Source organism: Onychomys torridus, chromosome 10, assembly GCF_903995425.1.
Source record: "Onychomys torridus chromosome 10, mOncTor1.1, whole genome shotgun sequence".
In the NCBI taxonomy this organism is placed as follows: Eukaryota; Metazoa; Chordata; class Mammalia; order Rodentia; family Cricetidae; genus Onychomys; species Onychomys torridus.
The window spans coordinates 54,518,158-54,662,336 of NC_050452.1; positions in this window are offsets into that span (position 1 = coordinate 54,518,158).

Consider the following 144,179-nt stretch of genomic DNA (forward strand, 5'->3'; position numbering starts at 1 on the left):
ATTAAAATATCCTGTGGCCATTACCCTTGGGTATTATAATGGTTATGTTCTATCATCTCAATCTTATACATTTTTAAATTAAATTTATTTTCAATTAAAAAGCTTTTCACCATATTCTCTTTATCAAAAATTTTAATGAATTATGTTAATGTGGGTTTATATACATTTATTTCACTTCACAGACTGAAATTTAATGATAACCATTTACCTCTGTTCACATAGTTTCAACTTAGTGATTTGGGGCAGTTATATTAGTTCTGTGTCCTTACAACATGTATTTATCCCTTATACAGCCTTACAATTATATATTTAAGTTCTCATTTAATCTATGACATCATTACAAGCTTCAAATTCCTTTTTTTCTTTTTTCTTGTCTTAAGCTTTGGCTACAAATAACCAATAATGAACGAATACCTGGTTCATTTCATGAAGAGGTGTATTTGTGTACCATTTCTGTATTCTTGGTCTGCTTAATTTACAGTAACATCATTTGTTCCTAGATCTTTGCATAGTCAGACATTGGAAGTGCAAGTAAATGAAAACACTCATATGTACACATTCTATCTGTATGTTTGCAGAAACCTGAAATGATTTGATTGCTCAAATTTTAGTTCAGTGTCACAAGATACATGCTTCTTTCCCACTCTTGTTCAGTAATATTTTTCACTAGATATAACAAATCTGCTGTCAATATACTTTAGAAGGTCAAGGCTGGGGATTTTGCTCAGTGGTAGAGCGCTTGCCTAGCAAACACAAGGCCCTGGGTTCAGTCCTCAGCTCCAGAAAGATAAAAAGATAAAAAAGAAAAAAAGAAAGTCACATAAGCTGTTTGAAACTATGTACCTTGGGGATGGAGAGATGACATAGAGGTTAAGATCACTTGCTGTTCTTGCAAAGGACCTGGGTTCTGTTTCCAGAATTCACATATCAGCTCATAACCATCTGTAACTAGAAGTCTAGGTAAGGCAATGCTCTCTCCTAGCCTCTGAACACACAGGTTCACATTTGATTCACAAAGATACAAGCAGGCAAAATACTCACAAACATAAAATATAATTAAAAAAAAGAATATGCACTGCCTTTCTCCCTATTCGAAATTTGCCAAATTAAAAAAAAAATTGAATTTGTATCTAGATTTTATGATCTTTTGTTTGTTTGTTTTTGTTTTACGAGATAGGGTTTCTCTGTGTAGTTTGTGCCTTTTTCCTGGAACTCACTTGGTTGACCAGGCTGGCCTCGAACTCACAGAGATCCGCCTGGCTCTGTCTCCCAAGTTCTGGGATAAAAGGCATGTGCCACTACCGCCCGGATGGATTTTATGATCTTTAGACTTAAGTCCAAAACCTTCTAAAAACCTTGTCCTCTAAAATTGCCTGTCAACTGCTTTCATGCCTTCTAGAAGAGTTTTGCCACACTCAAGTCAAAATCTCTACACATACCCAATTAGTCGTCAAACCCATATTTTATTTCATTTTTGAGATTTTAACCAACGTCCTTGTGGTTCAGCCCTGATGAATCCATACCTCTATTTGAAGGAGGTCACACACATGAAGAAATGTCCCTACCAAGAACACATTATATGGTAGAATATGATTTCAGACCTAGTCAAGGCTTCTAAACAGTTGACTTTGATTTTTTTGAAAGAAAGATTAATGTATCTGGATTGAACCATCTTTCTGGATGATCATAACCTATTAAAGTGTCTAAGAGATCTTCCCGCTGGGCATTGATAAACAGACATCCTGGAAAGGACCTACAAAGGAAGCTCAGACATTGAAGTAACAGCTAAGGGTTCTTTGGCTTTAGTGAGGTGAATTCTGGCAATTATTGTTGAATATAGGGGTGAAATTTGAGCTACAGATAAACTTAGTGTGGACTGTGGGATGTGGGGCAGAAAACACCATGCTTCGAGTTCTAAGGGATATAAATTAGAGAGAATCCATGCCACCAAGGCTATGAAAATTTGCTATGTACATAGAAAATTGATGTAAAAAATTTGATTTATAGCTATTTCTCTTGTTTTATAATATATTACTTTCTGATTAAATATTTTACTTTTTCTCTTGTCTGATAGTGATGCTACAGTGCTTTTCTAATGTTTATTTTATATTGGTATCTGAATATGTTCCAGTTCTGATCCATCCTTAGTGTTTGATGACCTTTTTGAGCCAAACATCATGGACAAACTAATTCCTAGTGGCTTGATGCTTTACAGCCTGGTAAAGGTTTGGGTATGAGAACTTGTATAGTGGCGGGTTTCTTTGACTGATTGATTCTGTCTTCGGACTTAACACTATGTCACTTGGTAGCAAAGATGTTATGTCAACACTCCTATCCCCCCTACCTCATTTGTTTCTGGTACTACTCTAGTAATAGAGGGAGCTTGTTTTGTTCCTTTGTTCCACTAAGCTGGTAATGAGGTTTTCCTAGTGACCCTCCCCATGGGCATCTCAGTCTCTTTAGACCTTGACCAATTCCTTTCCCTGTCACTTCATCTATCTGGGAAGTCAAGAAAAATGATAAAGATTCTCTACATCAGGACTTTATATTGTATTCAGGACAATTTCTTTTCCTGTTAGTTAAGTAATTTATTTCCTGCTAAAGTAATTAAAATGGTCCATGCCATCCAAACACAAGGAGTTTTTAAAGAACAGTAGAGACTAAGGCAACAAACATTCTCATCCTATTTCTGAGTCATTTTCCATTTTCTAAAATTCTATAAGGAAATTCCTATTAACCAAATGTTCTGTAACATGATGCTGATTCTTCTGCAATATTATTAAAAGTTCTGCCTGAGTAAAAATCACTAAGTTCATTATCAAGTGCCTTTGTGAGGACTAAGGCTCCATGGAATAGGACTTGTACTACTCACATTTAATCTTGATGAGCACAGAGCTGTGTTTCAAAGGAGTGCAATTTCCTCCACCTGCCTATCTTGGGATACAGATTTTGTGTGATCCAGTTGCTTGTAGCATTGAATCCTTTATCTTCTGTTCAATATTCACCTCATGTGGCACCTTTCACAAAAACAGTCAAACAGCACAGCTGGAGTTAATAAACTGAAGGGGGATGCCCATTACCAGTTACAGGCATTTCTGTTGTTTGAGGTTTTCAGTATTTCATTATCTCTGCATCAGTACCAGTGGTTTCACAGCTGAGAAGCCATCAAAGTAACTCAGCTTGAAATGATAAATGAAAGGAGTGTAACAACCACAGCACTGAACATTGGAGTCTTTGGACTTTTTTTTTCTTTCTTTTTGTAAGGACATGTTTGTTTATTTGTGCAAGTTCATTATTGGCAGTCACATTCCACCACTCAAAAAGTCTACTTGAATACAATGGAGGGAATGTCTCATTATTCTTTCTCATTAAAAGCAAGATATATGATGTTTTTGGTGAGTAGAACAGTGGACAATTGGATTTTCCTAGCAAAAAGTATAGGAGAAAAAGGTGCTACAATGCTTCAAGCATGTATGGGTATATGTGGTGTGTGTGTGTGTGTGTGTGTGTGTGTGTGTGTGTGTGTGTGTGTGTGTGTTTCTATATGGCTGCAATTTTAGGGAAGTTGTTTTATTTGAGCCATGCTCAATTTGCATGAAATTTTATTTTCTATTCCTTTGACTTAGCATAGCATCATACCAGGTTCTAAATCATCAATAATATCTGCATCTCCATCATCCATCTGATAAATTCCATTACTTTTTTTTTTTTTATTTTGAGCTGAGGATCAAACCCAGGGCCTTGTGCTTGCTAGGCAAGCGCTCTACCACTGAGCTAAATCCCCAACCCTCCCTTACTATTTTTATTTCCACTCATCTGCATAGGTGTCAAACCCTTTATCTCTCTGGCATGACTGTTAACTGAAAAAAAATTCTATACAAGCACAACCTACATGTCCACCTGCTTGCTCACTACTTCTGCATAGCTGAAAATGGCTGATCTCCACTGTATACCCATGTGCTCAATGGGCCCTTCCTTGCTGCTCAATCATCTCAATCTATATCCTAAGCCACTTTAGCTTCTTTTTATCCTAACTGAGTGTGTCACGTGTTTATTGCTTTTCCTCTACATTCTAAACAGCTATTCTCATTGTAGTTTGCTCTCTACTTCATTTCAAAAATGAAAACAGCTTCTGAAATCTCACTTCAATGTTCACCACCTACTGGGCGCTCTTCAGTGACTCGCAGCCAGACATTATGTCAACAAAGATTCAAAGCTGTAAGTCTTCACTGGGGCTCAGGGAACCAGAGGAAGAGGGGGAGGAAAGATTGTAGGGGTCAGAGGGGATGGAGGACACCAGGAGAACATGGCCTATCAATTCAACTAAGCAGTACACATATGGGCTCACAGAGACTGAATTGGCAACCATGGGGCCTGCATGGGTCTGCACCAGGTCCACTACATATATGTTGTGGCTGTGTGTATTTTTGTGGGACTCTTATCAGTAGGAATAGTTGTGTCTCTGACTCTTTTGCCTGCTCTTGGTACTCTTTTCCTTCTATTGGGTTGCCTTGTCCAGCCTCTATATAAGGGCTTTTGCTTTGTCTTATTGTATCTTTGTTTTGTCACATTTAGTTGTTGTCTCTTGGAAGTCTTGAAGGTCTGCTGCGTTTTTTTCTTTTTTTCTTTTGTTTATGTTTTTGTTTTGTTTTTTGTTTGTTTGTTTGTTTTTTGTTGTTGTTGATTTTCTAGACAGGGTTTTTCTGCTTGGCCCTAGCTGTCCTGGAACTGACTCTGTAGACCAGGCTGGCCTCAAACTCACAAAGTTCCTCCTGCCTCTGGTTTCCTAATGTTGGGATTAAGATCTGTACCACCAACTCCTGGCTAAGACCTTCTCTTTTCTGAGGGGAAACAGAAGAGAGGGAATATGAATGCATCCAAACTTGTCTACTTCCAACATGGAATATATGTGTTCCAACTTTAAGTCAAATCCTTTTTGGAGAAAATCTGTAAGAATCCTAGCACAGTATCAAATACAAAGTAGGTCAATTTCTCTTTGACATTTGAACTGAGTGCCTCATTGGCGTAGAATGGAGACAGAGCTTTCGCAATAAGTCCTACACATACAGAGTTGCATCTCATGGTTTTTACTCGAGAATCCATTCATCATGTGGAAGTAAGTTATTATGCTTTAATAAAGATAATTCATTCTACTCCACTCATAAGTAAAGTTTTTCAGATACATCCAGTTAATGCGATTAGGAAAATAGGTAAATTGTCTTATTCATGGCAGGATTAGAAACTCACCTAATACTTTAAAAATGCTGGGACTAGAGTGAAAACTTTATGCAGCATAATAGTTTTCTTCTTCCTCCAAATAAATTAGTCTAGGAGACCCTGACATGTCTCCATAGCACCAGTGTTAAATTCAGCAGTGTACTGCAGATTTCTGTCATGTCTCTACTTGCTATTTCCCTTGCATTTACCTGGTTATGAATTTTCACCATGTACAAGATTAGCAATTTTTAACGCTAATGGCTGTCAAATTATTTTTTGCCAAGGTCCCATGACCCATCATTCTGGAGTAACAGTCACACTTTTGAAAGTGAGGGTTCATTGAAGATAAAAACAAAACCCCTTTGATTAATGGAGGTTATCCTTCTCTTTGTGACTTACAGCAGACATCTGTCACCTGTCCCTTTATTTGTAAATAATTCAAATGTCTACAATATTTCATCTTAAAAAGAAAAATCATTTGTTTAGGCATTTTCCCTTGAAGGAAATCAATCAAGTTAAACATAGATGCAGCAAGGCAGGGGCAGGAAGTCTTTTCTTTGAAGCAGATCCTCTAATGCAGTGCTTCTAGAACCTATTCAAACCAGTCTAATTGCAGTGGAGTGGTAAGTGGTTTTAGATTCTGAAATATTTTGAAAATTGAATTTGTAGCATATTCTGATGAATTGGCAAAGATTGTGAAGAAAACAGAGGAACCAAGATTGTCTTGACTTGAAGGTTTTAGTCTGAGAAACCAGAAAAAAAAGGACAATCTTTTTGAGCTATGGGAAAGCAGAAGAACAAAAAGATGTCAGAGGAAAGTTGAAAGTTTGGAGGAGTTGAATATGCTGAGTTTTCTATGTGTTAGAATAATAATTGTAGTTAGGTACAAGACAATTGCATAAATAGTTGAGATTCTGGAATTGACATCCAGGGTATAAATATGAACCACAGGGTTTTTGCACATTTTTTCATTATGAGAAGGGATAGTATCTATAAGGGATTGGATGTAGCAGGAAGATGTAAACATCAAATATGACTCCCACATGGATCCAATTTTATGTATGTGTAGAAGAAAAGCACACAATGTTCTGATCTAGTGTTGGTAAACTAAGCAAATATACTTTCCAGACATACAAACTAGGAAAGATGCTAGGAGCAGGAAGTGATCAGTTATATCAAGTTAATATATAAATAATGTAATATTAGGATGACATATTGATCTGTTGACTTTTCAATGTGGAAATTTTTGATGAATTTCAAAAGATTTGAGGAATGTCAAAAATTATTTAGGTTCCAGCATTAAGTCAAAATATTTTTAGTGTAAATTTATAAAAGAGCATTAAGAAATGACAGATATCGGATGTCAGTTCCAGCATGACCTTTAGGGTGTTTGGCCATCTGATCACTAGACTAGGTCAGATCAGGCTTTCTCTCGACCATTGCCAGCAGTCTATAGAAGATGTATCATTGTGGATTTCTGGGGACCTCTCTAGCACTTTGCTTCTTCCTGTTCTCATGTGCTCTTCATTTATCATGGTCTGTTATTCCTCATTCTCCCTTTCTGTTCTTGATCCAGCTGGGATCTCCTGCTCCCCTAAGCTCTCTTTCCCTTGAAACTTGCCCTTCATTACTTCCACTGACATCCAGTTGTTCATGTAGATCTCATCCATTTCTCTGTCATTGGGTGATCCTTGGGTCTTTCCTAGGGTCCCGTTTTCTAGGTAGCCTCCCTGGAGTTGTGTAGCATTCTAGTCATCTTTGTTTTACATCTAGTATCCTACTATGAAGATAAAGTAGGAAGTAGTCTTGAACACATTGGCACCAGAGAACACTTTCTAAATATAACACCAGTAGCATAGACACTGAGAGAAACAATCAATCAATGGGACCTGTTGAAACTGAGAAACTTTTGTAGAGCAAAGGACACAGTCAACAAGACTAAGTGATAGCCTACAGAATGGGAAAAGGTCTTCACCAACCCCACATCTGACAGAGGGCTGATATCCAGAATATATAAACAACTCAAGAAATTAGACATCAAAATGCCCAACAGTCCAGTTAAGAAATGGGCTATAGAACTAAACAGAAAATTCTCAACAGAGGAAGTTCAAATGGCTGAAAGTCATTTAAGGAATTGCTCAACATACCTAATCATCTGGGAAATGTACATCAAAATGACTCTGAGATACCACCTTACACCTGTAAGAATGGCTAAGATCAAAAACACTAAAAACAGCTTATGCTGAGAGGATGTGGAGCAAGGGGAACTCTCCTCCACTGCTGGTAGGAATGCAAGCTTGTACAGCCATTTTGGAAATCAATATGGTGCTTCCTTAGAAAATTGGAAATCCATCTCCCCCAAGACCCAGCTATAGCACTCTTGGGCATATACCCAAGGAATGCTCAATCATACCACAAGGGCATTTGCTCAGCTATGTTCATATCAGCATTGTTTGTAATAGCCAGAACCTGAAAACAACCTAGATGCCCTTCAACTGAAGAATGGATAAAGAAAATATGGTACATATACACAATGGAGTACTACTCATCAGAGAAAAACAATGACATCATGAGGTTTGCAGGCAAATGGATGGATCTAGAAAAATTCATCCTGAGTGAGGTAACCCAGACTCAGAAGTTTTTACTCTTTTTAAATGAAGAAATAAAACAAATTTGGATATGTACTGAATAACAGAGAAGAGAATTATGGCAAAAAAGAATGTATAGAATTATGAGAATCATGGAAATATAGTTACAGCTTACTTTATATATGCACTGCATCATTTTTGGAGTCATTGGTATTTTACATAAACACAAAGAACCCCTGAAAACCTGGCAAATAAATACTTCCATGGGAGCCGGGTGGCAGTGGGTCACACCTTTAATCCCAGCACTCACAGGCAGAGCCAGGCAGATCTCTGTGAGTTCGAGGCAAGTCTGGTCTACCGAGTGAGATCCAGGACAGGCATCAAAACTACTCAGAGAAACCCTGTCTCAACAAAACAAAAACAAACAAACAAAAATACCTCCATGAATATCTAAAAAGGATCTTCCTTTCTCAAAATCTATACAAATAGAATTCCTTGGGTGCTTGAGTTCAGATTTACTCAGAAGAGAATGGTGAAATGTAGGACATACAGTATCCATTAAGCTTTGGAGAATCATAGGCTGTTACAATGAGTGACCTGTAGTGTCTATGACGAGGTAAGATTGCTGTATGGCCTAAAGGAACAACTTCCAAAATGATTTGTATATTTTCATTGAATAGCTTCCTAGAATCTCTGATCCTCCTAGGGATTGTGTGAGTTTCACTGTATATATATATATATATATATATATATATATATATATATATATATTGTTCAAATGAATAAGAAAGTATTGTTTTATTGTATAGCCCCTTTCCTTTTGAATTATGAATTTTTATTTGAAATAGGATGGTTTGAGTAAGAATTTCCTGCATAGGCTCGGATGTTGGAATACTTGGTTCCTAAGTTGGTGGCACTATTTTGGTAAGTTTATGGGATGTTTCTTTACTAAGGGAAGCATGACATGTGGGGTTGGCTTTGAGATTTTAAACTCATAAATCATACACCATTCCCACTATTGCCCATACATTCTCTGTGCTCACTGCTTGTGGTTCAAGGTATGAGCCTTCAGCTTCCTGTTCCTGCTGCTATTCCAGGAGTCTTGCTGTCATATCTCATTGCCATGACAAATGCATACCCTTTACAAACTTAAGCCTAAATCAACTCTTTCTTCTTTGAGGTATAGTATCTTATGACAACAATAGAAAAGTTATAAACATGATACATAATGATTGTGGTAATTTTTTCATGGGCATATTGAGTAAAATCTAGAAAACTTGTACTACTCTCAATTAAACTCAAACTGATTGAAAAAATAGGAAAATATGTAAGTATCATACCTAAAATTAGTACCTTTCTACCAACTGAGTATCAGAGTGTCCTGCAGAGAAGATGTGATATACCTGACCCCAGGCAAAGACATCAAGATGAGTTTCATGTTATAGATACTGATTATCACTGAAAAATATTATAACAAGGACATTAAAAAATTCATCAAGCTTCAAAGAGATGCTTGTCATTTTGACATCCATTAAGGTTTGATTCATGAGCTTTCAAAGCACGGTTATGGCAGACGCTTTATAGTAGCTCTTTAAATTAAGAAGAAAGCAAAAGGAAGAAAGAAAACTGCAACATTGAATTAAGGGAATTTTATGTCAATAAGCTATATTAAATAAAATTACCTAACCACAAAATTCTGTTGATAATTGCTTAAATTTTTTTTTTTTTTTTTTTGGAGCTGAGGATGGAACCCAGGGCCTTGTGCTTGCTAGGAAAGTGCTCTACCTCTGAGCTAATTCCCCAACCCCTTTAACTTTTCTCATAGTGTAGTGAGACATTTTGAAATACTCTTATTTTAGAAACATCACATTTGATCATTTTTCAACCCAGTAAATACATAATGCTACACACCCTTGTACTTTGCCTTCCAATTCTATTCCTTTACCCACATCCTCCTCTAAACAGAATTTAGTCTACATTGAAGGAGGAAAGACAAGATAGTTCTCAGAAGGAAGAAATGTATAGCAGGAGAAGATAGATTCAGTCACATACTAAAGGTATTTGATGAAATCATGATGATTCTGAAAATTGGTAGAGGTCTTCAAAAGCTTCAGTGCTTGGCACTTGGAAGAGTTTTGAAGAACAGATAAGCTCTAGACCCTGCAGTAATGGAATAACATGAGTAAATCATGAAAGAATGAAAAAATAAATTAATGACTTATTATGTGTAATGAGTTAGAATTTAAAAATATTCAATCAACATGTAGATACTGGCTTCATTTTATGAAAGATTTGATTATTGAAAATTGTCTACTTATATTTAGTTTACACTAAAATTATTTATTTCTGGACTTTTAATTACACTAAGACTATATTTGTAGGATCAGTGACTAGGACCTGACTATGTGTCAAACAATAGAACATATTTAACATTTGATCTACTGATTACAAATATTTAAAAATATGTGTATTTACAAATATTTAGATATTATATAAGTATTCAGTATTTATCTGGAGAATTACCTACATGCAACCTATTACTGGAATATTATTTAGATGCTTACTCATATTGATACTACTGAGTAACATTAAAAGAGGTATTTTATTTTTTGCCTTCATTAAATTATTCATAAACTTAATACAGTTGTGAAAATTATAGCCCTGCTAATGCCTTTGAAACCTCATCAGAGCGAATCCAAACCCACAACTTCTAATTGTAACAAAAAAACCAATAATTTCAAAAATTACATAAAATTTATATATTATTTCATTTTTATACAGGTGTTGTGAAGAAAGGAAACATTTTTTACAGATGAAGGAACCACATTTAGAGTGTCAGCTGCATTAGTAGATTAAGTGGAATAATATCAAATAATATAATTAAAATAGCATGCATAAAATCTGTTTCACCAATCATACTTACGACTCTGGATCCCATTTTCTTCTCTAGCCTCTAAATATGTTGTGCATAGAAAAATTGTATGAAGATAATTTATTTTACTTAAAAATGAGTTAGTTATTTAGCCAGGCAGTGGTGTCACACGCCTTTAATCCCAGCACTTGGGAGGCAGAGCCAGGCAGATTTCTGTGAGTTTGAGGCCAGCCTGGGCTACAGAGTGAGTTTCAGGAAAGGGGAAAAGCTACACAGAGAAAACCTGTCTCAACAAAAAAAAAAAAAAAAAAAGAGTTATTTAAAAAGGATATTATGAAAAATAACCACCACTGGCTTGAATGATGATATACCTCAAAACTTAGTGACAAACAGCCTCTTAACTAAAATGTATTTATTACTCCTGATTTCCATGTTTTGATATTCATATTATCCATTTACTTATTTGTGTTTATTTGTCCACTTCTTGATTTTTCTCCAAAAGTAAAAAAAAAAACTTTTATTATTTGAGATTTTTCTTAATTCAAATTTAAAGTCCTTGAAAAATATGAGTTCAAATGCAGAATAGGCTAATACATATTTATGCTATTTATGAAAATGGAAAGTATAGACATTTAGAGTGAAAATGAGCCTTAACCAAAGGAAAGAATCCATGTATACACATGTGAATATATTAATGGCTATGGAATTTTTAGTTGAAAATTACAGAAAAGACCTAAACTCAAACTTTACTAAATCAGGATGTATTTTTTTTAACCTGTGTTATTAGAGTCTTCCTACTAAATGATGCCTTCAAGCATGATAAGAAACATATTTAAGTGATGTGTCTAGGAATGTTTTACTAAGAATTTCTGCTGAAATATAATGTGATGCCTTGAGATTTGTTCCTTAGCCTAAAGCAAGGGTTTCTTGACATTGAAAGAACTCCCTATTTATGTTTGAATCCCTTAGATGGTTCTCATATTGGGAAACATTTTATTCCTAACAGTCCCAATTACTGGATCTGAATATACACTAATTGGCTTGAATTGACCTTTCAGAAAATCCATGTTTTCCAAGGTCTAAATATGAGCCAATAAAATGCAAAACTCTACCACACCAGTCTTGGCATCTGTGTTGGAGCTATTCAAATTTCTGTTGGCAGCTGTGAATGGTGTCACTCACATGACAAGCACATGGATCAGAAATGGGTAAGTATCAAATCCCAGATTCGAATTTTATAGCAGATGGGTAAAGCATCAGGATTGTACCAGCTGTAACTGTCAGTCTGCTTATGATGAACACACAGGATAAAGCTGTATTCTAGAGACCTTCCTGGGACTCTGAAGATGAACAAAAACTTGGCTATCTTCCTACAGACATACCCATATGTGTTGAAGTATCTCTGCCTGGAGGCAATAAATTAGTTTGTCGTTTGTTTATGCTTTTTGAGACTCTGAAGCTCTGCAAACATTCTGTTGCTTCATCACAGCTGCTGTGACACAAATCAGATGATCCATGCCAGCCTTGCTGATAACTGATAACATCCTAAAAAAAAAAAAAAATCAAATAAATCCATCAAGAGCAATAAAAAGAAAACAAATTGAGCAAGGAAAGGAAAAGATATTTGAATGAATGTAAACCTAGTCAGGCCTCAAGAGTGATCCTGTAGCATCATTGCTTTGCATAATTACTAAGGAAAGACCTTCGTCTTGCACTGATCAAGAGCCGAAGCTCTCATTCCGGAAGTGCTGCAGTCTTCATGTATAATGAGGAAGTAGATGATTGTCACAACTTTCTTTTTCCAAATACATATTAATTCAAATATAATCATATCACCCTCCTCTTCCCTTTCTTCAGCCTCTCCCACATGGCCTCCATCTTACTCTTCCCGTGTTCCCCACTCACAAATTGACAGCATCCTTTTATTTGGTTATATATATACAAGTATATAAATACAACATGCTGAATCATTTTGTTATATATATGGTCTCAGGGATGACCACTTTGCATTGAATAATCAATAAGATTTTCACAGTTTTATGCATACATATAAATGTGCCACACACAATGATGCTTATCCCTCATCCTCTCTTTTCCCACCACTTCTTTTCTTCTTCTCATAGAGTCCTCCTCCTACTGTCCTGTTTTGTTTGTTTGTTACCCACTTGCATTTAATTAGAGATTATTGCTGGAGTATGGACAGAGTAGCTATTCACTGGTGGCCACCAGTGGTAGCCATTTCCCTAAGGAATATGACTGAACCTCTCCCAACAAATACAACTTACTATGTTCCCCATAGATAGTGAGAACTCCTAAGTCCTTCCCCTACTTTCAAAAATGCAATGTAGACAACTTCCTTATATAAGTCAGATGAAATTCAAAGACTGAGCTAATGATGTTGAACTTGCTGAAATGTAAAAGGAAGGACAGTAGAAGCTTCCTAAAATGTATGCATATATGAAGTCAATCTAAATGAAATAATCAAATAATAGGAGAGACAGACTCTTTGATCTGCAGTGGTGTCCTGCCTACAAGATACTGTAGTACAATTCTGGCACAAATCCTGAGGTAGTAACCAACCAATATCTGATTGGACTTAAGTCCCAGTCTACAAGATAAAAATCCATACTGGCACTGCTTTGGCGACTAAGAACTTGAGACTAGCTAACCCAGGGACCAAGAGTGGTGAATTCAAATACTACTGTTCTAAAAAATTAGATAGATGGATGGATGGATGGATGGATAGATAGATAGATAGATAGATATACATAGATATAGATAGATGATAGATACATACATACATACATACATACATACATACATACATACATAATACATACATGCATACATACATAGAAAAAAAGGACTCTTAATGACATTCTACTATACTCATAGATCAGTACCTTGCTAAGCCATCATCAGAGAAGGATCTTCCTGCAACAGATGGGAACAAATAAATACAAACCAGTCAGACATTATGCAGAAAGTGAGAGTGCTTGGAACTCTCACCCTAAATGGAATGTTGTCTTCAAAACCCTCACCTCAGGGTTCAGGGAAGCCTGTGGAATAAGAGATGGAGAGAGTGCAAGGGTAAGAAGGGATGGAGGACCCCAAGAAAACAAGGCCCTCTAACTCAAGAAGATCAGCACCCATGAACTCCCAGAAACTCAGGCAGCATGCACATGGCCTGCATGGTTGTGAATCACATGGGTTCCATAAAGCTGAAAGGAGAAGTGGACACACACCCCCATCCCTAACCCAGAAGCTATCTATCTCCAAAGGATAACTGCATGCAAATGAAAAGTCAGTTTTCTCCAAGAGAATTTCATCAGGAAAATAAACTTCTCTTAAGGGTAGTTGCAGGCCCAGCAGTAGATGCCAGTAGAAAGCAAACTCAATGGCATCTTTGGAGGTTCCTTGTCTCATAATGCCATGCCAGAGCTTTTCTCTTCTTTATAAACTTTAGCTTATTTTCTATTTCTAACATATATATGGCCGCGGAGTTCAGTTTTTTTTTTTTTTAAGGCATTCTTGAGTGTGCAAATGCATGGGTCTCTGTGTCTGCATCTGTTTCCTTTGCCTTCTTTGAGCTCTTTTCCTTCAGTTTGATTGTTTTGTCTTATTTCACTTTTGTTATTAACCCTTAGAAGTCTGTTGGTTTTCTAATAAGACACAGAAGGGGGGTGGATCTAGATGTGAAGGGATATGGGGGAGGAACTGGCAGAAGTAGAAGGAGGTGAATCTGTAATCAGGGTATATTAAGTGAGAAAAAAATCTATTTTCAATATAATAAGATGTTAGCTGCATAATTTCATGAGCTTTTCAGCCTAGAAAACACATCAATTAAAAACATAGTATATTCTACGAGTTTCAAATCCTTGTAACTTACACTAAGGGGCAGGTATGGCAACCTACCAAGGATCTTCAGTTTGGAGAAGCAGAGATGGGAGCATCCGTGGAGCAAGCTGGCCAGCTAGACTAACCAAGTCCAAGAGCTCTGGATTCAAGGGAGAAACTCTGCCATAACACATAAGGAAGAGAACCATTGGAAAACACATTCACCATCAACCTCTGGCCTCCAGATAAGTGTACAGACACAGAGATAACAAACTAACAGCTATCCCCCTCTTATTAGAAATTATGTGGTCAGGGAACATTACCATTTCAGTTTTGTGCTTTTAGTACTGTTTTTCAACTGAAAATATGTGATGGTGATGTTATAAGAAAGATAAGTATAAAATTATTTGTAAAGCTAAAGACTAATTTCAAGACTTAAAAACAAAAATGCTACAGTAAGTGGCTAGAGTTGACACAGAATGGTGAGTGTGAGTGCATTCTTACAATTGAAAACATATCAAGGAAAATCAAATGTGACTCTTTAACTTCAAAATCATCTTACACTATCTTGACAAATAAATAACTAAATATACAAAGTAATCTTTATTGTTCAAAGCTTGAAAGCATATTTTTAGAGTTCTAGTGTTTTTACAGAACTATGGTGACTTTTTAACTTCAAAATCACCTTATACTATCTTGACAAATAACTAAATATACAAAATAATCTTTACTGTTAAAAGCTTGAAGGCATATTTTTTAGAGTTTTAGTATTTTTATAGAACTATGGTGAATTTATTGAAGGATATTAATTCTGGAGTTTGAAGAGACTGTTAAATCTTACAGGTCTGGAAGTCTTGTCATCTAAGTTTATGACTAAAGTGATTGAATGAGAGCAGGCTGGAGCAGCTGAGGTTGGACATGACTGTTGGGATTTCTGATAAACTATCAGAGCATAAAAGTATTATACTTCTCTAAGAAGTCAAACTCGAACACATAGGCAGGGCTTACATAAAAGTCTATCTGACAATAAGAAGCTGTTGGCTAATTACAAGAACTTATCAGTAGAATGTTTCCCAAGAGACACTGTTGAACAGAAGGTATTTCCAGCTAAAACTGTCTGACCCACAAGCAAGGATGTCATTGGGGGAAAAAAACCCACACATTGGATAGAAAACTGGGTTCTGACAGACATAGGGGTTTTTAAACCAAACTGTTACAATCACAGAAAGTTAGAGATATCCTGAGACTCTTACACTTTGCATTTAAAGATAAGAAGCTAGAACACATTAAGTCAACATATGCACTTAAAACAATGATGCAATTCCTTTGTTAGCAATATTATAAATAAATCAGCAAACTAAAATAAAGAATGCAGAATTTTCAAGTTAATTGCACCCAAACCCAAGGCTTGTCAAGTTACCTTTGATAGCATTCAGAAAAACAGTAATTTTATTATAATTAACTTTGCCAGTGTTCTAAGGGTTTACTGAGAAATTTATGTGACTAAGAAGCAATTGTCTCAATTTATACTACCTCCTTGGCAAAGATTTATTTGTATTTGTTGCGGTTCATTTAGTTTACTCTGTAGCATTCACCAAACTTAAGAGTAAAGAACAGGTCTGCCAGTATGACTTAGAATCTAATAAGCACAAGAAACATAACAGCAGCCATGCGGAAGCCAGCTCATCTGTTTTTACACACTTCTTGGTAGAAAAGACCCGTGAAACAAAGGGAAAAATAGAACATAAGTACATTTAGTCATCCATTCTATCATTGAATCACTCAAAATACTCATTGATTCCTACTATGCAATGGTCAGCATTTTCATTTGTTGATTGCTAACCAGCATTATTTCAAAGGAAATACAGAATATAATGCATATAGTATATTCTAAAACTCTTGCTCCTGTGGGGTAGAAAAAAGTATCCAATAATACAGAAAACCAATTCATAGTCTAAGTTTGGGAATGCCAAGCTGTCTCCAAGATAGAAGGATTCCTCGGCTTTGATGTTCATAGATTCTGCCTAGAAAGGTGTAAAAGAATAAAATCCATATGGTTCTAAAGGGGAGATAACACACCAGCCTTCCTTATTGCTACACACTATACAGTGCTGTGTTAGAAAATTTTGTCATAGAAAAATTGGGAGAACTATCTTACAAATAAGGAAGTTACTGCTAGGGATGATCAATAAATGTTGGTGTTCAATGTGTCTTCCAACTGCAAGTCAATCTTTCTCCATCTAAGCAGATTATTTGCTGGAAAAAAAATAAGAAAATTATAATGATACAAAGAAGTATGAGTCACCAGAAAGGTAACACATAAATGAGTCCAATTAAAAATATCTGAAAATCACAGTACAAATGATAATCTTGTACTCTCCAGCTCATTGTACCTAGCAGTGCACTAATAACCCTGTTTTCATTCAAATAAAAGAATATAAACAAGTTAAAAGAAACTTTTCTTATTTTTGTTATATTTCATTGGTATCTCATAAAAGCATTTCTTTCCTAACAAGAGACAGAAAGGGAGTAAATCCAGATGGAGGGGAGGTGGGGAGAAACTGGGAAGAGTAGAGTGAGCAGAAACTATACTCAGTACATATTATATGAGAAAAGAATCCACTTTCAATAAAGGGGAAGAGACACACAAAACATTAAAAAGACAAACAGAAAACTGAAGGGGGAAAAGGTGAAACTGAACTTTTAGTAGAGTGACAATAATCCAAGTACACACAACGAAAAACAGTGAACCCAGCCTCAAGCTGAGTTCACCCTTGCTGCTAAGGCAATTAACTGCTTTCCTGAACTCCATGTTTGCCTCCAGGATTCTGGCCTTTCTGGTTCAGATTTTACAGAAGACACAAAGTTTGCTACAACTCTATATGCTCAAACATGTTTCTGCTTCAGCTATAGAGCTTCAGAGGTTTAATAGGCATGGGCCAACTACAATAAAACTCTATTTTTCAAATATTATTGAGACTCTCTCTGTGTCTGTTTCTGTGTACCACAGCCAAAGCTATGCAAATGATGTCTTTGGATACCTTTTCCTGAATACATTCAAAGGGAGGTGTATCTGTTTTGTCTTTGCTTCTTTGTGTGCTATGCCAGTACTGAGACTGCAGAATTGATCATTGTCCCATCTGTCTTATGAACTTATGCTCTGAGGCTTCATAAAACCTGAAATACTTGTAAAAAGCAACCCTAGACTGTCCACTTTTATCATTTGATACAAAAGGCAGCAAAAATTTATGTTCACTATTCATTTTTTTCCTTTGGGGTATATACAGTTAACCTTCGTTAAATCATACTACACATTGACAAACTGAATAATAACTGAACCTATATGCAATACAAGCCAACACACATTTAGTAGAGTGCTACAATGATTTATACTCATGGAACAAAAAAAATATAGACCATTACAGAGAGGAAGACATGGGAAGTAATAGATCCAGAATTTAAAGGCAGCAGTTAGGAAGCAACAAGGGTCATGGATATCTTTCTGTAGATCCAATGGAAGTTCTGGTGAACTATTATTTTAGATCTTAACAAAACTATATAATGAAGAATAGTGATTAAAATATGGTTAATAAATTTGAAAGATACTTTTCAGGAAGCCATTCCTGATGGCTAGCTTCTGATTAGGTGGAGAATTGGGGCTAATGGTATCATTCCCTTGGGTAGCACATGAAGAAAGGTATTCAGAAAAGGCATCTTTTTAATTTGGCACCAGTTCACATTAACTTCCTCTGAGTGAGGAATGCTAGGTTAATCCCTTGACTTCATTTATCTTAGGAATTTTCAATATTAATTGTTACTGCTGTGGTAAAACCATAAAGTCAAGGTGATATAAATATTTAAATTTAAGACACTTCTGTTGGGTTTCTGACTTCCTGACAAAGCAATCCAAATGTATGTTTGTGTGTGATCTCTCTCTCTCTCTCTCTCTCTCTCTCTCTCTCTCTCTGTCTGTGTGTGTGTGTGTGTGTGTGTGTGTGTGTGTATGGCCAACCTATGTGTGAAACCAAAAATGAACCAGTAGTTTCCCAAATGCATTCCTTTTAATATCTCACAACACTATGGAGTCATGACACATGGCATTTATTTATGCTTCATGTTCCTGCAATCAGGAGATGTTTTGTGGCATACAGAAACTTTTTAATTATGTGCAGTCCCAGTTGTTGAGTCTACTACTTTTGGTATAATAGCCATTTTCATATTAGATCTCCCAATCCAGAAGCATACACAATCTTTCCATTACCTTTTGAAATTTCCTTTTAGATATCTTGCAGCTTCTGTGGTTGAGATCTCTCACTTCCTACGTTAGCTTGATTCCTAAATACTTTGTTGTACCTGAAAGTTTTCCTGTGTTCCACCTGGCCTACTGTCAAGACAAATCTCTTTCACCCATTAGTCCCACAGCTGCTTAGACCCAAATAAACACACATAGGCTAACATTATTTTTAAACTATGGCCATGGCAAGCTTCTTGTTATCTAGTTCTTATATCTTAAAATTAAACCATTTTTATACATCTATACTTTGCCACGTAATTTGTGGATTACCCTTACCTTTACATCTTGTTTCTCCTGGCTGCGGCTAGCAGCATCTTCCTTGCTCTGTCTTCTTTCTTCCTCTCTCTCTCTTTAGAATGTCCTGCCTAACCTTATTCTGCCTCACCATGGGCGAAACAGCATTATTTATCAACCAATCAGAGCAACACATTTTCAGAGCATACGGAATGATATCACCCATCTCACTTTGTTTTATTATTTTCTTTTACTTTTAGATATGAATACCAAAGAACTTGAATATCAGTCATGAAAATTCCATCAGAGTAAAACCATATAGTTTATAGAATGGGAGTAATCTTGACTATCTACACATCATACAGGAAAAATAATAACAATGACCGTAAACAGTTAAAAAAAAAAACTAGCTGATAAGCAAATAATCTAAAGAAATGAATAGTTCTTTAAAAAGTAAAAGTACCACAAATAGTGAATATATATTTTAAAAGAGTTCAACAACATTAGTAATCAGAGAAATGCAAATTAAAACTGCTTTGATATACTACCTCATCTTAGCCAGAATGGCCATCATCAAGAAAAATCGGACAATGGGTCTGGAATGGTAGCTCACTCCTTCAAACCCAGCATTCAAAAGGCAGAACTAGGGGGATTATTTTTGGTTCCATGTCAGCCTATTCTACATAACAAGAGACCATCTCTCAAAAAATTATTATGATGATGATAATAATAATAATAATAATAATAATAATAATAATAACAACAACTCTGACAACAAATGCCCACAAGGATATGAAGAAAAAGAAAACCTAATTCACTGATAATGAGTGTGCAAATGGTACAGCTACTGTGGATATTACAAGGAAGGTCTTTCAAACATTAGAGAAAGAAATACCATAGTATAAAACTATCTCACTCCTGAGCATATACTCAAAGGACTGCATGCCTACTACAGAGAGTCAAGAAATACCATAGTACAAAACTATCTGAATCCTGAGCATTTACTCAAAGGACTACATGCCTACCAATGACAGTCACATTTGGTGCTGTTTTGTTTGCAATTGCAGGAAACTGGAGTCAACCTCTATGTCCACTAACAAGCAAATGGATAATGAACATGTGCTACATACACAGAGGGGATTTTATTCATCTGTCAATAAATATGAAATTAGGAAATCTGATGGAAAATATATGGGTCTAGAAAGAATAATATTTCGCTAGATGACCCAAACGCAAACAAACAAAATGTTGTCTCTCTTATACAGATTCTAGCTTATAGTGTGTGTGTGGTGTGTGTGTGTGTCCGTAATTGTGTGTAAAACTTAAAACCTAGAAGGATACCAATAGTATGTAAAGATGGGCAATGAGGATGGACAGAGTGTAGGTAAAAGGACATATGGCACATAGATGAAGAAAAGAGACTTAGTAAGGGAGGGTACAGGTGGGTACCAGGAAGGTGGTACAGGAGAATCTACTGAGGCACACTGTTCAAAAGAGACAATAAAGTATAAAGCCTTGTATGCTCATTGTTTAAATTAAAAATATGCGTATGGAATTTTGAAATGTCATTACAGAAATTGTCATTGTTAACAGTTATGTATGCATCCACTAACTTTGCAGCATGCTTATAGATTTAGATTTCTGAACGTTCAGTTTTACAAACAAAGGGTTAAAGGGGAATGATGCCATGCTCATCCATTAACATACTAAAATGTCTGACATGAACCTCTAGCTCTCTCTTCTCTTGCTGTGATCAGAGAAACAGCATGGATCCAAGATAAAGCACCAATTCTTTTCCAGCACAGACTATGATGTGAATAAGAAATAACCCTTTGTTATGTAAATCTGTTGAGATTTAAGGTTTTGTTTGTGCAGTGCCAACAAATGTTAGTTCACTGCTCAGTCCTGAAACTGGCCCTCCAAAGAAGATACTGAAGCTAAAACAGGAAGCACAGACTTATTGGTCAGGCACTGGGTAGAGAGATAACTGATAGTGAAATCCAGAGAATGGTCACCTGTGGAAGTATACCTTCAGATATTTGGAAAACCTATTACCTGCTGGAAATGAGAAAATAAGCCATGTACTTTCTGAGGTATCAGATCAAAGAAAAGAGGTCAAAATTCAAATGTGTTCTGTGTACATTTGACAGGGTGTTGAAGATAACACAATCAGGATTTCTTTTTCTTTTCATTCTTTTTTTTTCCTTTTATAAAAGTTCAGGAAAGATCATCTTGAATGTCAGCATAAATTAAAAACATACAGAAATTCTTGAAAGTAGAGCTTCAGGACATTTAAAGAAAAAGGACTCTAAAACACTGGTAGAAGGTACTATAATTTCTTCCTTAAATTCAAAACTTCAAATTATATATGTAAATAAAATTACATATATATATATATATATACATATACATACATTCACTTGCTGTGTATACTATGAAAAAATATGTATGTTTATATAGAGAGATATATAAAAGTACATGTACCATTGAATCACATTTATATAACATTAAGAATTCAATAATTCTACATACACAAGTACAAGACAAATACTTGTTTTGGGGGGTGAAGATAAGTTGATATTAAGAAGATGTTATAAACAGAGTTTGTTGAAATAAGCATGTTCTGGAAGAGTATGCTGGTTCATACATGTAACAAATGTGTGACAATATGTCAAGTTTTACAAGATTTGTATTATCTGAGAAATTTTCTTCACACCTTGGCCAGCTATGGATATCTGTGAGGATCAATATTGTAAGTTAAAAAAAAAACACATATAAACTAAATGATAGATGTGTAGATAAACAGATTTGGAAACATAATTGTTCCTAGAAATGTGATTACAGTTTTTTGAGTAAAAAGACACCATAAAACACACTTATACACACACACACACACACACACACACACACACACACACACACAAAGAGTTAAAATGGAGTTTCCCCCTAGCACAGCAACAATCCTCCTACTAGGCACAGATGCTATCAAATGAACAGTTAAATCCTTGGAATGTGTTACTTATTAACACATGTGTTATTGGTCAATGAGGTCCCAAAGAACAGCCACAATGTTATAGGCTATTACCATTGTTTCTGGTTACCCACCAAAACATGATAGTAAGACCCTACTGTTGAAGACATAACATACTTGCATCATAGAACATGGAGAAATCAGGCTAGTACAGACCTGGAAGCTTCATCCCTGCTAGATGGCTTTCATAGATGTCAAAGGCACTATGTAGTCCATCAGAGGAGAAAAGTAAGCATCAAATACCTAACTCTAAACCCTGTGAGCTATAATAATGATTGGCTTGGCAAGACATGCTATCTTAGTTAGGGTTTCTATTGCTGTGAAGAGACACCATGACCACAGCAACTCTTATAAAGGAAAACATTCAACGTGGTGGCTTTAAGTTTCAGAGGTTTAGTCCATTATCATTGGTGGTAGAAGATGGCAGCAAGCAGGAAGATGTGGTGTGGTATGAAAGATGAAAATCTTGATAAGCAGGCAACAGGAGCTGAACTGTCAGACTGGGTATACATTGAGCGTAGGAGACCTCAAAGCCCATCCCACTGTGACACACTTCCTCCAACAAGAACAAGCCTACTCCAACAAGGCCACTTCTCCCATTAGTGCCACTCCCTTTGGTGGCCATTTTCATTCAAACCACCACACATGCCTGCTGATATAAGAGTGACACAAACAGCAGGAGAATTACCAACCACTTTCTGATTAGGTTTATAGACTGCTCCACAATATGAAACCCACATCAGGCACCATTATGGGATTATACATGTCATAGGCCCTAGGGAACAGTATACTATCCCTATTCTTCTGAATGGATACAGGTCTGAGGTGGCTCCTCATGATTCATGCTATGGTTGTATAGTTTGGTGTTCTTGTGGAACTCCTAACACTGGGAATGTGTGTGTGTGTGTGTGTGTGTGTGTGTGTGTGTGTGTGTGTAGGGGGGTTATCTCTGATTCTTTTGCCTGCTCTTGGAACCCTTTTCCTCCTATTGGGTTGTCTTGTCCTGCCTTGATATAAGGGTTTGTGCTTAGTCTTATTGTAAATTGTTATGCTGTGTTGATATCCCTGGGAAGCCTGCTCTTTATTGGAGGGGAACAGAGGAAGAGTAGATCTAGGAGACAGGGTAGATGAGTTAGGGGGCAACTGGGAGGAGCGGAGGAAGGGGAAACCACAGTTGGGGTGCAAAGTCTGAGAGAAGAATAAATTTTAAAAAGATTCTTTTAACGTTTCAATTGGACAGACTACACAATGGAAAAAGTACAATTTAAGATGTGTCCTTTTACTCTTGTGGCTTCTGGTTTTGTATTTTTATGGGATTTCTCTGTGTGAATACATGTGTCTCTGTACCTATATGTGCTTTTGAATTTTATCTTTGGCTCTTTTTCTCCTGTTGGTTTGTTTGCTTTGTTCTATTCTGGATTGTTTGTTTGTATCTATTTATTATAAATACAGTAATAATTATTAGTAGTAATAACTATTTCATCCTAATGAAGGAGAGAACAGAAAGGTGTGGATTTACATGGGTGTTAAAATTGGAAGGATCTGGGAGGAGTTAGGGGTAGGAAAATCATAATCAGAACATATTTTATTAAAAATCTATTTTCAAAAAATCATAAATAATTAATAAAATAAATATAAATTTAAATATAATTAACTTGGAGAAAAACAGGGAAAGGCAACACTGAGGATCTTGCTTGTGGGAGAGGGGTGCTCAAAACACTGGGCCTTATCCTCAGTACTACATAAATTGGGTGTCCTGGCCCATGCCTGTAATCTTACCACACGGGACCTGATGACACACAAAAGGAAAAAAGCCCTTTCATGTCCAGCTTAGTGAACCTTCGAGAAAGACAGTCCATCACCAAAAACTCCTTCTTAGCATGCACAATGAGTCATAAAATTTACTTCTCTGAAATTTCCTGTATAACAGCAGGCAGTTTGGCTGATCAGAGAGACTCCATCTCTCTTTGGTAATTTTTTAAGAATTTGAATTGTACATTTCAGGATCTTACCACTATTGTAAGTTTCTTCAACTTCCTGTCCCTTCATTTACTTCTTGAAACTTGTAAGCATAATTTCCTTATTGGGGCATATGACCCTCTTGCCTACAGGAGGACATGTTTCAATTAAAGGAAACACATACACAACATCTGGGGGAAATGAGGAATGTGCTATTGTACCAAAGGATAGCTAAAGGCTACCAATCTAATTCCCCTTCACCTGAATTTGGATTAGACATTTCTATCTTCCTACACAACAGAATTTTGAAGAAGTGATCTTCAGTTCCCAGGCACTGGAAAGCTTCCAGCTAAACTTAGCTTTCTGGATACCTCATCTGAATCCTGGAGCATCAATAGAAGAAATTCTATTTTCTTCAAGCCACCACACCTTAAGAAAGTTCACTATGTATATGGGATGACTAAGTGGAAAAATTAAATAAAATAAAAAAATAAAAAGTTATCTACTTGGTGCCTGGATTTCTCAGCTCCTAGGCATTTAGCCATGTCAGTGAAGTCCCTAGATACTTTGGAAAATGACACAAGACCCTATTACTAGGCCACAATCAAACCTTCCTTCATTAAATGTGAAGATGCAAAATTATTGACTTTTAAAAAAGATTAAGCCTTAGAATCATTTTATGGAAATACATAAAATGCAACTCAATCATAAATTTGAATAAACATACATATATGTGCTCATATATGGCAAACACAGATTTAAGGAAGAAAGCAAGAGAAACTTTATTTTGAAAATGAGAATTATTATAAAAATAAAAAATGAATTAGTAGAGGTATATAAAGTAAGTCACTTACTGATGCAGAAAACTAGGAGCAAGACCATAAGCACTATGAGACCAAGTCCTTCTGACTCATGTTATCTGTTGTGGCAGGCAACACCTCTATTTCATATCTATTAAATCAACAGAATAAGTAATAAAAGGTGTTACCTTTGAGGACCTTAAAGTAAATAGTGAGGTATTTCACATAACCAGGAATAGAGATGGATTATTTTGGAAATTTCTAGAACAGTGAAACAGTGCACCCATCATACAATACAGAAGGAAGGACACATGGAGAATAGAGGGTAATATCGCAAGCTCCAGGAGAGAAGCAGAAGGGGAGAAACAGAATGGGGAAGATGGGAGGCAGGGCAAGTAAAGAACAAGGTCATCCATGGCCTGAAAGCCAGTCTGAAAGATTTCCAAGTTCCTATGTGCGTCAGAAATGTGATTTTTGATAATTATAGTATTCTAGCAAGAAAATTTTCTAGAATAGGATTACTGAAGAGGCACCAGTGGAATACTTGCCAATCATTTTCAAAGAATAAGATTCTGAGAATAGTTTCAAGCTGCAACACAGTAGCATCAGTTGAAACCAGGGAAGTTTCATTCCTTCATTTGAAGTTAGTGAGTGGATATTCACAATTATGTAACAAAGCAGAACTTGGAAAGGTTCACATATCCTTTGGGAATGCACAAGTCTATATACTGTGGCCTAATTCACAGCATCGTAACATGGCTACACTGTAACTCTTATGAAATAGTTAACATGACACTGAAGAGCTTAGGCATCCTATCACTATGCCACATGCTAATAACCCTGGCAGTTGAGTACAACTTTCTCCTTCCAGGGAAGTGAGAGTATTGCTGTAGAGACAAGAATAAATTGAGAGCTTTTTCTATGAGTGGGAGTATGCGGTAGATTTCAATGAGATCATGCTATCCCCAACTGCATCTCTACAGTTGTGCTTGCTATAGGAAGCCACACATGTAATGAGGAGTGGAGCAATAATTATTAAATCACTGGTGTGCCACTCTCCTCTCTCTGCAGAGTTGCTCTCGGGGCAGCCTAGCAAAAAACGTCTGCTGAAGCCACGGACTGCTTAATGTTATTTTTCTTTCCAGGTTATCATTTGAAGAATCTAGGACTATTATTTAAGTCACTTTGAATTTTCTTAATAAATGAAACATATAGTTTTTTATCACATTGAAAACTAGAGGCTGTAACAAGTGGACCAGCCTAGCATTCTGACATTTAAATTGGTGCCAGAAACAAGCAGCTGAATTTTCATCACCAGAGATACTGTCATTGTGAGTCAATGAGAGACAGGTTGGCAATTTTAAATTAAGTGTATTAAGTGTATTAATGTGAGTGTTTCCTTTTTACAAAACCATATCTAGGAGGTATACAAAAATCACAACTGACAATTCCAACAGATCCTTTTAAAATGAGGAATAATCCTACAGAAGGGAAATACAGCAATGTGGTTGATTTTATTAAAATATATACACAACAATCAGATTAACTCACTTTCAAAGAGAAAACGCCTATGGAAAAATATGGTATTCATCATATTCATTTTAAAATTCACACACACATAAACACACACACACACACACACACACACAAAGCAACAATAATCATTTGTTTTGAGGAAATGTAGTTTATGAGATGAAAGGACATATAAATAGTTGGATATTTTCAGGGAATCCTAAGAAAGTCATATTTCTCATTATTATTTCTTTTATTCTAGCTCAATGACATAATGAGCATTTCTTCTTACAGTCTTGTCTTGGATTCAGAAATAATATGCTTGAAAGTTCATAATATACAAACAACTCTGAGTTCTTAAACCCCTATGTGTATAATCTATTTCACAGCCAGCATACATTTTCACAGGGTTACATAATTTCCACATGGTTCCACTCACAAATACCTGTGCATATACAATACATGAAAAGTTTTTAAACAAGTAAATTTGCTCTTTTCCGCTATTTTTTTTTTAAACTCTGGAAGCTTGACCTGTTTTATCATTTATGTCTTTTGCAGTCCTCCTTTGCCATTGTCTTCTCATTTCTTTTCCTTTTTATTAGGAGGGAAGAGAACAGCACATAGCTGTCCTCTGGGCACTTTGTATTGTTGTTGTTTTGAAAAATCTCTTTTTCCTACAGCGGAGGCAGTGCTTATTAATCTTTCCCCCTCTCGGTCTCAGTGCTTTTCCTTCTCTTCTGCTCTTCCTGTTGGAAACCTGGAGGTGGTAAAAAAATTATTTCTTTCTTCCAGGTGTTGGTGCTCCACTGGGAATTAGCAAAAGTACTGGGTTTTATGCTGATCTCCCCTGTACAAAGGGGGAAAAATACATCAGTGAAATCCGGTTTGCTCTCATGCTTTCCACAATACATGTGGAAGCATCTTTCAAATTCTAGGTCAGGGGCGAGGCGTCCAGAAAACCTTCTCTATAAAGAAGCCTTGTATTTTTGCTTAATTATTCTGACTCGCAAGAAAAAGCAGCTGTCGGGCTCCTTCTAGGAGGAGTTGGGTTTAATGAGTTCCATTCCTGTGGTTCTGACTGGATTTTCAGCTTCCCAGGCCCTGCTTCTGTTGTGTAAGATAGGGTTTCTTCCTTGCTTGCTCTTTCTTTCTCTTTCTCTTTCTCTTTCTCTCTCTCTCTCTCTCTCTCTCTCTCTCTCTCTCTCTCTCTTTCTTTCTTCCTTCCTTTCTTTCTTTTTTCTTCCTTCCTTCCTTCCTTTCTTTCTTTTTCTTTCTTTGTTCCTTCTTCCCTCCCTCCCTCCCTTCCTTTCTTCTTCCTTTCAACACTGCCCCTTTGATAAAAAGCTAGGCATGAAGAATGTCATTCTCCATCACTAAGACAACTCTGTCACCAGTGTGAATGCTAAATGGCCACCCCTGAGGCCTTCTGGTTGGACTTCTTCATTTCCTTACTCAATTTTAAAAGATACCTATAAAAAGAGAAAGTGTTGTGAGTAGCTCTGTGAGCAGTGATTGTGAAAGTGGAGCAGGAGGGACAGGGCTGAGCAGGGCAGGGGGGATGGAGCCCCAGCTCTTGTATTTCCTGACTGTGGATGCTTGTTTAATCATTATTGGTTTTTCCAACTCAGTTTTGTCATATGAAACATGAGAAAACTAACAATTTTTATAGCCTGTGAAGTTTTACTACAGCCCTGGCATATAATGAGCACTCAGAACATGTAGCCTTGTTTCATAATCATTATTAGTATCTTCAGAATTTTGCAGAGTGTTAGAAACACTAGAAAATATCTTGCTTTTGTCAGGGATTTATATGTGATAGTTGACAAGTCTGGGAAGCCTCACAGATAGAAGGCTGGATGAAGATCAGAGAGTTAAAGTTCGATTAAAATTTCCAATCTCTTTTTTCCTCACCAGTGATTTTTATGTAGTATTTAAATATAATAATAGCTCACACACAGTTTTAAGCTTATGCCAATCAACCGGTAAACATTAACCATTACATTGATTTATCAACCATTTCATCCTTACAAAATGACTATGTTAGCAATGATTTTTGTTATATTAAAATTGAATTAATTATTAAGACCTTAAAAATAATCCAGAAAGCAAATTTCTCACATTGGCAATTAAGGAGTTTGACTAGGAATGTTGCACTTCAATTTTATATCGGTATACATGTCAGTGCGGTTAAATGTGCAAAGACTTTCAAGCACTGACTTTGAAGTTAACCAGTTAAAATCAAACAAACAATGGTGAGTTGTCAGTTACTGACTGGTTGACGTCTGAACATCCTGTTCATTCATGACCTCACTAATTTTCTTCCCTTAATTCATTATTATGTATATTCATATATTTCTGAGTAAAGGTATAGGTGCGGAAATAAATATGGTCTCTAGAACCCTGACAAGTGTGCATCTGTATGCAATATTTAATAATGCCTTCTAAAAATAAAAGTAATTTCACTCGCCATGTTAAGGAGAGTACATATTTAGGTGACAAATTTATATAATCATGATATTGCTTTCTGTGCTTCTGTTCATGTAGCATCTCTTAACAGTTCATTAAACACTGTAGACAAATACCAATGCTTTAATACTCTAATTTGCTCTTTTTCTAATAGCTGAATAAAAAGATCAATAGATACATGGCCAAGCAGATAAACCTTTGCTTTCTAGTTCATAATTAGACATGCATTATATTCAAGAAAATATTGTGTTTACTTCAAAAACTTGCTTCATATGACCCATATATAAAAAATCCACATGCCACTGTCTCTGAGTAACTCCATAGTTTACATGCTTAGTGCTGAATGACACATTCTCATGATTTTGAGGAAATTTGGGATTGAAGATGCACTAAAATTTACTGGGTAAGTGAAAACACAATCCAAGGACTACACATTGTGACCAACATGCATAAAAATGTGGCAATGAGGTAATGGAAAAACAGAAAGGTAGCACCAGGTTTCATTTCTAATATTTAAAACTCAACCAAGTAGTATCCTTCTTGTTTTTTTTTTTTTTTTTTTTTTTTTGGTTTTTTGTTTTGTTTTGTTTTTGTTTGTGTTTTTTAGCTGAGGATCGAACCCTCGGCCTTGCGCTTGCTAGGCAAGCACTCTACCACTGAGCTAAATCCCCACCCCCCCAAGTAGTATCCGTCTATGCAATCTGAGTGTACTTTCGGTTTTCCTGAGACAATGAGTAAGTTTTACTATAATGTAAAGCCTAAGATCAGTTATAGCATGATTCCTCCAAGTACTGGGTCCAAAGTGCATAGTGTCTTTAGCAATATGACATTTAGAAAAAAGTGAGCCACTATTAGAGTCATAACTCATTAAATTGGACAAATGATTCTTTTTTATTAATTAATGAATTAATTAATTTTTCCAGCCCAGTCACAGTTCCCCCTTCCTCATCTTTTCCCAGTTGCACTCCCAACCTCCCCTTCTTCCCCTATCTAATCCTCCTTTCTCTTCAGAAAAGGTAATAGTGGAGAGGATACCTGAACTGGCTTTCCCCTGTAACCAGTCAGTCATACCCTAACTGTCATCACGGAGCCTTCATCCAGTAACTAATGGAAGCAGATGCAGAAATCCACAGCCAAGCACAGGGCTGGGATCCAGGAGTCCAGTTGACGAGAGGGAGGAGGAACATGAGCAGAGGGCTCAAGATCATAATAGGGAATTCTATAGAGAGAATTGAACCCAGATCAAGGGAACTCATGGACTCTAACCTAGCAGCAGTGGAGCCTACATGGGACTGAACTAGGCTCTCTGCATGTGGGAAACACTTGCGTAGCTTGGTCTGTTTGAGAGGTTCCTGGCAGCAGTAGCAGGATCTATCCTGGTACATCAGCTGGCTTTTTTGAGCACATTCCCTGTGGTGGGATGCCTTACTCAGCCTTGATGCAGTGGGGAGGAGCTTGGTCCTGCCTCAACTGAATGTACCAGTCTTTGTAGACTCCCCATTGAAGACCTCACCCTTTTGGAGGAGTGAATGGGGGTGGGGGATAGGCAGTGGAACAGGAGGAGGGATGGGAGGGAGAACTGTGGTTGGTATGCAAAATGAAATTTTTAAAAAAATAAATTAAAAAAAATACTCTTTATAATAAAAAAGGGCAGACCTCCCATGTCTATCAACCAGCCATGACATATCAAGTTGCAGTAAGACCTGGCACTTCCTCTCTTATTAAGATTGAATGAGGCAGCCCAGTAGGAGGAAAGGATCCCCACGCAGGTAACAATGTGAGAGACAGCCCCTGCTCTCACTGTTAGGAGGCTCACAAGAATATCAAGCACACAACTGTAATATCTATGCAGGGGCCGAGGTCAGTCCCATGCGGTCTCCCTCATTGTCCATTCAGTGTCTGTGAGCCCCTATCAGCTCAGGTTAATGGATTCCGTGGGTTTTCTTGTGGTGCCCTTGACCCCTCTTCCTCCCACAAGCCTTCCTCACCCTCTTCTACATGATTCCCTATGTTCTGCCCAATGTTTGGCTATGGATCTCTGTATCTGTTTCCATTAGTCGCTGGGTGAAGCCTCTCTGATGGTGACTGGGCTAGACAATGATCTATGAGTACAGCAGAATATCAACAGGAATCATTTCATTGACTTTTTTTTGACAGTCATGTTTTGTTCTATCCTAGGTTTCTGGGCTACACAACCTTTGTTTCCTGGCCCTTCAGACAGTGTCTTGGGAGGGCTTCCTCTCATGGTATGGGTCTCAGGTTGGACCAGTCATAGGTTGACCACTCCCACTATTTCTGCCCTATCTTTACCCCAGCTCATCTTGTGTGCAGGCAAATTGTAGGTCAAAGCTTATGTGGCTGGGTTGGGGTTCTAATCCCTTCGCTGGAAGTCTTTCCTGTTTACAGGAGATGGCTGGTTCATACTCTTTATACCACATTGCTATGAGTCTTAACTAAGGTCACTCTCATTGATTACAGGGAGTTTCCATTGCACTAGGTTTCTAGCCAATCCCAAAAATTCTCCCTGACTCCACTTGTCTCTCCCAATACCCTCTCCCTCTAGCCTCCCCCACCTGATTGCCATGCACACTCCCAATACAGACCCCTCTACCCACTATCCACCTGTAATGTCTACTCTATGTCCACTTCCCAGGGATACCCTGCACTCTCTGTTAACCCTTCCTTCTTACTTAGCCACTGTGGCTTTGTGGATCATGGTATATTTTGCTTTACAGCTAATATCCACTTGTAAGTGAGTACATACCATGTTTGTCTTTCAGGGTCTGGATTACCTCATTTAGAATGATTCTTTTCTAGTTCTAACCATTTGTCTGCAAGTTTCATGATGTTATTATTTTTAACAACAGAGCAATATTCCATTGTGTAAAATGGATAAATTTTCTTTATCCATTCTTTAGGTGAGGGACATATAGGTTGTTTACAGGTTTGGACTATTATGAATAAAGTTACTATGAACACAGTTGAACAAGTATCCTTGTGATACGGTAGAGTGTCCTTTGGGTTTATGCCCAGTTGTGGTGTAGCTGGGTCTTGAGGAAGACTGATTTCCAATTTTCTGAGAAACCACCATATTGATAAGTAACTGTACAAGTTTGCACTCCCACCAGCTGTGGAGCAGTGTTCACCTTGCTCCACACCCTCTTCAGGATGAGCTGTCACTTGTGTTTTTGATCTTAGCTATTCTGACAGGTGTAATATGAAATCTCAGTGTTGTTCTGATTTACATTTCCCTGATGGTTAAGGATGTTGAACATTCCTTTAAGTAATTCTTGGCCATTTGAGATTCCTTTGTTGAGAACTGTCTGTTTAGCTCTGTACCCCATTTTTAACTGGATTACTTGGTTTGTTGATGTCTAGTCTCCCAAGTTCCCCAAATGTTTTACAAATCAGCCCTATATTGGATATGGGGTTGACAAAGATCCTTTCCCATTCTCTAGGCTGCTGTCTTACCCCCTTGATGGCGTCCTATTATAGAATATTGTTTTAACTGGGGAAAGATGCCTTACACTTGTTTATGCTGACAAATATTACTTTATGTAAAAGCGTGTTGCTTTTTTTTATGCTGCATTTGTTTAATTATGTAACGATGTGTTGCATTTGTTTCACCTTGCCTACCTAAGGTCTAATAAAAACCTAAATGGTCAATATCCAGGCAGAAAAAAAATGATAGGCAGGAATGTAAAGCCAAGAGAATAAATAGGATGAGGAATCTAAGGGTGGGAGGAAAATGAATGAGAGAAGAGAGAAAGAGGGACATATCAGGCAGCCGCCAGATAGACAGACATGAGGGACAGTGAAAGTAAGATAGAAGAAAAGAAAAGTAAAAAGCCCCAAGGCAAAGGTAGATAAAGAGAAACAGATTAATAAGTTAGAAGAGCTATCCAGAAAGGAGCCTAAGCTAGGCTGAGCATTTATAACTAATAAATATTCATGTCATGATTTGGGAGCTGGTTGGTGGCCCCAAAGAAAAACTCTGGTACAGTGTCCCTTGCTTTACAGAATATCTTCAGTTCCATGACGTCCCATCTATTAATTGTCGATCTTAGTGCCTGAATGATTGATGTTCTGCCCAGGAAGTTGTCTCCTGTGCCAATGCATTCAAGGCCATTCCCACTTTTTCCTCCATCAGATTTGATACATCTGGTTCTATGATGAGGTCCTTGGTCCTCCTGGACGTGACTTCTGTCCGGGGAAATGAATATGGATCCATCTGTACCCTTCCACATGCAGATGGTTCTTAGTTGATCACTATTAGTCCTTCCAACCTCCACAGTACATCTCTACTTCAAAGAAACAAGCCAGAAAGGAAAGAGAGATGAGGGAAAGGAGAAAGGAAGTTGTCACAGGAGGATTGTCTGTCTAGAAATACTATGGAAATCAGGGTTAAATGAGGAGGCTGTATCTTCCTGATGCTAGTAAGCTTCCAGTTGCTAAAAAACTTATGCTTATTTCATGTTCATTATTCAATCAAGGGGGTGTATTATATGCTTCTAATAACTCCCCTTGGGAGACTTGCTTTTAAAATTTAACTCCAGCTATTAACAATGTATTTCTCAGGATGGTGGTGAACATCATGGACTTTGGAGTGAGGAAACCTTTTTTTTTTTTTTTCTCAATGTTTTCTTCCATTACTTCATGCCAATGAATAGTTGGCCGTCACCTTGTTTGTTTTCCTCATCTGTTTATTTATTGACAATAAGCTGATTAACAGGTATATTTCTTTATTTCACCAACTGTGTTCAGCAATTTATTATTTTGCATGTCCTTGAGATAGAAGGGACAGATAGAAGGACACTCTGTGTTCACAAATACCTACTACAGAAGTCATCTAGCACAGGGTTGAATGAATGCATATATAAAGCTTATGGCCAGCACCTGCCAGAGAATAGGCACTGACTTGGAGATATTGTATGTACTTATTGTAAGTACTTATTAGACAAGTGAGTCAGACACACTCTGCTGCACTTGTATATCCCGTGCTCAGTATCCTGATGAGCATTCTGTGTGGACTATCTTGATAATTCTAGCAATGTTTTGAGACCGACATAAATGTAGACCATTTGTGTAGTTGAGGAAATGAAATTGAGAAGGGTTAAACAATTACTAATATGCATTCAGATATTAAAAGTGGAGCCTGACTTGAGGCAAGGTTGCCTCACATCCAAGATGACCCTTAATTGCAGCACTTCAAATACCCTGCTTTATACTGGATTCAACCTGATGGAGGATGTGAATGCTTGCTAATAACTGAGACCCTCCAGCTAATGTAGAGCCTTGATGTATTGGAAATAAATAAACAAACAAAAATATGGTTATAGCTTGGTTTTGTTTTATTTTTCTATTTGTTCTTTAGGCGTCTGCTACCCAGCTCCCAAATAAACACATAGAGACTAATTCTTACTTATGAATACCCAGCCTTAGCTTAGTTTATTTCTAGCCTGCTTCTCTTAACTTAAATTATCATGTCTACCTTTTGCCTCTGGGCTTTTACCTTTCTCTATTCTACATGTCATTGTCTTTACTTCTTAATGCATTACTAGCTGTGTGGGTGTGTGCCTGGGTGGCTGTGTGGCTGGGTAGCTGGGTGGTTGGGTGGCTGGGTGGCTGGCCCATGGAGTCCTCCTTTCCCTCTCCTTTTCTTCTCCTCCATCTTCTCGTTCTTTTATTTGTTATCTCTGCCTGCCAGCCTCAAATATTTCTCTCTCCTGCCTTGCTATTTTCCCTTCAGCTCATTATTACACCAATCAGGTGTTTTAGAGAGACAGAGTTTGAGGCCAGCCTGGTCTACAGAATGAGGGGGAGGACAGCCACCAAAACTAAACAGAGAAACCCTGTCTTGAAAAAAATCCAAAAAAAAGAAAGAGAAGAATACATCATTAAAAAATATTGCACATCATAAATAAATGTAACACATCTTAAGCTAAAATTCCACAATAAGAGATAGTGAATATAAGAAGGCTAGTACTTAAAAAACAAAACAAAACAAAAAACATGGAATCAACTAACCTGGGCTCACAGACATGAAACTGACAACCAAGGAGTCAACATGGGATTGACCTAGGCCCTCTACATGCAGCTTGATCTTCTTGTGAGAACCCTAACAGTGGGAGCAGAGGCTGTCTCTGACTCTTTGGGCAGCAGTTGGGACCCTATTCCTCATACTCAGTTGCCTTGCCCAGCCTTAATATGAGCAGAGGTGCTTATCCTTACTGCAGCCTGCTATGCCATATTTTGTTGATATTCATGGGAGGCCTGCCCTTTTCTGAAGAGAAAGGTCAAGTAGATGAGGGATGGTCTGAGGGGATGTGGAAAGGAGAGATTGGGCAGATAGGAGGGAGGGAAAACTGCACTCAAAATGTACTCTGTGTGTGTGTGTGTGTGTGTGTGTGTGTGTGTGTGTGTGTGTGTGTGTAAAATAAAATACTTCCATTGTTGCATGTAAAAGAAAAGTAAAAGAAAAGAAGGCTTGTACTTGAAACAAGCCTTCACAGCATCTCATTCTTTATGCCTGAGACAGACAGAAGCATTATTATCTTTAAGAAGTTGCTCAGATGGCTCTAAGGCAGGTGATGACCAGAATGTACTTTAACTAGCACTAGCTTTGATGCTTCATTAGTGAAGACAGGTTCTGTTATGCTAAACTTCTACTTCTTCAAACTACTTTGATGCCAATGTTGTTGGAAGGAGTTTTCTGTTTCACTGCCCCAAGTGGCCCATGAGCTTTCTCATGGACTCTTCATGTTTTAATGACTAACTCTATGCCAATGACTCCCAACTCTCTGTTTAGATCACTCTTCCAAACTTTAGACTTCTACATTTAAGCACCTGTAAAACAATCCCCCATTGGTGGTTTATTGGCCACACAAGCTCAGTTCTTTATGATGTTTCCAGTCTCCATGGAGGCTATAACCCTCGTAATGTGAGTAAGCCATGCAGGTTGGGGTTGGGGGTGGGCTAGTGTAACTTCCCTCTCCTGCTAAGCACCCTCACTGCACAGAACCCAAATCTGATGTTCTCACTTTCTGACATTGCTCAAATTCATATCCTTTTTTCCATTTCTTTATCATTGTCTAGCTGAGACTTAGGTATTTCTCAACTTTGAGATCTTTCTAATTGTTCCCTTTTAATCCAAACTCTTCATCCCTGGATTAATCCTCCTGGAAATAGCCCAAGGAGCTAACTATGCATTCAAACCTGTCCCTTCTCTCATACAAAATCATCTGAAGTTCATCACTGTACTTCAGCTACAGCTAAAAATCCCTAATAGAGGAAACCTAGCTTCATTCATCTTCTTTATCACTAGAGGTTCGTCACTGTGTCTTCTCTCAGCCCAGAATGGCTCATCCTTTCTGCTGTCCATTTAAAGGTGGTCTTTTAGCTCATGTCTCTTCTACACATTTCAAGTTTAATCTCCACCCTGAAGTATTATCTTTTTTTTTTTATTTAAGAAGTAATTCTAAGTACCAGTTTCTAAGTCTTTCCTGCTTCATTATGTATACACTTGCCTTGAACTCCCAAACTAGGTCACAATTGAAGTAAGATAAAATTATTCTCCTTACTACCTGGATAAAGAAATACAATTTAGTTGTATTACCTGTAGTACCTGTACAAATCTTTAATATTTAATCCACAATCTCATATACTATGAAACTCAGAGATAACTGTGTCTCTATTCTCAACTCACTGTGAAAATTAATGATGCAAGGAATACTACTTTTATTGAGTCTTTCCCCAATCAGAAATACAAAATAAGTTGTTGCCTTTAGGATACTATTATTGTCATTTGATATAACCTTGAATTCTGCATCTTCAAAACTCTTGCCTAAGGCATCCATCTACCCTCTCCCTTGCCCTTCTTTTACCTCCATCTTCCCCTACCCTCTTCTCACTTCCTCTTTATCTTGTCTTTTCCTCTCACCCCTCTTTTTCTATTTTTTATTGAGCTGAGGATCGAACCCAGGGCCTTTCACTTGCTAGGCAAGCACTCTACCACTGAGCTAAATCCCCAACCTTAACCCGTCTCTCTTTCCCCAATCTCTTGTTCTCTTCTCTCTTTTCTTTTTCTCTTCCATCTTTCACTAATCCTCAATTCCCTCTCTCCATTCTTCATTCATCTCTCTCTTCCCATAAGCAGCTATGACATTGCAAAGAAAGTACATAACATTACATTTAATACATTAATGGGATTAATGAATTCAAATTTAATCAAACTGAATGATGACAACTTTAAGATGAAAATATATCAACTCTTCAGTATGGATAGATGTAGACTTTCAGAATGAGTAGATTTCAAATAAATTCATCTTTTTGGTGACTGAGTCAAAACAAACACTAATGGTAGCACATGATTATGGTACATTTCAAGTTAACTTTTTTGTTATTAGAGAAGATCACAATATGTTCAGGCAAATATGTAAAATTCATGCTACATTTATGAGAGAGAAAACTATGTGTACATCCTCTGGACATAGAGCAAAAACAATAAAAGAATTTCATCTGAGGAACTATTCCAAAGTAGACCAATAAACTATAGATTTTTACATCATCACTGAATCTCAATTATTGCTCCTATGCTTTCTGCAACAATTGCTGTATTCTATCACTGTTAGTCAAATACACTCAATATTCTTTTCTCACAATTTTGGCATAGTGGTATACATAGCTTTGAAAAATATGTAAAATAGATTTTCAATTGCTTCACAGATAAGTCATTTTAATGATTGCCATGTATGTGCTATGAATACAAACTTTCCAACACAAAACCACAGCATATGAACATAGCTGAGCATGTGCCCTTGTGGTGTGATTGAGCATTCCTTAGAAATATGCCCAAGAGTGGTATAGCTGGGTCTTAAGGGAGATTGATTCCCAATTTTCTAGGAAAGGGTCATATTGATTTCCAAAGTGGCTGTACAAGCTTGCATTCCCACCAACAGTGGAGGAGAGTTTCCCTTGCTCCACATCCTCTCCAGCATAAGCTGTTTTTAGTGTTTTTGATCTTAGCCATTCTGACAGGTGTAAGGTGGTATCTCAGAGTCATTTTGATTTACATGTCCCTGATTATTAGGGATGTTGAGCAATTCCTTAAATGTCTTTCAGCCATTTGAGCTTTCTCTGTTGAGAATTCTCTGTTAAGCTCTATAGCCCATTTCTTAATTGGACTGTTGGTCATTTTGATGTCTAATTTCTTGAGTTCTTTATAAATTATGGATATTAGCCCTCTGTCAGATGTGGGGTTGGTGAAGATCTTTTCCCTTTCTGTAGGCTGTCACTTTGACTTGTTGACCATGTCCTTTGCTCTACAAAAGCTTCTCAGTTTCAAGAGGCCCCATTGATTGATTGTTTCTCTCAGTGTCTGTGCTACTGGTGTTATATTTTGGAAGTGATCTCTGTGCCAATGCATTCATGAGTACTTCCTACTTTCTCTTCTACCAGGTTCAGAGTAACTGGATTTATGTTCAGGACTTTGATCCACTTGTGCATGGTGACAGATACAGATCTATTTGTAGCCTTCTACATGTTGACATCCAGTTATGCCAGCACTGTTTGTTGAAGATGCTTTCTTTTTTCCATTGTACAGTTTTGGCTTCTTTGTCAAAAATTTTATGTTCATAGGTGTGCAGATTAGTGTCAGGGTCTTCAACTCAATTCCATTGGTCCACATGTTGGTTTTTATGCCAGCAACAAGCTGTTTTTATTATTGTAGTTCTCTAGTAGCATTATTTGTAATAGCCAGAACCTGGAAACAACCTAGATGCCCTTGAACTGAAGAATGGATCAATACAATGTGGTAAATATACACAATGGAGTACTACTCAGCAGAGAAAAACAATGACATCATGAGGTTTGCAGGCAAATGGATGGATCTAGAAAAAAATCATCCTGAGTGAGGTAACACAGACTCAGAAAGATAAACATGGTATGTAGTACTCACTCATAGGTAGATACTAGATGTAAAACAAAGGGTGATTAGACTGCTACTCACTACTCCAGGGAGGCTACCTAGAAAAAGAGGACCCTAAGAAAGACACAGGGATCACCCAATGACAGAGAAATGGATGAGATCTACATAAGCAAACTGGACATGGGGGGGGGGGTGTAATGAAGGGCAAGTGTCAAGGAAAAGAGAGCTTAGGGGAGTGGGAGATCCCAGCTAGATCTAGAACAGAGAGGAAGCACAAGGGAAAAGAGACCATGATAAATTAAGACCTCATGGGAATAGTAAGACGCAAAGTGCTAGAGAGGTTCCCAGTAATCCACAGATACCTCCACAATAGACTACTGGCAATGGTCGAGAGAAAGGCCGAACTGACCTACTCTGGTGATTGGATGGCCAAACACCCTAACTGTCATGGTAAAACTCTCATCCAATGACTGATGAAAGCAGATGCAGAGATCCATGGGCAGGCCCCAGGTGGAGCTCCTGGAGTCCAATTGTAGAGAAAGAGGAAGGATTGTATGAGCGAGAAATGTTGAGACCATGATTGGAAAAAGCACAGGGACAAATAGCCAAACTAGTGAAAACACATGAACTATGAACCAAAAGCTTTGGAGCCCCCAACTGGATCAGGCCCTCTGGATAAGTGAGGCAGTTGATTAGCTTGAAGTGTTGGGGAGGCCCCCAGGCAGTGGGACCCCGACCTGTCCTTAGTTCATGAATTGGCTGTTTGGAGCCTGGGGCCTATGTAGGGACACTTTGCTCAGCCTGGGTGAAGGCAGGAGGGAACTAGATCTGAGTCCACTGAACCTAACAGGCTGAGCTGAATCCCCAGGGGAGTCCTTGCCCTGGTGGAGATAGGAATGGGAGATGGGTTGGGGTAAGGTATGGGAGACCCGAGGAGGGAGGACAGGGGAATCCGTGCCTGATATGTAAAATTAAATTATAAAATAAAATTTAAAAAAACACAAAAACACAGCATAAAGAAATTCCAGTTTGTATTGCATACATTAATAAGAAACTACAATGTAAATGTTTCCATCACTGTTGTAGAATGATCCAGCTCTAATGAGTATCTATAGTGTTCCTAAAACTCTCTGTTTATTACATATATCCAAAACATAAGAAAGGAAAACTTCAGGTATGTTTTCTTCATCACTACTCCCAATGACATGAGAATTGTTGTTCCCTATCTGTAAAAACCAGATTTCAAAAATATTAAAAATATCCATTTTAGTTTTTCCAAAGAATTTGAAACTTGCTCAGTCTTTCATATGTTTTTGGCTATTGAGTACAGTCTGAGATAGGCCAGAAATTCCTCTATAGATAAATTAGACTCTATACAAGAACAAATATCAATTCTTACTAGATTTTTGTTTTGTTTTGTTTTTTAGAAGGTGTTTTGAGAAGGTGTTTTCTGCGTAGTTTTGTTGCCTTTCCTAGATCTTGCTCTGTAGAACAGGCTGGCCTCAAACTGACAGAGATCCGTCTAGATCTGCCTCCTGAGTACTGGGATTAAAGATGTACACCACCACTGCCTGGCTTCTTACCAGATCTTGAGCATCAATAACTGAATCCCACACAGTTGTTTGCCCAATCTTGTCTCCTGGAAGTCACTGAAACTGGTGGCCATCCTATGCTGTCACACTGCTAGCAGGCCTGGACTAAACTCTTAGTGTGTCTTCATTACTCTTGAAATAGAAACTTTCACCATGGAAATCTTTGAAAACCAAATAAAGATTGTAGCAGAATCCTGAGCACACTATAAGTTACACTAAAAATAATGATTAGAGGATGAACTAAGATGATGTCAGTAATTAAGAAAATTACAGCCCTAGAGTTAGAATGATATCTTCAAAAATATATTCCAAGGTCTGCTAGCTGCTGAGTGAAAGCACTTGCTACCAGGCATGAATTCCTGTGTTTAATTTCCAGACCCACATCCTGGGAAGAAAGAGTAGCCAATAGGTTGTCCTCTGGCCTCCACAAATATTCTCTGGCAGACATGAGCCTTTTCTTCTCCACTATGTACAAAAAATAACTAAATAAAATTGTAAAACTGGCAAAAATAGTTCTATTGTTTTATCCAAGTTATGTAGATTCAGTGAAGCGGATTTACACCTTCAGTCTATAAAGCTCTGCAGCACCCTCAATTGTATTGATTCACTATATTTATGTCAATTTTCCATGGCTAAAATGCAATAGCAAAGACTATATAGCATTTCAAGAAAACACACTTATTTAGTTTATGGATTTCAGGCTGAAAATCCAAAAAGCCTGACACAGTCTCTGCTAAAGACCTTGGGACAGATATCATCCTGATGGAAAATGGATGCAGCAAAAGAATCCCAAACCTGGAAGAACCCCATGTTTCCATCAGAGAAACTCAGTCCTGTGTCACATAACTAGATAAAATAAGAATAATACTAGTCTCTCAGAAGGGGATATTCCTGTACACCAAATAGCTACACTGTCCTTCATGTCCTAAAACCTCCACCACCTCTCAGCAAATGCCACAGTGAAGACATGGCATCTTTGGAGAGGTGCGCAGTTGTGATTCATAGCACGCAAACATGTTTAGCATATGTTGGAGGGAAAGATACTTGCTTTTATAATGACCTCAATTAAGTCCACTGATACACTTTATACTTCAATGACTTTTCATCAGAAAGTTCAGTTAGGTCATGTTTTGAAGGGCTGGAAATACACCCAATGTTTCACACAAAGTAGCAATTATATGCTGGGAATTTGAATTATCCATTTACTTAAATAATTTTAGACCTTAACTTTGAACAATTTTAGAGTTTCTTTTCTTAAAGCACTAGTCATACTTAAAAAGGAAAGGAAAATTATAGGTTCTAATGGTTAGCTGATGACAAGGTCAGGGTCTGTTCAACTTGATGCCTTTAGGTTTAGAGCAAGTTCTTTGAATTCATGCTCTATGTAACAGAACTTATGAAGTTTTTGTCTTTGTTTTTTTAATGTAGCTATATCTGAACATATATCTTCAAATATATATATAATTTTCACATTGCATATCACATTATAAGTAACTAACACACTCAAATGCAGTTTATATTCAATCAGATTCTCCAATAGTTATTTCATATTGATTCTTCATGAAATCAAAACTTGGCTAATGTTTAATTACAGCTAATGGAAGATTTCAATGACTCTTCCTGAGCAACATGGAGTACAGTGGAAATGTTTTAATAAACTTAAAAGCATTAGTCTCCTGGCATGCTGTCAAACATCAACTTGGGATTACTAACACATGGACTTGTCATAGCACCTTGTACTTTTTTTCACTTTAATGATTTGTTATTTAAAGAAAAATGTCACCAATTATTTGCTTCTCATTTTAGAAAAGCTATGAGGTGACAGCTTTCAGTTCCTGAAAAATTTTCTTCCATAAAATACTTCTAATTTTTGTTGCCTATGAAAACAGCAATCTATTATTCCAACATTCTAAGTTCCTTCTATAAAATAACAAGTATTTCAAATGAGAAAAGGAGTCCTGTTCTGTATCTCATATGGCTTCTTGCTATTAGTGTAGATACACACATGTATAGACCTATGTCTTGAGAAAGAAAGCTAGTAGATTTAGAATTATGAATTTTACAACATTATTTATATAATAGTACTGCTGGTTTATTATGTTATAGTACTGTTGGAGAGAAGGATGTTTAATTTCCATTTCAATGGCCATCAGAATGTGATTCAAAACTGACAAAGTTTTGACTGATAATGAAAGAATACCATTTTGTGCTATCGATGGAGGATTTAAGGTGAACTTCTAGCTCAAGAGTCTGAAATGTCACCATAAAGCATCATATAGGAATAGTACAACTTTTTTTCACAATAATGACCCTGAGTTTTCAGCTAAACACAGAGCAAATGTGATAAGAAAATGGACTATTGAATGTAATTTTCAATTATGCATCAATTTCTTTGTCAAGATTGTTATGGGATGGAGAGAACCTCTTATGTAATATATATCCCACAACTACAAAAATCTACTGTGCTTTGCAACTGGTCTCCAGGCCATTTGTAATGGACAATATATAAAGAGTCAAAGAATGATGACCTAGAAACTGAAATTCTTCCCAGCTACTGATAGAACAAAATGAAATCCAGAAATTGATATGCTACCTCTTTAATAATGAAAAAACTTTGACATGGTTTTCTACTGAAACTCAAATCTATGAACCTCATTTAGCTATGAATTATGTTCCACTTAACCATAGAGTATGCCCTTTGGGATGTATTGAATGTACTTTAAAATTCAGTGGAATACTACATGGATCTATTACTTCAATTTCCATGAAAGCTTTGCTGATTTTGCCGAAGAGTTTATGTCAATTTATAGGTAGGATAGTTATAAAATGTAACAGAAAGTATGATGTCTTTATTCATTTTAGTATGACTGTCATTAGCTTGTGATATTATGTACTAAAGAAGTATTTATTTATAACAGTCACTTTTAATGTCTGAATCTCCAGATCTTCTTAATTCCCTTGGGAGCTAAGAAGTGGAGGATTAACATTACAGTTTTTCAGATAATAAAGACAAAAAGTTCTTAACTGTCTAAAAAATAATTCTGAGGCAAAGTCTCATTCTAGGTCAGGCTAGCATGGCACTAACTCCTTCTGTAGCCAAAGTTGGCATTCAATCACCACAATTGTCCTACCTCAGCCTTTCCAGTATGATATTAAATGTTTGAGCACCATGCAAGGCTCTATGATTTTTAATATTTGTATTCCATGATTTAAAAAAAATCAGATCGCTTCAGTATATGATCTTCAAGTGTACCCAAAACCAATGGTTAAGATACACTTCCCTACTTTGTAAATGACAGGTACCCATTCCCTGGGAAAGATTTCCATTTTGCCCTACTCTGTAGCTCCTAGAATTTTTTAAGTCTTTTTCTTTTGCTAAGATTGTTAATGATGAACCTTTTGATTCTTTCTGCCCTGCTTAATTTAAATTGGTTTCTTTTTCATATTGCAGCTTAAAAATAAATTTATGACTTATTAGTATTAATGGCATTTCAGATTTAATGGTGAATACAAATCACCCTTATGCCTTTAATTTTTGATGCCTTGGCATTAATGATGTGCAGTTGTTTGATATTCCTTTGTGCAGAGATGTGTCACTGTTCTTCTGCAGAGATATTTTGAGCCATCTTTCATCTTTTAGCATTTAGATGATCTAAGTCTTCCCCAATCTTGAGTTTTTTCTTTATTTATCTTTCCTCCCCCGTGAATGTCATCTGTTGATGTCTCTCTTCTGTTAAAACTCCTCTGTTTTAAATTTTTCAAGTCAAACTTAGACTTGTTTGTGGTTCTCACACCTTAACTATTGTTTTCTATCTTAACTGATAAACTTTAAGAATAGTATTACAGCTAGCTTCCAAACTCTTAGAATTATATAAAAACTTTTTAAAATAATATGACTTCAAGTAGAATTAAGAAAAACGTATATTGAGCATGCATTTATAACATGTTGAATTTATGAATAGGAAAACTGAATCCCAGAGGAGATATTTGCCTGTCCTAAGTCATAGCATAAAAGTCAAGTCCAGAATTTCTAACTTCTGGATCCAAGGCTGATGCTATTTTCAGTGTATCCTGTTATCTTACATGCTTATTGGTGTACTCTCTTGGAATATTGACACATTCTTACCATTGACCACAATAAAAATGAAATTTGTACTTCAGTTCAGTAAGGCACTCTGGAGTACATGGCAAGCATGTGTGAGTGTACATACAAGCGTACATATGTGTAATACATGCACATATAGTGAGATATATTGTATCTTCAAATTAGATTTTTTTTACCAGCATCATCTACTCTCTTCTCAAAAATAATTAAACAAAATAGTCCAAGACATTTTTATTAATAAAGATCTTAGAGATACTGGAAATAACAATTAAAATGAATTGACAATGGTCTTTTGGAGGTTATTTGTAGGAGGCCAGCTCTCACCTTTTAAAGGGTTCCTATAAGGAGGAGAGAGGAAGAAGAAACTTTTAGATAGAAAGATAGCAGAGAGGAGACAGACAGAAATACAGGATAGCTTCGGGAGGATCTGGATCAAGATGCACCAGCCCCCTCTGTCTCTTCAAAAGGGCTTTTTAAAACAATATCAAGTGGCGGGGGAAAAGATCTCCCCATTCCTAGATCAGTCATACTGCATAGCCAAGTGTAGACCCTTCCAAACACCTAGTATCCACACCCATGGTCAAATCATCTCCTTATGCAGCCCTGCTGGGTACAGCTAACTCAGATTCTTGGACCCTAAGTAAGTTCTCACTAGGAAACCTCTGTGGGTCTCTATAGTTATTTTCAAAAATAATTTATTTAATTTGTTGTTTGAGATGTACAACTGTTTCATATTTCTTAGCCCATTCCTTCTTCATACATGTATATAATTCATCCTGATTACTCTCATACCCCATACCCTCTTTTATCATGTCACAGCTTTCTGTTGGTTGCTCCCACAGGCTTTGAACTACCATTGTACTGGCATATCTTATAGGGTGGACACCACTGTAGATCATAGGTTGTTACTGGATTGGCACTTAAATTTCTCCTTTAGTAGCTAGCATTCAGAATAACCTCCAGCTGGGATAAAGGCCCTCTGTTGTTACCAACTTGACATATCCATATTCCATGAGTTATGAGGGTATTATCTTCAGCAATTAAGCCGTACTGTCAGTTTGTGGAAAGCAACCTATATAGTGTTAGCAATAGCCTGGATTGTTTAGGGGTTCCCATGAGAGCCCTTTGACCAAAAACTCAATTAGATGGAGCCTAATCCCAGGACTGAAAACCTTATTTTTGACAAGGTTACTGTCACCTTCATTATTTTGCAAATTCACTAGATCACCTTCATATATGTACATATTTAGAAAGTTTCTACTATATTCACTTTCTACACTACCCTTTAAATAGCCTGAAATTTTAACTATCTCTCTGTATATTCCCTTCACAATTCCCTTCTTCACTTCCCCTCTCCACTTCATCCTCCTAGAAATAGACACTGAAAAAAATACAGCAGCATCTTAACCAAATGATGCTGGTCACACTGTACAGCTGCTTGTTGAAAAATCCATACTTTTTCCTTGCACAGAACTCAACTTGAATAGATAAAACACCTCAACATAAAACCAGATACACTGAACCTGATAGAAAAGAAAGGGGAAAATAGTCTTGAATTCATTGGCACAGGAAAAGACTTTTGGAACAAAACACCATTAACATAGGAATTAAGATCAACAATTAATAAATAGTACTGGATGACACTGAAAAACTTGTGTAAGGCAAAGTATACCAACCATAATTCAGGAAAAAAATAGCAGCCTGCAGAGTGGGAAATTATTTTTACCAACCATACATCCAGTAGAGGGCTACTATTTAAATATATAAAGAACTCAAAGAATTAGTTATCAAGAAAGTAAATAACCCAATTTATAAAATGGGGTAGAGATCTAAACAGAGAATTCTCATAAGAGGAAACTCAAATGACTGAGAAACAAAGAAACATCTTCATCCATCAGGGAAATACAAATCAAATTCATTTTGAGATTTCATCTGACACTTGTCAGAATGGCTATGGTCAATAAATTAGCAAAGGTCACTACAAGTGACAGCTCATGCTGGCAAGGAAGTGGAGTAAGGGGAAAACCTCATCAATTGTAAGTTGGACCGCATTCTCACAGAGCCAAGGTATGTTTTCTCCAATGCAGTATTATAGGTCTATTAAACACATTCCATGTAGCCTCGTGCCCTGGTGTGGTTTGTGGTGATATATTATGTACCCTAATAAACTTGCCTGATCATCAGAGGACAGAGCCAGCTACTAGATTAGACATAGAGGTCAGGCAGTGATGGCACACATCTTTATTCCCAGCACTTGAGATCTCTTGACTTTGCTTGGGAAGCACAGATGTCTTTAATCCCAGGAAATAATATGGCAGGGCAGAGAAAGGTATATAAGGCATGAAGAAACAGCAACTCACTCTCTTTAGACTGAGGATTTCCTAGAGATAAGAACTAGTAGCTGACTGTTATGCTTCTTTGATCTTTCAGCTTTCACCCGGATATCTGTCTCTGGTTTTTTTTATTAGAAGACCACCTAAGATTCAAACTACAGTGATCAGCCAACAAAAGACAGACTTCAAGAGTTTGAGTTTTTTGTTTTGTTTTCCTTTGGGGTATGCTTTTGTTTTATTTTGTTTTTGTTTTGTTTTGGTTTGGTTTTTTTGTAAGTTTGCTTATTTTCTTTTCATTTTTTTAGATTCTTTTTGGCTTTGCATTTTCGCAGAGCATGAAAAAGAAAAGCAGAGAGAAAAACATAGGTTGGGTGGGTAGAGAGGTGGGGAGGATCTGAAATGACTTGGGGGAGGGGAATATGATTTAAAAATATAAATATATAATTAAAATATTAAGTTAATCATATCAAGGAGAAGTATTTACCATTGTCCTCACTATATGCAATAAGGCACATTTCTGCCAATAGGATTGTCATTTTTGAAGATCCAATGATATTTTTATATTACAAGCTATTAGCAGATGGTAGCATGTCGCAGTAAACTACCATATTGATAAAAATGTTCATTCTCAACTGAACAAAGTAGTATTTGGACTAAGCACTATGAATATTTTCTCTTTAAATTAATTTTTTTGGAATAGTTATTAAGAGACCAAAAACAAAAAAGGAGCATGATGACGTGTCCACATGATGTATCTGTTCTGTGAGAAAGAGAGTGAGGGACGACAGCTGATGGAAGGATCAGGGTCTCAGTTTTCAAGAGCAAATCCTGGGGAGCCATTGCTATGCTCTCCACAACATTATCACAGAGCTCTGATCCCAAAGCAAGGGCTGCACATTATGTTGCGTTATGTCACATGGCAACAGACAAGGCAAGGCTTGTCTTACAATGTTTTCATGAACTTCAGACATGAGCACAGCCTATACACCAGAAATCTCAGGGGTGAAAATGTTTTCCTATGGATTTACAGCGAAGCAATTCAGACACAGGCAGGTCTACTGAGCATGTGCTATCTAGGCCAAAATGCAGACTGTTCGGCCCTGCCAAATTCTCAAAGACATCAGTTTCTAACTAAGCATTCTGTAAGTATAAAGAAGTTTTAGAAACACTAATCCACTGAGGAGAATAGCACCTCTTGTAAGAGAGCAAATAACCAACACCAAGAATGCCCTCAATATTTCCTTTTATACTATAGTAATCATGAGCAATTTTCCCTTTGTGTACCTGACTAGTATGCTGTAGGTTAGGAAGGGCGGATCATCAGGAAGGAACCCCACAGTGAAGAATTATATCAAAATTTTAGTATACTTCCAGGACAATAATCCTTAAATGAATATATATCATCAACTATTTATCTAAAATGACACAATTACAGAATAAAGCTTCATCTTTCTGTGACTTGAATGCTAATTGGGGACTACCAATCACCAATGATATAGATAAATAACCTAGACATGCTGTAGTGCAGTGAAGAATATCAATTTCTAGGAAGAAAATAAAGCAGAAATGGGAATAAAGGGGATACTGGAAATGGCTAGTATTTAAATGGGGTATTCATTGAAACCCTCACTATAAAGTTAGTACTTAAGCTGTCCATGAAATGTGTGAAGTGGGTCCTCTGATTGATAGTGGAAACAATTAAGCAAAGGAACTAGCAAGTAAGTAACAAAGTTCTGAGGACTGTATAGAGCACAAAACCTTCAAATCATGCAGGACCCTTCAAACTACTTTGGGATTTGACTTCAGTGTTACATTGGAAACTTGTTCTTTGAGAATTACATATATGAATATGTTTTTTTGTTTTATTTTATTAGCATTTTTTCACTTATTTTACCTACCAACCATAGTTTCCCATCCTTCCTCTCCTCCCACTTGCCCCTACTCCCATCTACCCACCTCCTCATCCACTCCTCCTCTATCTCCATTCAGAAAGGGCCAGGCCTCCCATGGGCTTGAACAAAGCATGGCTCATCAAGTTGAGGCAGGACCCAGATCCTCCCCCTGCATCAAGGCTGGGCTAGGTAATCTGTATGGGGAATGGGTTTCCAAAAGCCAGCTAACCACCAGAGATAGGTCCTGATCTCACTGCTAGGAGCCTTAAAAACAGACCAAGCTACACAACTGTCACCACATGCACAGGGCTTAGTTAAGTCCCATGCAAGCTCCCTAACTATTGATCTAGAGTCCATGAGCTGCCAGGTCAGCTGTCTCTGTGGTTTCTTCCATCATGACCTTGAATCCCCTGGCTCATACAATCATACAGTCAGTCACTTCAGTAGAGCTCCCTGAGTTCAGCCCATTGCTTGGCTGTGGATCTCTGCTTCCAGCAGTTACTGGATAAAGGCTCTCTGATGACAATTAAGGTAGTAACCAACCTGACCATATACTGTAATCAGATTCATGAATATGATTTCTATTATACTCATCATTCTGTCATGCTCACTGATGCCCAGACATGGTGGCAAGAGTTTCCACCTAAAACCTGTGAGAGCTTAAGAATAGATTATAAATGTACCTAAGAGTACATTCCTAGTTTGTGGGGCTTACCTACAGTCAGCTGGGTAGCTGGGTAGAGGCATTCAGATTGAAGAGACAATGAAGAAGACAGAATAGATTCAAGAGATCTGCAGGTCAATGACAGACAGCCCCGAGTTCATTTCACAGCCATCTTATATACAGTTTTGAAGGACAGAGGTAGAACAATGCACAGCACAGGCACTCAACCACTACCTATCCTGCCTTGTGTCAAGGAACAGGCAGTTTCATTTTCTATCTCAGTGTACATCTGGCTGGTATCAGCAGCCTGCATCTAGCTAGATAGTATGTTCCCTATTGTGGGCAAATCAGAACTTTTTCACAACCCTTCAAGGAGACGCTTACAGGCTAATCAGGACTTTCTCACAGCCTTGGCACAAACAAGCCTGAACTCCATTGACTCACAATAAACTTCAGATTCAAACTGGGAAACTGAGTCAGTTGTGGGCTCCCACACTAGTTCATGTTGCTCAGGGTGGCTGAGGTACAGTGAGGTGTCCCATGGCTGTGGTAGGTTGCGGCCTGCAGGCTGGAGTTACAGCATGGTGATTCCTGCCCAGTACACAGAGGCATCTCCAAGCCACACAGTGTACTGTGTGGTGGATTTTGCTTTTGCTAGTTAAAGAAAGAAAGAAAGAAAGAAAGAAAGAAAGAAAGAAAGAAAGAAAGAAAGAAAGAAAGAAAGAAAAGAGAGGGAGGGAGGGAGGGAGGGAGGAAGGAAGGAAGGAAGGAAGGAAGAAAGAGAGAGAGAGAGAAAGAAAGAAAGAAAGAAAGAAAGAAAGAAAGAAAGAAAGAAAGAAAGAAAGAAAGAAAGAAAAAGAAAAAAAAGAGGTTTCTGGGCTATATGCTGCTGGTTGGAGGCATGGACCCACTCACTGCCTCCCAAAGTCAAAGAAGAGTGTGTTCCCAGAGCAGGAGGAGAATTTCCTCCACCATGTTGAAAAGCTGAAATGGGTGGAGTCAGCAGCCAAGGCTGCTGCTTCAGCCCTAAAGAGGCAGTTTAGCAATTTAAAATCTCTCCTGGTCAGAGGATTATTGACTCACAATAAATCAGATTCAGATGAAATAAAACTCCATATGGTTTTCATTGTATGTAAAAATGTACATAGACTTAGAAGAAAGAAGAAAAGGAGTATAAGCAGCTATATAAATAAATAGTTTTAAAAAATAGTCAGTTAAAGAGACAGTAAAAATAATCTAAAAAAAATAAGCCACATGAAGATAGAAATCTTTATTTTTGCCGGGCGGTAGTGGCACAAGCCTTTAATACCAGCACTTGGGAGGCAGAGCCAGGCAGATCTCTGTGAGTTTGAGGCCAGCCTGGCCAAGTGAGTTCCAGGAAAAGGAGCAAAGCTACACAGAGAAACCCTGTCTCTAAAAACAAAAACAACAACAACAACAACAAAAATGGAAATCACACACAGAATCTGGATTTTTTTTTCTTTGTTATTATGTGTTTTAAATTTTATACATCAGCCATGGGTTCCCCTGTCCTCCCCCTATTGCCCCCACCCCCACCTTCCTCCCAGCCCCTCCCCTCCATTCCCATGTCCTCCAGGATCAAGGCACCCCTGGGGATTTATTTAAACCTAGTGGATTCAGTACAGGCAGGTCCTGTCACCTCCTTCCAGACTGAGCAAAGTATCCCTGTGTAAGCCCAAGGTTTCAAACAGGCAGCTCATGCACTAAGGGCAGATCCTGGTCCCACAGACTGGGTGCCTCCCAAACAGATGAAGCTATTCAATGGTCTCACTTATCCAGAGGGCCTGATCCAGCTGGGGGCTCCACAGTCTTTGGTTCATAATTCATGTGCTTCCATTCGTTTGGCTATTTGTCCCTGTGCTTTTTGCCATCTTGGATTCAACAATTCATGCTTTTGCAGACCCTCCTCTTACTCGACAGTTGGACACGTGGAGCTCCAACTGGGGCCTGGCTGAGGATCTCTGCATCCACTTCCATCAGTTATTGGACGAGAGTTCCAGCACGACAGTTAGGGTGTTTGGCCATCTGATCACCAGACTAGGTCAGATCAGGCTTTCTCTCGACCATTGCCAGCAGTCTATAGAGGATGTATCATTGTGGATTTTTGGGGACCTCTCCAGCACTCTGCCTATTCTTGTTCTATGTTCATATCAGCTTTGTTTTTAATAGCCAGAACCTGGAAACAACCTAGATGCCCTTCAACTGAAGAATGGATAAAGAAAATATGGTACATATACACAATGGAGTACTACTCAGCAGAGAAAAACAATGACATCATGAGGTTTGCAGGCAAATGGATGGATCTAGAAAAAAATCACCCTGAATGAGGTAACCCAGACTCAGAAGGACAAACATGACATGTACTCACTCATAGGAGGATACTAGATGTAAAACAAAGATGACTAGACTGTTACTCACAATTCCAGGGAGGCTACCTAGAAAACGGGACCCTAGGAAAGACCCAAGGATCACCCAATGAAAGAGAAATGGATGAAATCTACATGAACAACCTGGACGACAGTGGGAGTAATGAAGGGCAAGATTTAAGGGAAAGAAAGCTTAGGGAGCAGGAGATCCCAGATGGATCAAGAACAGAAAGGGAAAACAAGGAATAACAGACCATGATAAATCTTTGGGATTTTTTAACTGCAGAAAGACATTTGATTGGAAAGGCTGCTGAATTCAGCCTACATATATAAAGGTATTTTGACTTCAAAATTTGTGTCTAAAGGATATGTTGCTTTGGAAAAGAGGTTCTGCTTTTGTCTCCACAGATGAGAACCTGTGGATTGCTTCCAGTCTACTATGGTTTGATCAACCAAGATACCCTGGGAGGTCTCCAGATGATCCAACATCCTGAAGAGCTTCAAGGCAACTGGCTCAGACAATACAGCCTCACAGACTACTCTAGTCAAGGCTATTTTCTTAGGATCCCCATAGGATTTCCAGGGTCCCCATCCAGCAGGAAGTAGTATGAAAAGCTACACCCAGATTCACAAAATATTGTTTATAAATGTTTAGTTTTATTTAAAGGGGGTTGATTATAAATCTAATCTCTTTCTAAAGAAGAAAAGAAGATATGGATATGATAGAATGAAGAGTAATAACTTATTTAAAATGTTTTACATTGCTATGGATTTTAGTTTACTGATACAAATTTAAAAAGTTAATTTTGTTATTTTATATATAGATATATAGATATAGATATAGATATAGATATATTTCTACTCTTGTTTAAGGTATTATGTTCTGTAACTCATTTAAATTGTAATGGATAATTAAGAAATACAAATTAATAATTAGTCTTCTATGATAGTCAAACTTATAGTCGTGTTACTTAAGTTCTCTAGGTATACATAGATATAGTCCAATTAGGTAGGTAATCTTCAAACACTTCAAAGACCTACATAATATGGCATTTAAATTGTTTTAAAAACTTAGACTTTTCTGGACAATGAAACACATCTGCTCCTGGCAGCATCAGTTATTTCAAGGAGGATGATAGGCACTGAAGAAACTCATTATGGAGCTTGCTTTCCTTATGGCAAAGGTTAGCCATTTGGGCAAGAAACTGTTCTTGCCTGGACTTTGAGAAAATGTTGTATTGACTGGACATGCAGGACCCATGAAAAAGTGACCACTAACTTTGAAAGGTGAGATGTAGTTAGAGATTTCCTGCCTGGCCCAGTCAGGACAAATCTCTCTTACCCACCAGTCCCACAGTCGCTCAGACCCAACCAAGAAAGCACCCAGAAACTTACATTGTTTACAAACTGTATGGCCGTGGCAGGCTGCTTGTTATCTACTTCTCTCTTAAATTAACCCATTTCTGTTAGTCTATACTTTGCCAAATGGCTTGTGGCTTACCAGTATCTTTACATGTTGCTTCTCATGGCGGCAGCTGGCGGTGTCTCTCTCCAGTCTTCTACTTCCCAGAATTCTGTACTCTCTTGTCCCGCCTATACTTCCTGCCTGGCCACTGGCCAATCAGAGCTTTATTTACACAGAGTGATATCCACAGCAGTGAGATGGTCATTCAGGTTCTTGCTTCACAGAAGGAACTGCCAGACATTCTATAGGACACAGAAAAAAATTGACTAAAAAACTCTAGGCCTGTGTGCTGATGATGGATGCCCCAACATTACAAAGGAACTTTGGATGACTATCCAGGCAGCCATTTGTCTCTGTAATTTCCAGAATTTTGGAGGTTGCTTACAATGTATTTCCTGTTTACTTAGTTAATATTATATCCTTCTGGGGTCTTTGATGTAGTTGAAGTTATAGTTATAATTTTCCCTAGTTATGATAAAAGACAAATTAGATATGAAACTTTAGACTCACAAATATAGGATAGATGATAAAATACTTTCTTTAATTTTGCCAAATACAAATAGACTCAATATTGTAACTGTAATTCTTGCTTGATAACTACCTTGTTATATGTAATTTTAGTATGTTAAAGTTAAAATTGTCTTTTTTGATTAGACAGAAAAGGGGAAGTGCTGTGGGATGTCTTTCTGTATGTTGTGAATATGTGTTGCTCTGATTGGTTGATAAATAAAATGCTGATTGGCCAGTAACCAGACAGAAAGCATAGGCAGGACAAGCAGACGAGGAAAATTCTGGGAAGAGGAAGAGCTGAGTCAGGAGTCACTAGTAAGATACAGAGAAAGAAAGATGTCAAGGTAGAACTGAGAAAAGGTACCAAGCCACATGGCTAAACATAGATAAGAATTATGGGTTAATTTAAGTTTAAGAGTATTTATTAAATTTATTAATTTCAGTAATAATCCTGAGCAAATTGCCAAACAGTTATAATTAATATAAGTTTCTGAGTAATTATTTTATAAGTGGATCACAAGACTGCAGGGGCTCGGTGGAACTGGAGAAACCTTCCTACTGTAACTCATGATTATTTCTTATTGACTCCTACCTTCCTCAACCCTGACCCTTTTCCCTACAAAGCTCTTTCCCACACTTCTGTCTTGTGTTATATTTTGTTTTCATTATGACTAACTGAATTTATAATTGAGGTCATCAATATGAACATAGGTTCAAATTATCAATCTTAGTTGTTACAAAAAGACAAAAGAGAAAATAACATGACCTAGTTATATATTATTGTTCCACTTGATTACTTCTCATGGACAAGTGAAAATCCCAGCCTCTTATACGCTTTAGAGTATGAGAGTTTCATGATTTGATTTATGTTCTAGTGGGTAAACTGTGATTTTTTTCAGACTAAAAAGCATCATTTCTCAAGGTTTAACTTGCTCCAGAATTATCTGGAAGGCTTATTACTAAAATGCTGATCTTTGTCCTCACCAACTAAGATTATGATTTAGGAAGTCTAGGGTAAGGTTTAAATACCATGTCCCTCTCTTGAAGCCAGAGACCACATTATTCTTATTCAGACACCACATTGGAGAGGAAAGAATTATAAGATATATCTGAGGCAGACATTTGTTTGTGTGTGTGTGTGTGTGTGTGTGTGTGTGTGTGTGTGTGTGTGTGTGTGAAATAACAGCAAAACTAGTATTTAAAAAAAAAAACCCTTAAATCACCCCAAATACCAGGCTATGGTGTGAGTATAGTCATGCACACATGCAATACTAGCATTTGAGAGACTTATGAGAATACTTATGTGTGTAACACAGCAAGCTTATCTCTCTCCTTCATTAACAAAAAGGTTGAAAGATAATGGTTAACCAGGAAGGCTGCCCAAAGACTCTCTCTTTCTTCTGTTCCCCAAGAGCCAATCCCCCAGTCTCATCCCCAGCTCTGCAGCAGAACACCAGTGGCAAACTTTCCTTACTTCTCTCCCAGCTCCCAGCTTCTGTGGACACAGAGCATGCCTTCCTAACTCCTCTCCCCACCTTTGGTCATTGTATCCCAACTCCTTTGAACATATCAGCTGAGCAGGCCAGGTAAATAAGCAACATACAGCCATCACACTCTCTGAGATATATAGAGGAAACAAAACCAAGGAACAAAACACTCACCCAACAAAGACAAATCCAGAAATCTGCATGTAGACCAATAAATATTTCACATTCAGATGCCTAGATGCCAGTGTAAAACGCAATCAATAACAGCCAAGTTAATTAATATGTCTCCCCTAGAGCCCGGATATCCTACCACAACAGGCCCTGAATATTCCAGCATAACTGAAGCACAAGAAAAAAATCTTAAAACCAATTATATTAAGATGATAGAGGTCCTAAAAGAGGAAACCAATAAATCTCTAAACAAAATCCCAGAAAAAGAAAACAAAAAAAATAGAAGAAATGAATAAATCCCTTAAAGAAATCCAAGAAAACACAAAGGAAAAAATATCAGTATTAAGCAGAAATAACTGTTAAAGACCTAAAAGTGGAAATAGATTCAATAAAGAAAACACAATCTGAGGGAATTCTGGAAATGAAAAATTTAGGAATTTGAACAGGAACTACAGAGGAAAGCTTCACCAACAGAAAACAAGAAATGGAAAAAAGAATCTCAGATATTGAGGACATGAGAGAAGAAATGAATACAATGGTCAAAGAAAATATTAAATCTATCTTCAAACTTCCTGACATAAAACATCGAGGAAATCCAGGGACACTATAAGAAGAACATACCTAAGAATAATAATAGAGACTGCATGTAAATCTCTAAGAGTCCATTCAACTGAATGATATGCTTATTTCTTCCACTGAGTGAGAACATCTTTGCTACTGTCTTAGTTAGGGTTTCTATTGCTATGAATAGATACCATGACCACAGAAATACTTATAAAGGAAAACATTTCATTATGGTAGCTTGCTTACAGTTCTGAGTATATTGAGAGTCCTTACATCTTGATCCAAAGGCAACAGAAAGTGAACTGAGACACTGGGCCATATCTTGAGTATATATGAAAGCTCAAAGCTAGCCTCCACAGTGACATATTTCCTCCAAAACCACACCTACTCCTTCAGGCCACAACTCCTAATAGTGCCATGTCCTTTAGTGCCATTTTCTTTCAGACCACCAGAGCTACCTCAACATATTGCACATACTCAATGTTCAGTATGTATTTTGTTGTTACAAAAGGAATAAATGAATTAATTCTGAAGTTGGAAATCAATGGTGAAGACTAAGAAGATTTATCTGGTCTATCAGGTGAGAGTCTTTTGGAAGTTAAAATCATTAATAATTTGAATAAAGTAAGAAATGCCAGAGAAAATTTGTTAACTAGTAATTCAAATGCAATTCTATTTCTGCAAAATCAGTCTGCATTGGATCTTAACCTTAGCCAGAGTTGAAAAATAGAAGGTGACATTCAAGAGGATTTTCATAATTTTTTCAAGAGCTTTCTGTTTTATTCTCCATTTTTCTGTGTACATTGCCTGATTAACCACAAGAAAATTAGGAACTGAATAATGTTTCATAAATTATTAGGTGACCAGTTGAAGACATTTAGACTTCAGTGGAAATGTATAAGATGATAACATTATTTAATTTAATCATTTAAATTATCATCATGTTGTATATAGTGCAATTTACTGTGTCTGAGTTTGTGGAGTACCAAGGGTCTTTGGTCTGATAGTATCTATGATAATGATGACTTGACAGTTTTTCTACTATTAATTTGGTTTTTTTTTTCATTCTAAAAAACTTTTTAATTGAAATGGAATTATATTAATTTAACTCCTCCCTTTCCTCCCTCCAGGTACCTCCTAAACTATGTTATGACCCCCTAGCTCAAGTTGACAGCCTAGCCTCTTTGTTTCAATTATTGTTGCAAGTACACACACACACACACACACACACACACACACACACACACACACATACACAGATAAATACAGCCTGTTGAGTTTTCTGAAATTAAGTCTTTGTTATAGACAAGGACTGGCCATGCCAGAGAAATCAACAATGTGATTTAGAATACAATCTTTGTGTAAGGTGAGAAACTAGACCTGGTTATAGACAATCAGTTCATCAGTTACATGTACATGGCAGACTCCAAATAAAACCAACCTCTGGCAGAATCCAGAGTTCTCTCTTGCTTGAGTAGTATTCCAATGGCAACCACAGGGACTCCTCTATTCCAATCTTAAACTGCCCATCAATCTCTCCAGGTACAACCTTCACACTCATTGTTGACCCATATATGGGTCTTTGAAAACTCAAGAAAATATTTTGAAATAGATGCTGTCAGCTACAGTTTATTAAAGAATAAAAATCCCAAATAAGTAAACTGTTATCAATTCACCAAAAAACAATAAGTAGATAGAACAGTTTTTTTTTTTTTTTTTTTTTTTTTTTTTTTTTTGTTTTTTTTTTTTTTTGGCTTGAGGAGTTTCTGGACCAAAGCACATATGCCTACTACCATAAAAGAAGGAATCTTAAGAGCCCTTTTCTAAGACCATAGATGGCAAAGAATATTTTCCAAATTTTGTATAAGCAATAACTTTTAGCCAGGGCATCTGGACATCTTGAAGAAGATCGTCCTACACTCTGACACTCTGTGTATTGGCCACAATTGGGGGAGAGCACATTGAAACTGAATGGAATGAGTGAGGGACAGTAAAAACAGTCAGAAAGTTGGTTAATGAGGGTTCTTCATTAACCTACTATTGTATAATATAAGAACCAAATATAAGCACCTTAAAATACAACCAGTTATTGACAAAACTATCTGTAAATTGGAAGACTAGGAAAGCTCTACTGGATTAAACATTTTAGCAACTCACAAGTGGAAGAGACTTAACTGGGGGATCTGGAGAAGAATCTACTTCTAACCTGTGATGATTAATTTTGGTTCTCAATGTTAAAAGACCTTAAATCACTAAAGTGTATGGGTGGGCACTCTGCCACTAGCTCTGGGTGGGGAGAAGAAACCACAAGACTGCCTGGTGTTCAGGTGCCATTACAGCAAGCAAATATGTGGTGGGGTATGGGAGAGAGAGGCAGAGTGGTTAATGTCTTTTGGAGAGAGGAAAATCTGAAGAGGTAAAGGCAGTAAGGAACTGGCTGATATGGATGGCCTGCTTGCCACTTTCGGCCATGGTGATGTCTGGACCTGTGCTGCCACCAAATGCCCCATCTTGATCCATGGACCTGCCACAGCCATTGTCTGTGTTGATGTCTGTAGCTCCTGTTACTACAAAAGGCCACACAGAAGCCTGGGGTCTGGATCACCACCTGGGGCCATGTTGGTATCCAAGGGTCACCCTGCAGCCTGGGTGATGCTAATGTGAGTGGCCTGCACTACCACCCAGGGCCATGGTGACATTGGTGCCCAAGCTGCTGCTGCTAGCCATGTCTGGGTACATGATTCTGCTGTATCTGGGGTCTGTGTTGATCTGTTGCCTATGTTACCACAGAGAGCCCATGTGGACCATGTGTTGAACCACATGTTAAACCATGTGTTGAAGTTCAAGGGCAGTTTTGAGCTGACCTCACCCTCAGTGACCTGGGAGAGCTTCCCCCCTTCCTACCAGAGAGATGACCCCACCCCTCACCAGCCCTGGGATAAGCAGACCCAGATGACCCCTGGAACAGGAGAGCTGGTATTGCCCCTCACAAGAGAGCTTCCAACCCTCCACCACCCCCATTTCCACACTTGGGAAAGTTGGCCCAACCCCTCACCACATGACTGAGGCAATTTTTACAATGCTCAACCAGATATCTGAGGTCAGAAGTAACTGAAAATTTCCAGCCTCTTTCCATGGAATCAAAGAATTTCTCTTCATCTTACAAAATTCATATCTTCACATCGAAATTAACTACATAGACATACTTCTCAAATTTTATTTTGAAAACTGTATAAATTGGTAGTTAAAATTGCTGAATACTAGACTTGTGGCATTTTGAGCCATAAATTCTGAAATTTTTGCCGTATTAAGCATTTTTATAATTAGTTTAGGTAAATGTGAGGACTACTGTTTGAAACACAGGTGGATTAATTACTCATCTGCCCCTTTAACTGCGTGCTCATTTTAGAGCCTTGCTTATACCTGACGGTGAATGGTGGCAGTCTTCGGTCTTTCCTTTAGAGCTTGTTTGTTGCTTTAATGGGATAGTCGGACTTCTGGTAGCTTAACTCACTTCCACTCTCCCTTTTCTAGTTGATCGTAAGAACTCAGCTGGCTATGGCAAAGTCACTACCTGGAGGAACCAGGGAATTCCTCCAGAGGAAGCCAAATCCCAAGGAGTTTTTGGTGTTACTTGGCTTGTCATATATCAGCTGTCTTCTGTTATGAAAATCATGTGTGCCTTCATAGTTTTCCCAGTTGGCTTTTCCCCTAGAAGGGCCAACAGTGTGGACTGATCACTCTCTGGACATACACATTCCAGGAATTTGGAGAACAGCCTCAGGAAAGGCTTTCTCTGGAATCAGATATCTCCCTTAGCCACTTTCAAGGACTACAGGAAACACTACCGAGGTGGGCACCCAACTTCCGAGGACTAACAATAACAGCCCAGGTGCAAGTCTTCTGACTTAAATTCCACAAGGAGACACCGCCCAGGTGGGCGCCCAACTTTCAAGGACTAACAGTGATTGCAGCCCACATACAAATCTGATTTAAAGTAAATTCCACAAGGGGACACTGCCTAGGTCAGGTGGACATTAAGTAATAGCTTTATACATTTTAACTCAGACCCTCCCTTTGTATACCGGGACTTCCAGGGCAGAGATCAGAGAAGAGAAAAAAGAATGGAAGAACTAGATGAGTAAGAACTTGAGAGGAACAAACTGAGATGGGAAAGAACTAGATTGAAGGACTAGAAAAGAGTACTAGAGGAATGAGATGGAAGATGAGGAAGAGCCAGATGGGAAGTACTAGCTGGGTAAGAACAAGCTGAAAAGGCCCTAGGTGAGGCAGAATTAAGATGAGAGAATTAAGAAAGAATTTAGAGGGAGCGATAGATAAATATAAAGAGAAATCAGGCAAGAAAGGAGCTAGGCATGAGAACAGAACTGAAGCTGTGTATATAGGATGTTATGCCAGAGGAATTAAAGCAAGTGGACTATGGAGCTTGGTGTGCTGAGAGTCTATTTTCTGAAAATAGTCCTCTATGTTAGTAGTTCTCTCTCCTGAGCCCCTGGGATGTATAATATTAAGGCTGGCCCCTCTAATATTATACAAGATGTCTTCTTAGCTCAATTAACTCCCAACCCTTTCTTTTTAGGTCATTAATATATCCACCATCAGTAATCACTATAAAGTAAGTAGGCCCAAGGTCCAAGATGATGTTACTTGGCAGTGTGGACTTTGGAAAATCAGTAAGCCAGATGACTTTTGCCCAGATTAACAAGATGTGTGCCCTAGAGAGCTCCATGTTACTCTGCCATGAGAGGACATAGCAAGAAATGGCATGCTTATGTACCTAGAAGTAGACCTTCATTAAAATTTGAATCTTTAATGCCTCAGCCTTGTACTTCTAGTCTTCAGCCTTAAGTTTCTGCTGTTTATCTCTCTGTTTTAAGAGAATGAATCACTCACAGTAGTAATAATGAGAAGTAATTATTTAGCTCCATCATTGTACAAGACTTTTTGGTCACATAGATTATATCTAATATAAAAAGCTACCATTACCAGTAAATACAGGACTCAAATCACTAAATCCTCAATTAAAATTAATTTTATCATAGACCACTTGCTGATAATTCAATGTGGAACTTTTGCAAATAATACTTAGCATAAACACTGCACACAAAGCATTAGCAATTGGAATCACTTTTTGATTCAAAACGTAAACTACTAAGAAATTGTCCTCTGTTGTGAGCTGAGTCAATCTACTGAGATTTCATGTTAAAGACCTACTTCCAAGTAGCTGCAAATGTGGCTTTTTGTTATTTCTTTAGTAAATTATTAAATAAAGTGAAGGATTATAATGACCCTTAAGCCTACATGACCAACGTCTATGAACGAGGAGCAAAGGACACAAGCATGAAGGAAGATGGTACAAAGATACTTGAAGACAGCTAGCCATCTACAACTCAAGTAGAGAAGCCACAGGGGACCTTGACCCTAGAAATCCTTCCTCCTAACATTGGATATCAATTTTTTTGGTGCTACTCATCCTGTGGAACTTTATTATTTCAGCCCTAGCAAGCAGGACTGTTAGAAGCCAAAGTTGGAGAAGTTAGAAACCGATGCCTTTCCTTTGAACTGCTGCTATTATAGGAAAAGTTGAACAATAAAATGTGCAGAGACGGAAGAATCCTGGCTAAAATCTCACATGGAGTAGAACCAGCAGAAGACCTACCCTAGTAGAGACCCTCCCTGGGCAACTGGGACAACACTCAGCAAAGTAAACTAGGGTGGCAGTGAAGAACTGTCATGGACCACAGTAGAGCCTTTGCTACCCCCACATGTATTGTCTGGGTTTCATCTCCAAGAAGCATTAGATGTTTATGGATAGCTCTTGTAGCATCTGTCCTCAAAAAAGGATGCAAAAGAAAGAATTCTATGAGGAACTGTAATGCACAGAAATCCAACAGAACCAAGGTGATTGACACCCACCTCAATGATTTACCAACAGTGTGGCAACTTTGGTATGCTATTGTAAGAATGGGGTCTTGATTCTCAAAGTTTCTCCCCAAATGGATATGCTAAATCTATAAATGGAATGCAAACCAAACCAAACAACCAAATCTAAATTGATTATAGCCTACAGTATACCCCACCAGTAAGCTTAACACTATCAAAGACACCAAATAGATTCTATGATATTCTCCTAGCCAGTATGAAGACAAAATGATCAGTAATTAAATATGCTATGCTAATGTCATTATCGGAGCTAAAAGGGTACTAAGAAAAGATGAAGGAAATAAAGTCACAGAATGTCCTACTTCTTTTCTGTTCCCATCCTTAAGAATAACAGTGTTTTTCTTGTTTTTTAGCACTTTCAAAATACTTTACACTATTTTTCATATATATATGACCTTCAAAATATTTTAATGAGTCAGACTGTATTACACATTGTAATGTGTAATTACTTAATAGTAGAAAAAATTTCTTTATTGGATTTCATTTCACTTTCACTCAGTGTTTACAGATTTTAGAAACTTAACTCTTAAAATATGAGTTAAGTATCAGTAAACATTAGATGAATGAAAAATGAGTAATATGCTTTTCTCAATATAATCCACTCATTGGTCTTAAAAAAAAAAAAAGGCCTTGAGAGATGCTAACTTATTTGGGAACTGAAAAATATAAATATGGAAAATTTTAAAGTAGGAGAACACATGGGAAATTATAAGGCTTTTCATTATATTTATAATATTCTAAGAGTTTACTATCTCAATAATAAAATTGAGACAAGCTAACCACAAACTAAATGAAAATTCTGAGTCTGATTGCTCATAGTTTCCATTCTTTATTGTGTTCTAGGGATGGCATTTTAGGCAACACATGGAAAACTACTTGCAGAGCAGGAAATATGAATTTTTAATGACATTCAGGTAGCACACTATACATTTTGAAAAATATCCACAGGAAATAACTGCAACCTTTCAATCTTGGGAAATTCAAAATATTTGCATCCATGCCACATTTCTCCAATTTCTCAGAGCATTTATATTCACATGGTTTTCTATTATTTCTTAATGTGAGTATTTTGGCATGCTACATAAATTACACCCAGATGTGAAATAGCCCTATTTAGATTCTACAAAACATCAACACCTCTGCCCTATGCAGCCTAGAAGCACATGAAAGAATCTAAATGAGAGTTCACATAGCACAAAGAGGCAGGTTTGCTGGGTCTGTAACAAATGTCTTGAAATGAGAATGAGAGCCATGATTCTCAAAATGTCTTCTGAATTTTTTTTATTGTGTTCTGTGGAAAGGGGAGTGATGGCTCACAGACTTTGTGTTACCTGATTTACAATTCTCAATCTTGCTTTTATACAGTTAAAGATTTCATTCTTTGAGTATCACACACCTGTCTTGTGAAATGGGAAGCTGTAATGTCTCTCCCTCACATAGCCTCCATCAGCACATTCTTTGAATTCCTATCAAACCAATAACCTATCAGGATGCTACTAGGGTACTAAAAAGTTCCTCTAACTAAGAGGAATAATGCAGAAAAATAATGAAATCATTAAAATGTCACATTTAAATAATTATTTAATGTCAGCTCTTAGAAAGAGTCATAGTGTGAAAGGAATAGTCTAAGCACAGTCAAATAATGTAAATCTCTAATTGCATCTCATTCTGTTGATAGAGGCACAACTGTGAATGGACATTTTTAAAAGGAAATAATGAAAGGAAGAATGTACTAAGGGCAACAGAAGTGAGGTGGCTTGCTCTGTCAGTTGAACACTCCAAATTATTTTCTTTCTGGACATAGTTATGAATCCTTCTGACGTCTACTAAGGGGTTTTAGTTTGAGAAAACCAATTAGATGAGTAAAAACTTCTTTTTTTCTATTAAAAACAGGACATGGTTCAAAGACACAGGTTTTTTTTTCTTTTTTTCTCTTTTACTCTGGAAGTTACCATTAATCCAAGATGTTGCACACTAGTGCATAAACAATCATGGTTTATAAGTAAGAAGTTCCATACAGTGAAATACATCAAAACACTAAAGACAACTCAATATAATTGACTTTCATCTGACTCCACTTTCAGACCTGGGAGTTTAGAAAATATGTATGATGTGATCTTTTGCCCTAGACAGATTCACTCCATTGAGTATCCAGGAAAAATGACATTAGCAGAATGGATACAAACAGTGGCAGAGGAGAGACAGTTCAAGCATGAGAGGATATCAGAAGAAAGGTACATGAAAGTGTTGGGCAAACAACAGCATATTTGAGGAAGAAAATGAAAGTAAATGGGACCTAAGAAGCTTGACCCTGGCCTGTGAGGGAGATGACGGAGTTAAGAAGGCTGTCCATAACTTGATTGTCTTCTCACATAGGAAAAAAAATAAAAACTTTGACAGTATTTATGATTTGATCCGTAAATGTTTGCATTTAGAGAGAAACAATAAAATATGCTCTTGTTTATTTTTGCACGGCTGTAACTTGAACTCCAGACCTTTCTACACAAGCACATCACCACCCATCTACATCCCAAGCAACAAAATCAATCCAAACACTACATTTTTTTTTTTTTGCAGTCTGTCAGGACAAATTTCACTTTAATAATTGTTGATAAATAATTTGTGTGTCTCCAGTATTACAGCCTTAATTGATATTTCTCAAGGGACACTGAATTGGGTAGGGGTCTAACAATCTGCTTCACCCAAGGCCCAACTCCAAAGCCCTAACTACAAGATTATTCAGCATCTGTGCTCCCAGACTCACCTCACAGAAAGAAGTAGAGTACCAATATCTTTAATTGGCTTTCTGGTGACAGCTTTGCCTTTTTTTGATGTTATTTGCTGGGCATAACATTGCATTTGATTAATGAAAAGGAAATGCCTTCCAGCATTTAACGTAAAATCTAAAGTTAAATTTCAAACTCTGTTTGAACATTCAGTGTCAAGAGATGTACTTGCTAGCATTTTGTGACATTTAATGGTGATCACAGGTGTCAATGTTTTATAGCAAATGCTGCATTTAGTCTTTCTTGGATTCCAAATTGATCTATAATTAGCATATTCTATATGTTTCAGAAATAGTTCTAAATAATATCAAGTACCTATGAAGAAACAGAATGCAACTTTGAATATGTATAATGCCCAATATTCTTATTTTGACTTTTATAAGACCTGCCCAAAACTGAGAAATTCATGTTTTACTTAGTGACCTTACCACTTCATTGTTTTACAGCCCAGCCATAGAACACAAAGTTTAAAGACATCTAGTTTTGAATGATTATAGTTGATAATGTGGCTATTTCTCTTATTTCCACATTCATAATCTTGAAGCTATACAATTCCTGTATGGATTAGTAGATATAATCATCTATTTAAGCCCCTCTACCATGTGAGGTAATTTTCAAAGCAGAGAAGAAAATGTACACAGACTTGTGCAATGATTATTTATTTCTTGTGCTCAATGTATTTAAATGTCAAAAGATAAAGCCTGAGGATGCAGAACAGGCTGAAAAGAGATACATCTGTAATTAGTAAAATAAGTGTTTAAGCTTCCATGCATTTTGATTCATATTCATACCAGCCAAAGTGTTATATTTTCAAAACACTGTTTGTGTTTAACTTTAACTCTGTAATGAAATTGCAAATAAAAGAGAAAAAATGAAACTCTAGCTACATTTATTAGATGTTCATTACATAAGGAATAGCCGTGAGATGGGATTATGCTAATATATACTAGCTTTGTTGGATATCGCATAATCCTGAGGAAAATCTGTAGAATTAACATCAGGAGATCTGCACTGAAACCCGTGTTTTGCAATTAATTACCTGTGTGACCTTGAAAAATTAATCCTACCTCTGAATCCAAGACTTTAATTCTACAAGGGAAGTTTGCCTGAAAAAAAAAGACATTAATAAATTACATAATACTTTGGTAATATAAAAATATACAGATTGTCTGTTGTAAAATCATGACTGACTTCTAAGATGGAGGGTGGAAAAGTATGTTCAAAGAGCTGGATTTTTTTTCTCAAGGAGATTAACAAACAACATAACTGTGAATCGGAACTCTCCTCGAAATTGCATGAAAATGTTCATCTATCTACACAAGAAATGGTTAGCAATAAACACATACACACCCATTCCTCCTCCCATAAAATGAAAATCTCAAAGATGCCTTAAAATCATGACATGTGGAGATTTTAATTTGTGTTTTGGTAATATGATATTTTGAGTAATAAAGGCATCTAGCATTTATCAATAGTATATCAATAAATGTCTTCAGTATGTTTGCAACAGAGGCAATGTATAATAGTTGAGTTTAGTGAGATCATAGGATTCTATGTGCAGCTGCTCTGTACCTCAATTTCCATGTCAGTTAAACTGAGGTAATAGTCTCAAGAAAGTCATATGGACACCAACCACCAGTGCAGAATTTTGTAGAAAACATTGGTGAAGTAAATATCTTTACTGTTATCAGGATTAAGCTCCTCAAACTTGCCTGACAAAGTGAGAATGGTCAATAACTGACATTTCCAATACATAAACCCATCAGTCGCAGGTCACATAGCAACCCAGACACTGTTGTAAGAGCTAGAACATAGTTCCAATCTTGTCTTCTGGCATATCATAGGTTCTGAGGCTCTCTGAGTACCAGTTTGTATGTAGCTATAACTCATCCAAGAAAGAAGAACACGCCTTTAATCCCAGCACTCTGGCAGAGCCAGGAGGATCTCTGTGAGTTCAAGGCCAGCCAGGTCTACAGAGCAAGATCCAGGACAGGCACCAAAACTACACAGAGAAACCCTGTCTCATTAAAAAAAAAACCCAGTTATTAATATATTCTGTTTTTCATAGCATTACAACTATGAGAAAAATGATCTTGAGCTTACCAAACTCACACTGTCTGTGGCCAAGGGTATAAATTTGAACATTGAAGACCCCAGGCCTTTAACTTCATGTGACTTATTTAAACAATGAAAAAGGCCTCATCTCTTCCTGGAAATAGGGATTTGAGTAAGAGATGGTCTCTATTGATGGTTTGAGATACAGGACTGAGGAGGACATGAAGAAGTTGGGAGTGGACTCCAGAACTGGAGAATGACACTGTAAACCCACTCTCAAGACAATAACCACCTCAATCCTACAGTTATGAGTTCTTCCAAAAGCCACAGAGGCTTGGAAGAGAATATCAAAGAGGATGTAAATGGATGGTCTCTAAATTTTAGCTGTATAAGACCCTAATCTTTCAGATATGCAGCTTTTACCCTACAAATCTGTGAGAAAAGAAATGAGTATTTTCTAAGCTTCCAAACACATAGTTATTTTCTACACAGAAACAGAATTCTAGTTTAGACTCAAAAAGTGTCAGGATTCTTGTGCTTGAGTCAAATTTTTCAATACTTACTGAAAAGCTCAATTAGTATCAACAGTCTCCAGAAAAGAGGGTCTCCCTCCATGTACTGGACAGTAATATGTGGCAAGGTCCTAGCTTGTGTAACATTGCACAGGCAGGAGACTGAGGACAGCAGTACTTTATACTCTCGAACAGCACAGGAAGTCAAAATGATGTTTTTCCACCACATTATGAAAATAATGTCCATCTTCCAACTACCTAAAATGATCACTGGTACATCCCAGGGATTGGGAATTATCTCTAAGAGTTTTTATTTTATCTGGGTGTGCCTGTAACTCTAGCACTTGGAGTTTGAGTCAGGAGGATTTCCATGAGATTGAGGCCAGGCAGGCTTCAGAGAAAATCCTTCACACACACACACAAACACACACACACACACACACACACACACACACACACACACACACACACTGTCTTGGATTAAAACAAAGATGTGCTTGTGGTCATCTGGACAACTTCAGAGTTCACTCTTTTTTATGTAACAAAATGTACTCCTTCTCATGGATTTTCCTCTCTTGAAAATTGTATTCTATGTAAAGACTATAATGTATCAAATATTTAACAATGGGTGGGGATCAAGGCAGCATTCATTATAACTTCATATTTGTACACCCAAGTACCTCTAAGGTGTAACTATTCATTCCATCTACCACTTACATATTAATCATCTCAAAGTGAATATGCCTTATATTGAAATATTATTTCTCTAAATTTTATATTACCATTGTCTATAGTATTTCTTTCATCAGTTGATGAAATTTTATTTTTCTAATTTTTATGGTAAGGAAAAACATCTTTAAATAATCTTTGATACGCTTTTCCTCTCTAATCTTATCTGTCAAGGTAATCTACCACCTTCTGCAACATTCACAATATGTTTAGAATTTGACCAGTTCTCATTGTCCTTACTATAGCCATACTGAAATGGGCCATTACCATGACTCATTACCCATCTAAATGGCCTCTGCTTTGTCTTATAGTCATCAACAAACTATAAAGCTTCCAGAATGAACAGCAAGCACACTTCCTAGAATAAATCAGGTTTTTCACTAATTTTATTTTTTCTTTTATAATATTTGGATAATTTGTTCTCATTACTCCATAAGATACTAAAATTCTGCCTTTTCAGTTAATTCTTAATCAAATTTAAGTAGTTAATCCCCTAATTGTTCTTATTTTGCTTTATTTTCCACAATTGCCTAAACTTTAACTGTTAAGTATTCTGTCATATTCTCATCAGATAAATTCGATGATTTAATCAGTCTATTTACAACCATATTCCCAGTGCCTAGAGTAGTTCCTGATCCCTAATGAATATTTTCTAATTTTTTTTGAGCTGAGTATTGAACCCAGGGCCTTGGGCTTTCTAGGCAAGTGCTCTACCAATGAGCTAAATCCCCAACCCCCAATGAACATTTTTAAAAGGTTACTTGATTTGAATTTACAAGGAAGATATATTTTCAGTGTGCCAACAAACATCACATTATTAGCATTCAAGTTATTTTTCTAACATTTTATGGTGGTATTTTTAAAAAGATACTGATAACAGCAATGTGATGAGGAGAGACTAAAATTTCATTTACCACATATGGTGGAAATCAGTAATGAATGACACTTACACACTTTTTTTTGAGAACTATTTTTCTGGGAGTTAGGCTTTATCAAGAACTGAAAATGTTCATTATCAATTCATTAATGTGGAACACAAAATTTAACAAGGATAACTACTTTCCTTCTTTAAATTATAAAACCAAGTTTCTCTTAAACATTACTATAAAAGGTGATCATCATGCTAAGAAACATAGATTGTGAGATTTACAAGATATTAAAATGGCACAGAAACTTTCAAAACCACAAGAGATAGCATTTTTTTTAGCAAATCACTGATCAGAAATTCTCTTAATTAAATGAACACACATACATTCATATAGTTAATCATATCAGCCAACTTGAAATCAAATCTTTTCTTTTACCTTTGCTTATTTTTCTATATATTAACAATATATTTGTATATATACACAAACTCTAGAAGTTCCTCAAATATGTAAAAACTACTTAAAAAATTCTTATTTATGTTTTTAGTATTTTGGAAGACACAAATGAATGCCAGACAGATATATGACTCCCACAGCAGAGTGAGTTCTTTTGCTGATTCATGCTTCTTAAAGTATATTTCCAAGGAAGTTCTACACTACAAAAATATTCCTTGCAAATTCCCTGTGATTATTAGAAAAGATAAAAGGGACTGTTGATGTACTAGCATGGACTGCCTCTCAAAATACCTTATTTATGATTGGTATTTGCTAGAGCTAGAGAAGATTTTGAACATTTCATATTTCTATCCAACACAATCTTTATCTTATTTCCACAATATAACAGCTATATCTCATGCATTGAAATAATTATTTACTCTTTTTTAATTAAATAGATGACTCCTTCAATATGCTATATTTTATTTACATTTTGTTGTTGTTATTGTTTTATTATAGGGTTTCTCTATATAGTCCTGGCTGTCATGGAACTCACTCCAGTAGACCAAGCAAGGCTCAAACTCATGAGTGCTGGGATTAAAGGCCCATACCACCACCATCTGGTTTACATACTTTGTATAACCTGAATGCCTCTATCTGCCCCAACAGTGTATTTTTACTATGCAATATATTCACACTGATGCTTTGGGTTTTTAATGTTTAAGCACCAACAACTGAAACATAAACCTTCTCTATTTAACAGGTAATACATATCATTGTATAAGTAAATAAAATATAAATTACAATAACTAAACAACACAGATGAAACTAACAAAGAGATATAATTATAAATATATAAATACATATTTATTGAAATTAAAATTTACATAATTATGTCAGAAAACTAGAACTAATCAATGTAGAATTGAAATAGATATACCAAATAGAAGATGAAATGAAGTTGCTATTTATTAAATATTTATCAAATAATTTAGCATTTTTATTAGAATTTAGAACTAAAATTATGAATGTAAAAATGAGAACTTTGGAAAGTAATAGTTACAATAAAATCTTACATTGGTACTTTTGGAAGTAAATGAATTAAATACTTCATAGAATTATGTGAACAGTCCCATAGACTATGTCAATAAAATATCAATGCTTTGAAATACTTGTAGGGAAGAATGAACCATAAAGAAGCTGAAATCCTGTACCACAGGTACCGTGACATCTAAGATAAGGTCAGTTCTTTCAGAAGAGATGAAACATGAATACTAGGTAATATAGAACATCATTAGGAACACAGAACTTCCATTCAAGATGCTAAGAAAAATAAGACATGTCTGTTTATATTTCATTACATTTGTATTTCATTTCTCTGAGAAGATGCAATAGGCTTTTACTTGTTTTCTACTTTTTCTATACTTTATTTTGTTTATTTCTAATCTAATCATTTTGACATATATTATTTGGTAATTTCATCATAAACATATTGTATTTAGAACATATCCATCTCCATAATCCCCATCAAACTACTGCCTGGACTTCCCCTACTACTACCACATCCTTCTCCAAAAATCATATTGTCCATGAATTGATTGTTGATTTCTTCTTCTTCTTCTTCTTCTTCTTCTTCTTCTTCTTCTTCTTCTTCTTCTTCTTCTTCTTCTTCTTCATCTCCTCCTCCTCCTCCTCTTCCTCCTCCTCCTTCTTCTTCCCTCTTCCTCTTCCTCTTCTTCCTCTTCTTCTTCTCCACTGAATTTATTTTACTGGTGCTCCTCATACACAAACATGTGTAGGACCAAGGGTTCAAAACATGGATGTATAAAGACACTTAAAATCAAATCATAATATTAATAATAGAAAAAATTCCATGGAACAACATAAAATAACAAAGACTATGCAATGTTCATCCTGGAAACTGTCATATAGATTTTTACTTAAATTTTGAATTCATAGCTAAAATCTTTCTCAGAACAAAATGTATGGTTCCAATGGATAATTAGTAGTAGTATTTTTATACGATAAATAGCTTTTTGAGATAGGTTCTCACTGTGTGGTCCTGGCTGGCTTGGAACTTACTATGTAGCTCAGGCTGCCTATGAAGTCAAAGAGATCCACCTGCCTCTTCCTCCCAAGTGCTTGGATTAAAGTGCTGATATTAAAGATGTACATCACCATACCTGACTTTGTATCATATATATATCCAGTTAAATTTTAAAGAAAAGAGAAAGCATTTTATTTGAGGCTACATAATAATATCAAAAGAAAATAATTAAATGAACTAGAACTGTAACCTCTAGGAATCCAGACATGAAAAGACAACACTATATTGTAAATTTTATCTACCAATATAGAAATGAATGAGATATCTGAACCAACGTGTTTGTTCCTAAGGATAAAAAGCTGTTTGAAAATTTTAGAAATCTGTCAATGAGTCACCACTGGGTTGATGCAGAAAATATACACGATAACTTCAATGGCAGTGGGGAAAACGCTTGAGCAATCTTGATATCCACTCCTCGTTCTTTAAAAAAAAATCTCAGGGTCACAAAATAGAAAGAACCTCTTTAACTGACACAAGAAAACTAATAAAGATTTTCTATTAGAAAGAGAAGAACTATAACTTTATTTCATGAAAACATAACTCTTTATCTAGGAATTACATAGAATCCATAAAAATACTAGAAGTCACTATTTGCTTATGAGGTTATGCCATCAAAAATAATGCAAAATGTTGCTTCTTTTTCCAATTACCGAAAATTAGGAATTTTTTAAAATGGTGTTAGCTTAAAATAAAATACAGTGGTGTCTTATGATACTTGAGAGAACAACTATTACCTAAATTAAGAAAATAAATATTAAACTTCTCACAAGAAAATATGAAATAACATAAATGAAAAGATTTATTAAATATGACATCACAATTATAATTTATCACAACTCGTCTGACACTATAAACTTCATTTTGAACACTTCATTCCTTTAAAACATAAAAAAATGCTCTTTTAAAGATGTTGATAGCAAAGCCATGCCATACACTAGAAACAAATATTTACAAACCATACAAATGCATTGATCTGTGTCTAAAATGTAAAGATCAACCATAAAATCAGTTATAAAAACTACAAACAAGAGCCAATTACAAAGGTAGGCAAAAGATTTCATCAGATTAAAAGTATGGTTAAAAATCATTACATAAGAACCTAAAACCATTAAACAACTAATATAAGTAGGGAAAGGAGCATGTGGAACCATTAACCACATTATTATCCATTAGACAGACAAACAATTAAAAGTACAATAAGTTGCCTTACTTTCTTGTTTAAATTACAGAATGAAGAACAACAACAGTTGATGTCAAAGACCAATGAAAATGAAGATTAATTGGAGCCCTCATACCTTGAGAGTGGCAATACAAAATGTCACACCAACTTTGTAGACGAGATGGACTGTTATTAAAAATTTATACTCTTACATAAGTCACTCACATGACAGGTCACATAGAGAAAAAATATGTGTACAAATATCTGTGCAAAAGCACTTACAGACATATATTTAAAACTTCTAAAACATAGGACAGGCATCTGCATAGACCACACAAATGAGATGTAGTTGCCAATGACAAGAAATGAACAGCTAAAACTTTTAAGTGTAAAGCTATATTAGAGTCAGACTCGGGACATAAATGCATGCATGTAGTCATATATGCACACACATCTGTCTTAGTTACTTTCTACACTTGTCTTAGTTTTCTATGCAATGACAAAACACCAGGACCAATGCAACCAATAAAAGAAAGCATTGAATTTGGGGCCTGTGGTCCAAAAGAGCTGAAGTCTGGACCATCATGGTAAGGAACATGGCAGCAGGCAGGCAGACTGGCATGGCACTGGAAGATACATCTTGATCCACAAGTTGGAATCAAAGAGAGAGAGAGAGGAAGAATGAATTTGGAATGGTTTAGGCTTTTAAGACATCAATGCATGCCCCTAGCAACACACCACCTCTGACAATGCCACGCTTCCCAACCCTTCCAAACAGATCTATGAACTGGGGGATCAAACATTAAAGAATATGAGCCTATCAGAGTGATTTTCTTTCAAACCCCCACAATGTTAGTATGTATACAAATATTGCAGGAGTCTCTATTATGCATAAAATTGGTCACAGTCTCATATTTTCGCAGTTATATATCTCCTGTGAAATGGAATATAGATGGAACAAATCTTCAAAAAATAATCTTACATATGGAAGAAAGTGAGTATACAGATAAACATTATATATAGACATGAATACTATACATATATATTTCCTATGCTTAAAGAAAACTCATCTTCAACAAATATTTGCAATTAAAGCTGTCCCAAACGATATGGATATAATGTGTAAATGACATGTCTAATAAAAGATTCTCTTAGAATAACCTCATTGGAGCCTACTTCTCGACTGTTTGATATTTAGTAATCATTTATTTTCTGTTACAGTAATTTTATAATGAAAATGTGCTTTAATGAACAGTGAAATTTAATTAAATGATGAGCTTAATATTAGTCTGCTCATGGGAGCATAAGTACATTAAATAGATTTACAAGTTAGCTTTTATTCAAATAGTTTTACTTTTTCATCCTGCAACACTGGGGGAAAAATGAGATACAGAGGATAAGGTAGCTTATATTGAGTATCTGAGTGATATATCAACTGTAACTATCTATAATATATAGTACATATCAGTACTCATGATAACAAAATTATTAAAATAGATGGCAAATGTATACTGGCATTTTAAATTATTGGAGTCATTTTGGGCCTAGTACTTAAGAAAAATAATAACCAGGACAGTTCACAAGAAAAAAAAAAAAAAAACTAAGCTAAGCCTAAGAAGATTTAGTTCATTATCAACCAGTATAAACGTAGCTGCATGGAATGCATAAAAACATCCACAGTAACCAAGTCTAGTAGGCAGCCACCTTAGAAAGTCATTTTAAAAAAATCATACGAGAGTAAAAGCATTTTCAAAGAAAGCCACCAAATGCCTGAAATCTCTGACTCCACAAAAAATTCCATGAATTTAATAATGAAATTTAGTTTTCATTGAATGGCTTGTTGTTAAACAGAATTTTAACAAAATTATTCAAAGTACAGCCATAATGCCCTGGAATTTAAGTGATGATGTTCCCATTTAACATAGGGTGACATCAGAGCCAATTTTCTTGAACTTATCATCCCTCAAGGCTGCATGGCCAAAATACTCTTGAAGTAAATGGAGCTCCCCAAATTCCACCCTATCAATTTCCCCTATCCACAATCACCTCTTTTAAAGAAAAATGGCCATATTTGGGTCTTTAGTATCAGTCACCACACTTAACCATTTCAGGGTATAAAGGACATTTTAAAATCCAAGCATGTTTTACTTGAGCTTTTTAGGGGAACTATTTTTGTCTTTGTGATTTTTTTCTAAACAATTGAATAATTTTTATACTTAATCTCCCCACAACTATCTCTACTTAACACAAGTCGGATTGAAGGTAGCAATCCCTTTCCATTCCAGAAGCCCTTAAGTGGCCATTCTCTAGACTTCAGATCAACTTATTCACTTTGGGTTGGTGCCATTTGCAGAATGTCATCGACCTTTATCAAACCTTATCAAAAATCATCATTATCAAAGGGCTGAGAGCATAACAAGGTCTCAAGAAATGCATGAATAGTAAATGTTTTATTTGTTTCAATCTTCTTTGAAATTGAATTGACTGCTCAGATTACAATATTGCCTTTGCTATGAAAAAATATACTTTAAAGGAATGTATTATACATCATTTTTTGTTACAAATTTTACCTTAGACCCATGAGGCTACATCAAAGCTAAGTAGACACACCAAGGATATCGTATTACCAGAAAACATGAATTCCAATTTAGGTCTTGCCAAGTTATTATTTAAAAGAGTAAAAGCTAGGCAACGAGGTACTTTGACACCTTTTGAAAGAGACCTACACCTAAGGTTCTCCTTACATGGATCAGGATGTTTGTTTTGGGGAGTCAGCACAGGCAGGAAGAGATACATTGGACTGTCAAGTTCAGGCTGACACTGGAGATTAAAACCAACAAGAAGAGGCTGAATATAATTCCCGCACTCATAATATGTCTAATAACATCTGTGGATAATATTACAAGAAGAACACAAACACTTGTTGTTTTACCAAGCTGAAGAGAAGTGAGGGCTACAATTACCAATGTTGGGGAGGAGAGCCACATATTTTTCAAAGGCTTTTCATTTATATTGAGATGAGCCACATAATAGGATCAAAGTAAATAAAAGCCCTGCCATTGCCTGTTGCCTGTGACATGTGGCAGTTCTAGTGAGGGACAAGTGCTGCATCCAGAAATCTTCTCTTTCAGTAATTGAAGACACCTGGTGTGAGGGAACGAAGGCCAATTTTGCTGATGTGTCTGCTATTTCATTTTGTTTGTTCCTCAATATTTGGTGAACCAACTAAATTAAATATGATTATACCTGCCAGTCGCATGCTCCAGAAAGGTAAAATTGTTTTTACTTTCAGAACAGCTTAGCAACATTTGGTATTCTCATCATTTATATCATTATGGATAATTCATATCTAGCATAATATTATTAAAATGTATGCACTTTACTTAGAAAATATGTTTATGTAGAAGAGAATAGATGGAATGTGCTTCTGGATGTTAGACAGACAGTAATTTTATAAAACATGGATTTAAAAGCACAGGCTTAAAATCGAACATAGACAAATGACACTGCCACAAAATAAAACTGTCTATATAACAAAGGAAACTGGAGGATGAACGGTAAAAACCCCAAGGAATGGGGGAAATATTTGCCAGTCCTATCTATCATAATGGCTATACATGCAGAATATACTAGAAATTAAAACAATTCAGTTGTGAGAGATCAAATAACCTGATTTAAAAAAAAAATGGTCCAAAAAAGCATATAAAATGGCTCAAGAATTTAACATATTAAAAAATTCTCAACATCACTATTCAATAAGAAAATGTAGATTCAATCCCCAATGACAACCTCTCACCTGAGAGAATCCCCAGAGAATAACATGGAATAATTTAGTGTAACATGTTGCATTTTAAAAATGGTTTTACGGTTGTATTTTTTTCTTTTAATTTAATTGTGTATGCACGTGTGTGTGTGTGTGTGTGTGTGTGTGTGTGTGGATGTGTGCGTGTGCACATGCGTGCGTGCATGTTTGTGTGTGTATATGTGTGTATGTGTGTGTAGTGTGCATGATGCATGAATGCATGTGTAAGTTTGCAAGGGTATGGGAAAATGTGTGTATGTGAATGAAGGAATATTTGTGCACACAGGCATGAGAAAGCCTGAAAGCCTGAGGTTGACTTCATTTCCTAGATCACTGTGCACTTTATTTTTTAAGGCCAAATCTAGGGCTTGCTGAGTAATGATTGTCTATCTAGCTAGTGAACTTCCCTTGGGTATCCTATCTCTGCTTCTTGTATACTGGGATGACAGGAACCTCCCTGACAAGCTGGGTTTTCAATTGTCTTCTGGGAATCTGAACTTGTGTCCACATAATTGGTGGGTAAGTACTTTATTCACTGTCCCATCTTTCTTCTCTGTCTTTTGTCTGGGTATATTTCAGAGCTTTGTCTGCTCAGCACTACAGAAAGATGGAGGATTTTTGTATCCACAATTATATAGGTCAAATGAATTTCCATCTGAAAAATAGTGGGTTTAAAGCAGCATTATCTGTCAGTAATGCAGAACCTGGTTGACATGATATTTCATTTTTTTGAAACCATATTCTTTTGTATCTTTCATAAACAGAACTCTACAATGTTTATTATTAACCTTTTAAAAAATTCAAGAGTTCTCCATCTACACATCAGAATATGTGGTGTCCTCCAGGGCCCTTAGCTTACTGAGTATCAAATTTATATTCAGATTCACGTCACAGATCAACATGCTGACATGCTGGCTATCTAGTCAGTCCAAAACAGTCCCTGAGTAAGGGAGGTAGTACCGTTGAGGCAAAAGGGAAGTGTGTGCCTTCTCTTCCATTGTGACATTATCTCTGATATTTTTGTCTCTAAAAAACAATACAATAGCAATATTACCATTACCTTATCTGTCTTGTAGTTTATTAAGCTTCTGTAGAAAACATAACTCAGAAATCAAGCAGGAAGGGTTGGAAATACTCCATTATTATATGCCATGATCCTTTAGCACTCATATAATTTATAGTTCTAAGCAAAAGACCAGACTAGGAACAAAAAGAAAACATTAATTGCTGGCACTTTGGTCCTTTAAGGGAAAGTTGTTCTCTGTCTCCCTTACATATTCCTATTCGTAAGGCAGTGTTTTTATTTAAATATATTTATTTGTTTGTTTATTTTTAGATACTCTTTCAAAATTACATACAATGGATTTTGATTATATACATCTCTAACATCCCAAACTCTCCCTAGCACCTCCATCATATCTCCCAAATTCATGTCCTTCGTTCCCCAGTGCATAAGCCTGTACTCATGCACACATAGTCAGCAATAACTGAACTCAGTGTGTAAGCAATAAACACACACACACACACACACACACACACACACACACACACACACACACACACACACACACACACACACGCGCGCGCGCGCGCCCAGAGCTGTTTGTTAGGGCCAGTGGGAAGAATCCACAGAATGGTGCAGCACCTTGCTGCACCAGGAGGTCAGTACTATTATGGTGAACAAACATATGGCTGGGTATAGGAGACAGAGAGGGGCAGAGAAAGGTTCATGTCCTATGGAGAAAGGCAGATCTGAAGAGGCAAAGGCCATGAGGAGTAGGCTTATGTGAGAGGCCTGCTTGCCACCCAGAGAGAGTGTGTAGTCTGGTCTAGGAATGACTTCAGGGACCTAATCTTGTTCCATGGCCCTTGTTGTCCTTGGCACCTGTTACAAATTAGGGTCTGAGGATGCCCCGGGTTTGGGCCACCACATGTGGCCCCATGGGTGCTGGAGTAGCACACCACAACAGGGACCATCACATCCTCAATGGCCTGGGCTGCTGTCCAGGGCCATGCAGTTGTATGGCTTGAGCTGTAGCTAGCTGGAGGACATGTCTGGGTTTGTGGCCCTATAACACCCAGGGTGTTGATGTCCATTGTGTCTGTTACCATCAGGGGTAGTGTGGATGCCTAGGGCCTGGACCCCCCACCTGGGGTCATGTTGAGGCCTGAGGGCCACCCTGCAGCCAGGGTGATGCTGCTTTGAGTGATCTGTGCTACCACCTGGGGCTGTGATGGCATTGGGGCTGGACTGCTTCAGAAGGCCATGTCTGAGACCACGTGTCTATGGGTCTATGTGACATCTGTTGCTCATATTACCACAGGGACCCAAGCAAACCATGTGTTGAACCATTTGTTGAAGTACAAGCGTCCTGCTAAGCTGTCCCCAACCCCCACAGTCCTGTGGTGACCTGCCCCCCAGCAGGAGATCTGACTCTCAACCTCCCTGGTCCTGGGATAATAGACCCTGATGACTCTGGGAAGGGAAATCTGGCCCCATCTCTAATGGGAGAGCTGGACCCCATACTTGGGAAGGTTCATCCCACTGGCTCTGCCCCTCACCTGAAAGGAATGGTCCTCATGGCCTGGACTGGCCAGCTTAGTTGCCTCTGGGGCACACATAAAGTTTGGAGATGGCACATCCACCCCAACATCTACCCCATCTATAGCCTGTTGAAGTGTGTGAAGGGACTGAACTTATGGAACCATAGCCTTAGAATCTCTATGACTTGAAGCAACAGCAGGATATCAAAGGAGAACATTGGTGGAGGTCAGGTATCAATGGTGTACCAAAGTCTGAGGCCTTGAACCTGACCAACAACTCATTAATAATGAACATTTGCAAGTAAAGATGTTTGGACAAAAGGTCTACTGCATGATACACAGCAGCTCCCAGTGCGACTAAGATGAATGAAGTGATGTAGAGATGGGAAAGACAAAGTAGTGAGGTAGTTTTTTTTTCTTTCTTTTTTAATTTTATTTTTATTTTTTGGCTTTCCATTTTGGGGGGATGCTACAAGAGGAAGTGGCAGATACAGAGTAACTGGGAGACAAGTGGGATTGGGGTACATAATTGAAATTCCCAAAGAATCAATAAAAGTAAATAGATAGATAGATAGATAGATAGATAGATAGATAGAATATGAGGTATTGTTTTTAATTACTTTCTTGACCAAAAATATTATAACTCAATGTCTTCCATTTTTCCTTATCCAAGATGATCGACATTCCTCATTTCACAGATGAAAGATATTACAAGGAGGTTGCACACAAAAGCAAATGGAACAGTTTGGATTGCATACTCAGAGCTGGAACATGTCCAGAAAGCAAACTACCCACCCAGAGAATCCAAGGTGCATTGCATTAACTCAATTCCTGATCCTTGCTTGTCTGCACATTAAAAGTGACATTTCAGAAGAACACTGTCAATGGCAATCCAAACACTGTGTCATACAACCCTCAAAACATTTCTCCATCCCCATATTCCCAAGACTCACCTGCCTGAGGAAATGTCTGAAAATAGAACATAGTAGGCGTGTGAAAATACAGGATTGTTTATTAGAATGAGGAGAAATTCCTTCTATCTATCATAGTCTCAACCTACAATTATGTACTTTATAAATGAATATGCCTTGTACAAGGCAAAAGGGCATCCACCAAGTGAATGCTGACCTTCTGTCTTGACCTTTCCTACCTCCTTCCTAAGTATCAGACCTCAAAGAAGAGCCAGGAGGGGAGGAGCAGTTGCTGGGAGGGATGTGAAATGAACTAACCTGGGGAAGATGGGGAGCTGAGATGGAGAGTTTGTAGGAAACAAAGCCATATGGAGCCGAAGCTCAAAATCCCTGACAGATGCTCACTTGCTCCCTTGGACTTCTGTCTTTCAAAACAGATTCAAAGATAAAATTATTAAGACTTTCAAGAAGGTGATCACAGAGCAATAAACACCAAATTACCTGCCATTTGCTATACACAGGGCTATCCCTGTCCACCACATCCATTTTTCTTCCTTGAAAACATCTGTGGATATAAGTGTCCTTGGGGAAGGACTCCAGGAATCATTTTGGTGGATATTTTCCTCTGCATTGGCAAGTGCTTCCTCCTTAAAGTCCAAATTTCCCTGTCCTCATGAATCCTGAGTCCCACACTAGCTTAGTTCTGTCTGTGAACAGGCATAGCTCCTTGTAAGTCATTGTGTGACAATTCAATTGTAACGCTATGGGTGTTGTTCCATTTATCTTCTCTTGAATTCCCTATGGTCTGGGTTTATTGACTGAAACTGCAACTCTAAAATTCATAATGGTCCTATAAATACCATCAACTAGAGCCTATGATTTCAGGAATTTATTATCAATACATAAGTGTCAACAGTGTGATTATCACAGACTCTCATAATCTCTCTCATCAAGCTACTTATGCAATAACCTCTTACAACTTTGGAACAAAGCCTCTGCTTGGGGATTTAGTTTGGTCTTCTTTCTTTTAAAGGTCAAATTATCTTTTATTTTTAGGCATCAAAGTAGATCTGATTATTCTATATGAGAATTTGTGGGAAAATTTTAAGTGGCATTTTCTTACATTCTTTCTCTCCATGATGATTAACAAACCTCCACAGGTCCCTGTGTAACAGTCACTGGATAGTCTTCCAGCTTTGTGTGATCTGTCCACATCCCTTCTGATTTTTAGGTCCTTTTTTTTCCATCTGGAATAGAAAATCTGGCATTTGATTGTGCTTAATCCGGGCCATCAGTGTTCCCTCTTCTAATGAGCCATCTTAATAGTAAATTTGAAGTATAACCTAAGGTCCTAGGTACAATGAATATGAACATTTCCTAATCAGCATAGCCTTTCCTAGCAAATCATGTAACCCAACTCATTTGACTAATCAACATAGGAACCCACCTGTGTTCCCTAGGACCCTGACAGTACATTGTGACTGTCTTGAAGTTCCTTAGGATATAGTTTTTGTTTTTTTTTTTTTCCATTATGGGATCCTACCTATATCTGCTTGAATGTCTAGTATCCTAACAAGAAACAAGAGAAGAGAGGTCAGGTCTTGCTGGGAACATACAAATTCCAAAGCAGAGAAGCAGTTTTAATCCCAGGGATATACCATAGCTGTAAGTTGAGAACGTTTCTGAGATGCTATGTGATCAGAACTGCTCATGTGTCCCTACTCCCAACTGCTTTCCAAGTAACACCCAGCATACTTTGCCACAGCAGACACCTTCGATACCATGTATCCTATTGTACTCCAGGAAACAGCCATTGAATGAGATGCTGGCCTGATTGTTAGCTTCTCCATCAGAAGAGAGAGTCTCTATTTCATTTCCTGTGGTTTGCTTTGGAGTTTGTGAGTCAGTCTTAGTCTGTAGCCACAGCTGGCTTGGAAGGCACCTTGCAATGGGCCATGAACTTATAGCAATCTTCATGCCTCAGCCTGCCAAGTGCTTTGATTACAGCCATAGGTCACCAGGCCAAGGGAGAATGTTTTAGATGCTATCAGAGAAACCTCTGTCTTTCACTCTTAGTCTTTAGTTCTTCATTGGTCCCAAGGAACATTTTTATATAAGGACAATGGAACTTAGCAAGGGCCTTCCCAGCCCATTGTCTTTAGAGTTACAAATTTCTCTAATTCATCAACAACAAATCAATGAACAAATTAAACTAGCTAAGGCATTTCTTTTTATAGTACCCAGTTCATCATCAGTTAGAGGTTTAGCAATTGTGCTACTTTTAGTAAGAGGGAAGGAGGCAGTTACTCCCCACATGGTCTGCCCACTACTATGCTAAAAGTGATTCAGCTTCATAACAAATTTTATACCCATTTTTGAACTGTTACCATACCGGTTATTAGAAATCACAGTCCTTGGGAGCAGAGATGAAATGTTATACATAAGATATTTGGAGGAAACAAAATTTGTGTGATTGAGGCAGAGAAAGTAAGACTAGGTAAGAAAAAAATTTAATTAGTATTGGAGTTTTAAGACAAATGCCCCAGCTTATGAATCCCAAGGGACTGATCTTGCATACCTGATAAAGGAGTTCAGTGCCCCCCAAACCATCCTGAGGGTGCTGACATGAGCTTTGGGTTTGAATAGAAGAATCTGAGCACAGGTAAGAGGCATGCATAATTAAGCATGCTTGGTCAAATTGTGGTCTGGCTGATCATTACTTCAGTTAAGGTTCTGCAAGGTGACTCTATAAATCCCATTGCCTGAGGGAACAAGCTGGCTCCCAGGAGATAATTGCTGCTGCTTGAGGGGAATCTCATGATGGAGCCATCTGTCCGAAAGACTTGAAAGGCTGTGTGCTCCTCAAATCCAAGATTATTGCAGGTTTATGGCAATGAGTGGAAAGAAATTTTAGGTACCTTACTGGGGCCCTGAAACAGAACATAAAAGCTGACATTAAAATACTTCAGTTCTCTTTATTTTTGCACCTTCACCCTTAAAGAGGTATGAGATAGGTTAGGTATCATCAGTGTTGTGATTGACAGCCCTTGGGTGATTATATATATATAATATCCTATATAGAGAGGTAAGCAAATGACTGACCCAAAGTAAGGAGGAGATGTGAAATGAAAAGAGATAACAGACATTTTCTCTACTTTAGTTACCTCATAGACCAAGAGGAAGAGACAATGTTGTCACCAAAACAGGTACTAAGTACCTATTATATTAGTATAATACTGAACAAAAGTACTCACAGTCAAAGCAAAACAAAGTTTAGGATATAAGGATATAAATGCTCCCCGTTAGGTATCCCCTTTGCCCCTGTCAGTATTATTCAGTACTGGGCCATGTTGGGTAAGACATGTTCTTAAACAAAATGATTGTTAATGACTGAGGGGAAAAAAACAACCTATTATCTAGGGACTACTGATATCTGGCACAGTACATCATTTTTTGAAGCGAGAGCTAAACAGTACACTGTGGTGACATTGTGCCCCCCAATATATTGTGCACCCTAATAAACTTATCTGAGGTCAGAGAACAGAACAACCACTAGATAGACATAGAAGCCAGAAAATAGTGGCACACACACCTTTAATCCTAGCATTCTGGAGGCAGAGATCCATCTGGATCTCTATGAGTTCAAGACCACACTAGAAATAGAACCAGGCATGGTGGTACACACCTTTAATTCCAGCACTTGAGATCTCATGTCTTGCTTGGGAAAGACACATGCCTTTAATCCCAGGAAGTGATGGCAGGAACTAGAGGCTTTTAGGCTTTTTAAGCTTTGAGGCTTTTAGCAGCAGCTCAGCTTAGATCCATTCGGGTGAGGACTCAATGACTTCCAGTTTGAGGAAACAAGGTGGCAAGGTGAGGTTAGATGTGGCTTGTTCTTTTTCTCTGATCTTTCAGCACTCACCCCAATACCTGGCTCTTGGTTTGTTTTTGTTAATAAGACCATTTAAGATTTGTATTACAGTATATATTGGTTAAATCATGTTCCTCTACACTAGTAATTTCCCTAAAAATGCAACTTATAGCATCGGGAAACAGAGTGGAGAGTACATGGCAAAGAGAAAGATTGTAAGAATTCCTCACAGGGTCACATGGCACTGTTCTAACTTAATTGGCTCTTGGGTGTTTTGTGCATCCTAGATAGTAAGTTGGGTTTTGATGAAATTTTTAAATTGACATTTTTGGACTTGACATAGGGATAGAAACTTTCATCTAACAGATAATTCAGAGTCACCTTGACTGGTAGTCATAGAGAATCTAACTCTTATCATCCTTATATTCTGAGTCTAGCTCCATTCCTCCTGTTTATACCAGTTCACCATGATTTTTCAAATGTTTACTGTATGTACTATCCAGAAGACTCAATGGAACTTTTGGATTTTCTGTTTTTGTAGTTTAGTTTCACTGAGGCTTCCTCATTTGAAACCATAGCAAGGACACTTATCTCTGCCCAACAGATTCTGTAATTTCCATCTTATTATTTATAATTGTTTAGCTTTCTGGATTATCTGAATAGGTTGACCAATAAAATACGAGCAGAAAGGATGTGAGGTTCATCCCAAAGGAACACCAGTCTCCCACACACACATACACACACCAAGAAAGAATTTCTCAGTGCCTCTTTTCCCACTGAAGTAATTGAGGATGGTGTATGTTCCAAGTGAGGAAGTCCCCATTAATCATCTCAGAGTCACTGGACCACTCAAAAACCCCAATACAGTAAGTGAAATATCAGTAAGAAATAAAGCTTTGCTCTACTGAGCCACTGAGATATTGAGAACTTTTTTAGTTTAGCCTTAATATACAATATGATAAGGAAACTGAGCATGGAATGAAAGAAGTCAATGTCAAAACTCTCAGAATCCACACCATTATGGAAATGCCTCAGATGGATAGGGGTGAGGGTTACTACAGGGATCAAGCAGTTCACAATCCATTTCCCTCTGAATGAAGAATAGGAGAAATGGCTGCATTCAATCCTTCCTTTGAAGTATCTCATATCCACCACAAAGTTCTGGTCATGCTCCACAGATCAGAAAGCCCATGTTAAAATGCTTTGAACAATACCTGGTGTATATATAATCAGAGTTTTAAATGTTCACTCTTATTATTCTCTAGAGTTACACTTTATGAGAAGAGAAATGTTTGCTCATTTTATTTGGAATTTAAACATTGGTACCTTGAGTACTGCCTAAAACAAAGTAGACATTCAATCAATATGTATTAAAAGAACTACTGAACGTAAATATTTGATGTTTCTCTCCTTGTTCTCTGGGTCTCTATTCCTGTTCCTTTTTAACATTTTAATTGTCCATGATCAGAATGAAGCAGACACTTTTCTTGACTTTCTCTACATTTTTGCTAGCTTGGCTTTCTTGCTTCATATTTTTATCCACTGAAACCTTATTTATCTTATAGGGAAAAAAAGTTCATTCCAGCTAGAAACAAGAGCAAAGATATAAGTTACATTGTGGAACAATACTGCTGGACAAAACTTCCCAGTTATGTGCAGCTTTGCATGGGCAGTGTTAAGTTGGTAATGCTTGCCTTCTCCTTTCTGCTGCATATTGGAGAACACACAAACAATGTTTATATTAGCAGACTTTTATTAGGACAATCAATGTGGATACAACTGTAGTGTTTTACTTCTACTTACCCACACTGCTCCAAGATTTATGTGTGGCATGGGTCTTTTCCTTTCATTATATTTTGAGATGTTCAAATCTATGGATTCTTTCCACTTCCCACACACATGCCTTAAAGATTCACTCACTCCCACCTCTCACTCTCTTGGGTTACTTGTTTGGAGGCTGCACCCGTGTTTTCCTAGGGTCTTACCTTACCAACATCCTAGAAATGCTAGTTGATTTTAGAACCCCCTTTTTGTTTCTGGATGTCTCCTGCCTGCCCTAGTGGAAAATCCCATACAAACTCACAGGAAATGCAGAGGAAAAGGTAAGTGTAGTTGGAGAGCTTCTCTCCAGGTGCCACCAAGCCCCCGTGGTCCCACAACCCACGTATAAAATAATCACTCAGACGCTTATGTTACTTATAAAGTGTATGGCCATGGCAGGCTTCTTATCTACTTCTTCTATCTTAAATTAACCCATTTTTATTAGTCTATACTTTGCCACGTGGCTCGTAGCTTATCTGTACCTTACATTTTTCTTGTCATGGCAGCAGCTGGCAGTGTCTCTCCCCCAGCCTTCCACCTCCCAGAATTCTCTTCTCTCTTGTCCCAACTATACTTCTTACTTGGCCACTGGCCAAACAGCATTTTATTTATACAGAGCGATATCCACAGCACTTCCCCTTTTCTTTGAAAAAGGAAGGTTTTAACATTTACATAGTAAAATTACATAGAACAAAATAATTATCAAGCAAGAATTACAGTTATAATATTAAAGAAGATATCCTATCTATCTTATATTTGTGAGTCTAAGGTTTTATATCTAATTTATCTTTTATCATAATTGAGGAAATTATAACTATCTAGTCTTCAACAACATCAAAGACCTCAGAAGGATATAATATTACCTGAGAACCAGGAGAAGGATGCAAGTAACATTCGGGAGTCTTGTAGGGTAGACAGAGACAGCTGGCAGCCTGGACAGTCACCTAATGTTCCTTTGTAAAATTGGGGCATTTGTCTTCAGCCCATAGGGCTAGAGTCTCTCAGTCATTTCTCTCAGTGTCCTGTAGAATTTTTGGCAGTTTCCTGTGTGAAGCAGGAACCTGAAGGACCATTTTGTCAAGCAAAGTTCAGTGGTCACCTTTCTATGGGTCCTGCATGTCCAATTAATCAAGCAGTCCAGGCAAGAACAGTTTCTTGCTCAAATGGCTATTTTTGCCAAGGTGAAGATAAACTCCATATGAAGTGTCTTCAATGCCCATCCTCCTCTCTAAAGTAAATTGGTGCTGCCAGAAGCAGACATGTCTCATTGTCCAGAAAGTATAAATTTTAAAAATATTTTAAATGCCATATTTTGTAGACCTTTGAAGTGTTTGAAGATTACCCGTCTATCTGAAATATATCTATGTATACCTAGAAAACTTAACATGACTATACGTTTGACTGTCATAGAAGACTAATTGATCTGTATTTCTTAATTATCCATTACAATCTAAATGAGTTGTATAAACATAATACCTCAAATGAGAGTAGAAACATATATACAGTATAACAAAATTAACTTTAATATTGTATAAATAGACTAAAATCTATACCAATGTAAGACATTTTAACAAGTTGTTCTTTAAAAGTAAATTCATTAATCTACCCTTTTATCCTATTATATCTATATCATATGTCCCTTTTTTTTCTTTAGAAAGAGATCACATTTATAATCAACCTGATTTAAATAAAAATATTAGTTTTTCTCTGTCTCACACCAGAGGTCTCTTCTGATTTGGGACACAAGAATATCTTAACCTTTTCTTTTAGCAATATGCCTGGGTTTAGAGAAGGAGTGAGCCCATTCCATCTCCAAAGCCAGATGGGAAATTGGGCGTAGTTTCTCTTACTACTTCTTGCTGGAGGGGGTTGCTGTATCTTATGGGGACACAAAGGAAATTTTAGGATTATGGAGTAGTCTGTGAGGGTAAACCTCTGAATCAGTTGCCTTGAAACCATTCTGGATGTTGGATCATCTGGGCCATGGTGTCATCTGAGACCTTTCAGGTGGTCTTGGCTGATCAAACCTGATGTATCTTAATCTGGAACAAATCCACAGCCTCTGGCTTTCTGTGGAAACAAAAGCAGAGACTCTTTTCCAAAGCAACATATCCTTATATCCAAATTTTCTAGTCAAGGTACCTTTAAAATTTACATATTTGTTTAACTCAACAGCTTTTATGATGAAATCTTTTTTCTGTAGTTAAAAATCCCAAAGACAACACAAACCAGATTCTCTGTGTAATATCCATCTTTGTAAGACTGAAATGCCACTGTGGCTGCTGGCTCCGCCCACCTCAGCTTCCCAAAGTGGCGGTGGTAGAGTTTACCGCCAGCTCTGGTTATGGAGCCATATGCACCATCAACTATCAGAAGCAGTTCTATCAAAGCAGTGCATAGCCCAGAAACCTTTTTTTTTTTTTTTTTTAACTAGCAAAGGCTAAATCCAACATGCAGCAGAGTAAAGGGCTTCTTGTAGACTCCTCATTCCCACTGCACTGCAGGTCAGATGCACACGCCAGGAACCTGCCCTAGTAGCTCAAACCGGCAGGCTGCTGCTAACTTGAGAGAGACAACTACAAAGCTGTTTTTTAGCTCTGTTTTAGAATCTTTTTTCTCAGGTTTTAGGTGGAAACTTTTGCCCCACAATGGGTGCCCTTAGAGTTGGAGAGCTTCTCTCCAAGTGCCACCAAGCCCCTGCAGTCTCACAACCCACGTATAAAATAATCACTCAGATGCTTGTGTTACTTATAAAGTGTATGGCCATGGCAAGCTTCTTGTTATCTACTTCTTTTATCTTAAATTAACCTATTTTTATTAGTCTATACTTTGCCACATGGCTCGTGGCTTACCAGTACCTTACATCCTCCTTGTCATGGCAGCTGCTGGCAGTATCTCTCTCCCCCAGCCTTCCACCTCCAAGAATTCTCTTCTCTCTTGTCCTGCATATGCTTCCTGCCTGGCCAAACAGCATTTTATTTATACAGAGCAATATCCACAGCAGGTAAGATTGCACATTATCAGACCTGTGTCCTAGTTTAATGAGCATGGGTTATTAAAACCATTTTTAGAGAATATTCTGTACTTGGAATTTGGTTTAAAAAATTGATTCCAGTCTGATTTCATTTTATTTAATGATAGGTTTATATTTTTTCCTGTCCAAGAATTTTCTGGCATTTTGCTTAATCTATGGTTATGAGACACCAAAACATTGTAAATGTGGTTCATTTTAATAAACTCACCCCCTCTCTCCCACACATACAAGTACAAGGTAGAGCTTTCCAGTCCTTTTCTGAGAAATTCTTTTTTTATTTTCATGATCATTCTTTTGCTCTATCTCTTTCCACTTTTTAAAAAAGATTTATTTGTTTACTTATTTATTTTTATGTATATGGGTGTTTTGACAGCATGTAGGACTGTGTACCACAGAAGTGTAATGCCCACAGAGACCAGAAGGAGGTGTCAGACCCCTGAAACTGGAGTTACAGGAAGCTGTGAGCTGCTAGATGTGTTTGGGGAACTGAACCAGGGTCCTCTGGAAAAGCAGCTAGTGTTTTTAACCACTTGTGCATTACTCCAGGCCTTTTCCCTCTTCCTTAATCTTCCTAATTATAAAGATAATTTATGGTTTCATCCTTTTCTCCTTGAATTTCTTTCTTATTTCATTTTTTATTTCTACAGTATTTGCTCAATTCTACACTGAAAACATAAAACATGATTATTTAGGTTCTACCTCAGCACTTCTTCAAAGTGCCTTACATTTCACATGGGTAAGACATACACATTTTTAAGGGTGACTTTTACTATTAATCTTTTGAAATGTCTTAATTAATTATGAAAATTTTAGTCATGGTTAAATTTACTTTCTTCATTCTATCCATAGCCATTATTTTCTTTATTTTTCTTATACCTTTTTCTCCTTCAAGCTGCAACCTATTCTAAAATAACTGGAGAACTGCCATGGTTTGAAAATGATTAAGAATAAAGCAAGAGGCACTTAGAGCTCTGAGTTCTACAGATATGGCAATATGCTGACTGGCCCAATTTCTATACAGCTATAGAAAAAATTTCATTGCAATATCTATAATTCCTTGGTAATTCATTTTTAATTACTTGTAGTGATCTTATTTATAACATACTATTTGTAGTAAAAAAAAAAAACACATATATAAGAAGGAAGAGATCTTATACAAAGGCTACCCTGATTTAATAATAGAATTTTAAATATCTTTGAAGTTCCCAGTGTGAGTTTGATAATAGCATCATAAGCCTTGCTGCTCTCTAGAGTTCAGCAAGAATACAGTATCATGACAAATGCATCACTTTGTTTTGCCTGCTTGTGTGTAGGGACATATCCTATGGACTTTTATGTGTCCATATAATGTAATTTTTATTTGTCTTACTGATATTTATATATGTAATAGTGGTTTGTTTATTTTCATTGCTTCTGCCAGGCATTAGTGGGTACATGGACAATAGTCAATGCCCACTACACTTTCTTTTTAAGAATCTCTGGCTAAATAGGAAAATCAGGGAGGAACATATTTTGGTTTCATGTTTAGTGATTTTACCTCCATCCAAAGGAAGTCTGCAAAGGCACCTCTTTCAGACCTCCAGAGTAAGTAAACTATTTTTTTTTTTCATAATTTACTCATGGATAGTGTTATAGTTTATTTAGCATGTTCTGCCAAGTGTCCTGTCTTAATATCTGAGTTGTCAGCCTGTCACACCCTCAGGATATAGTGAGAGCACTGGGAAACAAGGCTTGATAGAAGTGCATGTGGGAACCCTAGAGCCTTATGCCTTTCCTCTCCCATTTCATAGCGGGCATACAGAGAATATCTTTCTTCCTTCCCAATCTATTGCCATGTTGGCTTCAATGCAGACTCAAGGTGACAAGGTCATGCAATGCTAAATTGCCTCTTTGGGAACTAAAAAAAAACAAAATAAATACTCCTTTTTAAATTGTTTGTCTCAAGGTTTTCATTATGGTGTTGGAAGCTGACTAGCACATATGGAACATTATCTTGTGTCCAGGGCAGCATGTATGATCTGTAGTATTGTTTCATACATCATGAGCACCCCAAGAATGGACTACTGAAGGAAAGGAGGGTGCCAATGCCCTAAAACACGTGTTCAGAAGCTTCCTTTTCCTCTGTTATCCTCAGAACTGTAATCAGACTTACTCATTTTCCTGTTTCAACTCTTCACATGAGGTGCCTATAAATGTGTTTTATCTTCAGAAGTTTTACATGTATACATATATATGTGTGTATATATAATATTAGTATATGTAATATTATAATATTTTATATATATTTAATGCTACCAGGAAAGCAGATCTCAGCTATTATACCTCATTATAATAATAGTTATTTTTATATGTGTTGAGTATGAATGTTGTAAGACGGTGTCCTTAAGATGTGAGTTGAGGTAGTAAACTAATTATATGCAAATCTTCTACTAATGCCTCATTTCCAGACTCCTGACTTAATGCTTGCTTTCTTTTACTCAATCTTCAGATAGCCTCTTTCTGGGATGTTCTTGTAAACAACTACCTCCTAGGTAAAGGTAGTCTTTTATGACTTTGTGCTTTATATACCTAAATTTTTTTCAATCCTTTTTCATTATTCCTTCACTTTATTTCTTTATTTTTAATTGATTTTTCTTAAAAAGATCTACCTCCTATTCTTTCCATTCATATAAGTATTCTACTTTTTAATTAATGAGAATATATAAAACAATAACCTAGCCTAAATCACTTCAGCATATTGGTCCTTTATTTACATAAATAATTTTGATGTTACTAATTTATAATATTATCATATATAAGCATAGCATTACAGTCATTGTATAAATTACCACCAACACTAATTCTAAATTATAATCACATATTAAATAGGAACTGAATTCCTAATGTTTTCTTTCTGTCTTGGAAATAGTTGAGGAAAATTTTTCTGTTTACTTCTAGATAAAAATGCTGCTTATAGAAAAATCTGTCTGGAAAATCAGCACCTAACTGTATACTGTTTGATAAACCTGAAATGAGTAAGCCAGAATTTAAGAACAAGATCATAAAGTCCTCTGCATAAATACTGGGCCATGACTAACATCTGGGCTGAAAAAATGCAGATTTCCTAATTCATGAAATGAATAACATCATCTCAAATTTCATACAATACTCACAAAATACTGTATGAAACATCAGTAAAGCAATGGATGCATTTTCCTGGTACCTAGCAGGTGACTGAAATGACTGTTTTGCTTTCTCCTTTCTTGCCCTTCTTTAACTACCTATCCTTCTGTGGAGTAATACTTGATATAAATCAGGGGCAGTAGACCCTTGGTAGACTTCACTGCCATTAAAAACACAGTTCTAGCACTCTAGCTCATACCTCCTTCCTCCCCTCTTATGAGGACATGTAACTCAGGGAGACAACATTAGTCTTAACCCAGCAAGTGCTCTTTAGGAGTAGATGTTAAAAGCTGAGTTGCTATATGAGGCACTGCATAAATAATTTTGTTTATTCAGATGAGTTGTATTTTTCCTTGATATACTGTTTAAATGACCAAAAACTGATTCTGATATTAAATACTGCTGAAAATTTGAGATGACATTTAGGTTTTAGAAAATCATTTAACACTTACTCATTCATTTAACTTGCTAGTGTCTACCTTATTTCCCTTTCTGCCTAAACATACACTTTAAAGGTGTTATATGAAATCAGTCTATCCCTTGTGTCTTTCAAACACAGATGGAATCTGTACAACCATCAGACGACTTCTATAATAGTGCCTATAATACTCATAAAAACTGTCTTTCATATTTTTCATATTTATAGAAATAATATAACTGTGATTTCTCACCATTTCTAGGACATTAAAAATTGACAATCTAGGCTTCCTCCTCCTTGAAGCCGACACATCCACTGAAATAACAGAAGGAAAACAAGTGTACCCTCCAGGAAACAATATCCATGGCTACTCTGATGTTTGTTTTGAGTTGGTTTTTCTATCAAGGGACTTAGGTCTGTTGAGAAAAGAAATAAGTCTATGGGCTGTCATTTCTCCTTCAATTAAGCTATTAATGATATCCATGTTTAAAACATGCTGCTCGGTGCAAGCAACAGATTATATGTGGTATCTTTGACATACTCTTGCATTCAAATATATAGTGCAGTGTTCTGTGTGATAAAACTAAATAAAATGCCATGGACATGGAGTCTGTGAATGGTGAGACAAGCACTCAACTTTCATCAAGAAGTCAGTTTTAAATGGTAGGGTAAATTTTCACAGGCAGAAATATGAAGAAGTAAGCATGCCCACCGCCGGCAGAAATAGTGTGGAATGCATACTGTGTACATGAGAGTACATGTGCACGAGGAATTTAAAAGCCCTTGTTTCCAGGTACAAAAATACAGGGAATAATCTAAAGTCACCTAAGAACCTTTAGATGTTGATGACGTCATTAATACATTCTCAGAAATGCTGGACTCAGGGGCCCAGATAACAAGAAGATCCCTACCAATCCTCACAGCTGTATTTCTTTCTACACATCTGCACTTCACCCTACAGGATTTCCCACAGAGCCAGGGTTTTTCTTTTCTTTTCATGTATTGCATTTAATTTATTTTGTGTTTGAACATGCATAATACAACACAGCTTCTCTCCTTCACTGTGTGGGTCTCAGGGACCAAACTCAGATCTTGGGTTTGGAGTAGGATGCCTTTACCTAATGATCCACCGTACCTGGTGTGGAGGTTTGAGTAAGAATGGCCCCCATAGGCTCACATATTTGGATATTTAGTCCTCAGTGGTTTGAAATGTTTGGGAAGAATTTGGGAATGTGATATTGATGGAGATGTGTAACTGAGAGTGGGCTTTGGGTTTTCCAAGACTAGTACCATTTTATGACCCCTTTCTGTCTCCTGCTTGAGGTTTGAGTTTGATATTTTCAGCTGTTCACATCACCATGCTTCCTGTCATCATGATCTCTAACTCCCTGGAACTAAGCCCCAAATTAAACACCTTCTTCTACAAGTTGCCTTAGCGGTGGTGTTTTATCACAGCAACCAAAAAGTAACTAATGTATCAGGCCTCAAGGATTTCTTTATCTTTGCTTAAAAGATTGGCCATATTGGGTTTATTATCTCAAAGTCATTGGCCTTTCCAGTGTTTGTAAGGTGTCATCTCTTGTCCCAGCAATTTTTCTAAGAGATAAATATCAGCCTGAAGAAAAATGGCTTCTTGTTTTAAAATTTATTATATTTGTGTTTTAATTTTACAAAACACAAGGGGACCCACATATGTAAAAGAAACATTACTAAAGCTTAAATCACATAAAAAAAACCCCACACATTAATAGTGGGAGACTTCAACACCCCACTTTCACCTCTGGACAGATCGGCCAAATTGAAATTTAACAGAGACATAATGGACTTAACCGACATTATGGCTCAAATGGACTTAATCGATATCTACAGAACATTCCACCCGAACAAAAAAGAATATACCTTCTTCTCAGCACCCCATGGAACCTTCTCTAAAATCGACCACATACTTAGCCACAAAGCAAATCTCAACAGATACAAAACAATTGGAATAACCTTTTGTGTTCTATTGGACCACCATGGTTTAAAGTTAGATGTCAACAACAACAACAACCAAAAAAAAAAAAAAAAAAAAAAAACCTACAGAAAACATACAGTCTCATAGAAACTGAATAATGCTCAACAGAATCACCAATGGGTTAAGGAAGAAATAAAGAAAGAAATTAAAGACTTCCTAGAGATCAATGAAAATGAATATATCACATATTCAAACTTATGGGACATCATGAAAACAGTGCTAAGAGGGAAATTCATAGTACTGAATGCCCACATAAAGAAGCTGGAGAAACTTCACGCTAGTGACTTGACAGGACACCTGAAAGCTCTTAAACAGGAAGAAGCAAAGTCTCCCAGGAGGAACAGACACCAAGAAATTATCAAATAGAGAGCTGAAATCAATAAAATAGAAATAAAGAGAACAATACAAAGGATTAATGAAACAAAGAGTTGGTTCTTTGAGAAGATCAACAAAATAGATAAGCCCTTATACAAACTAACCAAAAGACAGAGAGAGGGCATCCAAATTAACAAAATCAGAAATGAAAAGGGGGACATAACAACAGACAATGAGGAAATCCAGAGAATCATCAGGTCATACTTCAAAAACCTCTACTCCACAAAACTGGAAAATCTAAAAGAAATGGATAATTTTTCTGGATACGTACCACATACCTAAGTTAAATCAAGACCAGATCAACCATTCAAATAGTCCAATAACCTCTAACGAAATAGAATCAGTCATTAAAAGTCTCCCAACCAAAAAAAGCTCAGGACCAGATGGTTTCACTGCAGAATTCTACCAGATCTTCAAAGAAACTTAATACCAATACTCTAAATTTTCCACACAATAGAAGCAGAAGAAATATTACCAAACTCTTTCTATGAGGCTACAATTACCCTGATTTCTGAACCAAACAAAGATGCAACAAAGAAAGAGAACTGCAGACTGATCTCCCTCATGAACATTGATGCAAAAATACTCAATAAAATACTGGCAAACAGTCTCCAAGAACACATCAAAACAATTATCCACCATGATCAAGTAGGCTTCATCCCAGGGATGCAAGGGTGGTTCAACATTCAAAAGTCCATCAATGTAATACACCATATAAACAAACTCAAAGAAAAAATACCACATGATCATCTCACTAGATGCAGAAAAGGCATTTGACAAAATCCAACACCCCTTCATGATAAAGGTCTTGGAGCGATCAGTAATACAGTGAACATACCTAAACATAATAAAGGCAATCTACAGCAAGCCAACAGCCAACATCAAATTAAATGGAGAGAAACTCAAAGCAATACCACTAAAATAAGGAACAAGGCAAGGCTGTCCCCTCTCCCCATACTTATTCAATATAGTACTTGAAGTTCTAGCCAGAGCAATAAGACAACATAAGGAGATTAAGGGGATATAAATTGGAAAGGAAGAAGTCAAGCTTTCCCTATTTGCAGATGACATGATAGTATATATGAGGACCCCAAAAATTCAACCAAGGAACTGATACAGCTTATAAACACCTTCAGCAACATAGCAGGATACAAGATCAACTCAAAAAATCAGTAGCCTTCCTATATACAATAGAAAAATAGCTTCTTTTAATGTCATTTGGGCCCCCAAGAAGGATGAAAGAAAGGAAGGAAGGCTTTGATTACTTTGTGGTTTGAAACTGAAAGGTCCCTTGCATATGTGTGCATTTGGTCATTTGTTCCTCAAGCTGCTGATGTTATTTTTGGATGCTGTGGAGCCTTTAGGAGGTGGAGCCTATGAGAAATATATGAGCCATTAAGGAGCATGAGCTATAATTCAACCTCATTTTCAACTGACCTTTCTCACTTTCTAGGTGAACACAGTATCACAGATTCTTCTGCTGTCATCAGGAGGCATCAACTACTATGCCATCCCCCTAGAGTGGACTATACCAAACTCTGCATAAAAATAAACCTCCCCTTTTCTAAGATACTTCTGTGAGGTATTCTATTACAGGAAGAAGACAAGTAATTAATTCATGTTTCTTTCAGAAAGTAGCATATCCTCATTATGTGCTGATATGTGCAGTAAATGTTGATTACGTTACTTATGAGATACAACAAAATAACATGTACAAGGACATATACAACTTCAACTTTAAGAGTTACTTGGGGCTATACCAAAAGGACTTTGAATAAAATACCATAAAATTTACATTTTAGTCTCTATAGGAAGAGGAAACACTGAAACAATAAATATAATAGAATACTATCAGCGGCTTCTGTAGGTAGGTTCATAGAGAGGTAAAATACCCACGGACCAGATCAAAAGAGAATGTGGTGTTTATATGAGAAGTGAAGTTCCAGAGTCCTTACACTGAGACTAGAACAGAGTTTACACTGTGAATTTTTCAGCTCTTAGAGGCTGATTTTCTATATAAAAGAGAGATGGATGAGAGATATTAAGCAGTGATTTTTCAAAGCTTGCTTTACTATAATTCAACTGGATTAAAAAGACTTGGAATGATCAAAATAAATTTCTATCATCTTCTTTCACATTTATAGGCTTGTGATTTTGCATTCCAAAGTAATTAGTAACTAACATGAATTATTTTTTAGAAAACACCTACATAACGGACTGTCACCTGCAATCAAAAGGAAAGATAAGTTATAGAGGCAATTTAGTTTCTGAAATGCTGAGCTTAAAAATTTTGGAAGATAAAACCAAAATAAGACATAAATAAATAGAAATGAAATTTGGGAAAGGGGCTTGTGGAGAGGATGTGGAGGATGTCATCTGTGGTGGGGGGGGGAAGGAAGCACAGTGTGGAAGAGTAAAGAGAAAGCATAATGTGCATTAGGAGATTGCCAAAGAGCAAATTTTGCCAATAAAACATAGAAATAATTTGGATTTGGCTTTATCTATCAAGTCTATAGGTTTTATTTACACACCCCCTCAAAAACCATCCTTTAAGGTGCTAGAAAGATGCTCAGTAGTTAGCAATGCTCCTGCTGTTCTCCAGGCCTGAGTTTCCTTACAAGAACCCACATTGCTCACTCACAGTTGAACTCCATGTTCAGGGCATTTGAAGCTGTCTTTTATTCTCTGCAGGCACCCTTAAACACATGGTGTATACTGACACAGACATATAACCATATAAATAACTAAAACCAACTTTTAAAGTAAATATCTTAAATCTTTCAAAGTGATAGTTTGGTCTGTAATGTGTAACACAGAACCATGACATCACATTTTAGAAGGAAACCCATGGGCTAATATTGCTTGATAATTCAATATGAAATCCTGCTAAATCTTATAGCTTCCTTGGGATCAAAAATACTGTCTCCATGGTGAACATCATTAAGGCTATTTTATCTTAGAGTAATTCAACAAGAATTGGATGCTTCATATTACATTCTTGTTTATTTATTGGTTGGTTGTTTTGTTTTCCACACAGGTAGTCTAGCTGTCCTGGAACTCAGTATGTAGATCAGGCTGGTATCAAACTCATAGAGATCCAAGTCACTGGGATTAAAATTATGTGCCACTGCACCAGGCTTATGCTGCACTCTTTCAAAGTGACTTTGAGCAAGGAAAGTATTTCTTGCCTTTGTTTGTTTGTTTGTTTGTTTGTTGTCATATTTGTGGCCCAAATGCTCATTCTTCTTCAGTGTCCTGAAGTAAGGAAAAGAGACTTCTTTAAGAACATTATATTTCTAATGCTATTTGAAATGAATCACAAGGTCTCCAGAGAAAAATGTACTACCTATTGAATTATTAAAGTATTCTTGGAATGTGCATTAATGGGGAAAACTCACTACCATCACTGATCATCAATCAATAGAAACCTTGAAGAAAAATGAAGTCTCATAACACAGCTAAAGTTGTGTAATAGATTGGTTCAAAAGTAGCTTAATATCCTAATATGGTAGAGCAGCCTCAGGAAACTTATCCTAAAAAAAAATAAGCATGAATTTATATGAAGAAATTTTGATTATACTTACTCAATTAATTGAATGATTATCTAGGTTTCTAGTACTATGCATGATTTCCCTCTTGTAGGGAGGGCCTTAAGTCAAATTAGAGACTTAAGTTCATGACTGCCAAGGTTTGTGTGCCATTACTGTACCCTTAGAGTTATTGTGCCCTGCTAGTCCTTCTCGAGGTTCATAGGCATCATAGCTATATATCTATTGGTTGTGTTCCTCCATTGGAAGTTTGCATGATGCCTTCTGGTACCAGGAAAACTAATTATTAGGGAGGAGGCTTTTTAGGTCAGCTCCTGTTCAAGGGCCTGTGGAGCATGTACTTAAAGTGAATGGTGTCCTCAGCAATAGGAACCTGTCTTCCACCTGTTGGGGATCAGAAACAACCGAAGCAATAGCAAGAGCCTATAATGTTTTAAGAATCTCTTGGTCAGCCCTGAACAGCAGCTCAGAAGATGACTTCCCATGCCTAATGTTGAGACTTTACACACAAAGAACTACAGACAGCTAAGAAATGCAGATAAAAGGGGGAAAATAGTGTTCCCTGGGGAAGAGGGTACCAATTCTTATCTAATACCAAATGCTCAGCCCTAAAAACATATATACATATATATACACACACATTGCACAAACAGAGCAGGTTATATTTAGGAGTGTGTGTGTGTGTGTGTGTGTGTGTGTGTGTGTGTAAAACAATTAGTGAAAAAAGAGGCCATGAAGTTGAAAGAGAGCAAAGAAGGTTTGAGGGATGGTTTAGCAGGAAGAAAGGGAAAGGGAAATTATATAATTATATTATGGTCTCAAAATAAAAGTAATATTTAAATGTTTATATAATTGGAATAATAGTCAATTTTAAAAGAGAAAATGAACACTATTACATATACATACTTTCCTTAACCTACAAAACATTCAATTTCCTATACACTCAGGTGATACTGTTTTTCTCTTGATTATATTATACATTGTTATGTATTATATAATAATACATCCAAACATTTCACATTATTCTTTATGTAAATAAATATATGGAACTAGCTGCATTAAGATTACCCTGGAGTCCCACTAGAAACTTTCCAAATCAGCATTTCTGAATATGTGGTAAAAGAATCTGTGATTAACTAAATACCCAAGTGATCTTATGCACGTGGCTTTTTGATAAACACTCTAGCAGTTTTTGGCTTATCCTAAAAAGGTATTATTGCTATTTTCATTAAAAAGTCCTGGACAGCTGATGACTAGGTTATTCACTAGCTCCTATGCTTGTGATGGTTTTAAAGATGTATAAAATGTTATTTCTTCTCCCCAAGTCCCTACATTACTTTTCTTTTTTAATATAATAAACTAATAAATAAGAAGAAAATCCTTGGTTCAGGGAGAAATGCTCAGAAATATTGCTTGGCATTTTTCAGACTTTTATTTCGACAAGCAATTTAAAAAAAAACTACTTAGTTCGCAAAAGTGGTTGACAATTAGTTTATCCACTGCAGTGGTGGATATAAATGATAAGAGTTTCATATACAAAGTATTTTAATATGTAATTCTTCCCAAGCCTTTGGAAGAAACGTCTATCACAAGGAATGGCTGATACACTTGAAACACTTAGCTCCATAAAGAAGATGACATTTTTTCATTAGTTTAAGATTTATACACCGAAGTATCTGTCACAATAATAATAAAATCTGACAGTGCAGATCATCTAGGTTTTCATGAGAAAAGGTAATATGTTCTTTAGAAGATATGATAATTTGTTCAAACTAGAAATTTTTTTAAAAAAGTAGGTCGGCATGTGAGCTGAACAACTACATATGTTTCATAAGAGCCATAATTTCAAAAACATGTATTTAATGATGTTTATGTCAGGACAGCCATTATGATTAATATTTTGTACATAAGAATGAATATGCAATTATTTTATCATAGACCCTTTTGGCTATTAACATTCTACTAAGGACTGGTGCCAATCAGCTTGAGTGTATCTACAGAACAGATTGCCTTAGGTATAAATCTGAACATAATCACTGTGGAGCATATCTGAACTTTCTGTGCTTTGGGGCTTGAGTGAGTGTAAGGATATGAAGCTCTGAAACAACAGAAACCTAAGAACATATATTAACACTAATCAAACAAGAATCAATTCCTCCTGAAAAAGAAATTTAAAAAATACAAGAGTATTAACACCTCACAGCCATGATCATTCTGCAATGCACCAGTGTTCCCAGCTAGTACAATACCACTTCCCACCAGCCTGCATTCCTCAATGGAATGGCGCAGATTTTATCCCATTGGCTTTTGTGATCTCAGTTTTCTAGGGTAGAGTTTCCAAGTTCTAAATAAATGAAGAAAACCAAAACTGATAAGGAAAGTGAAATAATTTCACACAGGCTACATACCATTAAAACAAAAGTGCTCTGTAAGTGAATTATGAAGGAAGATATCACTAAAAAATTAAATACAGATGCCTGTGGTAGAAAACCACATTCTAGATTACCTTTGCATCTACAGTCTCAGCTATTCCAACCAAGTTACACTGATTTGAAGTAAAAAGAAAATAAATGTGATCTCTTAGGGAATTCATTAATATTAAGATGTCATAATTTTATCTTGAATGAATGAATCTCACTCCTAGCATGCCATATGTTTCCAAGAAGTAGCAAGGTTTTGGGAGTCTAGCTCTCTAAAACTTAATTTTCTATGCATGACAGCTATGTTGATGAGACATGAAATGCCTATTTTAATCTCTTTACCTAAAGAGACCTTTAGAAGAGTCGTTGTTGCTGTTCCTTAAGCTACATTTTGTTGTCAAGTTCTATTTTACATGAATACTACAGAAATTTACAGGCTCACCCTTAGGGAAAGACACTCATCCTCTCTGCAGTTCAGGAAGGATTAATCATTGAGAGCATAATATGAAACTATAGCATTTCATAACATCACCAAAATACTGTTACATAAACAGTGTCAAGAACTTCCAGAAAAAAAGAGAGAATCTCTACTGTGGAAAGTTACATTAGAAATGAAAGCATACTCCATAGAGAAAGTCCCTAAGGAAATTTGATTTGAGTATACAGAACCAATCATCTTTTATAGTCCCTAAATGTCTCGAGAAAGCTGGCACACTTATTCTCAATTGTTTTAAAACAGTTTGTCTTCTATATTCCAATTCCCACTTTTATCATCTTTATAGGCTTATAATCATATGATTCTATTAACATTTAGCCCTTAAAATTAGGTGAAGCATATTCCCTAAAGTCTTGAAAGGGTCTGGTTTTAAGATATTTAGGACATCGTGTTCTCCAAACACTAAAGAACTCACAAAGCAACACTTCACAATACCTTTGCTTATTCACATTCAAATCACATATATAAACAATTGTAAGAGTTCACAAAACCACTTCATTTCACTCATGATTATCTTTTTATAAATAAGTAACACAAACCTTCCATTGACCACGAAGTACATTAGTGGCAGATCTTCACTTCTTAATGCTCAGAACCATATTGAATATTGTTGGTTGCTTAGCCAGAGAAAATGCTCTGTAGAGATTTATTCCATCAGCTAAAAATATCACATTACAGTTCATAATAAAGGTTTATTCATAGTTCATGAACTTGATCATACAGTTTACTTAACTACCCAAAAGGGGCCACAAATACAATCCCAAAAGGTAACTGAATGGACAGAAGGCCAAGACATTGAGGTTTAGTCCTGCTCTCTCCCTATCAGGTTACTTCAACTTCATAAACAGATTTTTTTCCCACTGCGTGGGAAAAAAATTAGGTCTCCATGATCGGCATTCCCCATTGGTCAAAGTAGCAACTCCATATGGTATAGTTTGCACTTTCTTTGGAATAGAACATCCAATTTGCTTCACAGTTTTGTCCAGTGCTGTTGACCAATTCTCATTATTCTAAGTCACTTCATTGTGTAGTCTGAAAAATTACCTGGCTCTTCTCTGAGATTATGAGCTCCCTGAGAAAATTTACCATTTTTTATTCCTTTCATCACAGGGCCTGATATATTGTAGGTACTCAATAAATTTAATAAGTAAATGAATGGCTCTTGGGATGCCTGGAAACATTTAATCAAGTCTACAGGAGATTTATACCGTACTCTATTCTGATTATTTTTTATAGTAAAACTAAACGTTAGGTCTTTATAGCAATTATTTATTCACTTTACATTAGTCATGTCTATAGATGGTTAGATCAGTATTTTTAATACCTTAGTTTTGTTTTCCTCTTACTTTATGTCATACTTAGCGATAGTTTTAGAAATGAGGTATTTTAGAAGCCAATATTTAGAAGCATGGAGCTTAAAGTCAAAATTCATTTTCAAGGATTTAATTTAAATAATGAAAGCTAGAGACTGAGAGGTTTCCAAAGACAATTATGATTTTCAGTCTGAAATATATAAATCAGCATTTTAATATAGTTAAGAATTCTGTTCTATTTTCTGCCCACTCATTTCACTTGTTATGTGTAATAATGGTTGAACTGACTCATTATGTTTTTGAAATATTAGTCTCTGATTTCAGATACAAAATGATTTGTCTATGAAATAAAAAGCTAAATGTGCTTATAGTGTAGTAAACAACCAGCTGAAATGCATGGACCAAACTGTCCTGAACTCATTCAAAAGTGCCAAAACCATTAATCACCACATAATAACTGGCCTGGTTTAAAATGACATGCAGACTACATAATCTGATGCTGACAGAGGCAGCCAAAGCCCAGGTAAGATGAACATTTCAAAATGAAAAACAAGCATTCCGCGATGAGGGCTGGAAGAAACCCAAGGCAAAGCTGACATGGGTGACTGATCAAAACTCAACCCAAACGAAAATATGTTTGAAATTCACCTGGGCATTGCATAACTACAAATTTGGTTTCACAGGTCTGAGCTGAGATGCTCCATCTGCTATATGAGACATTACAGGGAAAACATGAACTCAAACCACATCAAGGAACGCATCCTGGTGGACTGTTTTTCTACTTTTATTCATTTACTCCCTTATGTTGATTTTGAAATCTTGACTCTTCTAAATAAGTATCTCTTAAGGGTCTTAAGGCTTTAGGTTTTGGTTTAGGTTTCTTCATTGGGGTTTGTAGTTTTTCTGTGTTTCTGCAGTCATTCTAATGTGACTCTCTAATACCCAGCCTTTGTAAAATCTATGTTTTTTATCTCTCTTCCACATTACCTGATCCATTAATTCTTACCTATAACTTTCTATAGCTTCAATGATCCTTAAACTCTTCTGATTATAGCAATGTCCTGATTTCCTCTTCCATATATTTTCCTCCCAACATTCTTTTCTTAATTTCTCCCTATCAATGCTTAGGCTACTTCCCTTCCATTCCTATCTTTATTAACTAGTATCTTAGTATAGACCAACAATCTCTTTCCTTCTATCCTCCAACAGTTACTGGAGTTAAATGAATGACTATTTTAAACATTATGATATTTGCACAGTGGGCATATCCATAATTTTTGTTTGCTTCTGCAGTTAATATCTGCCTCTCAAAGAGGTGATTATGACGACTTGGAGCACTGAGAGTGTGGACTTAGTTTTTAGTGAAGGAACTTCACTGCCATTCCACTGGAGATAAAAGGCACTCAACTTTATTCCAGTCTAGTCTTCCTTGCACATTGAACAAATTCCAATTGACAGAATATAATTTCTAAAAATATCTAATCAATGAAATATCCCCAGATATACAAGTCCAATTCAGAAACACAAGGTACATAATAAATCAAGGCACTATGGCTATCCTAAAAAAATATCAATTTCACAGTAACAGATTGCAATGAGAGTGAATTAGATGAAATCCCAGTGAAAGAATTCAGAAGAGTAATTACCACAGCGCACCATCCCTAGAAAAAGAAATATAAGGATCAACAAATGCTGAGAGACACATAATTATTCTTCCTGAATAATGAGCTCATTGTTGGTTATCTAATACCAAGTGATCAGTCCTAAAAACATGTATACAAGAAACACTAAATGCCTCAGAAGTATGTAATTATATATACATATATATGTTCATATATATTTACATGTACATAACAATAATTAAAGAGAAACATGAATATGTAAGGGAGCAGAGCATGTATGTATGGGCTTGGAGGGAGAAGAGGGAGGGAAGAAACAATGCAATATTTTAATTAAAAATAAAATTTCAAAAAGGAGGTTCACAGACAAAAAAAAAAACCCACAAGATGGAAGGATGGAAAAGAGATTCCAAAGCAACCAGATGTTGATGTCAAAGAAAAACTTGATTTCAAAACAAATTTAGTCAGGAGAGATAAAATGAATAAGGAAAGATTCTAGCAAGAGGATATAGAAGTTTAAACCACACATGCCCCTCATATCAGCACACTCAGCTTCATAAAATAATAACTACTGTGTGAAAAGTCAGATATTAAAGTCAAGACAATGGTAGTGTTTGATTTCTATGCTCCACTCTCACCAAAGTATATATCCACAACAAAACAGAAAACTGTCTGAAGTAAATGACATGGTAGGTAAAATGGACTTAATTGTATCTATAAAACATTCCATCTAAATAGCAAACATTCTTCTCAGCAGCCCATGCAACTTTCTAAAAATACATAAAATAATAAGACACACACATTATACAAACAAAGTCTTAACAAGTACAGGAATTAAAATATTTCTTGCATTTCCTCTGATTGCAATAGAATAAATATAATAATCAACAAGGAAAATGACAGAATATATACAAAATTATACAGACTGATCAACATACTACTGAATGAGTTTGGGTTAAGAGATCAAGAAAAAGAAAGTCAAGAAACAAAAATAAAAACAATGACAAAGGTGCCCGCCCCTGTTTTCAAATAATTATATAGAGGAATGATAACAAAAACAGCATCCACAGCAACAAAATAGACATGTCAATAAACAGAACCAAATTAAGGACCCCCAAACAAACCCATAGAACCACAATCATCTGATTTTTCACAGAGATTCCAAAGCCATACAAACGGTGCTGTCAAAACTAGAGGTTGCCATTTAACAAAAGGGAAATAGATCGCTATCTCTCATTCTCAACAAAGATCAATTCCAGTGGCTTAAAAGCCTTATGGCAAGATCTGAAACTTTGAAATTATCTGAGGAAGAAAATAGAAAGAGCTCTTCAAGATACAAGTATAGGCAGAGACTTTTCTGAAAAGGACTTTAATCGCTGAGGAAATTTCAAAAAGACATAGTTTTGCATCTAGGGAATGCTCTTATTTCATTAAAACGAAGCAAGTCCTTACTAATATGAGATAAGTTATAAATTATATGAAGTCATATATTTAATAAGTGAATAAAATGAAGATATTACTGAAGCTATTAGTGTTTCTCCCTACTCAAATTTTGGGAGATGTTTAGTGTGATGATTTTGGTTTCTATCTATTGGATGGTGAATAGACCAGATAGGATAATACCACTTCTACACCAACAGTTAGCTCCTCACACAGTGTAGTGAATAGGGCAATTTATATATTAAAACTTGAAGAAATATAATCAGTTTATGTCATTCTCTCCCATCTCCTAAGAACCAAAATAAAACAAAAACCCTAAACAAAATGAACAAGATCAATGAGAGCAAAGATATTGACAGGGGAGGAGACCAACTCTCAGAAATGCCAAATCTAGGAATGAAGCCAAGTTCATGTAAAAGCTGATTGAACAACTCACACAATGACGCCAAGAATCCACTTTTCTTCCTTCATCTTTCTGTGCAGCATGCCCTCTGCCTTACTAACCTCCTAGCCATGAAGAGTGCATCCATTAATCACATACCTTTAACAAACTGCCACAAAACTAAGTGACCTAAAAGACAGTGATTAGTGATTTCTCAGAACAATGCTTGTTGAGTGAGATTTTTCTCTACTAATCTCACTTTCTGTGTAGCTTCACAAGGCTTAGAGTCAGCTGAGCCGGAAATGACAAGGTGGCCTGACTCCTCAGTCTGATATCTGAAGCTGACTGTTGTCGGAAGCATCACTGATTTCTTCCTTGTTACGTATCATCCTCCATCTCTCCAGACTGACTTCCTCACATCATAGTCTTAGGGCAGCATTCCAAAGCCTGAAAATAGAAGCTGCAAATCATCAGCCTCTGTGATGTATAGCATCATTTCTTTCATTTTCAATTTCTCAAAACATGCAACTATTTGGTTTTTTTTTTTTAATCTTTGTTTTACATCTAGTATCCTCCTATGAGTGAGTACATACCATGTTTGTCTTTCTGAGTCTGGGTTACCTCACTCAGGATGAATTTTTCTAGATCCATCCATTTGCCTGCAAACCTCATGATGTCATTGTTTTTCTCTGCTGAGTAGTACTCCATTGTGTATATGTACCATATTTTCTTTATCCATTCTTCAATTGAAGGGCATCTAGGTTGTTTCCAGGTTCTGGCTATTACAAACAAAGTTGATACGACCATAGCTGAAAACAAAGATGACTAGACTGCTACACAACTCCAGGGAGGCTACCTAGAAAACGGGACCCTAGGAAAGACCCAAGGATCACCCAATGACAGAGAAATGGATGAGATCTACATGAACAACCTGGATGACAGTGGGAGTAATGAAGGGCAAGATTTGAGGGAAATAAAGCTTAAGTGATCAGGAGATCCCAGCTGGATCAAGAACAGAAAGGGAGAATGAGGAATAACAGACCATGATAAATGAAGACCGCATGAGACCAGGAATAGGCAGAGTGCTCAAGAGGTCCCCAGAAATCCACAATGATATATCCTCTGTAGTCTGCTGGCAATGGTCGAGAGAAAGCCTGATCTGACCTAGTCTGGTGATCAGATGGCCAAACACCCTAACTGTCGTGCTGGAACTCTCATCCAATAACTGATGGAAGTGGATGCAGAGATCCTCAGCCAGGCCCCAGGTGGAGCTCCAGGTATCCAACTGTCGAGAAAGAGGAAGGTCTGCAAGAGCGTGAATTGTTGAATCCAAGATGGCAAAAAGCACAGGGACAAATAGCCAAACGAATGGAAGCACATGAATTATGAACTAAAGGCTGTGGAGCCCCCAGCTGGATCAGGCCCTCTGGATAAGTGAGACCATTGAATAGCTTGATCTGTTTGGGAGGCATCCAGTCTGTGGGACCAGGATCTGTCCTTAGTACATGAGCTGCCTGTTTGAAACCTTGGGCTTACACATGGACACTTTGCTCAGTCTGGAAGGAGGTGACAAGACCTGCCTGTACTGTATCTTCCAGGTTTAAATGAATACCCTGGGGTGCCTTGATCCTGGAGGACATGGGAATGGAGGGGAGGGGCTGGGGAGAAGGCGGGGGTGGGGGCAGGAGTTGGGAAGACAGGGGAACCCATGGCTGATATATAAAATTTAAAACGCATAATAATAAAGAAAAAAATATTTATTAAAAAAACAGTCTTGGAGCAAAATGTAAGAAAGAGCTCTCATAACTTGGTGAAACAATAAGGTGCATGGTCAAAAGGCTTGGTTTACTTTTATATTTCCACAATGTCCAATATTTCATTTCAAAATTCTACATTTTTCACACAAGTCCCATACCATCTAGTAAATAACCATCTGTATTCTTGTAGTTTCCTGTTGTTTGTTTTTTACTCTTTTGGGGGCCCACCACGCAGCTCCCAAATAAATCACACATAGAGGCTTATTCTTAATTATAAATGTCAAGCCTTAGCTTGGCTTGTTTCTTGCCAGCTTTCCTTAACTTAAAATATTCCCTCTACCTTTTGCCTCTGGGCTTTTCCTGTGCTCTTATTTCTGTAAATTTTACTCTTACTCTTATTTGGTGGCTGGCTGTGTAGCTGGGTTGCTACCCCCTGGAGTCCTCCTCCTTCTCTGGCTACTTCCCTCTTCTCTTCATAGATTTCTCCTTCTGTTTTTCCTCTCCCTGCCTGCCAGCTTTGCCTATTTCTCTATCTTGACTCACTATTGATTGGCCTTTCAGCTCTTATTTAGACCATCAGATGTTTGAGACAGATAAAATAACACAGCTTGACAGAGTTAAACAAATGCAACATAAACAAAAATAACATATCTTAAAATAATATTCTACAACAGTTTCCTGCACCAAAGAAATGAAAAACTATTCCTTTCTCAGAAGTGCTGGCAAATATCTGGTCCATCTGCAGACAGAGGCCAGTTCAGTCCTAACCTAAGCTTGTATTTTAATTAATAGCACAAAATCTGGGGCTGGGGAGATTGCTCAATAGTTAAATCACTTGTTGCACATGTGTGAAGACCAGAGTCCAGAGCCTCAGAAACACATGTACATGCCAGGTGGGAGTGATGATGCTGTTGTAATTCTAGCCAGGAAAGAGAGAGACTGAGGAGTCCCCAGAGCAAGATGGTTAATAAGACTAGCTCTGGGTTAGATTGTGAGAGCTTGACTAAGGAGAAAAGTAGAAGAGCAATAAAGATGATGCCTGACAACAGTGGCCTTCCATACCCATGATCATATAAGTCTTAAATCAAGATTCTTTTAAGTACATCAGGTAGGTATCTAACAGGAAATCAGGAGAATCTAGCAGGTAGACTTCAACTATGACCTGATGTCATTGTTAGCTCTTCTGGGTTTGGTGTAATTTAGGGAATCTCCTCACACCTTACAAAAGATTTTCCTCAAAGTCTCAATGATATTAGGTCATGCAGAAGTTGACAATAAAGACTGTAATGAGGATTAAAGATGTCTCAAGAGAATTTGGCTCTAAACCTGTAATGTTCCAACATCCTACGTGATTGAAATTCTAATTTGTCAATCAGACTTCTTAGATGCATCATTTTCCCAAGATCTTTCATAATCAAATAACTAGCAAAATACCTTTCACTTAGGGAATATCTTCCACATGGTACATAGTGCCATCAGTACCAACCCTATTGTCACTGGAACACCAGTTAAAAACAAAAACAGGATATGAGGTAGCAAAATAGTTATGTCTATGTTACACAGAACCAACTCTGATGGCTGGAAATGTAGGAGAACATGATACTCTCTGGCATCTGAGAAGTCTTTTAACAGGTCAGAGTCTCATCTCACAAGGTACCTATTGTACATGCATGTGCGTGTGTGTGCAGGAAATGATATATAAAGAACCAGACTACTGCAGTATAAAGCTAAAAGATGACCTAAATTTTACAACAGAAAACATTTCAAAATGGCACATAATGTACTAAAACAGTGCTCTAACATTAATCTTGGAATATATGCAGACTTTTAGACTACACACTTAAGTAACAGGAACCACAGAACTTTACACAGAATTTAATAAACAGCAATAACAACAAAATAAACTAATACAAGAAAGGTTGACATCCCACTTAACTGTGCTGAGAAACTTATTTGTTCTCCCATTCTCCAATGTCCAAAGTTTACTTCCTTTTCTTCTGACTTTGTGCCCACCTGGATTTGATTATTGAGCTTTGAAAACTGCTTTTAAAGTAATTTAAGGGCTGAAAGGTTTTCCTTTTTGACCACACTTACTTGGAAGATATAGATATGTCTTGGTATCTTTGTCCTCAGTCCCCTTTCTTCCCAGTAGTGTGGACCACTCAAAATTTTGAGAGCAGCTTGCATTAGCACAAGTATGCAAGTCCTCTCATTGCCTCAGAGACACTCAGGCAATTTATGATCATTTGTTGCAAAGAGGCTCTGCCATTTCTCTTAGAAAGAAGAAAATAGCATCACCTACTCAATTGCATCTCAAGGACTCAGCTAATGCAGTCTTGATGATCTTCTCTGGAAAAGAATATCTACAAAGGCTTAGGGAGCTCAGATCAAGTATTTTCACTGTCAGCCACCAAAGGTTTCCAGCCCCCTGCCTGCCACAGCCATGGGACTTTCTAGTCAGCAGAAAGAAGCAATTTCAAATGTCTTCTAATGTTACTGTCAATATTGAACTAGAGATTGTCTTGAAAAAATAATCCTTTCTTGTTTTCAGAACATCACAAAGGACCTGTAACCCTCAATGCCAATCTGGGACATAAGCTCAATGCTTTTGTACTATATACATTTTCCTTAATGGGCCCTATAAAATACCATGCAGAATCACTTTCTCACTGTTGGTAAGAGAGAAAATGTTCTTGTTCCAATATGTCAATCTCTTTCAGAGGATGAGGACCAAGTAAAGTTGCTAAGAAGGAAGAAATGGGTTAAAGTTGATGGTAGCATGAGAGGTTGCTCTAACAATGGAGTCTGGAGATGGAAGAAAGTGTTCCTTCAGGTCTCTTGGTGAAGGGTAATAATAAAGCTGCCAGATCTGTCCTTTGTCTAACTCTTTTATTCTTTTATATGAAGCTCTCTGTAGCTCTGTTGAATACTTTCAGATTTGCAAGTTGAGAAAGTGGTAAAATGACATGACAATTTCCCCTAGTATTTCTTTTTCAAAACGACATAAAAACTATTCAGCCATTCTTTACAACCTAGAAGCCTAAGGCCTTCATAGTTAGGCTGAAGAGCTAACATTGTCAAGATGGTGTAGTTTATTCCTTCAGGGTGTTGTTAACTTACAGGCAATAATTAAGAAGTGTGTAGAGCCATCTAAGAAGAGCCCCGTTCTGCTATGGATCATTAGTTATATAGGATTTCCAATCCATGTAACAAGGAGACCAGCTAAGTGGTGCTGTTCACCTTAAATATTTGTTCAGTAACTGCCTCTTACTCTGTGATCATTAGCTAATACACTTGAGAGAAATAGTTCTCTTCATACATTCCCAAAAACAGACTAGGCATAATAGGCACACCTTTAATCCCAGCACTCAGAAGGCAGAGGCAGGCCAATCACAGTGAATTTTAGGCAGATCCGGTCTATATAACAAGTTCCAGAACAGTCATAGCTACACAATGAGAACTTGTTTTAATAAATAAGTAAATAAGTAAACAAATCTCAAAAAATAAAAAGGTCAAAATAATATTATCTCCATTTTTTTTACAAGTTAAATCCTCAGCCCTATCAAAAATGACACCAATGTAAATAACGTTAAAATTAAGGAGTTAAAGACCGGGAAGAATAAAATCATTATGTCAACTATAATGAATGATAACATTTCTTAAAAACCATTTTCAAGCAAAGAAAATACCCATTGGGTATATTTGAGCTTTATCTGTGTCTTAGAATGCAAAAGAAATAAAAGACATCAGTCTTGTGGGTGTCAGGATTTGGGCAAGAAGTGGAATGTAATAGTTTGGGTGAAATGCCCCCTCTAATCTCTGACCATTCTGGAGGAAGCCCATGACTTGGCAGTGAGCTTTGAGATTTCAAAGTCCCCTGGCCTTCCCAGTGTGTGCTTCCCTTCCGGCATCTCTGCTTCCCTCCCTCTCTCTCTTTCTCTGTCCCTGCTTCTGCTTACAGTTGAAGATGTGAGGTCTCAGCTTGCTCCTCCAGCTGTCTTGTCTGACTTCATGCTGGATGCTTTCCCATCATTAAGTACCTCTTATCCTTCTGGAACCTTAAGCCCAAATAGTTCTTCCTTCTATAAATTGTCTTAGTCTCAATTCAATTACAGCTGTAGAAAAGAGATGAATACAGAGAAGAGGAAGATAGAAACAAAATATCCATTCCTAAGGAACAACTCCACTGACCTACTCCCCCCAACTAGCCCCTACCCCCCAAAGTTAGTACCCATCCCCACTAGTCCATAGTTGAAGTTTTCCTTTGTCCACCTGGCTCCTACAGCAGCTCAGACCCAAGTAAACATACAGAGACTTATATTACTTATAAACTGTATGCCCATGGCAAGCTTCTTGCTATTTAGTTCTTATAACTTAAATTAACCCATTTTTATACCTTGCCATGTGGCTTGTGGCTCATGGCTTACCAATATCTTTACATCTTACTTTTCATGGCAGCAGCATCTGGCAGCATCTCCTGACTCAGCTTTCCAGTTCCCAGAATTCTCCTCTCTGCTTATCCTGGCCTATACAATATTTCCTGTCTGGCTACTGGCCAATCAGCATTTTATTTATCAACCAATCAGAGCAACACATTCACATCATACAGAAAGATATCCCCAGAACTAGTCCATTAAGCTACATACCTGTTACTTATTTTTCATTATTCCTGTTTTTGTTACTTGTTACTTTTTTTCACCAATGGAAGCAGCTTCAGGAAGGGAGGATTTCCTTTGGTTCATGGCCCAAAAAGGGATATAGTCTATTACATTGGAGAATGTATGGCAATGTGAATTGGTTGGTCACATTGAACCCAGTCAGTAAACAGAGAGAAGTGAATACTGATAGTCAGTATTTTTTTTAATCATTTATCTCCATTGTATTAGGTGAAAGCATGGAATGAGGCTGCCCATATTTTGAGTATATCTTCTTCTTCTCTCTTTAGTTAAAAACCCTTCAGGAGACACCTTTATCAACACCCCTGGAAGTTTGTTCCCCTGGTGATTCTAGACCCCGGCCAGTTTATAAAGAATATTAAGGGTCATAAAAGCACAGATGGATTGATGATGACAGAGCTGCTATGTCACAATCCCATCCCAGGATCACACTATTTGGAGATTACAACATTAGAGACTAACCCAAAACATGAGGGCCTTATGGGATACTTCACATTCTTACCAAGACTGTCACAGACATATGAAGCTCCCTCATGGAGAGTATGTGGAGGAGAAAGAAGTCTCTACTGTGTTAGAGGGTGTACTTAGAACCTTCCTCTGAGGTCTGTAATTGAGAGATAGATGTATCAGAAACAGCCCATTTTTGTGGGCATGTATCCATACCATAAAATGTATCAATGTAGTCACTTTTAAATGTGCAGTTGAGTGACATAAAGTATATGTAAGTTGCCCAACCTCCACTACCACTCACTTCTAGACCTATTATATTTTCCTAAACTGAAACTCAGTTTTCAGTAAATAATATCTTCCTATTTTTCCTTCCTAGCTCTTATTATTATGTTTTCAGTTATTATAAATTTGAATATTCCAAACACTTTACATACTTAAAATCATGTAGTATGTCACTCTACATGTATGTCTTATTACATTCCAATCGGTGTCTTCAAGACCTAGCCATATTGCAACATTAGCATTTTGCTTTTCTTTAAGACTGACAGTTGCTCATTGTTTATGCATGTATGTATATCTCTCTGTGTGGATATGTATATATCACATTTTGTTTAATTATTTATTCAACCACAATTGTGCACAATCTTTTAGTTACAATGAATGTGCTGCTATGAACATAGATATACAAATTTGTTTGAGTATCTAATTTTTACATTTAGAGGGTATTTGAACAAAATTGTTAGGACACATACAAATTGCTTCAAGTTCCCTGTAGAGCAACCATAATGCTTACTCAGTGTCTAGACCATAAATTTCCTTCATATTCTCCCATCATTAATATTCCATGGTTTGTCTGATTTTGTATCATAGTCATTTCAATAAGTGTGTAGTAATATCCATGTAGACTATTTTGCTACATCATTTTCAGAATAATAGAAGAGTTAACATCAACATATCTGTTTTTGAAGACAGAGAAAAATCAAGCTTAAGGCAGTAGATAAATAAAATGTTTTTAATCTATAAAATGTGAAGTGAGTCAGGAGATTTTCTGAAATAGTCAAGAACAGTCTGATGATTAATTTAAGTGTGTTGACTTGATCTGTATATGAGTGCCCATAAATTTGGTCAGTCATTGTTTTTGAAAGACTATGAGAATTATTTTGTATGAGATTATACTTTGCCTTGGCAAAAAGTTTAAAATGCTGTCTTCTACAACATAAATGGGGCTCATTTAGTCAGAGGGAGGCCCACATAGAACAAAAAGCTGACCCTTTTGACAACAGGTGAGAATTTTGATCCTGCCTGACTTTTGAGTTGAGTCAAAATAACAGAACTTTATGGCTCTTAAGCTTATGAATTTTCTTACCATTGATTGTATTATCAAACCATTTGGTCTTTTAATTCACTGACTTAGTTCTTAAGAGTTTTTATTCTGCATAATTGCATAAACCAACTTGTTATAGGAAGCCAATCTAATGATAGATTAATAGATTAGACAAAGATGATAGATATAAGGAGATAGATAGATGGACTGATATACAGATAGTCAGATAGATAGGCTAGAAGGATAATGTATAGATACATGACAGCTGGATATATATATATATATATATATATATATATATATATATATAACTAAAAGTACTCACATATACTACTGATTCTATATATCTAAAGAACTATGGCTGACACCATTTGAATTTTAAAAGTCTTCTGGAATCAAGGAGTAAATAATAGGCTTAGGACAGAAAACAGAAGATAAGGATAAACAAACTACAGTTTTACTAAAAGCAAGGAAGGAAGGTGAAATTTCATAGAACACAGACTGTAACAATGAAAAATACTATGTCTTGGAAAAGGATTTTAAAAAATAATCATTGACTATTTGTTAATTATTATTGAAAAACAGCTTCAGAGTTTTTACTGTTTGACCAAATTGAGTCAAGATTACTGTTTTTCTGACTTGATTATCAGGTAAGTCAGAGATGATAAACATGAGGAAAATTAATTATCCACAGACCAGAGAATACAGGCTTCAATGTTAAATGGGTAAATTAAAGGATAGAGGTATAAGAAAGTGGAAAAATCTGATTTTGGTGACTGTGAGAATTGAGCATGGGGAAACAATAGCAAGAGAAATGTATGCAATATGGAACATATCACAACAATGGAAAACCCAGAGGCACACAATTGTGAGATCTTAGAACTGTAAGGAAAACATGAAAAAGAATGAGAACTTTTGGTACAAGAATTCTTTGCAAAAAAGAGTGAGCAAAAACTTTGAAAAAACACCTGTAATTGTCACTGTAGACCATGATATAACTTCATCTTAATCAAGAAAATATATATTAGTAACAAGGTTGCAATAATATTAAACAAAAGTAAAAACAAATCATTGGTACATCATGGAATTTTCAAAATCACAGAACATTACCAACAATACCAGTGACTCCTCAAAATATTAAGGAAAGTACTGGGAATAATTGGGAATGTAGCCTAATGAAACTACGTCAAGACAAGTATAAAATTATGTAGTACAAGCCTAACAGTCTGCCCTATTGGCAAAGTGGGTGTATTTTGTTTTGAAAAATATGTCCGCTCCAATAAAACCATAATATTCCATTAGTAAGTATTATTGGAGGTAGATTCTACATGTTGTGGGAGTGATCTACTGGAAACCAATAAATCAATAAATATTGTTTAGTTGTTAATATATGCAAAGGTATGAAAGTGGGGGATTGGCACAGGGGAGACAAGATTAAGAAGTTGATGATTAAGTTAAAAATAATTCTTGTACTTTAATTATTTGTGTGACATAAAGAATCACCACTTCCTGTCATAAATACTAACTACTTACTTACACATAATATGTATCCCAGATCCTGTCACACTCTTTCTTCTTAGCTGTTATATCAATACCACATTCTTTCCTAATATACAAACTTTATTTTAAAATGTAACTTATTCCAGCAATTATTATATTTTTCTATATGGGGCTTATTGCTAAAATGACTGATAGGAATTTTAACTGATAAAATAGTTCTTTGTGAATACATTTTTAAAAGCCACATTGAGCATTCATTTATAAAGGAATGAGTGAGAAAGCCAGCAATTTAACTGGTTACACATCTCTATATCTAGGGAAGTTCGGGTGTGTTTGCTTGAGTTTATTAATTAGATTGTTCTAAGCTCATAAAATAGCAAACAAGAAAAAATAAAGAAAGAATCATGAGACTTCTTGTAAACAAAATGATTAGTCACTGAAGAAACATAAGTTCAGTTCAACAAAAGATTATCAGCATTGCAGGATTAGTCACTTAACAATAGGGAAATCAGCAAGTTTCTGGTAACATTGAAGTATGTATGACAAATGATATGACAAAGACTAATTAGAAGCTGGAAGGACCCAAGGAAGGAGGCTTGGTATTTTCATAGGTTTTACCTTAAGTAGCAAGCCTCACTGCTCTCTTGAATCAAAGCAATTTATCATCTGTGAACAACTGCCAACAAGAACATCACCGGGGACAAGCTGAGTTGTGTTTGTACCAGGCCTGGGTTCTTATATAAAAGTATTGAATTTATCTGGACTGTGGAGACTTACCAAGTTCATTGTCAAGGGAAAAAAACACCATCTTCTTAATGGTGATGTTATCTCAGCTACTGTACTCTGTCATGTATGGAGAAGTGTAAAGGAGCAATACACAGAAGCACAGATGCAGAATTAGAATTGGTTTTCAGTGGCCTCTTGAAGTTTCCTCATAGATGGCTTCATTAAGACCAGACACTTGTGAAAGCCCCAAGATCATATCATGATTCTTCAGCAACTAATGTACATGTGATTAGAAAACGCAAACATACACTGTGTGTGTGTGTGTGTGTGTGTGTGTGTGTGTGTGTCACCGCTTTGTTAAAAAATCAGATTAGAATTTAATTGACTGCACATACAGAGAAACACTCTCATAAATTCCTAATGAGGAGCAGTGTGTGTGTGGAATGGCTGGCATATTTTTATGAGACAAAATAAATGCTCAGAATTTGAACAGGTAACTTGAGATGCTCTGAAGTAATGTGTACGTTAGCGTTTTTCCAAGGCCATGTCCAAATGTACCACAGGCTGCAACAGGGGAAAGGACCAGCATTCTTCATGAGAGGATAATGGGCTGTTCACATGCTCCACTAGAGCCTAATGTGACAGATGGGTGAGTCTGCACGCAAGAATCAAGGAAGCTGGGTGGAATAAAGTGGCAGGGTTTCCATTGCTGATAGACAATGGCTTCCTGTGTCCTCTGCTCAGACAGACTCTCTTGGAGGTTAATAGCAATCAGATTTGATGTGATATCCTTTACTCTGAATTCAACTTCAGTATCTGTTTTGAGTCTCAGCTATCATAGGAATGCATGTTAAACTCTTTAAAATAAGCTCCTGACTATTTATATCCACCTAAAACTCATCACTTAACACATCTACACACACCTTTGCACACATGCAGATTTACCAGGACTGAGAGTTCAGGACTAGTTTAGTTCAGGTAGATATCGTTACACTGCATTAAAATAAGAATTATGATTTCCTCATTTTCTATGATTTTTTTAATATCATTTTTCTTTTATTATTATTATTATTATTATTATTATTATTATTATTATTATTACTATATTTGTGTTTTAATTTTACACATAAGCCATGGGTTCCACTATCCTCCCCCCTCTTGCCCCCCCCCCCACCTTGCCCCCAGACCCTCCCCTCCATTCCCATCTCTTCCAGGGCCAAGACTCCCCTGGGGAGTCATTTAAACCTGGTGGATTCAGTACAGGCAGATCCAGTCCCCTCCTTCCAGGCTGAGCAAAGTGTTCCTGTGTAAGCCCAAGGTTCCAAACAGCCAGCTCATGCACTAAGGACAGGTCCCAGTCCCACAGCCTAGGGACCTCCCAAACAGCTCAAGCTATTCAATTGTCTCAATTATCCAGAGGGCCTGATCCAGCTGGGGGCTCCACAGCCTTTGGTTCATAATTCATGTGCTTCCATTTGTTTGGCTCTTTGTCCCTGTGCTTTTTGCAATCTTAGATTCAACAATTCACACTCTTGAAGTCCCTCCTCCTTCTTGACAGTTGGACACCTGGAGTTTCCACCTGGGGCCTGGCTGAGGATCTCTGCATCCACTTCCTTGTACAGCCACTTTGGAAATCAATATGATGCTTCCTTAGAAAATTGGGAATCCATCTCCCCCAAGACTCAGCTGTACCACTCTTGGGCATATACCCAAGGAATGCTCAATCATACCACAAGGGCATTTGCTCAGCTATGTTCATATCAGCATTGTTTGTAATAGCCAGAACCTGGAAACAACCTAGATACCCTTCAAGAATGGATAAAGAAAATATGGCATATATACACAATGGAGTACTACTCAGCAGAGAAAAACAATGACATCATGAGTTTTGCAGGCAAATGTATGGATCTAGAAAAAATCATCCTGAGTGAGGTAACCCAGAATCAGAAAGACAAACATGGTATGTACTCATTCATAGGAGGATACTAGATGTAAAACAAAGATGACTAGACTGCTACACAACTCCAGGGAGGCTTCCTAGTAAACGGGACCCTAAGAAAGACACAGGGATCGCCCAATGACAGAGAAATGGATGAGATCTACAGGAACAACCTGGACGACAGTGGGAGTAATGAAGGGCAAGTTTTGAGGGAAAGAAATCTTAGGGTAGCAGGAGAACCTACCTGGATCAAGAACAGAAAGGGAAAACAAGGAATAACAGACCATGATAAATGAAGACCACATGAGAACAGGAAGAAGAAAAGTGCTAGAGAGGTCCCCAGAAATCCACAATGATATATCCACTGTAGACTACTGGCAATGGTCAAGAGAAAGCCTGATCTGACCTAGTCTGGTGATCAGATGGCCAAACAATCTTATAGTCATGCTGGATTTTTTAATATCTTAAGTTTGGAAATCAGCAAAGGGAGTCTGGGGAAGAAGCTGAGTCTGAAACTCAGCATAAATCATTGCTCAGTTTGAGAGCCTTAATGTCTCCAACCTCACTATCCAATAGAAGACAGAGAGCCCACAAGAATACAATGCAGAGCTCATATACAGCCTCAACATCTCCTTCTCCTACTCTACAGTTTGATAACATTTAGACATGCAAAAGAACAATCCATGTTTATAAGAAGCAACAACAACTAATCTACAATCACTTAAAACTAATCTATTTATGTACTTGATTTACTGTCTACCTGTCTGTGCATTCTCTGTTTATCCTTTAATATATTTGTCAATTTAGTTGTTAGCAGATTGAAAACTTGCATGTATGATCACCCTAGGCTTATGGATGAATATTCTTTTTAGAGAATATGCTATTTGTTCTAGGTCTTTGAATTTTTTTTATAAAAATTATATTTAATGAACTATGTAGGTATATAATATGTACATTTTGTATAAAAAACGTTATCAAAACAGAGAAATAACATTACTTCTCAATATTACATTATACCTCTCCTAAGCCAGTGTTTCCCCTTCCACCCAACAAGAAACAACTGCTCTATTTATATTTGTGACAAAAATTATTTGCTTTTTTTTTTAAATATATTTTTGTCACAGGAATGTGATGACTTCCCCAAATGTATATGTCTTAATCTCAGAACCTGTGAACACATAACATTAAAGAGAATTAAGTAGAAGATGGAGTCATGATATCTTTAGCTGACTGTAAAATATCCAATTATTGATTACCATGGATTAGCTGTGTCTGAACACTGTGCTCACAAGATGAGTTTGCTCTGGAAAGATGTCTTCTTGGGAGACAATTCAACAAGCACTTCTGGCTTTGCAGGTTGAAGAAAACAAACCACTGTTGCTGTAAAAACCAGATAGACTAAGAAAATTGATTCATCCCTAGGCTCTCTCAGATGCGGGCACAGCTGCTAACTTCACAAATGTACAACCAGTGAGATCGCTTTGAACTTTTGACATCTACAACTATAAAAGATATGTGTCTTTTTAAAAATGTGTTTTACTTTCCTTTATATGCATTATTGTTTCCCTGCTTGTAGATATGTGGACATGTATCCTTGTTACCTGTTAAAATCAGAAAAATGGGATGGATCTCCTGGAACTAGAATTACATATGGTTGTAAGTAACCATGTGGGAGCTAGAATTACAGATGGTTGTAAGTAACTGTGTGGGAGCTAGGAACCAAATCCAGGCCCTCTGCAAGAGCAGCAGGTGTTCTTAATTGCTTTCTTGCTCACCATCACCTATAGGTGTTATTTTAGGCACCATGTTTGTAGTAATTTGTTGCGGCCTCAAGAAAGAACTAGTATACCCATCTACTAAGAGTACTTTTGAGGTTTTGACAACTGATAACAAGAGCTAATTTCACCACTTCTTACTGAAGAGTGTGTGGGACTCCCTGTAAAGCTCTGCTGCTGACAGAGAAATGAACCACAAACAGGTAAGCAGGAAATTCAGTCCAGCAGGGCTTATCAGGCTAGATGAAATTTCTAGAGTCTGATACCAGTCCAGTTTATTTTAGACATGTTTAAATACATGTTTAAATAAAATTTTGGGGTAAAAAAAGTTTTCTGGTAGCAATAATCCCAATGCAATACACATAATAAAGCTTAAGGCATGACTACATTGAAACTCTTTTGTAAACACATGTGAGCTCTACCATGAAGATGGCTTCTATAGATTAAGGGCCTAGGATTTGTTGTGGTCTCCTACCAAGGTAGCATAGAGGTCACTAGGCTATAAAGTACATATGACATCTCCCCTAAGGATGGGTTCTATTGACTGAGAAACAAAGATAAAGATAAAGGTCTGGATAGGGGAGGGCAGGGGTAAACATTTTGTGGGGGATTTGGGTGAAGCACGACCCTACAAATGGTAAAGATCACAGGGTTATTAATAATATCCATCCCAAGCCTTCTGGATGGAAAACTGGTATTTATTTCCTGCATTGAGACATCCTATGTCATCAACATCCCTGGATTCTCCAGTGCTTATCTGTGAGCACTCCTGAACTCTACAGTACTATTCATCTTTATTTATGCCTCTGTTGGTAAACACTTAGATGACCTGCAGTTGTAAACTATGATTTCTAAGTCAAGATTTTGTGCATGTTTTATAAGAATCATCACATGATAGACCATAAAGGATGCATTTAAAGACTAATTGTGTGTTACTTGTCTTGTGGAAGCCAGAATCAGATCTCTGCAATAGCATTAAGTATTAGTAAATGGCATATTTGATGCTGAAATTCTATAGCAAAACTAGGGGTCAAAACCACTTGCCATGACCTAATAAAAATATTTGTTTTGAAATTTAATTTAAAAATTTTAATTGATATATCATTATTGTACATATTTATGAAGTACAGTATGACATTACAAAAGATATATATATATATATACATACATATATAAACAATAATGATTATTGTTTTGTAACATACATATCTGTCACTTCAGAGGTATCAATTCTTATTGTTGAGAACATTCAAAATTACCCCCACTAACTTTTTGAAATATTCAGTGATTGTCATTGTTATTTTACTGTGCTACAGAATATTTAAAATCATACTTCCTACCTAACTTTACCCTGATCACATGAACTTCCCTCTTTCCATTCCCTCCACTTCCCTCTTTCCTGGCTGTGTTGGCCACTATGATAGACTATTCAATAGAGGGCATAAGTACAATTTCATTAAAGCAGGCTTGAAACATCTTACTCAAGGTCATGGAGCAGGGAGTTACCCTTAGAGAAGACAAACACTTCTTTGTGTATTAATGCAAGCAATATTTTAAACTAAAATAATGTAATAGATAATTTCCCATTATACTATCACATGAGCCACTTTGTCAGAGAGACAGATTAACTTCTAAGCCTCAGATTGCTCAATTATGAGAATGCAACTAGCCTAAATTTCACAATTCTGCTGAGACAATAATATAAATAGACAGTTTCATAATATATGTTTAATACGTTTGCTAATGTCCTAAGTTTTCATATGTTCATCACATATGTATTTTATTTCTAGAAAATTATTTTATAAAAATATTACAGGCAGAGAATATGCTCACAAATTCATCAGACACTTAGTGTGCATAGGCTAGCTCCTAGATGTGCCAAGGTCTACAAGAATGGATTTAACACAGAACTTTCTTCTTGAAGATATTTCTAAGGAAAAAAAATGCAATTGTTAACTGCCATTTCAAGTGTTCACTTTGAAAAGGATGAAAGATGAAAAGACAAAAGATGTCCCCATCAACAAGTGCCTCATACAACAACATTCCAAGGGAAATGGTACTGCAAGATGAAGAAGTGACTCAATAATTGGTAAAATAAGGAGAGGAAAAAGAGATGGTAAAGGGACCAGAAAAATCCCATGTTGGCTCCAGAAGCTGGGACAAACGAGCCAAGTTAACAGGCTCCACAGAGATACACACCTATGTGGAATCCCAGAGTCAAGTTTGGACAATGTGGAACACTTGGCATTGACTTCTTTATGTTATAGCTTTTCAAGTCCCATAAATTAAAACTGAAAATAAGACTCTAATTTGGAGATATGTTATTTTTGTGACTGGAAAGAAAATACAGACAAAAAATAAACTTTGATAGCATCCTTTGTAAAAGTAGTGTAGAATTAGCTGATTTTTCCATAATGTGTACAATAGTGAAAGAATTAAAATTTTATAAAGTTTTGTCTATGTGTGTATCTTAGTTAGGGTTTCTATTGCTGAAAAGAGACACTATGATCACAGCAACTCTTAGAAAGGAAAACATTTAATTGTGGTGACTCCTTTACAATTTCAGAGGTTTAGTCCCATTATCATTGTGACAGGGAGCATAGGAATTTGCAGGTTGACATGGTGCTGGGGAATTAGTGGAGAATCCTACATCTTACAGGCAACAAGAAGTGGTCTGAGACACTGGGAAGTATCTTGAGCATATATGAAACCTCAAACCTCACCTACACAGTGACATACTTCCTCTAATGAAACCACACCTACTCTAACAAGACCACACCTCTAATAATGTCACTCCCATTGGGGATCATTTCCTTTCAAACCACCACAGTGCGTGTGTGTGTGTGTGTGTGTGTGTGTGTGTGTGTGTGTGTGTGTAAAACAATGTAAACTAATGTGAACTTCCTCTGTTTCTACCTTTTATTTTCTCTAATGTCATAAACATTCGGGAAAGAAATAAATCCTTATATCATTTTGGCCCACAGAGGTTGAGATTAAAGATAAATACATACCAACAAACTGGGTTATATCAGAGGTTGTCATTGACAGAGAAGACAATAATTCTCCCTAAAGACCTGCAAAGATACAATGAAAAGGTATTAGAATCCTAATCATTGAATTGAAGATTGCATTTAGTAACAGCAGGTTGGAGCAGAAAACACACACCTCTCTCAGTACAAATTAAGTAAAAGGACATAAACATATGAAAGATTACTACATGATTAATAATCTTTTCTCTCTTTGGGCAAATGGGTTAGCTAATCGAGACAACTCCATTGACACCATTAAATAGATACATATCTCCAGGAGGAACCAATATGTGTTGTAGAACCTTGTGCCTATAGATATAAAATCTACATCCAAATGTGGCCTTAGTAGAAATAGAACCAGGCTTTGTGGGTACCATAAACTTCTACACCTTCTTCTTCTTTTTAAGAAGTTACAAATTCAAATTTGAGCATTGTGTTACTTGGCTAGTGTTGCTATAATAAGTTACAATAAATATATTAATTTGTACAGCCATTATTATTCTATGGGTCAGAAATTCAAAATAAAACTCATAGGGCTTAAATGAATCAAGGAGCTTTCAGGGCTGAGGTCCTGCTACTATTTGAATTTTGAATGGTCCCACAGATTCCTGTTTAGAGTACCGTTCCCCGGCTTGTGGTGCTATTTTGCAAACCTTAGGCAGTAGGACCTGTGGCAGATGTGTGTCTGGGGACTTGCCTTCGAAGATTACATTCTGTATACTCTCTGGGGCTCTGTACTTGTGGGTTTGCCATGATATTAGACACATTCTCTTCACATTCCCTCCTGTATGAAAGGCACCCTTGCTCCTCTGTGCCCTCTCCACTATGATTGCCTGAACCCCTCTAAAATCCTGAACAGAAATCAATTTTTCCACCTTTGGTTGTCTGTCAGGTAAAATGGGCAGAGTGACACAAAAGCATCTACCAGAACAGGGAGCTTGATTTCTGACCCTTCCCTGCTTCCCTGGCTACTTGACCTCCTGAACCCCACGCTTAATCTACAGGCATGAGATGAGCCTCACATCACATTCTGAGGCTTACTGTCTCCCCTTTCCCAACCTGAGGCCCTCCTGACTGCTCTGTGACAATACAGACTATGTCTCACAGTCTCCTGTTGTCTAGGGAAGTGAATTTTCATGCTTACGTCCATCTGTAATGTTAAATCACTTTTGGCGAAGTTCTAGGATTTTCAGAAATTCCCCCTATATTTTTGAGGGGTGATTACTTTGTGAGACACAAAATAAAATAAAAATCTCAAATGGGGAAACAGACCTTACTATAACATTGCCCTCTATAAAATTCAGTTCCTTGTACTAAAATAGTTTAGAGGAAATATTTATATAGTCATGTAGGTATGCCATTTTCTCCCTACATGCAATAATCCAAAACAACATCCACCACCATTTATGGTGGATTAATTGAGGGACACAAAATCCACTCTCCTTCACCTTCATGACAAACATGAGGTTAGGAATTGACAAATCTCCCTGCGGGTACAATGCTGAGGATGAAAATTGTTCTTTTATTAAAAAAGGTAAATGTAGTGCATTAATGATATAGATAAATACACATATTTGTGCTTGGTAAATACAACTGATTTTCTTGAATATAGGTTTTTCAGTTAGGAAAAATGTTGAAATGCTTCTAGGGAAAAGACATACTTCTTCCAGCAAATCTTCTGTTTATTCTTATAATGGTAGTTGATGGCCTGTCATGCATGAGATGTAGAAGATGTGCCATTCTTTTCCGGATGTATCTGTTTAAGGTGAGTTGTTTTGACATCTCTTGCTTAATAGGTTATGCTTAGGAAACTAAATGAAGTAACCTTTCATTATAGGATAAAATTGATCTTGTTTTTGATGATAGCGAAATGCTTCCCACTTGCAACCTAAAGGCTGCTGCGTTCTGTGTCCCATGAGTCCTGAAACAATGGCTCAAGGTGGCACATGAGGGAATGGAGAAAGGAAAGGACAGACAGACATACAGTAAAGCTGTGATCAGACTGTGTTCTGTTAATGCTACCACAGCAAGCCCAAACTTCAGAGTGTTTATTAGGTACAGCACAGGCCAGTGTGGTAGAATGCCACAGTATGTGAGCAGTCTCAGGCTATAAATATCGAAGGAAGCTGCAGTTACTAATCTCTGTCCTCACCCATCAACTGTCCATAAACACTCTTACTCTGGCATGTAAGGGAAACTGACACTCCTATTGAGCCTACCTCATATAGTCAGTTGGCCTTATGATCCTTGACATGGTCATAACCATGTCAAAATGCAAATTCATTCAAGATTTCATTCATTGGGGCTACTTCTACTTCCTACGAAAAGTGAACTAAAGAATATACCTTTTAGCTCTACCTTTAAACAAAAATAAATGCCATCCAGTTTTCCTGGTGTCAACAGCAGTTCCTGAATTTTGCTTTCTGTGTCCTGATTGTTTTCTAAATGTTCAGCAACATGGTACTCTCCTCCTAATGCCATTCACTAATTAGGGAAGGGTCAATTATTAGTACATACTGCCATTCTCTTTCAAACTAAGGAAAGCACTATAAATGAAATTTAAAGTATATTGTGCAGCTTTTTAAAGGAAAGAAATGTTGTTGCCTGTGACAACATGGATAAATCTAGGGAATATTGTGCTAAATAAAATATGGCAAGTACAGAAAAACAAAAACCATAGAATCTTGTACCTATAAAATGTTTTAAAAATAGAAAGAAAATCAGACTTAGAAACACAAAGCAGAGTGATTCTTTCTAGAAAATGGGGGACGACTGTGAGGGAGATGATCATCAGAGTATGAAGACTTTGGAAACATAAACAATGAGCTTTGGGTGTCAAAATTCATTATGGAAATAATGCTATGTGAATATAACTATGTGAGTTGATTGGTCTATCAATTAGCTTTTGTGGTAATCATGTCACAAAGCATACATACATTAAAAGATTATGTTTTATATTATATATAATTATACGTGTACCTAACTTATTTGTGAATTGCATCTTGAGAGAGACATAGAAAAGAATAACAAATTATATTTTTAAAGCTGTACATGTACTTTTCTGGGAATAACTGTAGTCATAGAACTTTAATTTTATAAAACAATACAAGTGTTCATCATACCAGTGTGTGACATGAAGTCTTTATGTCCTTCATCTTATTTGATCTGTGTAATAACACCAAGAGGAATGTAGCATTAGCATTTTTGTTTTCTCTTGAAAACAGGCTTGTAAATGACTTAGCATTTTTCATGGTGCTTACAAAGAGTAAATGTAATCTGCATTGGAATGAGAGAAATGACTCTGTTTGCCAAGACAGAAGGTGCCTTCTCCTCAATCTATGCCTGCCAAGGTTTGATGAGATATGATAGAGCTGTTTGAAAGGCTGGAGTACTGGATAACACTGTTAATCATTTAAAGGAGATATGAACATGTACAGACATTGAAACTTTCACTGTGATCCATTGCTGTTCATGCTGTAGTTTCTCTCAATTAGAAAGACATTCAAAGGCAGTGAATAAGCATTAGACATCTTTGACTTTAAGACCATAAGGAGTTTTGTTTTCATTTTTGTTCTTTAGAAGCAAGAGTTTTCAATTTCTTTAAGTTAACATTCAAGCAACAGGTTTCATTGTGGCATTTGTGTGTGTGTGTGTGTGTGTGTGTGTGTGTGTGTGTGTGTGTTGTCCTCTCTTATGCCCCCCTGACTCACTTCCTGCTAGTTTCCTTCCTTTCTCCCCAATAGTAGGCTCCCTTATGCTTGCATGTCACATGTATTATATTACCCTTCATTCTCCTTCTCAATCACCTTAAGATCACTCTCTCCATCTCTCGATGCTCTTTTAGCTTCCTGATCTACACACACACACACACACACACACACACACACACACACACACACACACACACGCACAATTTTTGTCTTGTTTTACTTTGTTTTCAATACATCCCAACCTCTGTTTCCCTGATTTCCAATTCTTCCATCCCTCCCACTCCTCCCCTCTCGCTCAGATCCATTCTTCCTCCATTTTCCTTCAGAAATGAGCAGACCTCCCCAATCACCCACCAAATACATCATAACATGACTGGGCACAAACCCTCATATCAAGGCTGGCTGAAGAAATCCAGTAGGAAGTACAGTGTCTCAAGAAACAACAAAAGAATCAGACACACTCCCACTCCCACTGTTAGGGGTCCCACAAAAATATCAAGTTAACAACTGTAACATATATGCTAAGGATCTAGTGCAGACCCATGCAGTCTCCATGGTTGCCATTTCAAGCTCTGAGAGCCCCTATGAGCCCTATTCAGTTGAAGTCTATGGACTGTGTTCTCCTGGTATCCCCAGCCACTCTGACTTCTACATTTCTTCCTCCCCATCTTCTATAGGGTTCCTCAAGCTACATGGGGAAGGATCAGGCAGAGATCTTAATTTGGGCTCTCTCTCCACCTAATGTTTGGCTGTGGGACTCTGCATCTGTTCCTATTTGCTGCTGGTGGTAGCCTCTTTGATAATGATAGGGCTAAGCACTGATCTATGAATATGTAAAGATAAAGTTAGGAATCATTTTTATTGATGTTTTTTATCATATGTCTCTGAGCTATCTAGCTTCCAATTTCTGGTCTTCCAGGCAGTGTTGGACATGGATCCTTCTCATGATGTAGGCTCAAGTTAGTCTAAGATCAATAACACAGCTGACAACTCATGTGGTCAAGGATGTGAAGCAAGGGGAACACTCCTCCATTGCTGGTGGGAGTGCAAACTCATATAACCACTATATAAATAAATATGATGTTTCCTCAGAAAACTAGGACTTGATCTACATCAAGACCCAGCTATACCACTCTTGGACATACAGCCAAAGGATGCTCTATCCTACCACAAAGATATTTGCTCAACTATGTTCATAGTGGCTTTATTCAGCCACATACACACAATTTTAAAGCTCAATTCTCACATGAGCCAATGCCATGGTACTTGTCTTTCTGAATCTGTTTATTTCACCTAACATAATGACAATGAAGAAGAGAGCATCACACTAGAGGATAAGACTGGAAGCAAACTTCAGATGAAAACTTTCTCCTCCTTTTGGCTTTCTGTAGCTGAAAGTTTATGAAAAAGCAAAGTAGTGGTTCAAAAACCCCAAACTCTTTATGAAGTCCTTGGAGAATTAGCTGAAGCAGGTCTGCCTGTGACATGGAACTTGCCATCCAACAAAGCAAACAGGCTATAAGAAATGTGTTAGAACTGAGTTTGGGAACAAGCTGCTTTTCACCCAAGAGGCTTTTGGACGTTTCCTCCAGGCAGTCTTGATGACCATTGACATGTAAGGTGAATTTCTCTTTGTGGCTGATGCTGGCACTCTCTAGAGTGCAATGGAACACAACATTAGCTAGCAAGTACTCACAGAAACCTGTACATTCTGTGCTGAAAAGAACTCCAGAAAGGTTGATTTTTCAGATGCAAGGATTAAGGTGCATGCAGTTAGGGTGGCCTGCTAACTTACAGATAACCAGAGCTGGGTTTTCAGAACTCAGGCAAGGAAAAAAGATCTTAGAATTTCTAGGGTGTCCAATAGAGCCTCACCTTGGAGGCTATGCAGCACAGTTTTTATTTGTCTAATATAAAGTGTCCTGTGTTTGTGCAGCTGCATAATTAATATTATGGAATAAATACTGCCTGGTGCTGTGTTCAATATCCATGCTTAATTAGAAGGGAAACAATGATAAACTGCAAAGATTCACTTAGGTTCTGTAGAAATAGAATCAAAAGAATCAGGTGAATATAATGAGCTTGAATTCACTTGGAAAAAGTAGCATTGGGATAATTCCAATACAACATATTTTATGTAATTATTATTATAATTTTATATTTAATAGTATGCAATGAAGCCTTTTGTTTGCATTTAACATAAGACTCTGAAATATTTGTCTCATGAAAGCATTAGAATGAAATCAAAGGGAGAGAAAAAAATGCTTTGGGTTTTGTTGGTTTTTTTTTGTTTTTGTTTTTTTGTTATTGTTGCTGTGTTTTATTTTGTTTTTAAGCATTCTTTTGTTTTTCTCCCTGATTGTGAATCTGTCCGCTGAACTCACTGCTGCCTCATTTAGAAATTTTTCTGTGCTCCCAAAGGCCTCACTTTAAACTTTCCATCATGTTGAAAAACATGGAGATGTTCATTAATTCATTTTTCTTTCCAGAGAGTACAGGAAATGAAAATTAAAAGTGGTTTCATCACATGTAAAGAATGCTAGAATTCAGAGTAGTTAATGGCAGCATTACGGGGGAATATTGCATTCCACATTTGCTACTCATCTTTTTAAAACAGCCCTCCTCCTCTGCTTCAGACAGCATTGTTATAAACACACAGATAGCTGAGTTACATGGACCGCATCTGTGGTGACCCAGCAATGGTAATGCATTCAGAAAATAGCTAAGTAGCAGAAAACAAAACAAACTGAGACTGAGTATAAAGAAGAAATGTAATCAGTCCTTAAAAAGGGTCTTATTTTTGCTGTGACTCTCAGCTTTCCAGATAAAGGAACTCCATTTATCTTATTCACCTGTATGGGTAATAGACTGCCTGGCTTATAATGGTTACTTATTAAATATCTTCTTATTAAATGACTACAGTTTGAAACCTCATGTGAAATGATCATCTCCTGAACCAACAGCTTTACCCTAAGCCTGTAGTCTTGAATCTTAGAGAGAGATAAACAGAAATAGGCAGCAGAGGAGCAGAAACAGAGGGTTGTGATAAAATTGACAACCAAAAGAATGGGTTGGGTTCTGGGTTGCTCAATATGAGCCTTGTATCCACAAGTACTTTTGTCACACAGTCCCCTGACTCCGTGAATTACTTAATGCCTGTAAATGACAGCTTGTCCTATGGCAAAAAAACCCCAATGATATTAATATCAGCATCCCATAATTATATATGGTCATTCTCTGGACAGCTTAGCAGACTTATCACATCAATTTTTATTGGTATTGCTAGACTTTATTGGGTTCCTGTGGCTGTTGTAATACATCATCACAAATTAGGACTTAAAACAATACAGTTTTATTATCTTACATTGTTGGAGGTCTAAACTGAGTATTGAAGTGTTAAGTCAAGGTTCTGGCTAGGTTTGTACCATTCAGAGACCCGAGGGGAAGAATCTATGTTTGTGTTTTTTGATTACTAGAGACTTTTGCACTCCTGGACTCTAGTGGGCATCATCTGAATCTCTGCTTCAGTCAGCAAGTCCTGTTTTCCCATCTTCTTGCCTGTTTTAAAAGGACATTTAAGTCTAAGTTGGACAATCCAAGATTATACCTGCATCTCAGCAGTCATGTGAAGGTGACCTGTTAGTAAGGGAGAGACTATTAGTCCAAGTTTAGAACTGGTTGTCTTGACTATCTCTTAAGATGGCACAGTCAAAACACTCTCCTCTTACTATGATGGCTTATTTGATTTGTCAACCTGACAAGAGCATTCTCTGTTTAAATTAACAGGCTCATTCATTTCTGCTTAGCAAGGAAGAATGCAGGAGAATACTAATTTCTTTATCTTCATAACAATAGCACTTAAAATGATGCAAGTGTGGTAGAGACCATGTAAAGCTTCACGAGCAGTCTCTTCTACTTACACTTTTACCAATAACTCACTGAGCAGGTGATACATTTTGTCTACTAGAGAACAAAGGTTTGTTGATGTTGTTGCCATTATTGTATTCGCAGGATTAGGGATTAAACCCAGGGCTTTGTGCATGGCAGGCTAGCACTGTACCACTAAGCTATATTTCAGTTTACAATCTTCTGCTTAATAAAGAAAGTGACTAGTGAAGAAAGAACTCCCTGAGCTGACCATGGGAGGGTCATTGACCAATGCAAACTGACCATTCAGAAGCTCTTAGATCCCTGACACTTATACATACTCTTTCAGTATTCTACTACAATCAGCTGCTAAATGCAGACAGGTCTTCTATTACAACTGATCATTCACATGTGGTAAATCGTAGGGTGGCAATTTGATTTTAAGTAGAAGTTCAGGCTAGCTAACAAGTATAATAATAAAGTAATCATTGGAGTACAGTATGCTACATAGTGTTCAGAGTACTTCATATTCTGAAGTATTTTAAGTTCACAAAATTCTATGAGATAAGTATTCTATTATCTTCATTTCATGGATGAGAAGATTGGGACACAGAAATTTATATAGCATGCCCCTAGCCACTGAGCTGTGATTTCAGCATTGGAAGTCTGTCTCCAAAGCTGTCGCTCCCTTTTATACCATAGTTGAAAGTTTTTAAAACCTCAACAAGCATGCAGAACTAAGTAATGATCAGTTAAGATCACAAAAAAATGGTTTAATATAGTACAACTGTAATTTTATCTTTAAAAATATATAAACTGGGGTGGAGAGATGGCTCAGCTGTTAAAAGCTAGGCTCACAACCAAAAATATAAGAATACATAAACTGCGAAACAAACTACCCTTAAAGCTTAGGCCGTATATCCAGCAGCAGATGGCCAACAAACAAAGAAATCAGTATTTTGGGATGCCATTGTATAAGGAAATTTTATTTTTAAATTTTTCTTTCTTTATTGTATTTTATGTTTTATCCTTTTTAATTTTTATTTGTTTTTTTATCCAATAGATCCTCTGCTAATAAGTTATGGCTTCTGGTTTTGTGTTTCTATGGGATTCCTGAGTGTGCAGGTGGATTTCTGTGCCTTTTCTTATGTTCTTTTTCAACTGATTATTTTGTCCTGTTTTGGTTGCTTGCTTTTGTTTTTGGTTTATTATATTATAATATAATATTATATTATACTCCCTTAAAATTCCATTTCTTTTCTAATGAATGTAGATCTAATGTAGATCCAGATGGGGGCAGGGAGGTGGGAAGAAATTGGAAGTAGTAGAGGGAAGGGAAACTGTAATCAGCACATATTATATGAAAACAATTTATTTTCAATAAAAGAAAAAATACACAGATTTGTTTTTACCTAGTTAGTGATTTGTTGTCAATCAATTATCTTTCATATTACTCACTAGATGAAAATATGGAGAATAAGTATAACTTTTGAGAAGCAAGTGAATGAGTTACTAAGTAAAATTAAGGTGAGCATCAGGACTGTCTCCTTAAAAATAAGAAACCAAGGACACAGAATGTTTGAATCACCTTATCATTGCTATACATTTAGGAAAGGGTTAATCCATAATCTGAGCTTTGAGGATTCTTGTTCCTTTAGATGGTGTTATCCACACAATTCCACCTCTGTCCATCCAGGGGAACCTGGAGAAATGGTGCATTTGTCACCCAATTAAGAAGCAACACAAACGCCATAAGATTTAGACAGGGCAAGGGCCAGTCATTCTTCCTAGATGTAATATATGTAAATGTGGTACAATCTCTCTATTAATGTCATTCTCTCAAGCTGTAGCGGTCACAACTCTCCTTTGTCTGTGAACGAACAATGAATGCACAATTGTGATCAGCAGTGATGATGCTTCTGGACAAACTTCTGGTGTCATCAAATTAGCCCTGCAACCCGCGTTTGTGCCTCAGTTTTGTTTTCTTTTGCTTCTTTCGCTTTCATTTCTGTGTGTGTCTGCGTGCGTATGGTCCACCTCTCCAGTCACTCCCCTCTAACCCTCTCTCATAGTTTTAATGTCACCCCTGTGTTGCATTTTTCCCATTAATGATACAAGTGCACCCTCTGTTCTAATCCCGATTTAATAAAAAACCCGTCTTTTTAATCATCTTTCAATAGCATTATATCATCTCAGGCAAAAAAACGTTTCTTGCATCCCAAGTGTCTTAGGCATTCTTAAGTTTTTAATATCTATTTCCCACCACAGATTTTAACTACATATTGAATATGTCCTATGTTTATTTTGATCGTTAATAGAGACTTATTTCCAAACTAAAAGAGGAGGGTCTGAAATTACATTGAGATAGTTCCACAATTTCTCTTATCAGGTTTGGTTAGGATTGTATTTGGGCATCCCACTTTAGGCTGCCTTTATCATTGTAATTCTCATATGATCAATTCTGCCTGTGCTGTACTTGCTGAGGCAACGTTTCTCCTTTGCTTGTCATTTTGTATAGGAAAGTTCAATTAACAAAGGAAAAATTTAGAACTGGTACTAGAAGCAAAAACCTAAATTCTCTCCTGCCATCTGCCTCCTCCTTTCAGTAATAAAACTGTCAATTTCACAGTCACCTGAAAAATTGTGCATCTACTTTTGTAGCATGAATCTTAAAAGTTCTTATTAATAAAATCAAACCTGAGGCCAGTTATTGGGGTGAATCCTGGAAGATCAGAGAAGCAGAACAAGCCACAGCTACCTCACCTTGCCAGTTCCTCAGTTGATCCTGTTTCCTCAGACTGAATGCCTCTCAGCTGAACTGTGCTGCTCCAAAATCTAAAAGCTTAACCAGCCTAAAGCTTGTAGTTTCTGGTCTTCACACCTTATATATCTTTCTCTTTCTGTCATCACTCCCTGGGATTAAAGGCTTGCTTTCTGGGATTAAAGGCATGTGTCACCATGTCTGGCTGTTTCCAATGTGGTCTTGAACTCACAGAGATCCAGAGGGATTTCTGTCTCTGGAATGCTAGGATTAGAGGCATGTGCTGCTACTGCCTATCCTCTATGTTTAATATTGTGACTATTCTGTCTCTGACCCCAGATAAGTTTATTAGGATGTACAATATCTCGGGGAACACAATACCACCACATACTTTCTCAGTTGTAGACATAAGACTAAAGTAAAGGAAGACATGCTATCTCCAGGAAGATGAATCAGTGGGTGGAAGCATTTCCTACCAAGCCTGTTCACTTGGGTTTAATCCTCAGGACAATATGTTGGAAAGAGTGTTGGTCTCTGGTCTTCACAGGGAAGTCACAGCATGCATACACCCATGCTCCCACAGATATAGATAGGTAGGTAGATAGATAGATAGATAGATAGATAGATAGATAGATGTAGATAGATAGATGTAGATAGATGGATAGATGATAGATAGATAGATAGATAGATAGATAGATAGATAGATAGATAGATAGACAGATAGATGTAGATAAAGAGATGGGTAGATGGATAGATGAATGGATAGATGATAGACAGATAGATAGATAGATAGACAGATATAGATAGATAGATAGATAGATAGATAGATAGATAGATAGATAGAGCACAGAAAACATTTTGTAAAATAAAAAAGAAAGACATATAATCATTTATTGCTCTGCTATAACTATGATATGCTACTATACTGGCCAAGACTGCGGAAAGAATGAGCAGTGATGGGGTGACCTACAAAACAAATTGTTATTTGGATACATTGTTTCAGGTTTGGCATCTGCTCTTGATCACTTAGGACTGCAGCAGGAGTGCATCATCCCAACTTATTGCAGTAGGCATCTAAGACGTTCAGCATCTCTTTTATAGGCGGCAGACAGCTTTGTAAGCACATCTTACACTGACTTTTGTGGCTGACCTTGACTGATGCAGGTGTAGTTTTGACCTACACACGCATGAGTGAGATAGGGATTAGTTTATCAAGGGAAGGGAGTCTTTTCATTTCAGTTAAGGCTCACTTCCTACAGGCTTTCCAGGCAGTGAGGAGTGAAATGACTTCTGTTCCTTGTAGTGTTTCTTGTCATCAACCAGCTGAGGATTTCATCTGCAAAGGGAGTTAATATCTATGTGGGCTATAAAGCACGTGGGAGCAGCTCTAGCCTTTGTGTTGCTAGTGTTTGACATTAGCAGAGGCCATTAGTTTACCTGCTTGAAATTCCTTCCTCTTTCCACCTTTGAAAGGGCATCCAACTTCAAAAAGAATGCCATGTAAGACCTGCCAAGAGCTAATAGCTGAGACTTATCTAACACAATCTCACCTTGCAACATCCCCTACATTGCAGTCTGATTTAGTCATTGAATGGGGTCCAACTGAGAACTAACATCCAGAATGATCCTGGATTGATTCATAAAAGGAAGGATGCTTGATTAGAATAATCAATAAATGATCAGATGCAGGAATAAGAGACATCATGTATTGGAAATGGCTGTTACTTGAACTGTGTTTGAATAACTACCTTGTATGAAATTAATATAAAGCTGAAACCCCAAGTTTATCATGGATATATCACTTTCATTCCTTTTATAAAGAAGATTTTCAGATAATTTGAAAAAGAAAGAAACCAGGTTAATGTTTTTAAAACATTGTAAAAGACTATGGCTCATCACATGAGTCTCCATTTGAAAGGAGTAAAGGGTCAAGAAACATGGAGACTTAACTATGAGGTACCTTAAAGTCATTGCCATCAAGTTGGAACTAAATGGAAGGGAAGATGAGCTTCATCTACAGCAAATGTTCTTCCTCCGGCAATGGTGAAATTTCTCAGCAGTAGCTTGAGTGTCTTCCCTAGAAGAACTCACATTCAAGTAAGCATTTAAAGACATCATCCTGTAACTGCCAATGGGAAGCCTTTAGCCACAGCAGTTAGGGAAGCACCTCATGAACACTGGGAAAGCCACATGAAGCCATTACAGATTATTTCCACATTTCAGATGGAAAACTAGACAGATTACAAAGCACTCTCTTGCATTACCAGGTTCACTTCAATGTGGTCTTGCTGTTCCCTGCCTATTTCATTCAACTGAGTCCTTGAGCATTCATTATTTGTCAGACACTGCTCAAGACCTTAAGATACAAAAAGAGCATCAACTGCAAATTCATATGAACCTTACTTGTAAGAGGGAGAGATGGAAAAGAAATAAGAACAGTAGATGAGTACATGGCATGAAAAAGAATGAGAAAAAATGAAAACTGCACAATATGTTTCTGCATAGAGAAAGATAGATAGAAATCAAGGATTAGTGACCAAGGTCAAGGTCATTCCTTGTGGATGAGAGTAGAAAGAGGCACCTAATTTTAGGTATTAAGTTGATGGAATTCAGGATTGCCTAAATAGTTGTGGAATCCCTGGACTCAACATAGAAGGTCACTCTCAATTCAGGCAGGCATGATTCAATATGCTAGGAACAGGGGTAAAACAACAAGACAGAGGGAAAGCTCATTTGCTGTGTCCTTTATAGAGCTGAGACACTATTTGTCACCTGCCCTTGGACATCAACACTCCAGTTTCTGTTGACATTGCACTCCAGGATACTCAGCAGTGAGTTCTTGGTATTTCAAACTTTCAGCCTCAAACTAGAAGTTAAACAATTGACTTCCCTGATCCTTTGGAGTTGGTACACAACCATGGTATCAGCTCCCCCCAAAAATCAGTTGGCCTTTCAGGGGATTATTCAGTCCCCAGAGTCACATGAGGAAATTTCCCTGGTAAATCCATTTTCATTTGTCTAGCTTCTAGCCATTGACCCTCTGGCTTCTATAGTTCTAGAGAACATTGGCCAATGCAGAGACTCAGAGGGAAGGCAAAGAGTATATCAAACCAAAAGAAGAACTAAAATAATCAAATGGTGATAATGGGCCTAATGGTGTATTTGAACCAGGACAGGGCAATACATCTGTTACTCAGGATTCTCACCATAGAGACTCTAGAGAACAATGCAAAGGAAGGAAGAATCTAAAAGTGAGACTGTAAGTAAAGTGAAGAGAAAGAATCAAACAATAGAAATGATATTCATCTCTGTCGGGTGGGGAAGAAAAGCAATCTGTTTAGGGGCAAATGGGATATCTAGAGCTTGTCAGGGATACTTAGATGACAATAGGTATAGATCAAAGCGTCCAAGCAGCAGACCAACCTAAAACAACAGAAAAGGGTGTATTTGCCATCAAACCACAAGGAGTTGTTCCAATTCTGAGAAACTCAAAAGCAAAGCCATGCAAAGGCTTATTTGGGAATCAATTGATAGGAAGTCTGAGTGTTCACTGCAGCTCCTTCCAAAGTTTCAACAGCAGCTGGGACCAGAAGCTTGAGGTTGTTACTTCTATGAATAAAAAATGGGGGTTTGAAGATAAGAAGCCTCTCTACACTACAAAGGGAAATTTTAAAGGTTTCAAAATATGGACAAAATAAGAAAATAGTGCTGGCACCAGTCAAGCAATTTTTCGAAGACTTCAAAGGACTCAAATATCACAAGGTTACATTGAGGGACAGAGCCTGAGATATAATGGGGGTCCTCCACTACTCTCCATCTGATATGTCTGGTACTAGAATTAACTAATATGTTAGGTAACAGGCCTTAAATTCCTAAGTCTCAGACTTGGGACAATTGGGAAAGATAGATCAAGATTACAATAAGAAGTGAGGCAGGCAGTATGCGCTCTCTCTCTCTCTTTCTCTCTCTCTCCCTCTTTCTGTGTGTGTGTGTGTGTGTCTGTCTGTCTGTCTGTCTCTTTCTCTGTCTTGTTCTCTCTCTCTCCCATCTCGTTCTCTCTCTCCCATTTGTCATTACTAGTAATCAGCATACTGTTGAACTATGTACTATGTTGCAAACATTATTCTCTTTTGTTATAACATTGGGAACTGGAGTAATCTGTGTTGAGGCTATGATGTCAATGCTATGAAAATCTCTGGACTATTCATGTACCTATTTTTTTTTTAATTCAAGGCACATGAGAGAGTTTGAGTCAAAATATTTGAAATGTTTCCAGCTACAAAAGGTAGCTCAGCTCCCCTTGGATTGTGACTACACTGGACCGAAGGGGAAAAATTAATAGATTTAAAAATCCAAATTATACTTCCTTCAGGAGTTAACTCCAAGATTTTTTATTTAATTTTAAATCAAAATACTGCAGGAATTTAAAGACTGGACTGGAAATTTTTCCTATAAATTTAAAAATGGCTAAGCCATCTGGATCTCTGTGAGTTCAAGGGCACACTGGATACAGCCAAGCATGGTGACACACACCTTTAATCCCAGCACTTGAGATCTCATTCCTTGCTTGGGAACAACATAGGCCTTTAATCCCAGGAAGTGATGGCAGGAAGCAGAAAGTTATATAAGGTGTGCAGACCAGGGACTAGAGGCTTTTAAGCTTTTAGGCTTTTAGCAGCAGTTCAGCTGAGATGCATTCAGGTGAAGACTTCCAATCTGAGGAAACAGGATCAACTGACAAGTGGGTGAGGTAAGGTTGGCTGTGGCTTTTCCTATTTCTCTGATTGTCCAGAGTTTACTCCAATGCCTGGCTCTGAGGTTTTGTTTTGTTGTTGTTGTTGTTGTTGTTTTTTATTAACAACAGTATTTGAGATTCAAGTAACAAAGCACCATGGGTTTTTAGCTTCTTAAGCCATTCCATATACTTCTGTCTTTTAGCTTGAATTATTTCAGCCTGTCTCCTAGTTACTTACATGCCCTGGTCTTGTTTTATGATAGAAGCCCTTTAAAATCCTCCCAGATGCTCTACTTGCAACACTGCTCTCAACATTTCTTTGGCAACACCTTTGATAGTGCCACACTGCAACTTTCAGAGTCTGTGCTCATGTGCTCAGGGCATCTTAAAACTCCCTGCACTTTGAGTTCTAGGTGGTGTTGCTTATGAGTTTTCAACACTAATGAAATATTCAAATGTTTCCTATCTATGGATCCAGTACTTGAAATCGGTCAGGAACCTGGAAATAACTGTGGACATGTGGGAACACTGAAACTTCCTTTGTCTCCTGGCTAATCTGACTAAACCAATAGTGTCAACATGACGTCTGGGGGATTGATTATTCTTTTCAGGTTTCACTTATTAATTCATTTCTACAGAGATGGAAGTCCAAGGCCTGTGACAGACTTCTCTGTCTTTCTAACAGCTACCTTTAAAAGCATCATCCTTATTTAAAGAGCAGCTTCTCAAGTTTCAAATAGGTAGTGTCATATTTATTGGTCACTTAAAGTAACCTATGTGTTTTGGGTTTACTTTTATAATAATATTTCATTGCATATCTCCCTAGGGTAATGTATAGGTATTCAATGCATGCTTGACCATATAATAATTAACTATCCAAAATAAGAAACTAAAAAAGAAACTAAAATTCACCATAATGACAACAAATGTGATTCCCATTAAAACAGAGCCAAATTATATCAATAGACACATATCCAAAGAAAAAAATTCAAATGTCCAAGAACTTTATGTAAAAGGTCATTTATCTTAGCACAGAGTCAAATGTGGTTTTCCTCCAGGAGCAAGGTCATTTTATCTGCTTATTCTCTTTAACTTCGAGGTTAACACTCCATTTGGGATTGACTAATTAGTTTGCTAGTCCCTGTATTCTCCCGAGAACAAGTCTGAGCACAGAAAGCATCCCAGAGAGCTCGGCCTCCATCATGCAGTGGAGAGAAAAACTTGCTGTTTTGAAAGAGTCAATGTGGTTTTCTGAGCACCTGCTGTGTTTCTGGCATGGAAAACCTGGTTTAGTCTTGAGGGTGCTGCAAGGTAGCTCATCTTTTCACACATTTGTGAAGTGCAGGACACAGCACGAAGCACAGTTTGTCAAATTGTGTTCATTTGTGAGAAAGCAGTCCTGAAGTTACAACTCCCTCCCAAAGTTCCCCTTCTGTCATTTCTGAGACTTCAAGACAGTCTCAGAACCAAGTGCTGTCACTTACCTGTGACTCTGCACCAGGCACCAGCGATAAATCACACTTGTACCCAACTGCTTGAGGTGCATTTACTCACTGATGATACACATTTTATGATTCATGGCAAGCTTTACAGCTTTTCTGATTTGAAGTAGGTCACAAAGAACTCTTAGAGTTTCAAAGCTCTGTGTTTTTCTCCCCTACCAGGAAATCTTGTTATTTTTAGCACTGGATTAAACTTTGTGGATGATGTCATGAAGTCCTTTCATTTTACAGATTAGTGTCTGAGACCTGGGAAGGTTAATTGATTTTCCCTAAGTCCCACAGCTAGTTAATGGAAGCACCAATACCACACCCCTCCTCATCCTGTCCGTAAGACTTTCCTTCTACTCAACCAGAATATGCAAACCAGATGTCTAAAGTGCACTATTAAAAAATCATCTGCCCTACCCTTACTGGCTGGGTCAGCAATAAGATTATTAATTTTTTATCTCAGCCAGAGTGTCTCTAAACTAGATTTTTATCTGTCAGACTTAGTCTGGGATAACTATGCAAGAGGAAGTAATGGGCAGACGGTAGGCACAGACACACACTGAAAGGTGTTTGCTGGACAGTGTCTGCTCCAATCCACAGCCCAAGCCTTCTGAAATTAAAAACACATTTCGTCTTTTTACTTACGCTTCCACAAAGCCAGTACATGGGCAGCCTGGTCAGAATCCGCATAGCTCACTCCGGGAGTTGCCCACACTCTGACATCTGTGTAACTGCCAAATGAATTTGCCATATGATAATGAATACAAAATGAATTAATAATGATATGTGAATCAGGAATACAATTTACAGTTCCTCCGACAAATTAGTGTTGTTTTAGCATGCACCTGCACAAACTACCTCCTCTAGGCAAATCTAAAAGCTCCGGATTGTCTCCTGGCACACCACCGCCATCTACTGTCCTTCATTAGGATGACAGCCTTTCTCAAAGTCTGCATCTCCTGTTTGATTGGTTTGTGTCTGTTCTTTCTTATTGTATCACCAAATATATATGCCTGTATTTGTTTGTGGTTTAGAAGTCTTTTTCTGCTCCATAGTGAGAATCTTCCTTCTTTCAGTTAATTTTGTGGAAAATAACTAAAACTCCTCCAGGGTAAAATATCCCGGACAGACTATTTTGTCTCACACTAACAATCGCAGCACTGTATAATCCCACCTTCAATTCAAAGCAGTTCTCCCATTTAAAATATATAATGCCAATACATTTGCTTCTCTCATACCACTTTTAACTGTAAGGGTTTTTTTTGTTGTTGTTGTTGAAGTCTACCAGTTCATCAAACATTCTGAAGCTGTCTATAGTTTCCCCCACTCTGAATTCAACATTTCTAAACTCCACAGACACAACCCTGGAATTCTAAGTTCCATTAGCTTTATTCGATCCAGTCTGCAGCGGATGTTTGCTGTTTGCTATGCACTGCCTTGCCTTAGCTCCCAGCATCCAGTCTTTACTTCTGTGTGCCTGCTTTGCACGGATTGGAGCTAAAGAATGCTAAGAGAGGACAGTCTTCTTCTTTTTTTTTTTTTTTTTTTTTTTTGAGATCTCGGTGGAGGAAAAATAAAACACAGGGAGAATGAATTAGGAAGGAAGGTGTGCAGAAATACAGATTAGACATAGCTGCAGCTTCACCTGTCCCAGGAGTGGGGAAGTGGGTGAAGAGTGGGGCTTTGGGAAGCTGGGAGAAGGGCTAATAAGCATTTCTGAGGAAAAGCATGCGAAGTAAGAGGAAAAGAGAAGACACGGACATGACATTTGGATTTCTTCCTGAACAGTTGATTTAGAGAGAAAGTCAAGAGTTATGTTTTAGAATTTGGATTTCAAGATTTCTACTTGATACTCAAATAGAACTGTCTAGTGGTGAGAGTCTGGTGAACACACTACAGATTTGCTTTCCTGTAGTGCAATGTCCAAAGAGACTATAAACTGCGGTGTTTTGCCTTCATTGCCCATAGGATTAGAACTATAAACAAATATTTATCTGAGACCAAGCTAAAGAAAAGTCTGAATAAAAGGCTAACTAAAAGAAGGAACCACCTCTACTCTTGTGAAAGAAGTTCAGAAAAACCCTAAGACTGTCCCTTGGCATTAGAGTTCATCTGAGAGCAAACATAAACAAATTCCTCTGCTGTCTCTGGATTCTGTTCATACCCCATGTGCTCTGATTGGGATTAAAATGTTCAAGTGAGTGGAGGATGACTATAGTTCTCTTTCTTCTTCCTGTATAGTATGGACCTTTGGCCACCACTTCTCTAAGCACTTCCCACTTTTCTAACTCCCAAATTCAGTGATATGTACAACTGGCTTTATATTTCATTGTACCTCTCTCAGTCAAGCACCTCAGTTTAACCTTCTTATTGTGTGGTGGGTTATAACTACAGTGAACCATGTATGTTTTTATAACCAACTTCTTTAATAAAAACTTTCTTCATTTCTTTCCTGATTACGGTTTGCACAATCATGTCATCTTTAAAAGGATTTACTAGGATTTAGGGAGAAGGAGTGTTGTTGCCAAGTAACCACCCTCATCCAAAGAAATGAGTTAGGCAGTATCTAAGCAGAAAAGGAAAAGGAAAATTCTGAAAGAAATTCTTCAAAATCAACCTCAAGCACAGGTTGTGTGTGTCCAAGCTTGATTCCTTCTGATCAGATACATCTCTGTTTGCATTTTCAAACATGATAGTGAGTTGGAAATGGAGAGGTGTCACCATGTCACCTTGGGTCACCATGTATTGATGAAATATGTTCACAGATGTGTATCCAAAGAAGCCTGATGAGGCTTTTCATCTCTTCTCTTACCAAATTTTTATAGAATGGATGCATTACAAAAGGTATTGTGGTTGGACTGAATAGAAGCATTTACAAATAAAAACAGTAAGCTGCTATAGACGGTCATGTGCAAAAGTTTTCAGGAATAATTCATTATGAGTGGGAAATGTTTTTAATTTCAGTATATCATCTATTAATGGTATTGGCTATGTTACATACACATCTAGTACTTTCTCCATGGGCCTTCACAGCCTCACCTCCTCCCCACTCACTTCACACAGCCATTGTTCATTCTTGGTTCTAAGCCCTCCTGCATCTGTCTAATCCCTGAGTCTTCAGATCACAGTGCAGTTTTCAGGTTTCCTCTTCTCATAGACAAAGGAGACTGTTCAATGGATGCTTTCCATGGAAATGGGGGGGGGAGCCTAATAACTTTAATAAAAGCTTTTATATATGTCAAAGTCATTCAGTTCATGCATTGCAGGTCACAGTACTGAGAAAATTTCATCCTATGCACAAGATACTCCATGTACTTCAGTTTGACTCAGCCTTTTTCTAATATTTTAATTTATTATGAATGTACTATGGTGTGTGTGTGTGTGTGTGTGTGTGTGTGTGCACATGCATGTTTGTGAGTGTCCCTGTTTGCCACAGCGCACATGTGGAGGTCAAAGGAGAATTTTTGCGGAGTTGATGTTCTTCCTCTACATTTATGTGGACCCAAGTAAATGTTATCAGGTCACTATGTTTGGGAAGCAAACCCCTTTACCTGAAAAGCCATCTCATGAGCCTGTTTTTAGGACTTTTTCTTCTCAATGAATATAGTTAAAGTTTGTGCATATGTGCAGAGGGCTCTGCAAACACCACAGCTAGCCAAGTGCCCATCCACGTCAGGCAAGAAGGCAGTTTAGTTCAACACGAGTCAGTAGGCGGCATTGGTTCAAGTCTTCACAGTCTGACCTATAGTAGTTTATTTTACACATATTTAAGCAATGAACAGTTTGAAAGAATATTTCCTAGTGATAATCGACTCAATCCCATGTGCAAAATAATGCTCAAGATATTATGACTACATTGAAATTCTTGTGAAGTAAAAGTGACATCTTCCATAAAGATAAGTTCTATAGATTAACTGAGAAAACAGGCTCAAAATGAAGGTCTGGAGGGGGATCCCTTGTGACCTGGCCACACAGATAGTGCAGAGGTTACCAGGCTGATATATGCCTCTGCTCCTAACCTTCTAAGCAGAAATCAGGTTATATATCCCTCCCTTGGAAGAGACAAACTTGTGTGTTTCCAATTATTCATAATATTCATATTCTCTTAGTGCTTATCTGTGAGCATAAGGGCCTACATGCCTACAACACATATGTATTGAAACAATCATTCAAAATTGAAACATTTGAGGTGAGTATTTGCAAGGGAAGAGTTCTTCTGGGCTATGGCATCCTTATTTATGATGCAGTATATTACCAGTAACTAATTCAATTTAAAAATGTCTAAGCCATATTAAAGGTTGAATAATATGATTTCTAATTGATAATGTTCTGTGTTGTATTTAATTTCAAGCTTTTCACTATATGCATGTATCTGTGACACAAACTGTGGAGGATTCTAGCAAGTTTCTTCAACATACAAAAACACATATTTGATTAAGTCTGTGCAAGAAGTATTACTGTATCCATTCTCATTCATATAGTGAGAGGGATGGATCAATGATAGATAGATGATAGGTATTAGAGAGATAGAAAGAGAGACAGGATGGAAGGTAGGTAGGTAGGTAGGTAGATAGATAGATAGATAGATAGATAGATGATAAACAAGTAGATAGATATATCTCTCCACATCTTTTTATAATATTCCACTTTCTAAGTATATAATTTATTTAAAATAAATCATATATTAACTAGCTTCCTTTACAGCAAGGTGTGTCCATATCATTAAATTCTAGGAAACGGAATGTAACACAA